This window comes from Anopheles nili, chromosome 2, assembly GCF_943737925.1.
Source record: "Anopheles nili chromosome 2, idAnoNiliSN_F5_01, whole genome shotgun sequence".
Taxonomy (NCBI): Eukaryota; Metazoa; Arthropoda; class Insecta; order Diptera; family Culicidae; genus Anopheles; species Anopheles nili.
This window is the reverse complement of record NC_071291.1, coordinates 62,245-187,500: the sequence shown is the minus strand read 5'-3', so window position 1 is coordinate 187,500 and position 125,256 is coordinate 62,245. Positions and strand designations below refer to the sequence as shown.

At 35.6% G+C, this 125,256-nt stretch overlaps 15 protein-coding genes across 15 annotated transcripts; 9 read left to right on the top strand and 6 right to left on the bottom strand.

Annotated features, from left to right (window-relative positions):
- The first annotated feature begins 2,487 nt into the window (after positions 1 to 2,487).
- Positions 2,488 to 6,378, top strand: LOC128732124 (uncharacterized). Its single transcript, XM_053825291.1, has one exon. It carries the CDS (start codon positions 2,488 to 2,490, stop codon positions 6,376 to 6,378), a length of 3,891 nt encoding a protein of 1,296 aa, XP_053681266.1.
- A 29,774-nt stretch (positions 6,379 to 36,152) lies between these two features.
- On the bottom strand, positions 36,153 to 38,227 carry LOC128721049 (mitochondrial import inner membrane translocase subunit TIM50-C-like). The gene is made up of 3 exons (XM_053814758.1): positions 38,209 to 38,227; positions 37,647 to 37,874; positions 36,153 to 37,559 (listed from the first exon to the last, which is right to left on the bottom strand). Exons 1-3 carry the CDS (start codon positions 38,225 to 38,227, stop codon positions 36,532 to 36,534), a joined length of 1,275 nt encoding a protein of 424 aa, XP_053670733.1. The 3' UTR covers positions 36,153 to 36,531.
- A 2,846-nt stretch (positions 38,228 to 41,073) lies between these two features.
- LOC128721260 (tyrosine-protein phosphatase non-receptor type 9) lies at positions 41,074 to 50,370 on the top strand. The gene is made up of 7 exons (XM_053814995.1): positions 41,074 to 41,130; positions 42,203 to 42,436; positions 43,096 to 43,326; positions 46,206 to 46,414; positions 47,530 to 48,150; positions 48,266 to 48,656; positions 48,726 to 50,370. Exons 1-7 carry the CDS (start codon positions 41,074 to 41,076, stop codon positions 49,158 to 49,160), a joined length of 2,178 nt encoding a protein of 725 aa, XP_053670970.1. The 3' UTR covers positions 49,161 to 50,370.
- Positions 50,371 to 51,646: 1,276 nt separating this feature from the next.
- Positions 51,647 to 55,616, top strand: LOC128730985 (sorting nexin-27). The gene is made up of 5 exons (XM_053824080.1): positions 51,647 to 51,966; positions 52,673 to 52,775; positions 52,880 to 53,608; positions 53,676 to 54,044; positions 54,106 to 55,616. The coding sequence occupies exons 1-5, from the start codon at positions 51,647 to 51,649 to the stop codon at positions 54,172 to 54,174; spliced, it is 1,590 nt and encodes a 529-aa protein (XP_053680055.1). The 3' UTR covers positions 54,175 to 55,616.
- Positions 55,617 to 61,321: 5,705 nt separating this feature from the next.
- Positions 61,322 to 70,277, top strand: LOC128721028 (myogenesis-regulating glycosidase). The gene is made up of 7 exons (XM_053814731.1): positions 61,322 to 61,569; positions 61,640 to 61,796; positions 62,508 to 62,647; positions 64,257 to 64,425; positions 67,934 to 68,029; positions 68,105 to 69,971; positions 70,072 to 70,277. Exons 1-7 carry the CDS (start codon positions 61,322 to 61,324, stop codon positions 70,206 to 70,208), a joined length of 2,814 nt encoding a protein of 937 aa, XP_053670706.1. The 3' UTR covers positions 70,209 to 70,277.
- Positions 65,190 to 67,151, bottom strand: LOC128720107 (cilia- and flagella-associated protein 45). The gene is made up of 4 exons (XM_053813753.1): positions 67,039 to 67,151; positions 65,796 to 66,966; positions 65,480 to 65,721; positions 65,190 to 65,366 (listed from the first exon to the last, which is right to left on the bottom strand). The coding sequence occupies exons 1-4, from the start codon at positions 67,149 to 67,151 to the stop codon at positions 65,261 to 65,263; spliced, it is 1,632 nt and encodes a 543-aa protein (XP_053669728.1). The 3' UTR covers positions 65,190 to 65,260.
- LOC128720106 (A disintegrin and metalloproteinase with thrombospondin motifs 7) lies at positions 70,140 to 76,106 on the bottom strand (the record flags this gene model as incomplete). The annotated part of the gene is made up of 12 exons (XM_053813752.1): positions 70,140 to 71,192; positions 71,314 to 71,431; positions 71,501 to 71,885; positions 71,972 to 72,684; positions 73,457 to 73,570; positions 73,643 to 73,744; positions 73,822 to 74,177; positions 74,325 to 74,450; positions 74,520 to 74,648; positions 74,934 to 75,096; positions 75,690 to 75,927; positions 76,076 to 76,106. Coding segments are annotated over 12 exons (3,069 nt in total), but the record flags the coding sequence as incomplete, so codon positions are not given.
- Positions 76,107 to 83,797: 7,691 nt separating this feature from the next.
- LOC128721024 (uncharacterized) lies at positions 83,798 to 87,051 on the bottom strand. Its single transcript, XM_053814728.1, has 8 exons — positions 86,986 to 87,051; positions 86,426 to 86,489; positions 85,674 to 86,322; positions 84,535 to 84,691; positions 84,281 to 84,460; positions 84,130 to 84,198; positions 83,977 to 84,063; positions 83,798 to 83,893 (listed from the first exon to the last, which is right to left on the bottom strand). The coding sequence occupies exons 1-8, from the start codon at positions 87,049 to 87,051 to the stop codon at positions 83,798 to 83,800; spliced, it is 1,368 nt and encodes a 455-aa protein (XP_053670703.1).
- A 2,931-nt stretch (positions 87,052 to 89,982) lies between these two features.
- LOC128721019 (putative gustatory receptor 28b) lies at positions 89,983 to 92,341 on the top strand. Its single transcript, XM_053814722.1, has 5 exons — positions 89,983 to 90,768; positions 90,849 to 91,031; positions 91,148 to 91,216; positions 91,994 to 92,080; positions 92,270 to 92,341. The coding sequence occupies exons 1-5, from the start codon at positions 89,983 to 89,985 to the stop codon at positions 92,339 to 92,341; spliced, it is 1,197 nt and encodes a 398-aa protein (XP_053670697.1).
- Positions 92,342 to 96,295: 3,954 nt separating this feature from the next.
- LOC128721012 (uncharacterized) lies at positions 96,296 to 98,270 on the bottom strand. The gene is made up of 7 exons (XM_053814715.1): positions 97,839 to 98,270; positions 97,494 to 97,618; positions 97,280 to 97,418; positions 96,943 to 97,125; positions 96,741 to 96,812; positions 96,493 to 96,579; positions 96,296 to 96,415 (listed from the first exon to the last, which is right to left on the bottom strand). Exons 1-7 carry the CDS (start codon positions 98,268 to 98,270, stop codon positions 96,296 to 96,298), a joined length of 1,158 nt encoding a protein of 385 aa, XP_053670690.1.
- Positions 98,271 to 103,977: 5,707 nt separating this feature from the next.
- On the top strand, positions 103,978 to 109,743 carry LOC128721008 (uncharacterized). The gene is made up of 3 exons (XM_053814709.1): positions 103,978 to 103,998; positions 107,514 to 108,563; positions 108,650 to 109,743. The coding sequence occupies exons 1-3, from the start codon at positions 103,978 to 103,980 to the stop codon at positions 109,739 to 109,741; spliced, it is 2,163 nt and encodes a 720-aa protein (XP_053670684.1). The 3' UTR covers positions 109,742 to 109,743.
- A 2,149-nt stretch (positions 109,744 to 111,892) lies between these two features.
- On the top strand, positions 111,893 to 113,550 carry LOC128721310 (uncharacterized). Its single transcript, XM_053815050.1, has 5 exons — positions 111,893 to 112,524; positions 112,595 to 112,925; positions 112,993 to 113,064; positions 113,125 to 113,211; positions 113,299 to 113,550. The coding sequence occupies exons 1-5, from the start codon at positions 111,893 to 111,895 to the stop codon at positions 113,404 to 113,406; spliced, it is 1,230 nt and encodes a 409-aa protein (XP_053671025.1). The 3' UTR covers positions 113,407 to 113,550.
- Positions 113,551 to 117,822: 4,272 nt separating this feature from the next.
- Positions 117,823 to 119,076, top strand: LOC128720979 (uncharacterized). Its single transcript, XM_053814681.1, has 5 exons — positions 117,823 to 118,014; positions 118,083 to 118,333; positions 118,402 to 118,546; positions 118,621 to 118,962; positions 119,017 to 119,076. Exons 1-5 carry the CDS (start codon positions 117,823 to 117,825, stop codon positions 119,074 to 119,076), a joined length of 990 nt encoding a protein of 329 aa, XP_053670656.1.
- Positions 119,077 to 119,421: 345 nt separating this feature from the next.
- On the bottom strand, positions 119,422 to 120,692 carry LOC128720970 (uncharacterized). The gene is made up of 2 exons (XM_053814672.1): positions 119,562 to 120,692; positions 119,422 to 119,484 (listed from the first exon to the last, which is right to left on the bottom strand). The coding sequence occupies exons 1-2, from the start codon at positions 120,690 to 120,692 to the stop codon at positions 119,422 to 119,424; spliced, it is 1,194 nt and encodes a 397-aa protein (XP_053670647.1).
- An 844-nt stretch (positions 120,693 to 121,536) lies between these two features.
- LOC128732154 (aminomethyltransferase, mitochondrial) lies at positions 121,537 to 122,929 on the top strand. Its single transcript, XM_053825323.1, has 2 exons — positions 121,537 to 121,810; positions 121,913 to 122,929. The coding sequence occupies exons 1-2, from the start codon at positions 121,537 to 121,539 to the stop codon at positions 122,875 to 122,877; spliced, it is 1,239 nt and encodes a 412-aa protein (XP_053681298.1). The 3' UTR covers positions 122,878 to 122,929.
- Positions 122,930 to 125,256: the final 2,327 nt, after the last annotated feature.

Below are 125,256 nucleotides of genomic sequence, written 5' to 3'. Positions count from 1 at the left end.
TTGGGTGGATGTCTCTGAATCAAAAGAAGAATTGAATTGCAGGATATTTAAACAAAGTTCATAACTGTTATGTACATTTATATCATTTCTGGTCTACCGTTGATTAGAGTACTACTTATTTATGTGTAGCTAACTTCATGGTACAACCGTTATTAGCCACACAGTTTTGAAAATAAAGTTACGGACAGCCTCGAGCTAATTCGAATTTTATAGCCTACTGGCATGAATACATTAAAATTAAATTTCGTTTCCTCGAATCGCATCGTCCCTCAGCCATCAATTCGTATCGGCATTGAGTTTCTACTTCGGTAGAAAACGCATAGGTGTCAGAATACGAGATTGGTTCAAAGTTTTCCGCGTTTTATTAATTTACAGCCGTGCGAAAACGAACGTCACTGCTTTACGTCGTCGATCGATCATAGTACCGCGTAATGATCGCTCACCACAGATTCAAACAGCTTTTATCACGCCAATGTGTTGGTATGAGCATTGCAGCTTTTAGTTCGCCCACAACGCCATCTATAATATTTTTAAAACAGGTTTCCGCTCCGTGAATGTCTATGAACTTTAGTCCATCATTTTAAGTTTCAAGAAACACGGACACTATCGTATACCACATCGAAAGAGGTAATCAGCAAACTGGCGTCTGGGTGATCACATTGCCAGTATGGCTCGGTAGGGTCCAATACCTCCTCCGGCGGTTGCACCATTCACGACGACCTCACGCAAGTTATATATTGAAAAGTCCAGACTAGTATTGGGTTGCTTCCAGAATACAATCATCAATAACTAGCAGACTGCACAGTACAGTTTTATGAATATCCACAACAAGTGAATGAACTACTGCATACCATTGCTTTAGTATGTAAAGCATAAATAGATTCAACTGATTAATTTATGGTGACCGTTTCATACTTAACTTTATATTTTCACAAGTTTTTCGTAGTTCAGAATTTGACTTTATTATTAAGAAATCATTAAATTACAACTGTTTTACAGAGTGTTTTACTATAGGCATCAAACTCATGGAGAGAGTTTTGTAAGCTTTCTGTGCCAAAAGTTTGAATATTTTTCTATTTAAATATTATCACATTTTATTGTAAATGTATTTAATTTTAATGAAATTGTTCTTTTAATGCTTAAAATATAGTGGAAGAAATTTAAGGTCTGTTTAAAGTCTACACTAATATGAAGTTGCGGTATACTACTTTGTAAGGAAAGTATGATTATGTTTGAACTATTTCAATTTCAAACTTTTACACCTATGTTTGTTCCGTTTTTTTACCTTTTCATTTTTTGTTTAACAGAATCAAGAATCACCATGCATGCTTAATTGTACTGTAATGACCAGCAGATTACGATCATCCTTCATTTAAATATGTAAGAACCTGTTACATTGTATTCAGGCCAAGTACATGTTTGCCACTCTGGTTCATCAATTCAACCATATAACCCTCTTGTTCGTTATTTTTGTCTCCTCAATAGAGGCGGCAATGATGACATTAAATGGAAAGCGGATAATGATTATAACCATAACCATGGTCATGACTATAGTGACAGCTAAATTACATTAGCACTAGCTTTTTTAACAGGAAACACTCTAAATCGTGAGTTCCAATATTTGGTAGGGCTATAGGAAATGTATGATTTCTTATCTATCTTTCGTATGCCATTCAGGTTGCTTTTGCTGTACCATAAATGAAATTTACGAAACTGATCTCGTTTCCTTCGGAGAGCATCCGTGCCAGAAGCCTAAAGAGATTAACGCTGATCGTTAACTGGTCTTGACTGAAGGAACAAGCTATGCTCGTAGGTAGGGAGAAGGGGTTATAGTGTTTTTTATTTATGGTTCATTTTCCTGTCACCCTGTCGATTCTTTCCATACGAACTCTTCCATTACCATCAATATAGCTGTGTACCTCGCTATTCGAGAGGCAAAATTTCCAATCGGTCGAAACAATAAACAAACCATCAACTCACTGCAACTGACATTTGACAAGCCTCAATGTTCCGTCCTAATGCTTCAGCCGCACCTAGTTGCTGATGAAGAAGGTTTCTAAGGAATGTATTGAGGAAATCAAACATTTTATTAGTGAAAACAATTAATCTGACCCTGTAAGATTCCCAAATGGCGGGTCTACAACCGTGCGGATATGATTGGTACACGAAAAAGTTGCAACTCATTATTCATGTTCAAAAGTACCTACCATGACGTGTTTTTTGCTTTTCTCAGGTGTATATTGTTTTTTAGTATGACTTACTCATAAAATTTTATTTTTGTTTTGTTTTCAGATTGATATTTTGTACGACATTCTCGTTGGTCAAGATGGCGATACTGCAGCAGACGTCACAATACAAATAAGAACCACATATTGCTGAGTGCATTAATAACGAGAAAACTTAACATTTTAAACAAATCAAAGCCATTGCTCTCAGTGAATATAAACCACTTACAAGCTGCAAGACTCTAACATTCAAGCTACCCAAATGGTAATGTCGCCCAGCAGACGACTGTCTTCGCCAGGAATCGCTGCTCACCCTATGAATATGCATTTGAGCTCCCTGCAACTGAATTCCCAGCTGCAACTGAACGCTCAAATGCACCAAAAGCTGACGGCTGGACTGACACCGAATCATATGAGTGGATTTTTTAAAAGCCCTTCGACTTCTCCTGGTAGCATTAATGCGAATATGAGCAACAGTGGCGCTAGCGCCTTGACTAACTCCAGCCACGCCTCGTCTAACGCGACATCCAACGTTAATAGCGATCGTAGTTCTCGTGATAACACCACACCCACCGGCGGTAATAGCAGCAATAGCATGCCTTCCGTCACTGAGTTATCCACACATCCGCTCAATCGGCTACAATCAATGCAGCCTTTCGACTTCCGCAAACTGTCGGCCGCCGCCGCCAGCCTGAGTAACTTCACGGCGGCAGGACTGCCACCACCGAGGCTCAGTCCGGAAGCAGCCGTCGCTCAGCATCATTTTAACCAGCACCAGGCAGCGGCTGCAGCTGCCTATGCTGTGACAACAGCCAAAAGACGTAACTCACAGACATCGCTTGACGCGCAATCGGCTGTGTCCCGTGAGCAAGCTGCTGCTGCGGCAAATTTCATGAACCTTTCAATGAGTGGGCACGGCCTTCCTTTTCCTCTTGCGCCACCGCCGCCTCCTACCTCGGTAGCTATGTCGCTAGCGAACTCGCTAAATCACTCCGCGGCAGCAATGGCGGCTGCCGTGTCCGGCAATCCATTGGCGGCCAGTTTTGTAGCTCAATCGTTTCCGAATCTTTTGGCAGCTTCAACAGCTCGCGAATCAAGTCGCAGTAAATCGCCTCACTCGCATCATAAGCTATCGCATAAGCCGCCAGCCTTGCAAGAACAACATAAGGGTTCTTTGGAGAAGGGGATTCCGAACGATGGGTCAAGTAGCCGAGATCACAGGATCGGAGAGGGAGAAAGAGATGCCTCTCTTCACCCTGAACAACGCGATCGTGAGCGCGAAAACGTCCTAAACCTGAGCCGAGATCTGGCGGCTGCAGCTGCAGCCGCAAATCGTCGGCTTCAGCAGCCTTCTGTAGCCATGTCTCGCATGCATCATCTTCCACCTTCCTCTGGAGGCGGTCACCTGAAAAAACCACCTTCCTCTCCGAGTAGCAAGCGACAATGGGGAGCGATCCCACCTAACCTTGGAACGCAATACGTAAACCCAGCGACGGGGAAGAAACGTGTTCAGTGCAATGTATGTTTCAAGACATTCTGTGATAAGGGTGCTCTGAAAATCCACTTCTCAGCAGTGCACCTGCGAGAGATGCACAAATGTACGGTGGAGGGCTGCAGCATGATGTTCAGCTCACGCCGTTCGCGTAATCGTCACAGCGCAAATCCGAACCCGAAACTGCATTCGCCTCATCTGCGGCGCAAGATTTCTCCCCATGATGGTCGCAGCGCGCAGCCGCATCCGATTCTCCTTTCGACTGCAGGAATGCCTCTTCCTAATGGTCTCAGCCCGTTGCACCCGTTTGGCCCTGCCTTTCCACTCATTCCACCGGGAGACCACTTGCGTGGACATCCCTCATTGTCAGCTCTCGAGTTTAAGGCGAACATGGAGGCCAGCATGCATCGTCGACTTGCGGCTGAACATCATCATGCCCAAGCAGTTGCGGAAAAGCATCATCGTGAAAGTGCTCGGGTTTCGTTGAGCCCAGAGAACTATCGGTACCGCAGCAGTCCTCACAGTGACACCCCTGATCGGTATGTGGGCTCATCATCAGGAGCGTCTTCTGCGGCGCCGCACCTAAACAGCTCAGGAAGCCGGCTGGATGATGAGGACGGTGATGAAGACGAAGAGGATGATGATGAGCGAAACGGAATCGTCATCGATGGCAACGATGTTGACGATGATGTGGAAGGGCATCAGTTCGACATGTCACTTAGCTCAGAGTCAGAGGATGTGAAATCTTTTGGCAGACCGGATGATGATGAGGATGCTCTGTCGGATCGGGGGGATGAGGAGCCACAGGATTTTAGCCTGTCCAAACGGCGTAACAGGCCTTCGTCGGACGGAGAAGACATCGCGAGTAACAATGGGGACAGTAATAGTGAGGTGACACGGGACGATGTAAACGCGTTTCTTTCGAGCAACAAACGTAAGAGGAAAAGCCTCAATCCCACCAAATGCGCCGTGGCTCCGTCATCTCATTTGTCAAACAACGATGAAGTCGAAGAGAAGGAACATTTGGAGCAGATGGACGGTGAAGCTCGCGTGGCTGTTGCGCCATTCGAGAAAAAAATCAAGATGGAATCGATCGAAGATGATCAGCCACTTGCTTTGCTAAGCCCGAGTCAAAAGTCATCACCTCAACCGGATTCGCCACGCGAGGAGACGACGATCGATGCGCCAAAGCTGCAGAACGGAAACCGCAATAGAGAAGGCAAAAAAGAAACTGATTATGACCGCCACAATGCGGCATCACCAAACATCGATCGGCGATCTTCGACTGAAGAGAGCAAAAACATCAGTTCACATGACACGGTTCGTGTTAAAACGGAGCCGGTTGACGAAGGACTACAGGATCAAGGTCCAACGGAAGCTACTGATCTATCACTGGATCTTTCTAAAAAAAATCCACGTTCCAGTCCTGATGTGAACGCAAACGAAAAATTGCAAAGCAAGTATTCGATAGATGTACGACCTTCGTCTGAACTATTGGAAAATCCTTTGCCCCTTCTTCGACCGAAACAAGAGACCTCTGAAGAAGATCGCCATCGTCCTGGATCGGCGGATAGTAAGAAAAGTACTGGCGAAAACTTTGATTCGGCTAACTCGTTACGTCGGCTCGAAAACTTATCTCACGGACCGCTAAACGATATGATGATGCAACGAGCTGCAGGGTTTCTTGGAGGTCCACAATTTCCTCCATTAAGCTATCTGATGAATGCCGCTCCGCCTAGCCCCGCCAGATCACGTTCCCCATCTCCGATGGTTAATCAAGAGCAAGACCCAGATGAATCCGACGACAACGTTGATTATTGCGAAGAAGGCAACTGTTTCAATGATCCAGACGTTCCACTCGACAAGGACAATCCAAAGAAATGTTCAGCTTGCGGAAAGCTGTTCCAAAATCACTTTGCCGTCAAGACACATTATCAAAACGTCCACCTAAAGCTGCTACACAAGTGCAACATCGACGGATGCAATGCCGCTTTCCCCTCAAAACGCAGTCGTGATCGTCACGCCTCCAATCTGAATCTTCATCGAAAGCTCTTGTCTACCACAGCCGACAGCAACGAAACCGTGCTATCGATGGAGAAGCATCAACAACAGCAACAGTTTTCTGGTGCAGGCACTTTTCCGAGCTCAACTCTGCCGGCTGAATTCTTGGCCCGTCTGTACGCCGACTCACAAAAGTTCCCAATAAATTTGGAAGCAGCTTTCAAAAGCCATACCCTCTCACCCGGTGGTGGAGCCTATGCCGAACACTTTCTTAACGGAGCGACAGGTCAGCGTGGTTTCTCGCCCGCAGCAGCAAATCCCTTCTTGTTTCCACCACTCGGCGGATTGGCGGGATTTCCTGGACTGTCCCAGTTTTCACATCTTTTACCGCATCCGCTAAATGGCATATCTTCGCAACTGTCCTGTAGTGGAGGCGCCGCTGGTGGTACTTGTGGTGGCCGAATTTCGGCTTCCAGATCCGACTCTCCGATATCTACATGTTCACCTCCTGCCGCCACCAACATTCCATCGCCGCTTTCGCAGCAGGACAGGACCACTCCAACTTCCGGCAACGGGGGGTCATTCCACAATTCTTCTTCGGATCCGCGATCATCCGTTGTTACCGTCGATAACCGTCGCACACCAGATTCACTTTCGTGATTCATGAAAGCAGAAAATCAACGTTGCCTTCTTTAAATCGATCCATAGGTCTGTTGTCATGTCGCTAAGAATGATCTCGTTTTATTTCATATAAGCTACCCATTTTGGAGGCGCTCTGGTTACTATAGTAATACGTGTGGCGAGTCTTATAGACTTTTTTGTTAGAATAGAGCTCGTGCATTCTATGTTCATCTTATCTGTTCATTACTTTAATGAACTTTTAATCCACTCCAATGGAAAGTGGATATTAGGGGTAAATTGGTTAAAAGAAACAAAATATTTTAACGAGCGTTTGTTAGATGCAGCACCCGTAAAACGACTGCGTAATCTTAATGTCAGATAAATGAAATTACCCTTGAACTAATCTCAAGTTGCCCTCATAAACGAAAAAATTCAATAAGCGAGATACTGTACCAAACTATCTCGTAGCTCGTATCATAATTTATTATTAAAAAAGATAACGTTAATATTCTATTAATTATGAGTAAATAAACCCAATTACAGTTTTGATGATCCTAAAAGCGCTCTACGAAACCAACAATATCGAATATGGAAAGCGTGGCAGTTAAATGATGAGAACCAGAAACTATTGAAACAGAAAACTTATAATTTCTTTGTTTTTTTTTGTGCTTCTCTCTCTCTCTCTTTCTCCGTCTCTCTATATCTCTCTGTCTCTTTCTTTTAATATTTCTTACATACAAACACAAACACACACTTTTTTTCTCAGACTCACATGATCCCAATATTTCATGTATGCCCAGTGACGTGATTTTATCTAAAAATGGCATGTGAAGTCAGGTGCACCAAATAGTGCTGAATTACTTACAGATAGCAATAGTTTGCAAATATAGTGTTATAAAAGCTCTTAAAAGAGACATTCTGAAATTTATTTCATAATTAAAAAACAACCCTTGTTGATAGTAGCGATTACGAAGGCAAATTAATCCTTTAAAGGCGCGGGTTTTAAATCTTATTCAGGTAATTGAATCATTCAATCGTGATTAGGTTTTAACGTCAAGAAATTGCTTTACTAAAGTTGAACGTTATAAATTCTCTTATGTTAAGCCACTCCTGGTTCCTAAGGTTATATGCAAAATGAAAAAGAATCGTAACAAATATTAAAAAATGTTAGATTCAGAATCATGTACATTATGGGAGTCTCATTACAACGATATAGCAATAAACGAATGCAAATATGAAGCTGAAAAACAAATTGTACCTCTGACCCTGTCTCCAAACTATAATAGTGTTTAGCATAACGGCGATTTTGATGAAAACACAAACAACCATCACTATCGTCAAACAGGTACGTCGCTATCAGCAACACCAAAATCTTCCATGTTTTAAGTTTAGCGTAAAAGAGACAAATGAACAAATCAAAGAAGAGCAAAGAGAAGGTATCTCGCATATATCAAAACTAATCATGAGAGCTTTTGAATTTACTTCTAATAAAAATGTCTTGATAAATGACTTTTGAGATCCTAAGTTTGTGATTACAATCACAAGCGTACCCAAATGTAGGATGTGCAGCAAATATACTATTCAAGAATGTGCAATATTTTGTCTTTATCTGAGACTGCGTTAACATATAGTCGTCGGAGGAATTCAAACGGTATCCTCAAGAAATACTTTTACTTTCGATTAGACACTTTTAAGTAAAATTTGTGACTTGAATACAAATAATGCCGGTTCTACTCAAACAAGTTGCAGAAAGGCATAAAATAATCGTCAAATAGAGAATCTTAAATACCGAGTAACTATCAATGCATACTGTATAAACAATAAATTAGCAAGTAACAAAAAACTGCGAATAGTTTCAAATTGATAACAATATCATATAATATCGTGGGATCTTTGATTGATAGAGAAACCAGCGAAGATCTTTTCGAACTGAAACAAAAATCTCACTGTATATAGCAACGATGATGAATCTCATCCCTCTTAGATAATTATTACCTTCTTCTGAAAAGAAATAATAATTTACAGCATACATTTAAACAATGAATCCTTTCATCACTTCCCTGGCTGAAGTGTGTACGCAAAAATCGAAAAATAAAATAGAATTTATGAAAAATAATACTTAATCTTTTATTAAGGTAACATGACAAAATGAGAAATGGGAAAACAGGACTGCACAGGTAGGAAAGTAGCAATAAATTTAATTACCGTTGGCGTCATTTCGATCATATACACACATTTTAATGAAGTTTTATATGCTAACTGATTTTCTACTTTCCACTTGTTTGAATTACGAATAAATTAAAATAGCATGCAGTTTTCCAAATGATCACCTTGCATATTTGCAACCCTTTGATTGTACGAGCGGCATATGCAACTGGTGCGTAATTCGCACAACATATCATAGCATATGATATACGGCGAGAAAATTATCAAATGGAATGATGACTCTCCTCTCATCCTGCGCATGACACCAAAGGCTACAGAATAAATAAACAAATCCTCCAACGCCTACTGCATCTTGATTTCTGCACGCAGGATAACAGGTAGGAAGATGGTAAATCGATGCTAACTACCGAAAGTGATGAACGCAGGCAGAATCGCTGATGGAACCAGTTAAAATACATACAACTGCCCCACGGTGCCTCAAACGGTGTGGTGGTACAACGAGAAAATGTTCATTACATTGAAGTTGCTTCCGGAACAGAGTACCAATTGATGTCGACTAGGGAAGCGATAGGCAAATATCTATTCGACTGCCAATGCTGGGCTATTATGCGCCACGTAGTTTGTGTCAATAACAGGTCTGTCTCGCATGTTTCACCCTTTCGCCTAAAGCATTGGAATATTCACTTCTGTGGTGTTTGCACGTCTGCTACATGTACACATTCAAGCGACCACAGCCAGAAACATTCATTCATGTGTTGTTTTTTAAAATATTGACGAAAATCAGGAACGTCAAAGTGAACAACAGTGTTTGTATTTGTACATTTTGTTGTTACATTTAAATATGTCGAAAACAACTTTACCAATAGCTTGAATCAAATCCATTCGATCGTGTAAATAAATATAATTAAGTATAAGGAATGTTGTTGAACAAATATCATATTTATGAAATTTAATGCCTATGTTTATTTACTTGGCTCGTTTATCAATTGAGATTTTTTAAAGCGAGTGTAACATTTATGCTGAAGCTGAGCGATTGTTCCTTTTGTTGTTCTCAGTTTTCTTCTCATTACCCATCTTGAATTTTTACAATACTATAACACCATGCAAATACGTACCACTTTCAACACTTTGTCTAAATGCATCGCAGAAAAGAAATAAAATCGTGCAAAGGGCCGTTGAAAGGACGTCACGAAGGAGTTTTTCTTGACTCCTTCCTGATCAGCCCCTGCTTTAGATCATTTTTGTATAATTATAAAGTTAAGCCAAACGAAAAAATCAAAAGCAATACGCATTCGCAAAAGCATTCGTTAAAATTCTAAGTAACTATTATTGCTAGGATTGCGATGTTATTTCGGCCGTTGACTCAGCTTTGCAAACAAATTTTTGAAGAAAATAAAATAAAAACAAACTAAACTTATCCAGTTAATATTACAAAAAATGTGAATTTTGTTTAATTTTCAATAGTTATAACGTAGTTCAAAGTAGCATGATGAGCAGATGTAGATGTAACATTAAGTGAAAACCGATAATTCGACGATAATGTTAAGAATTCAATGGAATGTAAATATTGTTACACCTAAATATCTATCTTTAAAATATCTATATAATGGACCATTCGAGTTTTCTTCCAACATCACTAAATAAACGACACTGATTATTTGATTGTTTAAAAAGTCCTTTGTGAATAATCTAACATAAGCAAACATTCGATACCAAATAAGCACAACAGTTAACAGTTTCAATTAGGAAAAGATATCTCTTAATAGAAGATTAGTAATTTTAGATTGTAAAGAATCAAACACAAAATTTAATTTCAAAATATGCTAATTTTCATGAAACGTTAGAGCTCTTTTATGGTTATGAAATACAGCAAAATCAACCGGCTCTTGTTATTTAATGTCGTTTTGTGCAGTACGCAATATTTTTCAATACCGTTTTAACAATCACTCGATTTACGTACGTCAGTTTGTCTTGTCCATCGGTGGAGACGGTAGGGGAGTTGAAAGGAATAACAACTTTAATGACAACCTCACGAAGCTCCGCATGAGCTATGATTTAACTGCGCTCACGCCTGAAGATTGTCTGACAAAGCAAAAGCGAAAAATATAAAGTAAAAATCAATCAATATGATTGTAAGTTGTACACAAGATTCCAATTGCTAAGACCCTCAAGCATGGGTATGTGGACGATTTTAGGATATTTTTTCTAGGTCGCCTAGAACCATGTATACATAAACACGTGCAATGCTAATATAAGAGTTTGCTCACTGGCAGGTTGGAAACTAAGCATATGCTATGAACATTAAATATTGCGTGAAATTTGAAGTCGGAAGGCTTGACATAATAGCTTTCCTCAGAGACAAATATCACCGATCCTTGTTGGTTGAGATGCAATAAAATGGTTTGTCTGCTAGGACAAAGATAACTCTGAACTATTACGCAAGTGATTTCAAGGTTTTTAATAGCTGGTTATTCTAGTCACTTAAGCAATTTGTATTTTAGTTTAGAATACTAAGAATTGCTGGCATAAAAGAAATAATTCACCATTGTTTTTTCCTATGAAATGAATTGTTTGGAGCATGCAACGAAAAAAAATGTAGTATTCTAATTTGACAGTTTGTCTTAGTTTTTGCTTCTAGAAAAATCTTTCTACTTTACTTTGTGTAAGTTAAAATAATTGTTTAAGCTGAATTGACCATCGTGACTGATCCTTAACGGTACTTCAAATATTAATAACACTTAACAACATACGCTCTGCGCATATTTGAATGATTTTTAGTAAGTGCGATATTATGTAAAATAGAACATAGAATACACAAACAGTTTCGTTTTCGTTTCTCTATTCTTCAATAATCACACGATAGTATCGGATTCGAATCTCGACTGAGCCCCCCCCCCCCCCCGTACGCAGGGCTGACTAACCTTTGACTAAGCTTTGTGAAAAAAGCCATAAAGGCCTTCAGCTTATTTTGGAAAGCAGGCCTTTGCCGTTCAATAACATATCATGTTTTTGGCTATATTTTGATCCAAATTTATCCTTCAAATAGGCTCTGGACAATCTTAATTGTCATTGATTCTAAATAAGAAACCATTATCCATATCTGCTACAGTACCGAATCTCCACAATCGATGAATCAATTTGTTTATTGCAGTATTTCGTTACTCTTACTAAAGAATAGATTTTTTTTTGCTAAATCATGACCATTTCGTCAACCATGGTACAGATTGTCATCGTTCGTCATTTATTATTCCTGCAGCAGCACTACATGTGAAACGCAGTGGTAACTTTGGAGAAGACGATGATGTTCTTCCTGATGAAGATGACGGCTACGAAAACGAACGGAAAGCAATTAGTCATTTGTGTGCTATTTGGGTGATTGATTTTTGAGTCGTTCGGTTATAAGAGTATTTCAGTTTGTTACTCATATAATTTCTATTGGTTAGAAAATGCTTTTGAAAAATCCATTACAAATGCCAATCATCCTGTTGAACGTTTGATTTTATATATTTTATGTCAAGAGTTATTTCACGAACTTTTTTATGATACGAGCCTAGACTTTGACTAATTGCTCATAATACCGTCGTAATGAATCGTATCATATGCGTACGATATTGTTATGTGCAGCTATAGATTAGATATTTAGTAGGTCTCCTTATAATTAATAATAATAATAAGTAATAATTTTGTCCGGCATCGGAACATACACATCCTAAAAAACTACAGGTGCATTCAAGTGATCCGTCCGATCATCTTCGAGAACATCGAAGAACATGAAAGCATAAGGAAACGAAAATCCTTTCTTTCTTCTTTTTCATGGATAAAGGATATAATCCCATAGGAACAGGTGATCATCATAACGTTCCATCGCGCGTATTGCCAAGGGGCTTTCCGGCGTGTGTCAGTCCATATGTTCGCAATGCAGCTAAAAAACTATTAGTAAAACAAGAATAAAATGAAATAAATCCAGCTTCGTTCTCATAATCGCACATTATTGTGGAACCGTTCCGCAATTTTGCTACGCTTCCGTGTCAATTTATATGTATCAAGTAAAAACCAGATAATGTGATAAGAAAGCACGCAACAATTCTATAAAGAAATCGATCGAGTATAAAAAATCATTGAAGCTGATAAATTACAAGAAAAACAATTACAAATAATATACAACAATCAAAACAAAATGAAACAATCTTTCCGAGCTGTTTTTATTCTTTTCAAACGTACGTAGTTAGTAACTTTATTTTAAATTGCATTAAGGCGTAATAAGACTCAGTACAAGGCAGTTTTATTTGATTGATGCCCCGTTCAATACAATCACTTGAATATAACGCTGCGATTAAACGATGTTGCCTGATCGACGTTAAGCAAAGTTTTATCACTTTAATAGCCCATTAGACCCACTTTTCAGGATGTTTCTTGTTTGATCGAATAGACAAAAGTTAACTACCATGGACACCGTTGCATTACGCACAACCAATCACATTGCAACAAAGCAAAAAGGATATGCGTTCGGCGGGTACGGCTTGAGGAAAGATGGCATACACATTTTGGTTACATTATCAGGTCCAATCTTTACGGTAGTTTGCGAAAAAGTTTTAACAGCAGCTGCAATTTTTGCCTTACCGCTGAATGGCAAATCGTGCGCACCTGTACTTTGGTGATTATAATTAACGAACTTAGAAAAGATTGAGCTCCACACATCAATATGCCACAGAACATATGCCTATTTGAGACACATTCTGGGAAAACCTTCAAAGTTTTGCCAAGTGTTTCTAATAGACTATTTATCTGCATTTTCTTTTGCCCGTGAGGATTACTAACATCCTATTGCTAACACATTGCTGCACATATTTCATGCTCTTACATTCTTACTACCAAAAACCAAGTAAACATGTTTTAACAAGATAACATAACAAACATCAATATAGTAAATAATGATGAGTGTAACATTTAACTGCTAATCAGGATAAAATGCTCTAATATAGTTGCATAATTATAATTTGGCAAATATTATTCAAAATGAAACAATATTCTAACTTAAAAGTCTCCTTACGTATAATAATTTCAAAAGTTTTGTTTAAAAGTAAACTTTATTAAAACGATTTTTTTTATTTTTTTCGTAAAAAAACAGTTACATCCTCCTTAAAACTGTAGATAAGTTTTTTTTTTCATTTTGTGAGCTTTGCAAAAATGATTCAGAAAAAGAACAAATGGAAAAGATGGTTGACAAAAAAGGAATAACTGATTATTACTGTATTATTCTGATATAACACATATAACATATGTTTTCATGAATCTTATGTTCGAATTTCGAATAAGGTGCAGAACAATATTACAGTACTGATCCTGAAAACCCCTTTTTCTACACGATGATAGCTCGCACGACTGAGTCACCGGCACGCAATGCCGTCGCCTTGTATGAAATTTTCCGACTACAAAAGGAGCCTCATGATTGCATCAGTCCAACTTGACCATGGACCGGGGCTGCCAATTAATAGCCGTTGCGTTTTATAGGTATGTGGAGAAGATTTAGTTTAACGTAATCATTAACCATCCATATAATTAGCGGTGGACACAGGTCGCAAAGGAGAATCACGAGGTCTAAGCTGTACACTCATCAAGCCAATCGATAGCGGTAGAACGGTAAGGTTTCGTCTGTTGAGTCTACACTTGGAAGCCCTTTCCCACGCATCGAAGTTGAAGATCACTCGAAAGGAGATCACGAGGATACGCCCAGTCCGAACTCGTTTTGCTAACTCCTCTTGTTCGTTAGACGCAATCCCATCCCCCGAAGCTTAGTGGGTTCGTTAATTTTTCGCAGCGCTCGCAGTAGATAATGATGAGGACCCTGGAAATAATGCTGATGGTCGAGTCCCGACAGTTCCCTTCGTGTTGTACGTGTTTACGACAAAATTGCCCAGTATTGTAGCAGGAATCGCAGATATTTATAAATAACAGGTCACATTTACAAAAAAATACAGTATGGTAACTATCACAAGCATAATGGAATTTTGGGTTTATATAAAAAATGTTTTAAAACATGACAACAGATGATTAATTTAAATAATTTTTGATTTCTATGTAAAGTAGAATATTTTTTAACGCGATTCAAAACAGGTTTTAAAGGTTAATTACCAAAATAAGTTTTGAAAAGAACGCTATTTAATTTTTTAAGCAGTTGTAACAACTAGTAAATCACATCAAATCATCAAATTAAATTTAATTGATTTTCTTTTACATCTTTTTTTTTATTGCTAAACAATCTTTCACGTATTTATATGAAGATGCTTGTACCACTTCTATATTCCCCCATTTAACTATGCTCATCATTGCCGGAACCATCAGTCCGGCCATCAGAGAAAACCATCAGTCTTCGATTGGCAAGTGCCCGTTTATATGCATTTATTCATGCGTGTTGTAATGTACCAACAAAGCTAACATTGCAGTATATCGATTGAAATTGAAAATCAACGCCAGGTCACTCAGCCCTAAATAGCAATGTCGATGCTTGGATTACATAGATGCTGTAAAGACAGGGGTGGATAACGTTTTCACAAATATGCAGCGTGTACTGCCATATTTACATGACTGAGATGAGCTACTCATCGTCAATGCGGAAAGGGTCCCCGTGATCTGTACCCACACTGACTAGTTGAAATATTTTCCAAATCATCATAGATATCTATTTGGTTCCTGATTACGTAAGCGCACTTTCACAACTCTGCGTGGGTGTGTTTGTGTGTGAAAGAGAGTATACGGGTGTAAATTTCTCAAATATGTGGCTCTGTTCTATTTGCATAACACGCGGCTGGACAACATTTTACTCTCGTCATCACCATAGTAGTGCGAAAACGGAGGAATACACCACCCAAACACTGACCGAAACGATTCCATTATCAGTGATTAAATGTTGTAATCTGAGGATGATTCCTTGTGAGCTCTTTGTGGATTATTCAATATCAAACGATAGATACGTGGCAATGGTATGTAGTTAGTGCAACACGCCTGGCAAGGGTAAGGAGAAAATCCTTTCTATCTTAAAGAATCCGCATTTGATTTTGTTAATGTTATAATGTGGTAGCTACGTATACTTTACGGGTTTCGTTGTAAAACTGTCTCTAGAAAGCAGAGATTTACATTTATAGTAAATTCAACCAAATCATATAATATCCTCTTTCTCACTCACAACATTTTCAATACTTTCTGTAACTTATATTTTAAGTGCGTACACAAATAGCTTCAAATTACAGGATTATTCACGTTTTATCCATACAAAATATGCATTCTCAATTTTCGATCTATCTAATGATAATCTATCGAGTACATTTATGTTATTCCTATATAATGCAACCTGTACTGGTTGGACTAATAGCAGTCCAAGGGAATGAATTAAAAGCCAGTTATTTACAATGTCCCAATGTTAGAAGGTTGAGTTATGCTACATCCGGAAATGTCCCATAATTTTAACACTCCTCCAAAGCTAGAAGGCACCAACAGCACCAGGCAGAGCGCTCACCGAAAAGGAACAGATAAATAGCATCGATAGCGTTTTCATCGTCAGTGTGTTTTCTTCCTGTAGTCACACTAACGCGTACACACCACTGTGTATTATGGGAGTTTTCTAGAAACACAAGATGGATAGCGTGAAAATAAGCCATTCATTGCCGTTTCCAGTAACTCCTACCATTGTTGCCATTATTGTTTGCTGCACATCCTGATGGCTGCAATTTAATACAATTTATTTATTCACGACGCTGCTTGGGAACGACGCATTTTTCAGTTCTATGTACTTGTGTCCTGCTACTTCTGTTATTCATTGGTCCTTAAAGGAGCTTACTTCGTGTACTCGCTGCGCAATAGTTCGATAACGAAGGAAAAGGACGTAAAATATACATTGCAATAGGATAATTTATGCACAAAGGAGTTTGGTGGACGTCCTTCTTCAGTTCATGCAATTGTGGGCTTGTGTCATGGTTAGTGAAACACAATCCTCTCTTTCTTTGGTAACCCCGGCCACAGGCATCGTTTTTGGTTTTGCATGGAGTTTGCTGCCAAGTCCAATCTACTCGCAACCCTCGATGTTTCTGTTTCTTATTCTAAAACGTGTCCTCAAATGTTGAATTGAACGGTAGATTATTATTTATGCCATTTCTACTGTAGAAATAGTTTGGTAAATTTGTCAGCGACACGCCTCCGTAAGCTAAATATGTTACGTTCCTTACCCACATTCTTCCTTACCCACAATTGCACAAATGCTAGTGTACACATGCATATAAGAATAAGAGCTCCTTTACATCATAAAGTTTAAAATAAATCAATGAAGCTTTAAAGTTTTAGATTTAGTAGCGTTATGTTTGTAAAAATATCCTCACGAGACACGTTTGATCATCACTGTCTTACAACAGCTGTACACACTTTTATACTACCATTTTGTTCCCATGGAAAGCATGCCCTAAGAATACAGTCCTACTATTCTCTTCAAAATAATCATATAGTTTTTGTTCTTTGTGTTAGTCCATTTCTTTGAACGAATTTCGTCCGTTTCATAATTTCAAAGGCTGTTGCACGTTCAATCTTTTTTGTTACCACCTCCGTTTTCACAGCTTCACCCTGTCATTCGTCGTTTCTACTGCACACCATCAACATTATCACGGTAACTTGGATACAGAGTGGTACTCTTCGATTCCGGATGGCGCCACACTTTGCAAGACGATTCGTAACAAAAATTGGAGACGCCTCACAATGGTATAGCTATTGAACTGACCACCATAACGTGCTACATTATGATTCGTTCTCCTACAAGTCAATGTATTTCGGTATTCAGATGAGATAAGAATGACAAAAAAGCATTATATAAAAGACGCACGTTGTTTAGGAGGAAGGATCAAGTATTTGCCTTGGTAAGCTTATTGGAAAGATTAAACAGAGAGCCAGACGCTAAAGTTGCTTTCCAAAATTAACACCCAAGCGAAAAAGCTATTCTAATAAATACGCACAAATGGATCACGAAACACTACCATTTTTTGTGCAATAATGTATAGTTATTTTTTATAAATCGGTTGGAAATTATTAGTCTGTTTCATCTTGGTTTCATCATTACATATATATATATATATATATATATATATATATATATATATATATATATATATATATATATATATATATATATATATATATATATATATATTCAGATATATATATATATATATATATATATATATATATATATATATATATATATATATATATATATATATATATATATATATATATATATATATATATTCAGATATATTCATGTACAAGGATAATCATGTAAAAACAGTTTGAACTGCTAATTTATTATCATACTTTTAAGCTTTAATTTTCAAAGATTTTAACAATGCGTCTGTAATCTATTTGCCTTTCCATTGCTCCGGTTGGATGAAAGGAAAAAGAATCTAATAAAACAATAGCTAAAAGTTACATTGAAAAATCCCTAATGATAACCTATAATGCATAGCTTTTTCTCTAAAGCATATGGAGAATAATTACCGTTCACTATAAGATGTAATACCTAAGTTTGAGCTGCGTATTGAAACCTAGCGTGTATTGAAACGATTTACGAATTTTGCCTTCTACCTTCTAATTTGAATGTCTTTTCTGTCAAACAATTTTTTTCTGAATATATATTTTTTCCTAATTTTATTTATTTTTTTGCTAATTACTCCAATTAGGCTACCAAATAAAAACCTGTTGCATTATAAATCCCGTGTAATACATAAGACTAGGAACACTTCGCACAAAAATTAGCAAAAGAATTAAAGATCAAACTATTCAATAACCATAGTCATTCATATTAATAGTATATTCTTGTTGCTTGTTGCGAACCATCTACTTGTATGGAGATGGCTCTGCAAATCAAATGAGTTCAAAATGAATTAGTTGGCTCTGTATCTGTCTAATGCCAATCCAATCCTTCATTAGCGTTAAAATATTGACTGTTTCAATAAGTTACTTCGTCATGGTAATTCGATTGAAATCTTTTGTGTGTGAACACTGAGATTAAGATATTTGGTACTATAAGCGTTTGAACACAAATATTATACAAAATAATCTATGTCTATGTTTCAAGATGTAGTATGACTGGTTGACTACCAGTACCCTATGCCCATTTGTAGATTCCAATTTCCATTTGCTACTTGGGGTCGCTGGTGTTGTTACCATTTTTTGGTATTTGCGTTATGTATTTGAGGCTCTTTGTCGCCTGCTTTATCCGTTCGTAGGCCACTGGTATCCCTGGATCAGTATTGATTTTTTATTCGAAAATCAAGAGATTAGAAGATTATCATTAGAAGGGGTATCTGATAGGTAAAGGTAGACAGGGTATCTGTGATAGGTAAAGGTAGACGGGGGATTCGTAACAGTTTTCCATCCACTCATCACCTAACATGTGACGTTGGTTGTTGTCATTTCAAGCATTTTTTTATTGCTACAGGTAACTTACAGTTCATAACAAAGTCTTTATAACTGTTGCTACTATCACATTGCATAAGGATTTCGAATCACATTGCATAAGGATTTCGAATCACATTAAGTAACAATATCGAATAGTGATTGAAGTGTAGTAGACTTACACTGATTAAGTTATACGTCCAATGCTCAACTAATCCCTCCTAAGGCCAAAGATGTACATAATGTTTTAAAATAACGTTCACGCATTATGCTTTGCCATATTTCCCTTACAAAGCTACTTAATTTATGCATATTATATCGTCATTTCTTGTGTTCTGCAAAAAATCTATCTATCTGCGCTGCCTTTGATTTTGCAGAAATATTTTAATATTTGTTTATAATTTGAAACCCTGCCGCGGCACGAAAAGGCGCCAATGTCTCGCGCTACATGTGGTTGATGTTGCTCATTCGTTTTCTTTTCTTTCCACTGTCCGTTTCAGTACACTGGATCCTTGTTCTTGTCAGACAGTTTTTTTTTTCAGAAACATTTGCAGAGCGATGATGACTGGCCTGTTTCAAGTATTCAAAAGTGCCCTGTATCTTGTGCTGATTTAAATTGTTATGTTCACGATATTTACAAGAAATTATTATCCTCCTTGTGTATGTTACCGCCATGGAGATTTTGTTAAATTCAACTGATCCAAGTATTGCCAAAATACAAGCCACTAATGCATTGTAAGAATGCCGAAGTATAAGCGAAAAATTGGGAATGAGTAGAAAAAAGATTCCGTTAACAACAAAATGCATCCTTTGTTATGGTTTGGTAATAACAAAATGTTAACAGAACAATCCGATAATGTTTTGATATTATTTTCCGACTGCTTATCAACGATTAGTTTCTTTTTTTCTTTTCGCAAGGCAGTTGATGAAAACCGGCTTTTGGCATCCATTTAACAGATGTTTGGTGAGCCGTCTGCACCCTTGTATGACATCAATGAACATCGCACAGGAAGAAGTTCATTGTTTGACGTAATGGCAATTTAAAGTTTCTTCAAAATAAATTTTAATACTCTTTTTCGTGTTGCCACTGAATACAAGATTTTACATGATTTTACCACAAGTCAATTCCTGAGTTTAAACTGGTGGTATTCGTGAAAACCATAAAGCGAAATGCAAGTAAAAAGTAATTGCTGAAAACTACAAACTAAAAATAATAATTTAAATTGATTATTGGTATGAGCTCATCTTTATATATTAAATTTGTTTTTGATGTTTCCACCGCCCGATGGCCTTTTGCAGCAACCTAAAGTATAACTTTAATATTCGTTTGAAATTCATGAGTTGATCAAAATTTAAATTATAAAGTAACACGTGCTAAAATTCATTCGTAATATATCACCTACCAAACCATAAGATTTGCTTGGTGAATTTTTGATATGCATACGCGTCACTAGTGCAGCATTAATTTATAGAAAAAAAAATAAGAACTGTTGAATGAGAAAAAAATTCAATAAGAAAGTTTCTTAAGTGTGATTTACCTTAACAACCGAGCACATAAACTCAACTATTCAGTTGATCGTTAATTTAAAAGATAGACCAAATACAAGATGCCGAAGGTCAAATTTCAATATGACCGCAAACAACATCCTCCTACTTCTAATACTTTAAAAAAATTAAATTGCTCTTTGTTTTGACTATTCCTTTTAAGAAAATCATAGTTCTTTGCAAACTAGCTCATTGAACCACAATACGATACACCCAAAATCCCATTCCAAAGAACTATCAATAAACATAATAATCACCGTCAGATATTTGAGAACTTAAAAGAAAATAAAAGTTTTTTTAACCTCGTAAACCGTCGTTTATTATTTAATTACAACAAATAATGTAATGAAGTAAAAATAAAGCTCCAACGGAAATGTTCTCTCTTCTAAAACATTAAAACAATATTATTTTTTTTGAGTGATCAAACCTATGTTCCAATGGCGATCAAGTTGCGCAAATTTACCCCACTGCACATATGTGAATGTGTCGCACTGAGTCAAATAGTGTGTTTTGATGGTGTAAAATATTTCGCCTGTTTTATGCTCCACTGGTCCTGATGTTCAGTACTTTACCTTACGGATAAGTTGCTCCATTCTTGGGGCAAAGGTTCCATATATTCTCACAAACGAAAGCCGGGGGAACAACATCTACCAACACCATACTCTACACATTATAAGTCATCATTGGAAAATCACAGGGAGGGCAAATGAACCGAAGAATATCGTTCATACCTCGGGCCTTCCGTCGTCAATGTTGTCCGGTTTCGTACGTCATTTGTCTTCGGTGCGCAACCATTGCAAGACTTCATCACTTGGGTAGACTGGAGACTATGCGTTTGTGTATTTTGCTTCTTATGCCTGGTGCACGAATTGTGCGTTCATCGTCATTGTCGGACTTGTGTAGCTCGGAGGAAAACGAACCTCGAAACGCTCAAGGAAAACTCACAATACCAGAAGAACCCATTGCAGCCCTAAGTATAATGCGTCGTCACTGTCTTGTAAAAAGGTGAAGAAAAACTTGTTAACGTTATTTTAATGTTCAATATTTTATTTTTTTCGGTCATTTTATCATTCCAGACAATATTTTTAAATTGAGAGTAAATATAATATAGATGCTAATAGTCGCTTTGTTTTTAATTCTCTCTATGGATTCATCTTTAAACGAAATGCTTTATTTAAAAAACATGAGTTCAGTATACCAATTGTATGGTATTACCGTTCGAATATTTATTCGTTTTGAGATTGTGAATCATCACTTTACATCAAATTAAAAAATCACAAATGAAAAAATACGGGAAAAATATCAGCCAAATCATGTATTCTAGAATGGTTGTGGCAAAGAGTAAAAACAGTTGACTTTTAAAATTTGTCATTTAATATGTGATATGAAATTAAATCCGTCCAACTCAATATTTTCATTTTAGCCTCAAAGTTGGCATAATCCACGATACCATAATCGACCTTTCTATTGTTTGAAGCACCAAATGATTCCGGAATATTTAACAAGAGAATCCACAGAATAATGTTTTAGGTAATCTTCATATGGTACATATAAATTAAAATTTGTCGACATACCACGAATTATGTTCACGAAACGAACTGGAACTACTATAAAACTTTCTATAGAAATGGCAATGAGTTATTGAGATATTCTACTGATGTGTAATTTTGAATTTCTTAAGAATGTTAATTTTGTTCCACACCACACGACATCTTGGGTAACACACTTCGCTTTAAATAAAGAACGTCCTTAAGCGGTATAACCTGTTAAATCCCTCCTATATTTCGTCGCCATGCATGGATTGGCCGGATAAACTCGTATAGAACTTCGTCGGCTGCTTGTTCAGATCTTGCTCGCGGAAAATGTAACTTCATTTGTCAAATTGACAACGGGTTCATTTTTCACAGCGGGGATGAAACTCATTGACAGTTCGTAGTATCGTTCAAAACTGACTCAATTCTGCCTCTCCAGCTCGCCTCCACTAAGCTGCTTTTGCCAGTTTCACCATCCTCATCTCCCAAAGACACTCATCACCTCCCATCATCGTTTTTAAATTTCGCAAATACATATAAAAGCCGACAGAATCCATACGAGTCCATCATTTGAAAGCAAGCGTTCGAAGCTATTTCACAAAGAATGTACACGACTTCGCACCCTTGCCGCCAATCGACCTTCCAAGGTGGTCAGGTAAGGGCCCAGGATTGCAATACGATAAATTGTGATGTTGATATTGTGCAAAGATGATCCAATGAAACATTGAGAAGAACCAACGAAGGTAAATTCTTCCAACGTTCTCGCGCTACGCTGTTGTTCTTTCATTTATGTTTCCTTCTCCTGACTCGAAAGGCTCAATCGGTTGACAGCGGCCACTGAGCCTCCACCACTTCTCTCCTATGTCTCAAATTCTGTATCACTGCCTCTCTACCCCTTTAAATGGAACCACAAATCGGGGGGCAGCGTGAAATCATCTTGGCAGAAATATAAAACAGACAACAGCAACCCAACCATGGTTGTCCCTTCCATTTCGCTATGCATCCTTTCTACTCACGGTTGCCGCTTTAGCTCACACACGCAGAACGGCACCCGTACATAATCGCTCGATAAACCAATATTTCATCGGAAGATATCGAAAGCGGTATAAAATAATCATATTTTATCCAGCGGCGTGTCTCCACATGGTGTGTATTTTTTCTCGATTGGGCTCCTTTGGTCATTCCCTGACGTTCTGTGTTATGTTGCGGTTTTTTCTCTTATTTCAAGCCGAAAATTGGACCATTCTGTTTCCTACTCTTTGCACGCCCTTCCGGCGATGATTTACCCAAGCGAACCCAAACTGATAACTTTTTTCTCAACTTTATTTCAGTATACTGCTTGAGTTCCACCCCCAATCGGGCACGTCTTGCATGCTAACGAACTGTCTCTTACTATGATCAGGTATGATTATGTGTATGCGATGTTGCGGATATAAACATCATTTCTCATACTTATGATCACGTCACGTTCGGACTCTTTTGTTCGAGCAGATCTACCATCAAAATATTTCTTTAGTTTACTTTTCTATTCTCTCTCATCACGAGCTTCTCCCTACTCTCCATAAAGCTTATTTCCATCTACTTTACTAGCGCAACACCCTAAAATATTCTCTCCACAACCCTTGTTCCATAAATGGCCACTTCTGACTACAGTTGCGGTCTTTCAGGATACATTCCTTGGTTCCGAATCCATGCCTGTCGTGATTGGTTAAATTCAATTGTGCTGTACCAAAATCATACCGAAATGAAGCTCAATGTCGCTTTTTCTTATAGTTTCCCTATCAACAACTAAGAAAGAGAAGTCTCATTCCCAATTCCGGAGTAATACAAGAGGGCCAAGAAAACTAGAATCTTGTATTGTTGTTGGTATTGTACGTTATTTTGTTATCACTGTTTTACTAGAACACTGTTTCAGCTGACGGTTTGCTACAGTATTTGATTGTTGTCATCGTAATTTTGGTATCAATTCGCGGAGGGTAACGTTGGCATAAATTTACAAACTATGCTTCTCAACTGCACTGTATTATATCCTAGAAAAATTATTCTACTGCCATAAGTATCATTATAGTATTATGATGCATTAATTGGAATAATTAAAAGCTTTGATATCATTATCTCTTTTAATTCACAATTAGAATAATGAAGAATTGTCTAATGATTTTTTTGTAAACTCTAATTACATATATTAAAACAATATTTCGAGGCATCAATAATAATGTATTATTGGATTCAAATCCAACTTAAAACATAATAACACGCTTTCGTTAAAACTTATTAATTTTGATTCATCAATGTGTGTTGCACTAGCAGAAACACATTCATCAAATGTCAATTTTCAAACACGATTCGTGATATTTTCAACGCGCTTTCAAAAGCATTATTGTTTGTTGCACTTACCCATCTTGGCTCAATGAAAGCCCTGTGTCTTTGCCATAAATCTTATCATATATCAATGATTATTTTACTATGACCATCAGTTAGACTCTCCTTAGTTTTATTTTAATTAATTAGCGCAATAATAAATAAAATAGATAACTTTTTTTAAACTCAGCGAAAAACTAACATACTCCTCGGATTACACACACACACTAAATTCAATGTATTGAAGATTTTAACAACTATTAATCCAAATCAATGGTCAAAGAACCAAAATTACTGCACCGCTGGTAGTACGTTGACTATAAGCAATATGTGGCACCAATCAAACAATCTATCTAGCAAACGGCATCATCACAAACGACAAAGTTCGATACGTGTGTTTTTGTGTGTGTTTGAGTAGTTATTTATGTGATCTATAAATACATATATTTTGTCGGCTTCGCGACAAAAGAAACAAGAAAATTAATCATATTTTTCTTCCTCGTTTCACATCTGCACTCGCCCTGCGCCTAAAACACCCATACAAAAAAATTCTACCTGCGATGAAACACGGTCATCGTACGGTCACTTGGATCACTGCCGCCTGATCCAGACTGTCCAGGGGATCTCGCCAAGCATGTACCCACAAAATTGATTTTCAGTCCCTATAAAGGTTGACCGACCACTAAGGGGTTCGTCGTCTACTGCGCTTTCTGATCCTTCGTTTCATTTTGTTCATTTCAGTCACAGTTGTCGTCGACTGAAAAGGTTCGGACAATCATTCGGTTTAAAATACATCAGACCTTCTACTGAAACATTCAAGTTTGAAAATTGCGATTAATTATTTAAGAAAATTCATCTCCGAAATGACAATATCACTTTTTCATTATACAAAAATGCAAGACAGATATTTTTATTTCCAGCAATTGAATCAAGTTGGTAATTAGATACACAAAATTGATTGCGCATTATCAAAAACTCAAACTGCTACACCCGAATTGTGCATATTTTATATTGAATTTTGTTTATATTTCTGTAAATTAAAAGATAATATTTTGTTATCATTGTCGGTCTATTATATCAGTGAAATTCAATAACGATCACAAATATTGTCATTTTTGTGTACAATCCTCATTAGGTCTGGATGATTTATCATATTAATGATACGATAACCAACTTTTAGTATTTAAAATCAATATTCTTATTTCATAGGTTTTTCATAATCAAATTGTCTAAAATAAATTTACTCACACTAGTAGGTCACTGCTTATATTGATATTTATATTCTTAATCATACAACAATTTTCTCATAAAATTTAAAAATCATCCTCATGGCACGTGACAACCAATCCTAATGGTTAATACAATGGGGTTTGGCAAATAAAGATGTCTAGTGTGCGTAAGTGGCTGTGTCTTATTAAGATTTTCATATTCTTGTTTTCAATTATTTCTGTGTGCCATATGGCATATGTTTTTTTGTTAAATATTCCTTATTATGTGAGCTTAGGCAATCTATGTTACAATAGTTGTTTGTGATTTGTAACATTTTGTAACTTTTTCGAAAATTAACTATCGGTATATTAAGTTGAACACATAAATACGAAGCTATGAACATGGAATCATAATGGATTTTGTTATGAATCATTTAGTATATTTTTGATGCATATATATTTATCCTTGAAAAATCCAAATACGTTCATCAACAAGTTACAAGCACTGATAGGCGAGGCCTTGAGCTTATATTATCTGTGCGACACTTTAGCAAACTGAAACAAAATCGCCCATCACCTGAACAATCATCTTTAACATGACATGGGGGAAGAGGTCACGAATCAAACATTGTGTGCAATAGAACGACAAACAGCGATGGATATAACTTTTTCACTATCCATCTCGTCAGAGATCAAGAAAATTCATTAATCATTTTTGCTGTAATCACATAAAGGAAAGAGTCATTCGACACAGTGGATCTTTGACTAAAGGTTGGTGCTGTCACGCGGACTACGGAACCTCCAACATCGTCGTGCTAACCATTCGTGAATGTCTCATATTCAATTATTACATTATAATGACACGTATTAAACCTTAGCGTATGAACGAGAAACACTACACATTGTTGATATTGGCTGATGGAAATGATGAAAAAAGACGAAAAACAACATTTTTCACATCCACGATTCATATAAATCGTTTCAAACTGCTTACTGCTTATATATATATATATATATATATATATATATATATATATATATATATATATATATATATATATATATATATATATATATATATATATATATATATATATATATATATATATATATATATATATATATATATAATTCACAATACAATACAATACAATACAATACAAGTTGTTGAGGATCACACATGCACTTCGCAATCGACTATAGTCGTAGGATATAGAACAAATCACACAATAATGATTACACTGCATCAGCCAGATGTTTCAGGATTAAAAGGGTGCTCCATTTTGAGAAAGGCTTAATATATGCAACGCTTAATTACCTTACAGGTGTCAATTCAATGGGAGATTCCTTAGATTTTTCATGCATCCAAGTCAAAAATAATAAACCTTCGTAGGTTTTATTGAATGTGTAAATAAGAATATATTTTTTGGTTTAAACGGCATAGTCGTATTGTCGATTACTCGTGAGACGACATTGCTTATGCAATGTATACAGAATGAAGGTCGATAAGAATAAATAAAGGTAAATATTATCAATAATGTTAAATTGAGCCAACAACATTTCTTCTGTTATTTTACTCATTTTATTTACAATGTATTATGATTCAAAATCAAAAGCTACTGTAAAAAAAGAGATTTATAGAGTTTTACAAATATTACCTCTACAAAATGTTGAAGCATATGGGAGATAGCAGAACACGTGAGGCTTCGTAAAGCTATCGTTTACAAGAAATGAGCCACAAATCTCCGATGCCATACTCACAAGATGATTAGCCGCCTCTGAAGAAAATTGAGATTGCTCTGAGGTACCAAAAGACACCCTCAAAGAGGTACCTGTGAAGTACCTATCCACATGAATGTTAAGTTAAGGGTAATAAATGGAAAATTTATTTGCATTTCACTGCTGACGGTTTCAATGATTGGCGCTGCCAGTTTCTGCCAGCGCACCGGTAAGGAGACGATACACGTTTATCTTCAACAAATCCACCTTACACCCTGTGTACAGTATGACATTTTGACTTTCTCATCTTCCCCAGATTGTTCTTCATTCATTAGTTACGCTTCATTCGTAGTTGTAATCATAAACATGCATTAGAATAGGGAAAAAAATCTGCACCGAGTATTTCAGTAAGACTCTCTTTAGCGTATTTATATATGCTATGCCGGTTTTATTAACAACAACTTATGCAACTCTGCAGCCCTGCAAATGAACACACATTACTTAACATTCTCACGATCCGAAACACGAGGATCACTTTTTTACATGTCTTTTCACCGACATATGCTGCTTTTTGAACATGGATTTTTACTTCTGAATAATGATTGCTATCTTTCCTTTCTTCTTCAGTATGATCACAGGACGTATCGATTCCTGCCCATGCTAACCGAGATGTTCAACAGAATCAAATTTGAAACAGTTGAAGTAAGGTAGAGTTAGCAAAATGATGTTTTTCACCAGAGTATGCCATTCCGTAATCCAACGCGTTCCTACGGATACTGACATCAACAATTGAGTTAACATTGTCATTTTTGTCTTTGTCTTATATAATTTAAAAAAAACTAATATTTATTTCATAACCTTAATAATTAAGTAACAGATTTTTCCAAACACAATGCAACAATTTTAAATTAATGCATATTGTATATTTTTTAATTTTTGATATTTTTCAAAAGCTGTAAAAAGAAGTTTATAGCACGATTGAAATTGTGATTTACGCCATGTATTCCACAAAAGAGTTAATTTTAAGAGAAAAATGTTTTCGTCTAGTGAGCAGACCCACCTTCCAAATCCTCGCTTTTCATTTCAACGTCTTTCCTTAAATGTGGTGCACGGCTCTGGTTACTTAACCATGCTTGCATGCGGCTACATCTGGTTTAAGATACTATATTTTATTTAGCTTTTTGATTTGATAGCGAAACAATTGTTGATTACTAATCAATAATGTTCGAACTAAAGTATGTCACGATTTTGGCTTCCTGAATTGATAACTATATTGGGAGTACATGAATTGTAGTGTACCGTAAACCTTTCATATTATTCCATGATCATCCCATCTCTATCTTCTTGGTTTTAGTTTAAAAACAAAGTAATCCCACAAGAGATCTTCGAATGCGTTCGTTCATGTTCGTGAAAATTACATTCCAGAAAAGAAACTCAAACATGTCCAGAACGTTTGCATCCTCTAATCGAATGGTCTTGGACTCGTATCAGTAGGGAGCCACCGACCACATTTCGAGTGTTCTCGAAGTGTTCTGGATGGTAGCTGCTTGTGCAGCCCACAATAGATAGAAAGACGAGTCAGTTACTTAGCTTCAGATCACGGTAATACTACAATGAATCCCAATGCTTGTTCAACACTCTCTACTTACACTGAACCTCGTTTATAGCCGAAGCGTCAGCGTGCTGCACAAACACACGATAGTACCGGAGTTCGTATCTCGACTAAGCCTCCTCCGTACGCATGACTGCAAAATAGTTCGGTAAAAATTTTGTTGTTGGTATATTTGTTAAGATAACTGTTTTCCTAAAAATGATATCAAAGATACAATTAATAACAATAATAAGCAAACCTCCCTCTTGCTATAAAGTATACCTATTCACAGTAAGTATTCAATAATTTAAAGCTCAAATAATATACTAAAACCTGTCATCTCAATTGATATATACCAACTTCTACAGGTTCGTTTGTGCTATCCAAACCTTTATGTATTTCTTGTGTTTTTATGTAAACCTCCGTAGGCTGAAACTTTAGATGACCTTTTCGACTTCGGCGCAAAAACGACAATACGATAAAGCAAAACTGTGATCTGACTTCCCGTTATCAGCCGTACCGAATCTGCAGTCGTATTGCGCGTTACAAGGTCTACAATAATCACACATGTATTCCAAGTACAGGGCTTAGCTCGCATGTATCCTTCACGCTTATGCCCTAGTAAGGTGAAAGGGTTTTCCCTGCTTTTAGTAAAAATCCCTTAGGAGAGTAGCCCATTTTCCAAATCGAAGACTGATGCGCCCCAACAAGTTCTGTCTACATATGTTCCACGTCACCAAACATTCGTAGAAAGTATTACCAATCCAGCCGCAACCCTCAACATAAATCTTCAAAGTGAAAATACCCGTGAAAAAACATCTTTTGGGCATTTTGCAAAGCATTTCACCCATTGGATATCTGAAGCTTAATCATTCGATGCTCGTGTAATCTTTGAAAGATGTAACATTGTGGTTTAAACTAAAGAGTTCTAGAGGCGATTATTTACTATGCACAACACCAAAAAGATGTATCTAAAAATGTAATGTAGAAATATTCATGCACCAAGATTTGCACCTTTGTGAGCCGCAACAGTCATTTGAAATAAAGTTATAGATCTTTTACCGAAGATTCTGCTTTAACTATAACTGTCGTAACTATAAATGGGACCGTGATAATGTTGTAATGTAACTATAAATGAGACTGTAATATTGTTTTGTTCACTAGAAATGTGTTAGTTATGTAGTTAAGAATTTGCTTCTGATTTTGTAGTTTGCAGTTATTAAGCTATAATTTATTTACGTGTTTTATCTCGTGTAATTCCTTTTTACTCAACATTGCACCTAAATGGTGAAGATATAACCACCTTTAACTCTTATCTAGGAGCATGCTTTCCTATTCCCATTTTCATGCCCCCACCCTTGGAACATCCAATAGCCAATGCCACCAACGAATATATATATATATATATATATATATATATATATATATATATATATATATATATATATATATATATATATATATATATATGTGTATATATATGTGTGTATATATATATATATATATATATATATATATATATATATATATATATATATATATATATATATATATATATATATATATATATATATATATATATATATATGTGTATATATATATATATATATATATATATATATATATATATATATATATATATATATATATATATATATATATATATATATATATATATATATATATATATATATATATATATATATATATGATAATGTATGATAAACTAAGACGAATGAATATTTTAAAAACCGAATGTAACAAAATGAAAAAGCTAAACAATTTTTGAGATGAAAAAGTTGTGAAGAAATAGTTATACAACGGTTTTCATGAACATGGATCTGTAGGAAAACTTAGATGAATCCACAAGAAACTGCTTCTTTCTTATTTACCGTCACATGCTACAGATAAAAAAATTCGCATCTTTTTCAGACAGGCACAATAAATAACTCTAACGCCAGCGCTGACCCCAATTACTCACAATGAGAATTTAAGGGTTGATTTCGATTGACAGGCTCTTGGTATTTCTGGGAAATAAGGGGGTATTCTAACTTATAATCCTTAATTTGTATATATTTTGAAAAGCTTTATAAAATTTAAAGGAAATAAGTCTTATTTCATTCAATTCATAATAACTAAGCATAGTTTATTCATATCCTCCTTAAATAATAATTTTTTTTCAAAAATGCCGTTCGTTTGCAATCTTTATTATGCACGTGTTTTCAATACAGCATATTTTGAATAGAAGTCGAGATTTGATAGTCAATTTTAGAATGTTTTCATCTACAACGTTTAAGTTAGTTTAATAATGTTAGTTTACAATTGTAATTTATTTTTTGATTGAAAGACTTGAACACCCCCTTAAAAGTCCTTGCTGGCCACTAAGCGCGATCGACAAACTTACCTATGAGTATCAACAGCAACAATCAACGACAAACTATCCTACTCTCCTGTATATACACCATACTTTCTACAGACCAATACATATGAAAACGAGCAAAACCAGATTACAAGAAGGGTGCAAGATTCGTTAAGAAAATTAACTAAACATTGAATATTAAACAGCAATAAATCTCTCGAATCCTTTTCTGCAAAAGTTAAGACAGAAAAGCATTCAGGAGATACATTTTTCCAATTTTCTAGATTTTGATTGCAGAGATTAGATTACATCCAAACGTTCTAAAATAAAAACTTGTTTCGTTACTATGACATGTAAATGATATTTTCATGTTATTGTAACATGAAACATGTAGACAAAATATGAATTGTAATTAGAAAGTGTAGATAGCAGTTTTTTATTTCAACGAATGAAAACGAATTTCATAATAATATGTCTACTGTTTATTAACAGATTTATGTTTGTGTGCAATATCTAAATGATTAAAGTAAGCTAAAATGTAACACAATATTATAGCAAACATCAAATCAGGCCTTGAGGTAAAAGGATGATGGGCTAACTACACGTAATGGGAACCTTCTAGTACTATACGAATTATGATGGCTTTCAGTAGCCATCCGAAATAGATGCTGAAAACGGTAGTATCTGTTAAACTGGTGGTTGAGAAGCGTAGCACAATTATCACAGATAATAATGAAATAGTCGTTGAGTTTAGATTATGGTGATATTGCTAGATTGACGACACAGCGAGTTGCTTTGAATTCCAGTGCTATTTTTTGTGATCATTTTACAATGATCATGCCCAACATCACATGATTAATACCGATTGAAATCACAGTTGATCTACTGACAGGTAAGACCCTTCTTAGTAGCCTTTTAAGTTCTTCTAAGGTAACGTTCTAACTCGTCAACTTTTAGGTAGAGATATATTATTTTATACCCCAAAGTAGAACCAATTCATCCTGGCTTATGCTAACGACATAAAAATCGTCAATGTCCTTGTTTGATATAAACCCGATTTTAATGAATAATAATCACTGGGTTTGAATAAACTCACTTAAGTCCATGGACACATGCCCTCCATTTAGAGAGAGAAAGAGTATCAGACTTAAACTGAAAAGAAAACAGTTGAATGAGCTTTATATATATATATATATATATATATATATATATATATATATATATATATATATATATATATATACATATATATATATATATATATATATATATATATATATATATATATATATATATATATATATATATATATATATATATATATATACTATACGGTACGCTGAATAATTGATTTATTATTGAATAAAACGTTATTAATGTTAAAGCCTAAAAAACTAGCATTTGAAGCAGCGGAATTGACGATGCTAGTGTAATTTGTTTCTAAAATTGAGGCAATATATTCATAATGCATTAAACAAGTTAACGCCTCTTGTGCGTCTTCTCCTTCTTCTGTGCGAAATGGGATGTAGCCTTCTATATTTGAATTCTCCAGAGAGTCATTTGTAATATTTTCTAAGTTTGACCACTTTGTCATAGGCTCGACTATTTAGAGTCATATTCCTTTCAGTGTTAAAAAAACACTGGATACAACCGTTAACTTCGACCAGCAACGATTATATGGTAATTCAACGTCGTGTTTTTTAGAAAACTTTTATTTTCATCCTACGATGGTGACATAAGTCGACCAGTTGACATTCCTTCATATGTGAAGTCCGTAATGTCAAATTTTACGAATGCAAGTGGTAAAATTGTTTTTGTTATTGCATTTACGAAACAGTATGGTAAGCTATTTCCACTTGAAAATTGTTTTAATATCTGGAGGAACAGTGGACTAATAATGCGAAACTGTGAATCACCATAAATTCAAAGAATTTAAATAGTTATAGAGTTTTTCTTAAGCTTGTGATCTTATCGGAACGAATATTTGTTCGAAAGTTTAATTACAATACTGCGTACCAAAATATGTCATTGATCTTTTAGTTGTTACTTTTAATTGTAATTTAAATTGTTTTTAGCAGGTGAATGTCATTTTGTATATGAGATACAATATTTTAACATATGATGTTAGAAAACTACATTATTTTTTTAGCAAGATAAGGATTTTCAAAACACGTATTTAAAAAAATATGTCTAGGATAAATTTTATTCCTAGAATAGGAAAGAAAGAATCCAAATTCATTTAGCATTTCTTATTTTTCTACCAATAAAGTGGTGGTAAAACAACATTTTTTTGCTCTTGTTTTGCCATAGGATATAGCCATAGTTGCGGACTGGAAATACTATATTTTAAACAAATCACATAGTTTTTTTTATGAGCTCTGATTATCTTTTTGCATAAAACCTGTTTCAAACGTTGGTTTGAAAAAAAAACATATTTATAAATATAAACCTCAAAATAGACAGGTTGTGTATATTATAAAGAACGTTCCTGCGCATCATTAATACGCAGCTCACACCAGAAACGGCTTAACTACCCTGTCTCACTTGGGGTATAGCATTGCAATTATTTCATATTAAAAAGTTTTAAAAAAGATGGAAGAATCCGAACATGATGGTAGTGCAAAACATGTCAAGGATCCGAAAATTCAAGAATTCAATTCTCATGAAGTCGACACTTGGATTGTGTTGGGAAAAGAGTATCATTCGACTAATAATGAACCTAGCTCAGTACAGGCCATCGAAACTGAAAATGTGACTGAAGAAGATAGTCCTAATGTGCACAATGAGCAACCAGCATCGTCTCGCATCAAACAACATCGCATTACTCAAAAAAATATGATGTAAGTCTACACTCAAGTTTAAGTTTAATGACAAATATGGAATGAAATCTCAGTGTAATAAATTCTTTTTTAGTCCTATTGCACATGAATCATCGGATGGGATCAATGAGAACGATGTTATAGACCTTGAAGAAATACCAATAGAAAAAGAAGTACATGATTTTGATCTGCGATCTGCGATCAAGCAAAACGCATCTTTTGAACTGCCTGAGTTCGAACCTTTGACCCCACCATTTACGCCGGATGAAGAGAAATCAGGAACAGATCATCTTGAAGATAAAATAGAGACATTGCAGAAAATCTCTTCAGGAGGAAATAAAATTGATATGACTAAATTAGTCATGGAACAACGTCCTAAAGTAACAAAAATCAACTGGATAATATTTAGCCTATTTGCTACGGCTATGGCTGCTGTTATACTTGGAAATTCAATGCGTCTTAAAGCTCGTGTCAATGAGATCAATTTCGAGCATGAAAAACGTATTTCTGATTTGGAACTGGAAAACGTAATACTAAAGAACGAAATGAATAAATTGCGTCACCAATATACACGTTCTGAATTAGATGAACAAGTTCAGCAGGCTGAAAATGAATGGACAGATGCTATAGGATTAAATCCTGATTATATGCTCGGTAAAGGCAAACAACCTATAAGGAAAGTGCCACCGGAAGATATCAGTGTAAAAAGAAAGGTAGTTTGGTCGGGAGATGAGGACGAGCCAATGCTTATCGTGGACAAGAAATACGTATTACCAGCTTTTTGTTACAAGCGAGATAAAGCGGTACAGGATGATTTATTTGCCGAATATAGTGCAAAATATTGTGATGTAAGAAAGCAAAAAATTGTTTCTAAGCAAAGAAAAAATGATCAACCAGAGCAAGAAAGTTATAACAAATTCATACATCAAAAATTAACCGACCAATCACGTGAGGAACAGTTTGAACACGGTAAAATAGCTTCTCCTTTCAATATTGACTACCAAAAAGCTTTCGATGCTATTAAAACAGAAGGTAGTCTCATTGCAGAAACGCTAGGCAACATCTTGAACCTTTCTCCAAAAACTGAGGATTTTATTAGTTCGAATAGTAATGTAACTCCTTCTCCGAAAGATCCTGAAAATGACGAAAAGATAAGTACAAAGCAGTATCACAAAAATGCAGACGACCGTCATGGAACTAAACAACGATACTGCAATGATGGTAAATTTGAAAATTCAGCACTCCAGAATAACGGGATCGGTAACTTAGTGGATAACCCTCGTTTGTATAAAGCGAACGACGGGTTGGACGAAGCAAGTTGTTTTAGACGTGAAGAATATAATCCTAAAAATATGAATAGTTTTGTGGAAAATAGTCATTTGAAAAGTAACGAGAAGGAAAAACGTGATACTTATGACCATGTAAAACAAAATCCAGAGCAATCAAGCAATGAAGAGAAGCATAAACGTGGCTACAGTCGTAAATCAGGGCCGGATAATGAAAGCAAAAGAAAGTATAACGACAAAAACAACATTTTGATTGATGAAAACCAATCGATAGGTTCAAAATTCTTCAATAAAGGTGAAAGCGATCAGTACAAGAAAAAGCTACGTTTTTGTGAAAACAAAAAGTATCAGGATGATAATCGGCAATACGGTCGTGAAATCAAAAGACAGGGTTCTGACAAATATCTGAAGAACTACCGGAAAGATGATGATACCATATCCTATCTTAACCAATATCAGAATGGACGTCACTACAATTATCAAAAGCAATATAATGAAGGCCGAAAACAATCAGCCGAAAAACGATTTAGAAGTAAAGAAGTAGAATACCGCCAGGATCGTGGTAAATGCAGAGGTAAAACATGTACGGATTTGAAAAGGCAAAAGCAGCACGTACAACACAGAGCTGACGGACGTCAAAATATGAACAAATAAATGAAATGATTCAAATAAACAAAAATGAGTAAAAAATTTTACAACTATAAGATAATTTTTATTTCCTTTTTTCACACGGCAACAGCTTATAGGAGCGCAAATTGTTCTATTCATGGATTATAATTTATGATTAGCCCTTTGCATTCAAGCGCTTGCTCTAACTACTATTGAAATTGCCAGTATCATTTGGAAGGCATGTGAGAAAAAAGTCCGTCAAGATAAAAAATTCTCGACTTCAAGAAATGTGCAATGGGATTAGGAGCACGAGTAGAGTTAAATGAATCAAATTTTAAGTATATGAAATCATTTTTTAAAGTTCTAATTATTTGTTTTCTCCTGGCGGCAATATTTTATCGTATGAACTTATCATCCTCTACCCATTTTTCTTCCTTCTCTGTATCACTCGTCTCTTACTGTTTTGGTACGTGATATACGATGCTTAAAGATAACAGTTTATTTTGTGTGTGAAACATTAACTGTGGCATATTTTGACTTTATTTTGCTTCATGTGTGTGGTTTTAACGTCCACCGCCGAGAAAACTAGGTCTCCACCGTTGAACGGCAGGCAGATTACGTTGCTTTTCTTCATGCTCTCGTTCGGCCATTTGTTCCGCGAGTAAACGTTGATTTTCACGGAATTTTAACAAAGGATTATCGAAGGATTTGTAATATGTCATAACGTCACGCACATCTTCCACCTCACTGGATGATATTGTTACCAAAAATGCCATTAAATCGAACAATCCGGAGTCATCATCGTTGCCCGTCCAGCGAGGGATGTTGAGCGTGTTTTCAGGGTGTAGCTTAGTTGAATTAGAATCCCAATCTACTACAATGACTTTGCTTAGATCACGGTTTAGATTGTCCAAATTTTTCACATGATGTCCATCGACAAAGTGCGTTGCGTCCCGAACTAACCGATACATGATGTAGCCCCGCGGGTCGAGAGCATCCAAAATCGGAAACACCGTCATACCTTGGTCCGCAGTGAACACTACAATCTCATAGCTGCTAGCTAATGTCTCTAAAAACTTATCAACACCTGGGCGTTTTTTGAAACGCCATCCGGTTTGGTATGTCCAGTCTGGGTGAACCAAAACGTCTTTCATTTCGAGTACCAGCGTATACGGAGGCTGTACATAAGGGTATTTTAGGGGATCAGGCAGAAGCTTTTCACGCGACGGTTCTTGAATCATCTTCTGATAATATGTCATTGATTTCCAGAGTCGCTTAACGTACTGCTGAAGCGTGGGCAGTTCCATGAACTCATCCTCGATGATGTTTCCTTCTGTGTCGCGATCTGGAGCTCCGAATATCCATACAACATACACACCAGTGAAGGTAATGGAGAAGCCAAAAAATACAAATCCAAACTTCATCCGCTTCCAGGAAGATTCTTTCTCCTTTTTCTCCTCTTCTTCTTCCTTACGCTGCTTCTCTTGTTGCATATCATTTTCTGTTGCTTCGACCGCAGTCTGTGGAAATAACTTAGAAAGCAGTTGAGGCGTGGCAACGGTATGCTCTCGATTCTCGCCACTTTTATCGGCTGAAAAGTGGATGAAGAAATATACTCATTACACAACTTGCTACTTATCTCACCGGTATCAAGCACGCGGGTCCGATCGATACATACAAACAGAGTAGAACCGATCCTGCCGGTTCTGTAGGAATTTGGAAGAGGTACTGTAAGACCTACTCCATATTGGGGATAATTTGGTCTTATTCCAAGCTTGGTTGCGGTAGTAGTGCTGCCATTGACCTGTCCGACAAAGCATGTAGGGTTGAAATTGGTAAATTTGTTTCAATATTGTAAGTTTCCTAACACTCCGTGCAATCATTTTTCTTGTTTTGACATTAGAGTCTCATGACAAAACCCTATGAAAAGTATGAACAAATGAATCGCATCATAATATCGAATAATTTTGTTCCACGTTTACGCAGACAGATTTATTTTACTTTAAACTATGATTTTTTATATGTGTGCTATTATTTAAAAAAAAATAATTTGAAATATCAAAGCAACAAAAGGTGAAAATACAAAATGCATCAAAAATGTAAATTCACAAACTTTTGTACACTAAAAGAAATATTAGAAGGAGTTACAAAAATAGTTATTATAGTGATGAACCAACAGTTGACGAAAGAAATGATTTCTTACAAATTCTTAGTTTAAGAAAAGCGAAAATTACTGTTACATTTCGTATCGTCAGCCATGCGAACTCATGTTGCGTATAATCGTTACGCTAGTAATTTGACAGCTTCTTGCAGCGCCAATGCAATACGAAGCTTAGGAATTGAACGAATAAGCGATTTGTCATCTCGTAGTAATTCCTGTGTTTAGGTGGCAAATAATTAAACAACTTATGCTTTGAGCATTGTGTAACTATATCTTTTCACGGCCGTTCCTATAAACATAATAATAATAGTCGCTATTTGGCCGGTTAGAAGCGAGAAAGATTGACTCAACATTACAGTAGCATAAGAAGCGCCAAACCTACTGCATCCCTTGGTTGTCTGACTTTGTGAGTGAATAATCAAATAGTTCATTAAGCCTCTCCAATAGGCTCATCAACACCGCAGAGGTTGTTCTTCAAGACGTTTTTAGGTAAACAGTATGCTATAAGCTTGAGAATTTATTGCATTTTGCTTCTTGTACCGAGGAAAACGGGTGATGTTAATGTATTTTTAGCGCACTGAACAACGAAAATCATATTCTACATAAATGCATGGATATGGAGAAAATGAGGACGAAATAATAGTGATAACTATTCCCTAATATTTGCGTTTCCGTATACGTTCACGCTAGCTAGTTTATGACCGAGACTAGATATGTCAGCATGATATCAAAGAATCGATGAATATCCATTTGAAAAGAATCATGGTAAATTGAAGATGAAAGAGTGTGTAGTGACTTTTTGAAGGTGTATTTTAAATAGGTACTTGTCTAGATGGCTTTGTTTAGATAACAAAACACATCTATCAAAATTTTATTGAATCAGTTTCCAATTTAAGCAAGTGACTGCAAGCGATAGCTGTAGCTCTACACGACAACAAATCTGAAGAAGTTGGTTATTGCGTTTACTATACAAAATGACACAGGAGATGGTAAGTACCTGTTAGTAGTTAGAAGTGCTTTTGAGATTCTTTATAGTTATCGTTTATTGATGTCTATTATACTTAGGAATTTTACGTTATTGTTTCGTAATTTTTATGTGAATATATACATTTAACGAAGAATAATCATAAAATTGATTTGCATAGAGATAACATGTTTTTTATAGTTAAAAAACTTCATTGTTAATGAAAGGAATTTTTAAATTTTAAGAACAAATCTTAGTACCAAGACGTTATCATTTTTAATCAATAAGATCCGTTTTTGTTGGTTTTCACTTATGTTGAAGCGATCCTTGTTGATGATGATCAGACAAGGTCGCACATGGCATTATATACAATCTGATTTGCGCAACCCCTCCAGCTATTTTATCTTTTCCTCCATACATCATGGTTGTATACAGCATAAATGATAGCCTACTGCGCATGGTGTAGGATTATAGAGCAATCTAGCAAGTAGCACATATATATTTAGTCAAACGAAGTTACGATCGTGCCAAATTCATCGTCACTTTTATAGCTTTTATTATTTTCTTTTTTTGAAACATAAATTCCATGTAATGTGACCCATCGAAAATGATGAATTGAATCGAGTATGATTTTGATTTTTGAATTTTGATACAAGATTTGTTATTGTTATTTATTTAAGAACGGCCTATGATACAAGATTTGACTATTATAAAAATGTATGTGCTTACTGTTTGTAACATCATATACTTCAAAATTTGGAATAAGGATTCAGGTGAGGCAAGGTACTTCTGGGTACGTAATATTAGGCAGTAGGTACTACTTCGTCGGAAAAAATGTGATCAATGTTAGCATTTTTATTTTTGTGAGGAAATACAGTCATTCGTGCATCATTCATGAGCTATGCAGCTGAGAGTATAAACACATATGTTTTCACAAATTGCTCGACTGGATGGAGTTTGCAAAAAAACATTTCCAGCATAAAAGGGTAATTTCAAAATGATATATATATATATATATATATATATATATATATATATATATATATATATATATATATATATATATATATATATATATATATATATATATATATATATATATATATATATATATATATATATATATTCCATCGAGCACTCAAGTGCTTTTTTGTATTCTTTCTGCTCATTTAATTACTCATTGAATTTTCGCTCTGTAGTAGTTTGCAAAAAAGTGTTCTGAGGGAATGCATACATGATGGACCGTGTATGCTCATGGGATGATGCTGGAATTTCCAAGCAAACGTTTTGTTACTCTATGCTATGCTAAGAGAGTTTGCCCATCCGTTGCTTTGCGAGATAATGATTTATGTATTTGTGTTGCTGAAACAAGAAGAGAGAAAAAGGGAGAGAAAGAGAGAGAAATTGTGCAGAAGTGATACAGAAAAGAAAGTATTTCCTACTCTACAATTTTCCATTCGACAGTGTTCGCTTCACGATCGGCATTGGTAGCGGTATGTTATGCTCTGTTGCTATAGATCTTCTATATATCTTGTACGAACTCAGAGCGATCCGAGACATTGCGGTGGAAAGCGATTTCGCTCATTCGTGTGCTACATTTTGTGAGTTGCGTTGAGTTCAAGTTTAAAATTTTGCAAACATTTTGGAATAAAACGAGATCACAAAATTTATGTTACATTACTACAAGTACAAGAAATCACTTTCCTACTTTTATAATTAGTACAAGAAAAATGGTATCAATTTCGTTTTGTTTCTAGCAGCATAACCTCTATTCTGGCAGTTACATTGTGAATGGAGTAAAGTGTGAAAGTTAATTAAACGTGGTACGGTGTAACGTTAGTGTGATGCTGTTACCAGAGATGCAATAAAAGGAATGTGGATCATATTCCCTTGCTTTATTAACATGTTTTCTACTACACAAATACACAAATATGTGAATAAAGTTGCATTCTTATAGAACTACCGGAATGAAATCTGATAATGAAAAAAAGGGATAAAATAACTATCATGGATCTTATCCTTTTGTGGGTCTTTAAGGTAACTTAACATTTTAGTTGAATTAAATTGTACCGCCTTAATAGAAATATGTTATGGTATGACATAAATACCTACTTATAAACTTACTTTCATCAACTGATATTTTTTTACTGATATACTTATAGCTTTATTTTTCTAATTGATCAACCTCTTTTCTTAGAAACTAAAATGTCTGTTTCACACTATCTGTTTTCCGCAAAAATAAAGTTAGTTTAGATCCATAAACATTTCTAATAATTTACTTTAAGCTTATTCCAAAAACATGCTAGCTTGATACTGTTCTAAATTGAATTGATACCGTTTCATTGAGCACAGGTTTAATCTTTTTACCTTTGGTATCAAATGTTCGAATGTATCGAAGAGTTAAATGATGAGTTAATGATTACAATTAAGGAATTAAATTATGCAGAATCTTCGTAGCTAGGACTAACTGTGTCTACGTAAGTGATAGCTTACAAGACCTGATTTTCTAGTCAGTAACATCGTTGACACGAAATACATGGTTTAAAGTTGATTGTTGGCATAGACCGGCCGGCGTTTATGTTACTGCTCTCTTCGATCGACTTAGCATCTGTGTTTTTGCCGTTTTCTGTTTGATTCCCAGAAGATGTTGGTTTGTGGTTTCAACGGTATCGGAAATCGGTCATCGAACGGGTTTCGTTGAAAGTTGGAGCTATGGGTGGGTGCAATAACTTGTGCAATTAAAGTGATCGGTTCAGCTAATGTAGCACGTACTAGCTAATGTAGCTCGAATACAGAAAGCTTCCGATAAAATTAAATAAGATAATAATAATACCTTCTTATGCATGTTATATAGGTTTACGTCAAATTACAAATCGTGACGAATTATTTTATTTTTGAGCATTATGAAACAGAAACTTATGATTATGCAATCGAAAATGCAATTTAATTCAAAGTTCAATTTGCCTAAAAGAATTAACGCTTATTGTGTGAGCCAAATCGAAAACAAAAACATTTTTATAATTTGTAATTTTGATTAGAAACAAATATATTTATAGTTACATAGTTTATCTTAAGCTTGTAAATTTGTGTATATTTTTCTTCTTGATAGGTCATAAAACAGTTTATAGATCGGATTAATTCCACCAACGATCCAAATCGCAGGAAGGTTATGACCCCAGCTGTTGCTACCCGGTTTCTACTAGCTCGAAAATACGACATTACACGAGCAATTTCACTTTATGAGCAGCATGAATTGATTCGGCAACGGGAAGGCTTATACGACCTCGATCCACTGGTCAATCCGCTCCGTTCGGAGCTGGAAACTGGAAAGTTTACTATTTTGGTAAGTAGGCGAAAAAACCATAACAAACGTTCTTATAATTATTATAAGTTTCATTTAAAAAACCTAAAAATGTCTATATTCTTTATTTTTTGCAAATATAACAGGATTGTTATACAACTCCAAGAATATGACTAAGAGGGCTAACTATATAAACACACACACACATACATATATATGTATATATATATATATATATATATATATATATATATATATATATATATATATATATATATATATATATATATATATATATATATATATATATATATATTATGTGTGTGTGTACATATTTATATTCCTCTAATTTTTTTAATATGGATGAAGTTCCCACAGGACAGAAACGCAGCAAATGGAGTAGATGATGTGATGAAGGCTGTGGGATAATTTGAGTAACTTGATGAGGTTATGTGGACTTTTGAAGAAGAGAAGAAATGCTATGCTTTATTCGTTGCCAACAGATATTTTTTAAGCGAAAAATTAACTTATAGATAAGATGACAAATCTGTATTTAGTCATTTCATTTCAACAACAAGAGATTCAGTAAAGCTGATAAGGACGATGCAAGAGACGCGACGAAAAGAGTCTCTAGTTTTGTTACATATTTTTGCAGAAATTAACAATTGTTTTCATTTTGGGTTTATTCGTTTTTCGTACAGCCGGAACGAGATGGAAGTGGAGCAGCAATCGCCTTGTTCACAGCCAATCTTCACTATCCTATGACTGTAACACATAAAACTACGTTGCAGGGTGTTGTTTATCAGTTGGACGTCGCTTTGCAAAGCACAGAAACACAGAAAGCAGGGCTAGTATTCATTTATGACATGAGTACATCGAAATATTCCAATTTTGATTACGACTTGTCGCAAAAGATCCTGACGCTTCTCAAAGTAAGTAAATTCAAAGATTATATTGTGAGAAATTTATTTAATTCTTATATTTTGTGTGTAAATTGTTGTGTCTATAATGTTTTTAAAGATAAATTCCGATGAATATGATATGCACATCTAGTTTAACTGTGGTTAGGTTTATGTATTCATCTATATGGTTAAATGAATTTAGACGAATTTAAATGAATGTGTAATAGAAAGCATAATTATAGCTTCAGTTACGTCGCTTATTTATAACTGAATCTCTATAAACGTTCGTAGTGTAGAATTGTATGGAAAAACATCATTTTTGAATTTCAAAATGTCAACATACACTAGAGATGGGACACTCAATTAAAAAGAGCAACAAAATGGAACTAGATCAAAATTTGAGATTCAGATGATTTAGAACATATAATATTCAGTATGAATAAATTTTAAAAATTTTTGACAATATATTATACAGAACTTTATAAAATATTAACTTCATTAAAGATTTAGAACAAATTACAAAAACGTTCGGTTAAATAACTATTTAAAAATCTTTGAAATTTACTAAACTGTTCCATATCTCTAAATTTAGCTCTCAACATAAGTTTAAAGTTTAGTTGATTTGTCGCTTAAATGCTTAAAATCTTGCATAATTATGTGTATTATGTGTAAATTTTTGGGCAGTATCTAATGTCCTCAAACGATGGTGAAAATGTCGTTATAAAAAGTTTTATGGAACTTGATGGATTTTTGGATGGAAATAAAATCGGGTGCAAATCGAAACGACTATTCCTTCTTACACAAATTTTAAATAACCTTAATAAAAAATGTTGACCATCGTCATACAATAATAAGAAACACATAGATTTGGGTTAAGTCTGAATTTAAGCATATAACATCTGTTATGTTTTCTTGCTTTGCAGTGAAAAATGCTCATCTTGGGAGCGAGATCATCTGCTGTCATTACTGTTTTTAAATTGTCTTCCAAATATATTTTTTTGTTAGCCCAAACGAAATATATTTGAATCGAAATTGGTCAACTGTCACCTACACATTAATTTTTATACATTTGATTCTAAAGTTTCATATCTTAAAATAATGATAGCACGCTAATAAATTGTCTTGTTTAAATACAGAGTGATAAAAAAAAGGAGTAAAAGATAGATCGACAAACAAACAGAACACATATGTGTTCAAGTTAAACGTTGCATAGGTTTTAATAAAATCTATAAGAAAGCTCTACTCTATTGTCACTATTGTCTCAATTGACGAGCTTAACTTACTTTAACTGAAACTGTTGTTGTTGTTAACGTGCATTACAGTTTGTATTTTCAAATAACATCGATTTATTGCCTTCTTGTTTACAATCAGCAACACCTTTTCGCAAAATAGTAGTCAAGCTATTATCTTCATCGTGGTTGGAAATCTGATTAACTATTCTTAAGGATGTTTGTATTTATGTGCGTTTGAGAAGCGCATATTGTGATTATTTTGTTAAGGAGGTGGTATGCGTGGTACTATTTGGAGCGCATGCGTTTTTTGAATCGGAGACGAGACGAAAATATTTCACTGTTATTTTGCTGCTGCAACTTCCCGTATATGTGCGAAAGCGCATGCGCATTCGATTCGTTTTCCCTTGTGTTTTCGTTTGCCCAAACGTTCATAGGACACACTGATACATTTGAAAAGCGCAATGTAGCCTTTTGGGCTACTAATCAGTATGCATAATCGTCGCCGTGCGTGTACGACCGTAAATAGAAGCCGAACGAACGCCGTTGATTTCGCGGTGTCAAAAACAACTCCAAATATTTTGTTGCCAGTTGGTAAGATAGTCATCAGAATAGTTCATTGGAATTAACTTTGTTCGTCATGTTAATGTGAGTGCGCGTGTGTTTTTTCTGTGACATTAGGTGTAAATTGAAAGACAGGCATCTTTTTCGTCTCATTTCAATGCTTGTATTTCTATCATTTAGAGGGTTTATCAGTACATTATTTACAAAAGAGATAATTTTGCATAAATTTACAACCTACAACTGGAAAGTGATTACGATGCTTATCTGTAATGCATATGATATAGAAAATTACAATCAATTTATTAGAAGACTTAAGAGATATGTAAAAATACATGCCATACCATTATTACCATATATACTACAGACTCGATATTGATTTTAGGATATGATAGTTTTATTTTTTTACTTATTTTATTTTTGCCACCAATAACAAAAACTATGTTAAACTCTGTTTTTAGCCACTTGTTAACAAATGTTGTTATTTTTCTATGGCAGTAAATACTTTGGACAGTAGTTCTATAAACAATATTTCTACGTATTAAATCATAGAGAGATAGTATTAAAGTAACCATTGCATGCGAAGGCTGATATGAAGCTGTCACTTTTCTTGCTGGTCATATAGAGATATTTATCTTTATCAACGATAGTATGAAAATACATGTTTCAGTAGGGTAAAAACCTAGCACAAAATTATATTAAGTTTTAAATTTTGTTTGATTATTTTGCCTAACACTCCCTCTACTCAATCATTCCACCGGATTTTCATACGGCATACTCAAATCAAAATCAAATCTCCAATATTAGGCGAAACTCCAAGAAACATGCGTTTGTATACACGTTCGTATAATATTACTGACAGCTTTCTAATAGTTTTATTTGTATAATGAAGCATTCAAACGTTACTTGCCCCAACATTCTAAATATTCAATATTCTAAATGTTTATAAGCTTTTGCATTAATGCTCAAGCAATAGTGGATAAAAAATTGTTTGGATGAAGCTCGTTTTATTAAGAATTGACATTTCATTTTGATTAGGATTGGTGTTTATGGAAAGTCCTAGTAATAAACAAAAAAGTGGTTTTTTATTGCCATTAATAGTTATTGCGTATCTTACAGGGAGGATATCCTGCACGATTGAAGAAAGTTCTGATCGTAACAGCTCCACTTTGGTTTAAAGCACCATTCAAAATTCTCCGGTTGTTTGTGCGAGAAAAATTACGTGAACGTGTTTTTACTGTGTCGATACCGCAGCTTAGTTTGCATGTTCCCCGCGACTCACTACCCGTGCGGTTAGGAGGTAGCCTTGAAGTTAATCATTCCTCATGGTGAGTATCTGATTCTTGTGCCGATTTGTAAACCTGTTTCTAGATCATTATTTCTCTAGGCTTAAATCGTATGTAGACTAAATTAATCGTATTTATGAAAATACCATCGTTACTATCGTTATGTATAAAGCTACATTTTTTCGCTTGATGCTTACGATCACGTTGCTATGTCTTCTTATTGACAAAGTGATCCATACATTTTTTTTTTCAGTAATCAATCAGTTCTGATACTTGATGATACTGGATAATTCATTGGCTTGTTTTACTTACGATATCTAACTTACGTTGGTTCCAAAGTAGTCCTCATATTTAGATAACTTTCCCTATAAACATCAAAATCTCCTTCCGCAGGACACACAAATCATACAGTTTCTGGGTGTTGGACTGCGCCATTTAATGTGCATGCCAAGTTTAAGGTAAACTGAAATTAACCTTTTCTAAATCTGTTTAATTCATACCTTATTCTAAACGAACATCTGACTTTCTTCATTTTATCATGTTCGCTCGTTCAAATTATAAATGAATAATTTAAACAAACTTAAGCTCATTTTTTCACAAAAAATCATTGTTTCATCAATGTCAAGTAATATATCATATTTGCTTCTTGTAAAAAATCGTGTTTATTATGAAATTCGCGTGGGCTATATAACTATTTTGGTCAGAGGGACAGTCAAAAAATTTTGTTTTATTATTATTGCATTCAAAAGTACTAAAACAATTGGGAATTAAATAATATATTATCTGAAATCTTGAACTTCCCTTAAATGATTTCTCATATCAAATGAGAAATACATAGATTGGAGCCATGTATTTAATAATTGTATTGCAAAAGGATATTCTTTAGCATGAATAGGGCAGGAGTAATAATGATTAGAAACTCTGTGGTGATATACATATGATACTAATTCTTATCGCTTGCGTCATTGCATCAATATGACCTTACCTTGTAAGGTTTGTTATTTATTTTACGGCTCTTTTTGTAGGAACGCATGTATTATTTGTGCATAAAATATTCATTAATCTGGAATAATCCATCCCCAACTGCTGCATCCTTACTTCATCGCGCGTAAAACGTGTTTGAAGTTATTCATTCAAATTATTTTTTCTTGTTTCAGGTTATTACATTGCTATAAATCGATGACGAACCGTGAAGAGGAAATTATTGTAGCATCGGACCTACAGCAAAGGAAATTACAGGATTCGCAATTCCACTGTTCGTCAACGGTGGAACTGGTTGGAACGGTAAGCGGTAGTAGCAGTACTGTGATGGGAACTGCTAGCATAGCTGCAATAATCAGTGGTACAGGCACATTGGAAACAACACACCATTCTTCAACGATAAAGAGCACAGAGTCGGAACTAGCAAATGTGGATTTCAATTTGACTCATAACCATTTAATAGCATCGCCCAGCAATACCAGTACCCTGTTGGTGGAGAATTACATAAGCGTGGACGATATAACCGAAATTCCCACTGCAGTGGAAACAACTCAACAAAATATACCTGGTAATGTGAATCATCATCACACCAACAGTAGTGAGCTTTGGTCAGAAAATCCACCAAGCAGTGCATCTTCAGGTTTTAGTGACGATGATAGTTTAGCCGGTACAGAAGGAGATCCTAAAACGATCGAGCAGATTGTACAAATGGTTCAAGAACGTGGCAAAATGGGTTTGATTCGGGAATATACTGAAATCAAAGCACGCGCTCCAGATGGTACCTTCACGAATGCAAAGTATGTATGGATTAAAGTTCTACTGTTAAGAATTTTGAAAATTTATTTTTTAATAGTTAAACTAGTTAAACTAGTTAAACAAAATATATTTCATGTATGATGTATGCCTTTTCAGGTTAAGGAATAATCTAGCAAAAAATCGTTACACTGATGTGCTCTGTTACGATCACAGTCGTGTAGTATTGTCTCTCGAAGATGATGATCCCTCCACTGATTACATCAATGCCAATTTTGTCGATGGGTACAAACAAAAAAACGCGTACATTTCTACACAGGGACCATTGCCAAAGACATCGTATGATTTTTGGCGCATGGTTTGGGAACAGCACTGTCTTTTGATTGTAATGACGACAAGAGTAATGGAACGTGGTCGCGCCAAATGCGGACAATATTGGGAAACAACAGAAGGTAGTATCGCTGAGTATGGCTGTTTTCAAGTTCGAAATTTGTCCATAGAAACTAATGAAGATTACACAGTAGCGGATTTGGAAATAAAAAACTCTAAGGTAAGTTTGTTGAATCGTTTTTCGTGATAAATCATGTGAAAAAAAAACTATACCGCACTTTTGTTGTAGACTGATGAAGTAAGGTGCGTATCACATTGGCAGTTTACCAGTTGGCCCGATTATGGAGTGCCCTCGTCGGCAAAAGCCATGCTAAATTTTCTGCAACGTGCGCGCGAAAAACAAACTGAAATGGTTAGATCCCTGGGCGACTTATGGGCTGGCCACCCACGAGGTCCTCCAATAGTAGTGCATTGCAGCGCCGGAATCGGTAGAACTGGAACCTTTATAACACTGGACATCTGTATATCACGCCTGGAAGATGTCGGTACGGCCGATATTAAGGGCACAGTGGAGAAAATACGTTCGCAACGGGCGTATTCTATACAGATGCCAGATCAGTACGTGTTTTGCCATTTGGCGCTTATTGAATATGCTCTCTCTCGTTCCATGCTAAAATCTGTAGATCTATCAGAGTTTGAAGATCGAGAAGAAGAATCCGATTAAATAATTCAATCGTGTGTATGTGTGCATGTGTGTGGGTGAACTTCGACATTAATATAAACTAGATGCAGTATGCTGAAAAGGAGCATATTTCGATGCTGGAACGTATGATGGTCTGTACAGTAGGTAAACTAATTAATTTAACAAACGCGTTTTTTGCAACAATTTACGTTTCATTTATTTGTGATTAAATACATACAAACAATTTTGCTAAGCATGAGTGTGTCACAACTCAAATCATTTTTTCATTATGTGTTTCTTCCTGTTGGGCAAAATAGCTTATGAGCAAAAATTCACAATCGGGATTATTAAGTCTTTGAATAAAAAAACATGATGTGAGAATAAATTTATTGTAAGTATTAAATTTTAATCAATAGCATTTTCTTTGGCTTTGTGAAATAAGTAGTTAAATACCAATCTGTTGGTATGTTCTCTAATTTATTTATGTTACACTATCTTATTATTAGCTCACGAATTTCGATAATACTCGATTTTTTGTGTAGCATTTGTTCGTGATTTTTCTATCAAGGAAGAAACAGCACCTATTAACCAGGTTCTAGTAATTTCTCAGATTTGGATTAATTATAACTGTAACGCTTAATTACCATAGGGTATACGTCAAAAACTACAAGTAGATTTCATTCTTTCTCTAATCATGAATAGTTCCAAAAATTGTATTATAATTGAAGCTAATCTTTTGAAGTAGTTGTAATTTATGAGGAAATAAAGAACGAATCAAAAATATTCCTGTCCAGGAAAAACAAATTTTAAATGTAGTGGGATGGAGAAGGGCGAAGATCAAATGAAGAGAACTTTAAAAAACAATTACAATAAAAAAAATCTGAAGTAACTGGTTCCTATTTATTATAACGTGCTTGTATACGCACGCAGCGACCAACGATAACCGCAAAAGGGAGAATAATTGATTTGAATGGCGATGAATAGGGTAAAGGTTGGATGGGTGCATAGTAGAATATACCCAGTAGGTTAACTGGCAACGAAGGGTAAGTGAATGGAAGCGGGGTAGTGGCAATGGCTGTAGTAAGGAACCTATAAAAAATGGAATCTTCGTCAATGTAAAGAGAACTCTAACGAAATAGAACTCGCCCAATCGCTTTTGTTACGATACGTAGAATAAATGTTAAAAAAACAAAAATGGAGCTCCGGATTTAAGACGAACTTCAAAATCCTTTTTAGAAGTCAGTGTGAAAGAGATTTGAATGGAGTACTAATAGGGGGGGGGGGTAAGCTCTTCGAATTCTTATTTTTTTCGAATAAATATAAGAATACCGGGGTTAGAGTTAGCTTTCTTCAGTGCTGAAGATTTCCTATTAATTCACCCTCCTATTACATTCTCACTCTTTGCCACTCTTATCCTATACATTCGCAAGCAATGTTATTTTTGTTGTTGTTTTAGAGTAGTAGAGTATATCCTGTTCCGTACCCTTTCCATTCTTAACACTTTCTGGCAATCACGAAAAAGGCTACTGAACATATTTTTCCCGTTTTGTAATTTTCCGCCACTCATTCATCCCAACCTTACATTTTTCAATGAACATGACAAAGTACAGGGTAATTGTTTCTGTTTTGTAGATTTTATCTTCCTTTTCCTTCCAATTCATTTTCTTTCGATCGTGAGAACAGATCACTTGGTGAATATTAATTCGTTTTGTAACTTTTATATTTTCCTTCTACTCTACGCAATATATTTTCATATGATCATGAGGGAAGATGTTAGGTGAGTTTTTATTGTTTTGAGTTTTCTAGTCTATTTGTTTTAATAAATAAAGAATAAATCATCCATCATTTTGTAGCCCAATTCATCAAACTATGGTTTATTAAAAGCCACTTCTTTAAACTTTCATATTATTTATTTATCTCAATGTGCTACCTGATTTATTACTGCAACACCAACGATTAACAGGAAATTGAAATTAAATTGTATGATATGAGTACAAATTCAAAATCAATCTAGGCAGCAGCCCTGAAGAATCCGAAATGTCAAAAAGCTTTTATGTCAAAAATTCGTCTATAGAAAAATATGTAGAGAGAAATGTTAATGTGAGAGGAAGAGAGAATTCGAATGAGTTTATAAAGCTCTGGTAGAATAAAAAATAATCTCGCTGGTGAAATTAAGAATAATGTGTATTGGAAAATCAAACTATCAATCTTATTAGCACTGGCTTACTAGTCCAAACACGTTAAAACATAAAAGGTAACGCCAGGATACGTGCTTTGTATTGCAATTGTGAGAGCAAATTGGTGATTGTTGGAGTGGAATCAGCAATTCTTAGCATATTGTTTGCTATATATCCGCTTTTTTAGTTATTTCAATAGAATATTTTAACAGTTTGAAAAGTGTTCGATAGTAAAATGTAAGGATACGTCTCAGGACAACAATTTAAATGTCAGATACGTTTAGTTTCCCGCAGAAGCTATAGAACTAGTATTATTATTTAACGCGCTAGACGACGAATAAAGTTAAAGCAATGGATACAAAAATTGGCAAATCCTGTCCGGCGACGACCGCAATACCCGTTGCACCACCATCGGGTCGTGGAGGGGGCGGTGGTATTTCGGCAACGTTAAAAAACGGAGTGAAGGAAAACTCGAATGGTCCTCGAGTGGTTACAATCTATAAGACGGAAACCGGTTTTGGATTTAACGTTCGAGGTCAAGTCAGCGAGGGTGGCCAGTTGCGATCAATTAACGGAGAGCTGTATGCACCACTGCAACACGTCAGTGCAGTTTTGGATAACGGAGCTGCCGAGCAAGCTGGCATTAAAAAAGGGGACCGAATTCTAGAAGTGTAAGTAGCATTCATAGAAATATTCATACTAGAGTACGTAAATTTCACATGCATATAATTTTATTTGTATTTGTGTTCATTTGATATTTATATGACTATCCGCAATATTCGTATAATTTTACTTACATTTCTATTTTGCTAGCCTCTTTTTTAATCTATCCTTGCTTTTTATATTGCTATCTCATCTTGTTAATGAAACCTTTACTCCCCCAAATATTCGAAATAATCTTTTCTGTCACTATCTGTACTCTTTGTATTCTGTAAAATCATTTTTCTTGTAATTTGAAATGAGTGGTTTCTTTTCTATATATGTATATATATATATATATATATATATATATATATATATATATATATATATATATATATTTATTAATTTATATATATATATATATATATATATATATATATATATATATATATTTATTAATTTATTTACATATATATATATATATATATATATATATATATATATATTTATTAATTTATTTATATATATATATATATATATATATATATATATATATATATATATATATATATATATATATATATATATATATATATATATATATATATATATATATAAAGTTGTTACATCATAGGTTTGGTTGACTTCCAACATCGATAATTCGAATTTCTAGTAGTTGCAGTTCCGTTTTTGTTTGATGTGATAATTTATCATATTCATTTGTTTTCTTTTAAGAAACAATGTGAATGTGGAAGGAGCGACACATAAGCAAGTAGTAGATCTCATCAAATCTGGAGGTGATACTCTGACCTTAACCGTTATATCTGTCACACAGCAAGTAAGTGTGGAATGTTTTAAGATTAATCTGGCGATATGACATACTGGTACAATTACTGTTTATTTGATCTATTGATTATTATGATACAACAAATTTGTTTATAGGAAGCAGAACGTCTGGAGCCAGCGGAGGATCCTGGTGGGTATTCTTACATTGACTATTCTGAAAAGCGAAGCCTGCCTATAAGTATTCCGGATTATAATATCATCCATCGTGGCAACGAACGTTACGTGGTGTTTAACATTCACATGGCAGGGCGACAATTATGTTCGCGAAGATATCGTGAGTTCTCTAATCTACATCAGCAATTGCGAAAAGAATTCTCGGGCTTCAATTTCCCGAAAATCCCTGGGAAATGGCCGTTCCAGCTAAATGAACAACAGCTGGATTCACGGCGTCGAGGATTGGAGCAATACTTGGAAAAAGTGTGTGCAGTACGAGTGATTGCCGAAAGTGATGCAGTACAAGAGTTTCTCACTGACACGGTGGATGATCTGGCAGCTTCACCAGTGGATATTAAAATTATGTTGCCAGATCATGCCATTGTAACGGTGTCGGTGCGCAAGTCGGCGAATGCCCAGCTTGTGTGGGAGCAATTGGTGCAGAAGGCTAGCTTGACCTCGTATACTCAGCAATATTTTTATTTGTTTGAAATAGTGGAATATAATTTTGAACGTAAGCTGCAACCTCACGAAGTTCCGCATCAGCTTTACGTGCAAAACTATAGCACGGCTTCAAGCACGTGTTTGTGCGTGAAGCGATGGCTTTTCTCCATAGTGCGTGAAATGTCGTTGCCGGTAGGGGAACAAGCTGGCAAATTTATATTTTACCAGGTATGGCTACAGAGAGAGAGAGAGAGAGAGAGAGAGTTTGGTTTTACCTCCCCTTTGTATGTTTTAGGCTGTTGATGAAGTCAATCGGAGCAATATTCGTGCAGATGGCCGTTTGTATGAACTGAAAGCACTGCAGGACTCAAAAAAAGCAGACGATTATCTATCACTGGCTCGTACTCTCCCAGGATACGGTGATATTGTTTTTCCGCACTGTGCATGTGACAGCCGCAAAGAGGGACACGTCGTTCCGGCTGTTGGAATGAAGAGTTTCCGATTGCATGCCTGCCGAGAAGACGGTGTACTCGAAGCGCAAACGGTAGAGCTGCAATGGGCCACCATCTCCCGTTGGGAGAGCGACGAAGAGTCGATGGCATTCTGCTTCCAATATAGTCGTTCGGATAAGCCCCCCAGATGGGTGAAAGTATTTTCACCATACGTGAGTAGCTGCATGGTTCCATGTGTGATTTTCTGTTCATTATTTCTTGTTTTGTTTTTAGCATGCATTCCTATCTGACTGCTTTGATAGAATAATGGAAGAGCGAGCCTGGGATGACACTGGAGAGTAATTAACATTCGAGCAATGGATTAACGAGAACACTTCATTGTGGTGATTGCGACCGTAAAGCACTGCGTAGTGGTGTGTTGCAATAATGGGCGATCACTAATCAAATTTGTTATATGTATGAAGATAAGTGACGGGGCAAAACTATTGTTGCTAAAATGTGGTCATGATATGTTTGTTAGATGATGAAATTTTAACCACACGTGAAATTAAAAATTCACAATTAAATCAGGAGGAAGTTTAATCCAAGTTAGCTATTTTGCACATGATATAAGAGGATAATAGAAAGTCATTAAAGATATAGTAACGAAAAAGTGTTCTGGAATAGATTCCAAATAGTGATTGGATAAATTGAAAACAAAGTATTTTCTGAGTGGTTGAATGACATCAATGCGACACTTTCTCGAAACAACGTTCTCTCTTTGTTTGTCGTGAAAAATAAAATAAACTTTATTATATTATATCATAGTCGCCATTAGTAAATTAAACATAACAGGCACGATATTTATTCAGGACTATTATTAATAGTAAAGTATGCTTAGTAGCCGCACTTGCTTTGAACGGCATACCTGCTGCAGTAGCACGATACTAACCGGCAGAAGTAAAGGGTCAGCGGTTCCTTAACAAAACTAGAAGTTTCTTTTATTAATTTGCTTTCTGTGATACAGTCATAAGCAGTGCGATTAGCAAACGTGGTTAAGGAGTGAATTTATTCAACGAAGCTCTAGTACCATAACAGGTAAACCGATACTACCATGTGAACCTATGTAACTCGAACAAATGAAACTAACATCAATCAATGAATGTAAAATCCATATGATATCCAACACATTCCTGTTTTAGGTTGCGAACTATTGCGCAAATTTGTTCTATACGAATTTTTCATTCACCATGCCATCATGTGCGTATGTAGCATTAATATGACGCTAGTCCAAAAACAAGTCATGATACATGGACCATGGATATTAGGTGACAAAAGATCAAATGAAGTCAGAAAGCATTGCAGTTAGGAGCATGGCATGGGTTCGATACGGATCTCTGTGCTAAATTTGCATTTTTTTGTGTTTTTTTTTCTTTCATAAATGAGATGTAGGATGATGGGTTAGTTAAAATAAAAAAATGGTTTGCAAACATTTTACTTTTCGGTTCAAAGCTAGTAAATGTGAATAGGTCCAGTTGATTGGTAATAAAAGGAGAGCCGGAAACATCTTGTGAAAGCAACAAACATGTGTAGCATTATGGTAGTACAATATGTATATAATGAGCGATGGTGACGTTGAAACATAATTAAATGCATAATAGATTAAGTAAGTTACGAGAGAAACAATGCTATAAATATACATCCGAAGTTGATGCGATGAATCGCAACGCATTGCTGGCGAGCTCTCATTACCGTTTGTCCTTGATACTAGATAACATTACCGTGTACTGATAAAATAAATAAAATGCCGTGTATAGACAAAATACGCTGTACAAGGAGGTGGTAAAAAACAGGAAAAAAATCCTTATTTATTTCTCATCAAAGCGAGGCGTTTGGGGAGCAGGAACTTAGGGGAATGACCCGGCCGGAATCTTTTTTCGCGGCACCGAGAAAAAGTATCTAATGAGGAAGATTTTAAGGAGGGATAAAACCTCGCTCAAAAGTTTTCCTCCGGAAGCTTGATCTAGCTTAGATTTGAAACGAGAAAATCTACGTTCGTCTGCTTTTCTTTCGACAGCGATTGAATTGGCAGCGATTGATTGACAGCGATTGATTGAATTTCAGCTCACAAATAATTATTTGAATCTAAAACGGCCAGGTCGTTCTTGTTATTTATTTAAGAACGGCCTGGAAGTTCCTAAATAAATGACAATAACGACACAGTGTGACTCTATAATTTCTCTATAAACAGCTTTTCGATATCAAAATGTGATCCGATACAAAAAAATCTAAATCACCACAAAAAATAATTAATGATCGCGATTCTTCTTCATTGTAAAATGGGATGTGGCCTTCTTTATTTGAATACTCCAAAGAGTCACTTATAATATATTCAAGGGTTACCACTTGTTTATAGGCTCGACTATCAGTTATGTAGGCCTTACAGTGAAATACATTGGATAGAACTGTCCATTTCGAGCAGCAACGCCACCAACTTCGCGTCCATATAAATCTCTGAACCTGCAGTAATATAAACCAATCAGGTCCTCCGTCTACTGTCACAATCCAGTGGTTTGAACGAAAATACCATGCAACATAACCTAGCAGAATTATCCGGGAACGAAGAAAGTTTGACAGAATAAAGTGTCTACGTTAAGATAAACGGAAAAAACTCCTCCCTCTCATTTTTTGACAGGACCCTGAAAATTGGACCCATGGATTGTTGACATGTGTAAACAAATAGATTAGCTCAAAGGTGTCTTTTTACATGGTAATGTTAGATACTGTCGAACAAATTTCATCGTTAATATAATTTGTCGCCAGCAGATATTTTGGTAAAAATGTATTCAAAAAATGGGGGAAGAGGTATATATTGAGTTTTTTCCGAGTTTTTACCCATAACTATTTTATACATTGTATAATATTAATAATAAGCAATCACTAGTTTCTTTTAAGAATCCGGCAATTGTCATTTCAATCTTGCTGACAGAGCGCGTCATTGACATTTGTAGCTAACGCCGGTAACTGTCAGTATGCTCAAGACGCTCGCGCGCTTTACTCTTAAGTTTTGTTGAATTAACGTTGTGGCAACAAATGTTGTATGTTATTGGGTATTTTGCATAGAAAAGTTGTGAAAAGCAATCTAGTGTCATAGAAAAGTTGTGATATTTGTTGCGTAGAAAAGTTGTGGAAAGCAATCTAGTGGAAAATAGTGTGATCTAGTGAAAACTATTTATATTTAGTGAGTGTGAAAATGGTGTCCGTTGAAACAATTCGCGAGCAGTTTGATGAGCTGGGTATCGAACCAACCGATGAAGTGGTTTACAAATGTAAGCGCTCATCTTAATTTCAAGAATCATGCATGAATCTGTTACAACACTCATAAATCTTAATCATATTCTGTTTTCCTTGCAGGCATAGAAATATGCATCAACAGCGACGTAGATGACCCGGTTGAATTCGTAGAGCAATGGATGGCTTGCAGTGTTTCGAAATTGAGTGGTGCGGAAACAACCGTCGCTTTCCTCAACGACATGGAAGTATACAAAGTCATGAACAAATCGCGGCAAGTAGCTAAGTTAGCAAATACCATTGGTAGAAGTGGAAAATTAGGAGCATCTCCACGCTTGGATTTCAAAATGCCCAAGATTACTACCTACCGCAATATAGATTCTATTGAACAAAATGTATTGGAAATGTACGGCTGCTTAACACCAAAGGTAGGTGAATGGGAATTCAGAATTTTTCTTTCATAGATTTTTGTACACAAAATCACCTTTTATTCTCGATTTTTCAGGTACAGTTTGTAATATTTGCACACGAGTTGGGAAAAAATCAGACGATGTATGAATAATGTGAAATTTTTGAAAATTTCGTTTCCTTTAAATAATATTCTTTATGTCTTGCTAATATCAATAATTTTGTTCTATAGTATGGAAATCTATTTAATCAAAAGTTCTTGTGTTACATGAAAATATATGAGAGAGAGGCACACAGGTACACATGCACGCAGACACAAAGGCACAGGGTGAGTGCAAACGTCACGGAACGCCACGGAAATTGTATGAGCGGTGTTTGGTTAAATCGGTACCGACAAAATTACGGGAACCGTGTAAAGTAACACAGAACGATGTGTGTATGCAGTAGTGCATGTTTTCGATCGATTGATGCTTGCGCTTCCAGGCGTTACATCGCATAAGGGTTTGAAGGAACGAAAGAGCGAGCAAAAGCGTTACATAGTTTGTTTTTTTTCTCGCTAGCGCTCTTGCTCATTGATGCTTGCGCTTCCAGGCGTTACATCGTATAAGGGTTTGAAGAAGCGAAAGAGCAAGGAATAGCGTTACATAGTTTGTTTTTTTTTTCTCGCTAGTGCTCTTGCTCATTGATGCTTGCGCTTTCAGGTGTTACATCGCATAAGGGTTTGAAGAAGCGAAAGAGCGAGGAGTAGCATTACATAGTTTGTTTTTTCGCTAGCGCTCTTGCTCATTGATGCTTGCGCTTCCAGGCGTTACACCGCATAGGAGTTTGAAGGAGCGAAAGAGCAAGGAATAGCGTTACATAGTTTGTTTTTTCGCTATCGCTCTTGCTCATTGAAGCTTGCGCTTCCAGGCGTTACGTCGCATAAGGGTTTGAAGGAGCGAAAGAGCCAGCAAGCTTTGCATAGTTTTTTTTTTGCAAGCGCTGTTGCTCATTGATGTTAGCGCTTTCAGGCGTTACATCGCATAAGGGTTTGAAGGAGCGGAAGAGCGAGCAAAAGCGTTACATAGTTTGTTTTTTTTTCTCGCTAGCGCTCTTGCTCATTGATGCTTGCGCTTCCAGGCGTTACATCGCATAAGGGTTTGAAGGAGCGAAAGAGCAACGAATAGCGTTACATAGTTTGTTTTTTTGCTATCGCTCTTGCTCATTGATGCTTGCGCTTCCAGGCGTTACATCGCATAAGGGTTTGAAGGAGCGAAAGAGCAAGGAATAGTGTTACATAGTTTGTTTTTTCGCTATCGCTCTTGCTCATTGATGCTTGCGCTTTCAGGTGTTACATCGCATAAGGGTTTGAAGGAGCGAAAGAGCAAGGAATAGCGTTACATCGTTTGTTTTTTCGCTAGTGCTCTTGCTCATTGATGCTTGCGCTTCCAGGCGTTACATCGCATAAGGGTTGGAAGGAGCGAAAGAGCCAGCAATAGCTTTGCATAGTTTTTTTTTTGCAAGCGCTGTTGCTCATTGATGTTAGCGCTTCCAGGCGTTACATCGCATAAGGGTTTGAACGAGCGAAAGAGCAATTTATTTTGCTAATAGCTTATTTTGTCCTAAATATCATTTGATGATTTGATTACGTTTTTGAATCGAATAAATTTAAAGCACCTTATGGATATCAAACTTTACGGCATTAGAAGATATTTATACAAAAAAAAGATGACATGGATTGTGAAAGTGAATAAGATGATATTTCACATCACAATTGTGTATTATCCGCTCTCAGATCCGCGAGCGATTCCGTTTTCTTCTGAAATAAAAAATACTAGTAAACGTTTGTTGCGGTTGAGTCAGAAGATAAGTGAGAAACATTCGTCTTTACAAGTTAGATCAAAGACAGCCTTGAAAACTTAGCTTCTCTTCTTAGCTTTTCCTCTTGAGTGATGGATATCTGACCTCCTTCAACGTTTAAGCACGTTGTTTACTACATTGCAATCTTCTTAGCAAGGCATTTCTATAGTCACTTGTTTATTTTGGCTTTAAAAGTTTTAAATTACAAAGAATAACACTTGATGTATATCCTCAATACCACAGGTAGGCAAACTAACTTCACGAAAAGCGGTAGTCTTATCGGGAGTTTTTGTAACACTGGTGTTCTAGAGTAATGATTTCAAAATTAGAATCAATCATTTGGTTCTGGCGATTAAATCAGACTGCTAGATAACTACGCAATCGATTGTCCGTTAGTCTCGAATGCTGTAAAGAAAATAGGTACTGAAGAGCAAACAATACATTGTAGTTTGTGAATTGTTGTCACAGTTTTTACTGTGACTGTGGTTGAACTTTACAATACAACAATAAACAATAAACTTCACAACATGACACTGAATTAATTTACTATTATCCCAATCCGATCGCTAATCGCAATGAAAATTGAAATGTAATTTTGTACGGTGGCTAAATAAAAGACAGCTCGAGTATTAAAAAGCTTTGCAAACCTTATCAGCAATTGTGAAGCAAAATATCGTTGCGTCTCATGCTCAATGTCACATTTTTTCGTTATCTAGGTTGGTAATAGCTTCCAATTGTTTGGTTATGATAAACAATCAATTCACATTATCATTAACTAGAATTTACACTCGCGTGTATGTAATAGTATCTCTGCCATTGCCATTTTCATCATTCAATCAAAAAAAACTATTGCATCGACACAACGCGAGTAAAACGTAGGCTTAAAGATAGGACAATCTTAAAAACCCATCCAGTGGGCTGATGAAAGTTGTATTTTTTCTTGATCGTTCGATAATTTCTACGTCTATTATCGTCACGTTAGCTGCCTCGAGACGTTTTGCACGACAGTTCCTTTGCGGCAACCTAGACTTGCGGTTTAGATTTGAGAGAAAAATTTACAATTCGCACACGTGTTATGACTTTTTTGGGAAAGTTAAAACGTTATTGTGAAGTTATGACTCCTTTTGTGAAGGCTAAAATATAAGCGTGAAGTTAAAGTTTTATTAAAAGGAATATACAAAAGAGGGTCCTTGATTAGCCTACATAGACTCTTATTTTATCGTTCTTGAAGGATTTCACTGAAAATACTGTTTCATGTTTAATGTTTCACTGAAAATACACAAAATGTAGAGCTACTGTTGATGAAGCTGAATGTTATTGACAGTAATCTGTATTTCTAAGTGGTATCCAGTGATAAGGCACTGGGGTGGTTGTAGTATTAGCTATTTAATGTACAACTTATTTATGGATAAAGTATATTTTGATTTTGCTCCTCGCCCTATATTATCTTATCACTTTTACTGATATTAGGCTAACATTTGGATTACTAACAAGCCGTTAAGCAGTATTTTTGTTTCTATGGAAGATTAGCAGCTAAAACGGTTATTTATAATAACTGGAGTGTATTTCATGGGTCTTTTATTTTTTATCTACGCTTAGAAAGTATCACACAAGTAAAACTGAAAGTATCACAAAGTAAAGTGCCGATTACTGAATCTGCAACTTGTAACATAAATAGAAGTTAGTACCTACCGGACACATAGATACGTATGGTTGAAACATCTGAAGGGTCAGTAACGTGTAATATCGTGGTATGCGAACTACCTTTATATCGTGGTGAGATTGAACTTTGGATAAATTTTAAACAAATGTAATTTTTTGCTCACTGTATCAGTATTTTTTTTTTGTTATTTGCAGACACATTTTAGTTCGTTTAAACAGTTTAAAGATTCACTTAAATAGATAGTGCTAACAAGCAGCAGTCGTGCATAAAGGTGATACAATGAATGTTCAGCAAAGGGTAGGGGAAGTAATGTTGAATGTTCCAAACGAAGAAATCATTCCATTTGTCGATTCGTATCACGTTCACGATCGCGTCAGGGACAGGCAAATGACAGCTGAAATCAATAGTAAATCGTCAGTGTATCAAGAGGACGATACGATGACAGAGAGCCAAGAGAATCTTGCCTTAGCTTACGTCAATCGCAATATTGAGTCTACTTTAGCTGAGCGAAGAATGCAGCAAAAGTTAACCGTTTCCATACGGAATATCAGCAACAGGTAAGAGTGGAACGAATACAAATTCACAATGTGCTTTGCTCAAAAAGTTAACAATCCAATAATGCTTTAGAGATTTGATAGAAGAAGCTAAAGATAAAGCAACTGATTTATCGTTTACTGATGAGAAGGCAAGAGGATTGCGTCGAAATTCAATTTCCTTGCCGAGTTTGAACATATACGAACATGAAGCACTCCACCTGGAACAGCAAATCAATCCGAGAGTAGTCGTAAGTACCGCGATATTTTATGTATTAGTGTTGATATTTTATATAGTTTTGCAAACTATTTTAACATTAATATCACGATTAGCAAAATTCCTCTTAAAAATTCTAGGTTTGTGTTTGATTTCCTACCTCGCGTATTTTGCGTTTTGTGTTTAGTGAGAAATCAAATTCATACGTTTCATGTTTTTCAATTTCTCATAATTAAGTTCAGTTATCATAATAAAACCATTAAAATTTATTGGCTGCCATTATTTTTAAGCATTGTGTTATCAATTCTATAAGATCGTCTACCGAGCGTTAAATGACGCAATGCTTCTTACCTTTCAAATACGCTAATAGAGTAACAATAGTTTCTTGCCTTGTAATCCGACAAACGGAACATGTTATGTTTTCTAATTAGAGTGTACTCTCGACTGCTTGCAACCTTGAAACGAGAAGCTATATATGGCTGTCCTTAAAAATAATCCCATTATTTAGGAAAATCAAAAGCCTTTGATAAATTTTAAATAAAAACTATTTCAATTTAATACTATGAAACAATTAAAATATCTGTGGGTAGTGTCTTTGGAACGCAGTACAAACAGCAGTATATGGCAGTAAAAACAAATATTCCTAGTGGCTTAAGCTATTCAAAAATTGTTTGATTAGTTATAAATAATTTCAGAAAAAAAATTTTTTTTATAATAATTATTATTTTCAAATTTCCTTTGGTAGGCTGGAAATTCTGATACCAGTTTACTACATGAAGGCATAGTTTTGATACCAAAAACAAAGTTTCCTCCCGTCAATCAGAAACCGATGCTGCAATTCAACGACGATAGCAGTAGCGATGAAGAAAACCAACAGAGGGCAAAGTAAGTTGGCGGGGTATTAAATGCAGTATATATATATATATATATATATATATATATATATATATATATATATATATATATATATATATATATATATATATATATATATATATATATATATATATAAATTCTTCTTAACTCAACAAACTCAAATCTTCTTAACTTCTCAACAATTTGTACGGTCAAATCCTACTTTGCTAAGCTAAGCTATATATGTATATTTATGATCAAGCTATTTATATATATATGATCAAGAACGATCGATGATTATCATCCCGTCATGGTAAAACAGTTTAGTTTGTTACTAAGATTTTGTTTGTTTGTTTAAAACCTGTATTTAGACATAGTAGTATATTCTTTGTCGTGAGAATTTGTTATTAAAATAAAATATTCATTCTAAACATACTAAAACAAACTATAAAATTATTTTTTGATTAAAAACGATTATAGTTTATTCAAAAAATATTATTAGGCTATAGTATACTAACCGTATTTAAAAAAAATAGTAAAAACTGTCACTTCAAATCTCTGCTGAGCCTCCCCGTACGCAGGAATCCGGCTACGCAAATATTTCAAGTCATAGACAGCCTTAACAAAACAGGCTTGACCGTACAACGGTTGTTGGGCCATTTAAGAAGAAGAATAAGAATAACAAATATAACTAATAATCCCTTTCAATAGCTTTTGGTTCTAAGCCAAAGTAGTTCAATGGCAAAGTACATTATTTTTCAAACGATAACCTTTACGCGAGGGTCAGCGGGAGTTTCGATTTACAGTGCACAATCACGTGGTGTATTTCGCAACTGTAGAAGGTCAATCGTAGAACCGTAGAATATGTCTCGTTCGCATTTTTAGTTTAAAATTTGTTTTTTTTTTTCGCAAGAAATATGTTTATTTAACCGTCCCATCTTGTCTCCACATCTGTATTTGTAGCGGACCAGTTTGATGCTGAGCATCTCTCGCGTTATAAGACATTATTGCCAATGCCAACATGTATTTGGCAGCTATGGCCTTCAGCTCGCATGATAACTTTACAGTTGATAGAATATTTATAACTTCAAGAAATATCGATTGTGCACTCACAAAGAACATTTATAAGCTTGTCTGATCTGCAATTAAAGTATTGGCATAAATTGTTAACTATTATAATTTGAGAGATACGTTATGGCATAAAATACGCAATGCCGAATAAGTATAATTTTCTAGCGTCTACTACCACTAGTGTTCAATAAAATCCTTCAAGACTTGCTTAACTGTCGCTGACAACGGAAAAGATTCTTATACTACAACACCTACAGCAGACTAGCTAACAACTGTTGAACGACTTGAACGGTGCAACAACGTGCCTTGAGCCCACTTTGCTGCAGTCAATAAGATAACGTTCGTAATTCCGGTTAGAGTTTATCTAGGTTGGTTGCTTTGCGTGTTTCAGATTTAGTTGCGGTAGGCGACATTTTGAATGTTTTTAGAAAAATTGCAACGTGGTGTATTAAACCCATTCCAAGCGCTATGATGTTTTGTTATTTTTTGCATCACACTAATTGTATTGAATTTCTCTTTATTGCGTTTTCGCGAAATTACTTTCATGCAAATTTATGAACTGGTGCAGAAATCTTTTCCGCACCAAACGACGTTCGTCGATTGCTCCACTGCCAGCCTTACGATTGAACGACAAGGAAATGATGTCGAACGATTTCGACACACATAGCGTGTTGAGTAATCAAGCATCAATCACAAGCGTTAATTCCTTAGCCAGTTTGTTAAAAGAAAAAATGCAGGTAAGTGAAAAATGTCTAAAATGTTATTAGTCATTGTATTTGTTATGATCAACATATGCTTCTCTATTGGCATTGCCCGTTACAATTTACGTCACGTTGTTGAGAGCTATTTATGAATTTGGGATTTTTATCTATTGGTTATCTCATCTAACCGAGTTCGGTCATTGGTGACATCGCTGTAAAGAAACTTGTGTTCTACAGAAACCACATGCGGGTGTGGCTAGTTAGGCGTGTAACCACATGCGGGTGTGTGAGGGGTATTAAGTGATCCAAATTAGAAAATAACAGGGATCTCCGGCAGCAAATGCATTTTCCAGTTCCATTGCCGTCAACTATGCGAAATTATGTTATATGTGAGCTATGATTGTTTGTTGTAGTGTGGGTAATGCTGACCATAATTTAACATTCTTGATGTTTCGAAAACATTATCAAATGTGAAAGAGAAGAATGAATTAGAAATAATTATCGTTTCCATATCGAGTTGGAATCTTTTGTCTATATTTGTGGTTGTATAGCATGTATACAAGGTACCACAAATTTTATAACTTGCCATTACAAGACTTGAATATTGTCTTGTATTCTAATTGAGTTAAATAAATATAATGATCGTGCTAATGTGTGTAGTAGACAGGATAAGAGTGGATAAGTAGCCGATTGAACTGTAATAAAAATAAAACAAAATGTTTAAATAGTAAAAAAATGAATATTCTTTATCGAATTCATATTTATTTTTGAAGGATTTGAATTCCATTCAGTACGTTGGTTTTAAAGAACATGGTTGACCGAGCGGGTTTGAAATGTGTCAAATAGATTAATTTCACGGGAAAAAAATGAGTTACTTTCCTAGATTCAACTGACGTTCGACATCTTTTATAAATCTCTCCGGAACATGGCTTTCTTTCATTAGTTTTATTTTGTTGGCGATGATGATTTTGATATTTCTAAAAAACAAAACAATCAAAATTAATGCTATGATTTTGAGCTTCTTGAAGGGGAAAAAATTTGAGTAGTGTTTAAGTATTTTAAAAGTCTAAAGAATGAATCGTTGACGTACTTGTCTCGTTTCTTTGCTTCTTCTTTCAAATTCTGTTGCTCTAGCCGAGCAATGCGCTCTTTCTCGCGACGTTCTTGCTCCTTAAGATTCATTTGTTGGATGATTTCTTCACGATATTTTTCACGTAGTTTTAGCTGTTTTCGCTTCTGCTCCATCTCTTTGACTTCGTCTTCTTTGAGTTTGTGTACCGTCTTTTGATGTTCAAGCTCATCGCGTGCTAGCTGCATAGCTCGTTCAGTTTTCTAATAGTCATGAGTATGAATAAAGAGTGAGGATGAATAGAAACAACATAAAATAATAGGATAATGACACATACTACGGCTTCAAGTTGAGCGGCTCGAGCAACGGCCAGCTGTTGCTCGAGTTCTTTCTTTTTAATAGCCGTTTCCTTCTCACGGCGTCTAAATTCGCGTTCAATGTGCTCCTGACCCCGACGTAGATCCATATCGTTTTTCTCTGATTTGGTATCAAGCAGTTTTTGTTGAATTTTAAGCATACGATCGTGTTCTTTTTCGCGCACTTCGGCAGTAATCTTGCGTTCAAACTCGAGCTTTTTTTGCCGTTCCGCTCTTTGTCTCATGTACTCTTGAATCTTGAGTTCGGCGATGCGTTGCTCTTCGAATTCAACTTGCTTGTAGTATGCAGATAGCTCATATGCCTTCTTTAATCCATCACGAACCTCATTGATGCGATCATATCGCTCTTTCTCTTTGCGTTTTTCTTCCTCCACGATTGCCATTTGTGCTTGTTTGAGGACACGAGCTTCTTCTTCTATTCGTTCTGCCTCCTTTAGTCGTGCCTTTTCGCGTTCGACGAGTTGATTGCGGATTTCTTCTGAATGTTGAGTAGTGAGAACCTTGTTAACTTTTCTTTTTTTTTCCTCTTCCTTTAGTGCTTTCTCGTTTTCCTGTAGCATCATTTTTTCAAGTCGCAATTCCTCTGTTCGCAATTCTCGCTCGATCTCTTGCTTTTCTGCAATTTGTGCGTCTCTAATGATGTGGCATTTGGCGGCCAGAATTATACGATTAGCTCGCTTAACTTCTTCTTCTTGTTCCTGTTTTGCAAGAAACGCTCGGTCGATGATTTTCCTTGGGCTCCTAGCACCATACTGATCGTGTTCACACTTTCCGTCCGCGTCGAGAGCGAGGGAGCTCAATTTCACCCCTTTCTGCTGGCGTTCACGGTCTATGTTTTGTAATCGTTTTTTACGCTTATCCGATTCATCAAGCATGGTTTTTTTCTCAATTTCGTTCGCCTTAAAGTGAGCTAACCGATCTTCGAGAGTTTTCAATTTGGCTTTATCCTGCATTCGGTCATAGTCTGCCTTCGACCAAAATGCTGGATATACTGACAAATCCTTACTAGGGATGAGCAGTTGACGAATGTTATCCTTGTTCATGATGCGTGCGACATTCTTGCCTTCATATGGGTCATCTCGATGAAGATGGATGGGTCTCCATCGGAGCATAAGGTCACATTCATGAGGGCTATAAAAGAAAAAAGAATGCACAGTACTGTACTCGTTTTGAATACATCTTCCGCTTATTCGTGATATTTACTGGTGACGGTAGTAAATTCCAGGATGAGCCTGCTTCTTCGGGAGATCATCGATAAAATTCATTCGTGCTTGAGCAGCCACAAAATTTTTTGAATGTTTCGACTGAACTGGCATCTTGAATGGAAGCCGTAGGAAAATCACGATATTTTTTGTATAACCTTTTCAAGATAAATTCACGCAAACTGTACCAATCTCTAGTATTTTCAGACGCTCCGACAGCACTGTTTGCTTAGTTTCAAACCATTGGGCTTGGGTAGAAACCGTTTCTAAGTTGCAGTAACCAACGCTACTGTACACAATGTTTCTTTTGGTGTATCTTTATTTTACTCATATCAAAAGATAATTATGTGTGATATATGACATTGTGTTTAGGAAAAGAATTTAAAATTAAGATGGTAGTAACGATGTTGGCGAATTAAGAGCGAATGGAAAAAACAACGAATCAGTGAGGAAAAGAATTTGTTGAAATTCGCTGAATGATTATAAGGAATGGTTTCGGTTAGGTTCTCTGGAAAGGGATGGTACCGCACTATGGAGGGGGGTCATATACAAAATTTTCAAAAACAAATGTGAACAAAACGTTACTTTCCTTGACAGCAATTTAAAAAAAATTATATTAAACAAGTTCTTAAATTGCTCTAACAATTCAGTTATGTTGCTATACCATAAATTATGTTGATTACAACATATACCGCAAGGCAACGGCTATCGGCCTTCATAGATTGTAATTAGTTGTTTCAAAATAACGGGCTAATCAACATAAGATAACACCTACGAATGAGCATATATACATAGCAGTTTATTCAGCATCATCAACGTTGGCGGCATCTATGTGATCTACGATATTACAAATATTGCGTTCCCATGTTTGTTATTTGCGTAACTCTCATCCACAGAATGTACCAGCAATTATTCGAAAAAAAAAGCGAGAAACGAAGGACTACAAGCTTCGTGTATTTGTGGGGATGTTATTTCTTATAATAGTGTTTTTGGTGAGTAAACATAACTGTTGCTGTCTTGCATGTTCGTTATTTTGTGACACCAATTATTTCTGGACAAAATTATAGGTTGGCTACGCTTACGTCATGTACAATCAAAAACTTCTGGCAAAGTCATACTTCGATAGTATAAAATTCCATAAAAAAACTCGCAGCTTCCGTCTTTTAGATGGTAAAGGGACGATGGACATATTAACAGGCGTTTTGGGAACAACTTTAAACAATGAACAACCTTACAACTGCCTGCCTAAGGACCTAAAGGATGATGGTAGTGTGTGCTATGAATGGAATTCAAAGGCGCGGCTGTACATGAACCTTGTCAAGTCGCCAGGAGCCGAAATCAAATGTTACTCATTTCAGTGGGAAGCTTTGATAAGCGACTTGAATCCGACTGATTGTTTTGATGCATCTGAAGATCGCGGATTCTGGTTTGGTGGTGGCCTGACGAAAGGTGTTGATTACATTCTTGGGAAAGCTTCGTTTTCACCCGCACCATTTGTGACGGGTGACATAAACATGCATCAGTGGGGTAATGCATTAAAGCGATATTTTTTAAACTCGCGAGGAGTTGCTATTCAAGTAGACGAAAAAACGCCTCTGTTTGTGAGCGTTAATACTGCTGGATCTGTTCACCGTTTGTGTCTTCAAGGGCAGAACGATAAATTCGCATTTGTTAATCGACAGACGCGGTTTCCGGAGTTAAAGTACACGATTTGTTCAGGTCCCGACATGAAAACGTTGCATAATGGGTTAATGCAGAAAAGCCTGTGGGATGGACTAACAGAGAGAGACAATGATATCATTAAATCACTGCTACGGGAACCAGTTTGGCAAATACCGGCGTCGAAGCCGGAAGATCTAACAGAAATGGCTATCTATAATTACACGGAAAGTATCATTGCGCTTGGATACTTGCGACTAGGACACGTGTTAGTAAATGAGTTTTGGCAACGTATTATTGGCGATTACCATTTAGACTCAGAAAGGTTTCCTACGCTAGATGAGACAGTCAACATTCTCCATCGTCGAGGATTCCGGGTGTCGCTCACCATTCAACCATTCATAAGCACTGAGAGTAATAATTTTCGAGAAGCCGTCGCCAAAAAGCTGTTAATATTTGAGCGCGAATCTGAAAGAAGTATTCCAGCGCTTACACGCTACAAGAGTGCCACTAGCGCAGGGGTGCTAGATGTAACCAACAACGCTTCGATTCCATGGTTGGCTGATCAATTGAAAAAAATTTCCGAAACGGTTGAGATTGATTCATATTTCATAGACTTCGGAACGGCATTCAATATTCCTCGATATTATCAATGTTCACAGACGCTTGTTAATCCGGATGAATACAAAAATTACTTTATGGAGCGTTTTGAGAATTCGCTGAGTATCTTTGGCGTGTCGAGTGCAGTTTCCGTTCCTAGACCGCCATCGTTTTTAAGTCTTCCTCCAGTCAACAGTTCATGGAGCGGGCTGCGAAGCATTATCCCCACGATGTTGTCTTATGGCATAATAGGTTTTCCTTTTCTAATGCCTGGCCCCGTTGGCGGTGACATGGTACTGCCCACTCAACAGCTGAAGAAAATGTATTCATATTATTCCTTCGATCTGCCACCTCTGCCTGATAAGGAATTGTACATTCGGTGGTTGCAGTTAGCCACGTTTTTGCCAGTTCTGCGTTTCACGCATTTACCTTCGGAGTACCGGGATGAAATGGTAACAGCAATTGCCAAAGAACTAGCTGAAATACGACAACGTGTGCTGCCCCTCCTAGAACGCTTCTCAAGCATTGCGATGGACGAAGGTTTGCCGATTATTCGCCCTCTTTGGATGCTTGATCCGACGGATGTGAATTGTTTTTCGATCAAGGATGAATTCTCAATAGGCGATGGAATGATTGTTGCGCCGGTACTCGAAAAAGGAGAAACTATTCGAGAAGGTAATGAATGTTACACCTCAGCGTATCACAGCGAACGGTGCGAAGAGCCTAGCCCATATCATACATAAATAATATAATCGATTGTTTTTTGTTGTTCCAGTATATTTACCGCAAGGTGTTTGGAAGGATGGTATTGATGAGTCATTACGAAAAGGAAGCCGTTGGATTCACAACTACAACGTGCCACAAAACAAAGTAGCTTATTTTGTTAAAATGCCCGACAATACCCGATTCTAATGCAACACACAATACGCAATGGTAACGATATATTATTTATTTTAGTAAATAAAGTGTTATTAAATACCAAGCAAACTTGTCTAGTACCAAAGTAGGCAAAAATTATTTTACTGCGTTATGCGAATATCATATAATTTCTCTACATCAACGCTTCGTAGAACGAGCTGAATTGCGCGGATTAGCTTTTTTGGCTTTCGAGCCTTTTTGTACTGAGTATTTTAGGTTTACATCCAGCATACTGGACGATTAGGGACTGTAGCAGTAGACTTCAGGTTATAAAGTTTTTTTAGAAATGGAATCCATGTTAATATAACATATTCATTCCAATAACTGAATCCAACAACTGGAATAACTGAGCAGGATAATACGGGATAACTGAAAGTCTTAATTTCAGATACTGTTGTTGAAATCATCGTCGGCCGGAGTAGTTTGTGACGGAAGTTCGGAAGGTAAATCTTCATTAGTGAGTTCTTGTGATGCGTCATAGCGCCCTGCCCCTTGGCCAGTTACTCGTTGGGCATCCTGACAGGGAGGCAAATCAACTCCACAAGGCTCGCTGTCGTGCGGGCGAGGTTTATTATTGCAATGTAAATCGGGTCGTGCGTTTGAGTTTGAGTCCACGCATAAAATCGAACGTCGGCGAATTGAAGTTGGTTTATCTGGTTGCTGGCGACATGTCAACGGACACAATTGCCAAGGTCCAATCCACCAGTTAAAGGGACAGGGATCATCGTTACAATCGCGAATTATGGTCTCGTGTCGTTTGCCAAATGCATGCCGCAGGCAAAGTTCATCCTTAACAACTCCTTTACCACGGTGATGGCAAATCGACTCTCGAAACTGTTTTCCTCCGCCACAAGTTGCAGTGCAAACAGACCATTCTGTATGCTTCCAATAGTAGATGGATTGGTTATTATTATTATGGGATGGAAGGGTATATTCGAAGCGTATACCGACATGATTGTTTTTCTTCTTTATTATAATCTGCGAATTAAACAAAACACAAATGAATTGAAAGCGGTCTGAGGTAGGAACGACGGGTGAAGATATGAAGCTATACAACGATGAGTACGGAATAACAGAGTGATAAACGTAAAATGCTTACAAACAAATTAACATCTTCCATGATGGGGCCTGGAATTTTGAGTTTTTCTTGTTCGTTTTCTCGTTCGTACAAGCATAAGCTGCTGGCCACTTCGTACTCACCAGGCAGCTGAATAAAACTAAAATAAAAAAAGATAAAACAAAGCATTGCACGATTTCGTACTTGTAGCTAGTACAATTTTACTCACTGGTTGCAATTCAAATAACATTCATTTCCAGTTGAACGACGAGCACCGATAAAATTTTTTGATGGTGCAATCTCTTCTATTAGGACATTACGAGCTCCCACCGGAATCAACAATACATCATGAATAATGCCATCGGTTGAATTGATTTTTTTAGTTATTTCACCCTTTCTTATGGAACAGGTATCTCCGAGGCCGCCACAAACACCGCATCTATCTTCAGTAGTAACGGAATCGACGACCCAATCACAGCCAACTTTCCGACATATACCTCCAATGCACATGTCGTTTGTTCCTATATTGCATAACGTTCCATCAGCTGCCGTATTTCCAAAGGGAATAATCATCGTGTCTTCTGAATTACTGCAATAAAGCTCACAAGGTTCATCTGCATATGTATAAAAAACAAAATATATAATTTGGTACACATGTAATTTAAAATGAGCTTGACACATAATGCGTTTTTATACGTACTTTTATCAAAATACGGTATCCAAGAATATCTTTCCCCTTTAATGGTATCGTTATTATGCGATGAACACTGTTCAGCTCTAAAGCTAGGAGTTTCAAGAGGACAATCTTGAACATGACATGTTTTATAACGAGCTCTTTCCCCAATGCAAAATGCTCCACCATAAGCAGGAGATGGATGGTCGCACTCACGTGTTTGTTTGGCGATTCCGTATCCACAATGACGAGAGCATTCGCTCCAGGGACTCCAGTCACCCCAGCCTCCATCAACAGGTGCTGGCAATTCCTCAACATCAACGCATTGTTGATTTTGGCACCACTTTCGACGGCCACAGTTAGTACCTGGCGCAGCGGGTCGAAGCATTGTAGTGCAGACTTCACCACCGACAAGACACCAAAGTTGTGTACAGATCTCATTCAGTTTAGAGCATACAGTCATTTCCTCATCTGTGGAATTGAATTGTAGTCGACACTGAAGGTCTGCATTGTACATCGCTCCTGGTGGTAGTTCAGGATATGCGTACTCGTCTTGGCTTGGTTTATCTTCGAGACATTTCCCTAAGCCTTGGTCTAAGAATTGCGTTATATCACGACGGCTGCAGTTTGACCATGATACCTGCATAGTATCGGCCTCAAAACTTGGGGTCATTATATGTAGAATGGATCCGATGCGATGATCACAGCCTGTTTTAGCCGTGTCGTGGTACATTCCAAAGCTGAAAGTATTTTTTTTGTTATGTACAATGCACGATTACGCTACTACGCTTCGCTAATTTTTCAAAAATATAGATAACAGATGTGGTCTGAAACGCAGAAATATCAAAATTTACCATTGGCCATGTCGAGACAAATGAGTCAAATATTGAAGCTATGAACACGTCTTTTAATCGGCAATAATCATAAAAAACCTAGAACCGTTCGAATTAATGAAGTGGTTTGTAAATTTTGCAATATCTCTAGTTACTTGAAATATATTCAGTTATATGTATTTTGATCATCAGATCAATCAGTCAAAGTTGTGTCTGTGCAAAGTTCCTTTAACCTCTGCATATGTTGTTTCACTGAATAAGTCGAAAAAATTGAAGTTTTTTTTATTTCATTTTTTAATAAGTAGCATTTACACGGGATAGTGATATATTCATATATTACACGTTTTTATCAATGATATTCACACGAAAATTGATATTCTCATGTATGTCTATATTTGATTCAGCGTATATCGGCGATTCAATAATTAAAAATGCAATTACTTTAGGGTTTGAAGGGGGAAAGGATAATGAAACGGCACTAACCAAGCAGCGAATAGTCTTCATATCCATTTAACAAGACTGGTGAGAAGATATAAGCAATGATTTTAGTTGTTCGTTAATTTATTAATTTAGTCAATGTAACCGTAGTATAATCAATGTCACAGTAATGTATTCCTTTCAAATGAAATTCATTTAGTCAATGTAAAAATAAAAAATTATAATGTTTATTTCAACTTACTTGTGTCCTAGTTCGTGAGATATGGTGTGTGCGAGGGTAATCCCGTTATCCTCATTAACACTGCAAGATTTATCAGGTCGACACATGCCGCCTACATTAGCCACACCAAGAGTACTGTTGAAAATAAGGATAAACAAATTTATTCTGTTTACAATCTGAATGCAATTATATGTGTAAAACACTTACGCGCAGTCGTAGTTGGAGCAAATATTCTTTCTTGTTACCAGAATGGCCACGTCGTGATGGTGAGGGTCTTCATCCGGTTTAGGGTTTAGATTTTTTTGCCAGCTACAATTGAATGTAATATTTAAAAAAAATTAATTATCAATGATTACAAGTAGTACAGTACAAGCGGGAAGACTTACCGACAAAAATTTTCCAGTGTGTTGCTAGCCATGTGGGTCACGTTGAAATCAACATGCGAATCTTCTTCTTCCAGAATGATTATTTTTACTACCGTTACTTGAATGGAGTTACCGATAGTGGGATCTTTGTAAAGCGATGACACCATATTCATTATCATCAGAAGATATTGCTGAAGATCCACATCTTGATGAAACTGCACCATAGAATGATCGGCAACAACAAGCGCTTCCACGTGGCGTGGTTTACTAACAGATCGCTTGCTACGTCGAAGAAGTTTTGGTTCAGTGTCCATGCCTAAAGCAAATTCGTTTACATCGTGAAGATAACGTGATTTACGGCCACCTTGAATCAATACCTGAAATGAAAGTCTTTGAAAATTTTTTAAAAGTTCGCAAATAAACGAACGAAATAGCTTGATTTATAAAAAGATTCAAACTTAAGATTCAAATCGGAATTCATAAAAATTATAAATTGTAAGTGAAACGTATGCACTAGATAATACCTTGCCTTGGTGCTGCCACTCTAGACGGGTTTCTGCAAGACGTCGTGGTTCTCTGGTCCCACAGTTGCTCAAATGGCGCTTTTTACGTTTCCTTTTCTTTTTCTTGCCACTGAAGCTGGAATTGTACTGATAATCGAACAAAAGATAAATTTGCTAACAATGCTCGGCCCATTTCATATAACAGTCATAACAGACCTTGGATGGGGTCTCTTCGACATTGAATCGGCTAAAGACTACATGTAGATGTTCTCCATTAGGCCCCTGAAAATGGTTTTTTGCTGGTTCAATCCAGTATTCGGTCTGGTTGGTTTGCAACATTCCAGCCTGTAGTGAGATTTTTGCAAATATGTGTGTAGCGTTAAATCAGCCATAAATATTAACAAATAAAAATTGTTCCTGAATATATTGTGTAAATAAGAAAATTAGTTTGAGTTTAAGATTAAACTCGACAAACTGTTATTCCGTTCATGATTCTATAATACCTGCTTGTTATCATGTGACATGTATGATTGGTGAGCCATTCAAGAAGAAGAAATTTCTTGCTCTCCGCCAGCTGAAGACAGAAGCGACATGCACAAATGTAGGTTGAACAGTTCAAATAAAACTTACCAATCCATTGCAGGCGGATAGTGCAACTCTCGAATGGTCTTGACCTCGGATTTGACCTTGATAGTGACAATTGATGTGTTGCGTCGAATGAACACGCGTTCTGATATCTCGTCGATGTCGCTCGACTATCATTGAAGGTGCAACGAATGATGCAGTCGATGGTCTGGATTCAGTAAAGCGACATAATTCGAAATAAAAGATAATTTAAAGTGATGTAGTAACTAAAAAGTATTACAGCATTAACATAAAGGTAGTCAACCAACTACAAAAATCGAATTAGAAAAAAACATTTTGTCAATGATAAATAATTCATGTATATGTGTGCGCAGTAACACATTGCATGCCAAGCGTTTTTTTAAGGAAATTCCACAAAATGCCACGATTCAAGCGTTTCTTGCTCATAAGTCATAGCCACCGTTGCACCGGCTCTAATACTGCACGTTCTACGTTTGTGATGAATTTTTGGCTTTCTTTACGTTCATTCGTATTTCTGTTTGGTCTTAAATTTGATATTTAAGAATAATAGCTGTTTTAAATATTCAAAAATAGCATTTTAAAATCAAGCGTTTTTGCCATCACCCAAAGATGGATAACATGGCGTTATGGAAATAAAGTAACGCTTGTTGTGGATATTCTTCCTTGGTTTCATGAAAACGCCATGAAAGTTCCCATCAATTAATGAGTCAATAAGTTTCTAAAGGCAGAATTTTGAATTTTAAGGTATTATTAGTAACTCTCACTATCTCCATTACTTACACAAGTTCCAGATGCAAAGTTTCCTCATCGACATCGATATGATAGTGAATTTTTTGCAAAGTATACGTACTTTCCGGTGCTCTGCGCTGTGTTTGCCATCGTCCTTGATTTGATTTAGATTTATCGTACCCATTACCATGATGATGAGTTAACACATGAGAAAGAGTTTCTCCTAGATGGTTCACTTTTCGAGGTATGGTGAGCTTCACATTCGCATCCAAGTGGTGAGTGTAGATACCTAATAACAAACATAATTAGACTCGTTTTGTGAATATTATAATTATCGTAAAACAGAAAGAAATAGAACCATTAAAGAGGATATTTAGATGAGTTGAAAAAAGAAATTTATAGAAATATAGAAATAGTTAAAATAAAATACCTCTTACCCTGATGCTTTGAGACGGCAGGGAGAACAAGAAAGGTGAAGTGCAAGATGCATACACTAATAGGTGTAAACATTTTTTAGACCTTTTGTCGATCATCAAATAAACTTAACGTGCACTTGAAGTCGTAGAAACACCTTTAAAATGAGATTATCTAATGTAACGCAATGCGATGTAACTTATCAGGATGATTATTTGCACACCAGTCAGATGCCGGTATCGGTTTGTAGTTGCTGCGATGCTGATTCACTTTTGATTGTACCAAATGAAAAGCTGAAGTTTATAATATTATGCTTCCACGTGTGCCTTGCTGCGAACGACATCAGTGCTACTGACATTCGTTGTAGAGCTTTAATTTTTTTGTAGATTGATAACCAATATATAACTTTAATTTCAGCGATAGTTTTTCACATATAATAAATCCACGAAAAGTACATACGCATTTCAATGGATATGGAATTCTGCTCCGGATCACAGATGAACAGGTTAAATTATAGTATTGCCTATCTGACGTTGACTAGCGTGTAAATATAACACTTCCAATGATGAGTTGCATTTAGCCCTACTATAAATCGACGTACTCGTCATTGTGCGGTTTTGGCCAAGCGTTGAATGCAGCCTACACAACTAGCAAATGAATTGTAGAAGTGGATGAGAATTGCCTTCAGAGCTAGAGTATTCTGAAGTTTTGTTCAGCATGTTAATGTTAGAAGGCGGCACTTATTTCGTCTAATCCATCGGCCTAGCTAAATGAACGCAAGTGAAACTATGCAAGCTGCAAGATTGGCGTCGTAGTACGCAACCAATTTGATCGACAGTGGTTGTGACGGTTGTCACTATAACACTACAACAAAACGACACCGTTTCCACGGTTGCGTTGTTACTACAGCGGACTGCCATAAACAAGCAACTCAGCTCGAACGGAGGACGGGAGTTTCACAGACCGTATTTTCAGCCACTGCTAATGAGGAGAGCTCAGCGGTCAAGTTTCCGCCAGGTTTTAACACTGTGTTGACAAAGCAGGCGGAACGCTCAATGCACGAATCAGAATCAGACGATCAGGCGATCTTTAGAATGTTTTTAATTTTTCGGAATTGGATAAAGATTTAACGGCAACCCTATTTTGGAAAGAAACAGTTTGAGGTGGCGCCAACGCGACGAAATACTAGATATCATTTGGTAATCTGTTCTGTGAAACTTAATCTAACCTTCATGCCGATAAAATAATGAGTTTGCTTTTGATCATATAAAAATGCTTTTGATCACATTTTAGATGACATATTGCAAAGGTACAACATTGATAAATCCAAATGATAAATGTAGTGTTTACACTGTTGAATTAGATTTCACTCAACTCTAAACGTAGGTATGAATGAGTAAGTTCTATGACTCTTCGAAGTGCTACAAAATCGCATTAGATTTCAACATGAATCAGGAAAATGCCACATCGGTTAATTAAAATTTTAAGATTCCTGCTGAAAAATGTTTTTTCCGACAGTATTTTAATATAAATGATCTGAGTTATGAAATTTATACCTGTGGTTATCATCTGGGTTGGAGATATGTGAATCTTTTTTACATTGTGTATTTTAAGCTTTGAGTGTTTGTGATAAATTAAGATTAATATATATATATATATATATACATATATATATATATATATATATATATATATATATATATATATATATATATATATATATATATATATATATATATATATATATATATATATATATATATATATATATATATATATATATGATTGGCTAAATAAATTTTGCCGAACGCCACGTCGAATTCAAATATGAGTTTATTTTCAAACCCTATGGATCATTGGTAAATTTGTGTAGAAATGGAACTAGTGACACATATATATCTCGTTTCAAACCACTTTGAGACAAACAAAAACTACTGTGAGACTTTCTTATCAGAACATTTGGACAACTCATGACAAGTGATTATTAGATTGCTGGAATGCTGGATGATGCATTGGTTGGTGTGTCAGCATCGAGTCTTTGTTTCACACCAAAATGTCGAAGGTCGGATGGAGAGATAATACGTGAGGGTAAACCCCGAGTTGGATAGTTTGTACCTGCTATTTTCTTGACTGTTTCTTCAAAGCCATGCTTTGCAATCTTTAAATCTTAATGTGTCAGAATGAATTTGCATCTTTTTTCTAAATGTGTAGCTTAGTTTTCCAAATATTCTTCGAAGCTATCGAGACTGCGTTAAATGCGCGTTTACTTTTCATGTATCGCGATCATTTGTTCAGATCTGTTTAAGCTCATACAGACAAACTCAGAGCTCAGACAGTGAATTATAAATGGTGTAGAAAGTTGCATCGTGTACAAAGCGTACGCCACAAGAAAAGAAGATACAGAATAAATGGTGGAAAATATAGAGTCGTTATTGTTTCTCAAGCTCAAGAAACATAAGCCAGTTTACACATTTAGTTATGACTAATTCGTTTACACACATATTAAATATTCTTAAGTTATAGGTTATCCACTTAAAACAAGATTGTTCCTTATTTTATAATTCATCACATTAATTGAATTACATAAAGACCACCAATGAATACGAATTGTAACATACCATTATAATACACAAATTAATAATATAATACAGAAGAAACATAACAAAACACCAGATGATTAACCATAATTTCACGCTTGTGATCACTGATGTATAATGCCAATCTGAGTTGTTTGCTCACTTTTTAGAACTATGTTTCTAATAAAAGCACTGGTATACTTGAAACAAAATTTTTGACATTATAACACTGATATAAAAACATGTTTTCACTGATGCTGTCGTGCAACACTTAATTTTGAAAACAATGATCTTACATTAGTTTAAGCGTACAATTAGATTGTTCAATTGTACGAAATGACTTCTGTAAACTCAACTGCATGGTGACTTATACGCGCACGCATGACCGTCTTGCTAGACTATCTTGAATGAAGTAAAACAAACAACAAAACTTGAATTGGCTAAGGCGAAGCATACACAGGGCTTTTCAACTACGACTGTAATTTCGGAAAACCGCTGCATGAATACGAATATGGAATAATAAGGTTAAAAACATAATAGGTTTTTTTGTAAATTAAGAGGATTACGTGAAAACAAAATCAATGCATGCAAAAGAGATTATATGTAATGGAAAAGAATGAGCCATGCTTGAAAAAAAAATGCTGTTTTATGTTTTGTTGATGTCATTGACAAAAAGTCGTAGAAAATGCTTCCTAATGTTAGTTTTATTTTTCAGTCGTTATTTCATAAGCAAGTTTGCTCTTAACAACAACTAACAATTAATAACAATTGAATAGGTAATCAAAATAATTGATATACCTATAAATATATATTATTTATATATTATATATATATATATATATATATATATATATATATATATATATATATATATATATATATATATATATATATATATATATATATATAAATATAAATTGCAAACTCAACAATGTATCACACATCGTACAACAAATTTCGCTGTCACTTTTATGCAGGCCTTTATGTTATGCTGGCGGATGCTAGTCATCTTTTTCGTTTTATACTCTTTTTTCTCCGTTTTGCGCTTGTTTGACAATCGCTTGAAACTTCAATCTCACCACTTTTTTTGTTCATCTTTATAGGATAATGTTTTTTGAGGCATTTGGTCGGCTACGAAACGCTGACTTCGAGACCCCTGGCACAATGGGGATGCAAGGTTTAAATCGCTAATTGAGGCATAACTTTAGCTTTTATGGTATTAAGGATGTATATATATATATATATATATATATATATATATATATATATATATATATATATATATATATATATATATATATATATATATATATATATATATATATATATATATATATATATATATATATATATATATATATATATATATATATATATATATATATATATATATATATATATATATATATATATATATATATATATATATATATATATATATATATATATATGTTAGTTAGTCCAAGTTCGTTAAAAAACTGGCCATTGTTGATCTACCTTCAAATAAAATGCATTGCACAGCTGCTGAAGTACATACTGTAGCGCTCTTAACACTCCGTTATCTTGAATTTATCCACTGTTACATGTCAATTGTTTTAACAAACTACTAAGTTATTAAGAGACACAATATTGGAAAACAAAACCCTTTCAATAAAATAGGTACCTTTGATTGGAACCTATTTTTCAGAATCTAGTTTGGCGATAATTATTCCCTCGGTTAAATTTCCTTCAGTAACATATTTACCAAAAGGTACCACGAGTCGTCACAGCTATAAAAAAATGATATACAATAAAACCTTGCAATTGCAAAGAGACGAATATGAGCAGCTAAAATAAGAATTTTAGGAAAAATAATTTCATTTTTTTTTGCAATATTGGCAAAGGTTGTTTTGAAAATTTTTTCAAATAATGTTTTTTTCAATTTGAATGTCCTTTAAAATATAATTTTTAGAGTGAATCGTCAATGAAAATTACATAAACTTTCAAATTTACTGCATCTAACAATGTTTGTTTTCCACTTTTCCAATTATACCAAACTTGTTTCTCAGAAACCTGTCTTTGCTGGTTAACTTTTTTTGTAATTCATCATCTGTTTCCATTGCTTCATATGATCGAAAAGAAAACAATATTTCATGGGCATGGGAATTTTGACTGTCTTTTCTCATCGTGCGTGGTCTTGTATATAGCCTGTGTGAAAAGGTTGTGGTTTTGTTTAATTTATTTTCATCTTCATCAAAGATTCAACACAATACGAATCAGGAGTCTTGCTCGTTGCTCCCCCTCTTCCCCTTCAGCATTAATCTGTAAGTTAGATAAGCTATTTAAAACCTCAAATAATAAGAACCGGCAAGTATTTATCATGTTTCTTGTTCATTGTTTTGACGCTCTGAAAAGAAAATTAGCATGCAGAAAAAAGATAATGAACTAGTTATATAACACAGAACCAAGAGAACGAGTGAGTAACAAATAAACTTGGTATTGGCTCGTCGAAGAGTAAGTTTTTATTTAAGAAGTATGATTTGCTCTAATTATATGCAATGCTATGCGAATTGCCTATGTGCAAGGCGCAAACAAAAGACAACAATTTTAATTCATGATGGTTTAACTTGACACCGTTATTGTATAAGGCTTTAAATCGATTAAGATATAAAGAAGCCCGAATATTTGTGGATCAAATTATGCCACATGGTTCAAATCTACTGAGAGGTATATTTTCTTTTTCATGAGTGCCTTCTGATAGCTTGCACCTATCACTTTCATGAATAGGATGAGTCTATCTTGAAAAACTAGCGACAAATTTTTATAAGATATGTTCTACTCTATTATATCCCTGCAACTGCTACATTGTAGCTTGTTTTCTTTCTTGTGAATGGGGCAGATGGCCTCATGATTCCAATCATAAAGTGATGAGCTGTGTATAACTAACAGCGTTCATGCAGATTGTGGAGTAGGGGAAAAGGGTCGAGACAGCTTTTTGGCGAAAGCCCATCCTCCAGACATTTCTTGCCGGCGTGAGAAGTTTGATCAGCGTAGGAAAGGGAACGGGGAGATGTGAGCTCCTGGCCAACATAGCAGCATTTTACGAAAATAAAACATTGAATGCAACGGGCGTCAAAGTAGGGAAATCCTTGCTAATTATCATTCTTAAAAAAATTTTCTTGTAAATTGTTTACTATGTTAGACATAAAAAGTAACGGAAAGACAGCAGGAAATCAAGCAAAAGTCTAGTTCGAAGCTTTTTCCCGCAGTGGTAGAAAAGCAGTAGAAAAACTATAGAATTGGAAAAATTTTGAAGCAAGATATAAAGATTTTCTCTGAATTTAATGCCTAAGAGACATGGTTTGGGATGTGGAAATCGACATCCATTAGCGTTAGAAGCCACGTTTTAAAATTTTTCTCACGGTAGCGAGAACAGGCATGTAACGTAGCGAGAATCCAAAAACTTCTCTCTGCAAAAACTCTCGGTGGCGAAAGTATCATATGAAGGACGAGTCAAAACAAGGAAAGTGTTCACTATCCCGTAAAAGGTAACGATGAGCGATCGAGCGGAAACCCACCTCGCATGCTTCGGATAAAGAAGGCTCAAAGTTGGGGAAAACCCTGGTAGAATAATTTTTTTTTGCAGTGTGAAATTACATTCAATGAGCTAAGGCTCGAGTCAGGCATGCATCTCGATCGATAGCTTTGCTCACAATGAGGAGAAAATGTACCAAATAAACTATGCTTCCAGATTGACGAATACTCTGCGTTAATTTTTTCTCACGGTAGCTCTGAATGCGGCATGTATTGAGGTAGGAACATCTAACCGGAAAACTCTCATTCTCTCTCAGAATATTTGAGTTAAGAGTTCGACGTGAGAAAAGTCTTATGCATTAGCTTTTTTGGAGGTACTCAAACAAGCGTGAGTCGAAGTAAGAAAATCTTCGTTCAATAGCGTAGCAGGAAAAGCTTCGTCCAAAGGCTTTTCTCGCAATAACGAGAAAAAACATTAATTGAAATGTACGATCAAGCAGGAAACCCCTCATCCGCAAGTTTTTCTTACGGTGAGGGTCAGGTCATGAACATGGGAAAATATTTGCACTATTCTTTTTCTCGTGATAGGAAAAATATCGTAGCTGACTGCGCTAATCTTACCAATAAATTGACTTACCTGCATCACCCACCCTTTCAAACCGAACAATATACCATAGTACCCACATGCAGTATTGCAGCATCGTACAACGCAGCTATCCTTTGCCAATAGGTTTTTATTGCTCGAATCGCAGCTACCTCAAAAAACCGGCATGAACTGCAACTCTCGAGCATCCATACAGCGACATCATAAAATGCCCTTAATGTCTACATTCGCCGATCACATATGTATTCACTGATCAGTATTGGAATTCCATAATAAACCGGTAAACTTCAGGTATTCCAGACCACCATAAAACAACAAACGAAACAACAAGTCCTCAGCCATTCATCTCGTTCGCACACCTAGTTTATCATATTCAAGGACAAAAATGTAAAAAAATGACACTCGCAGCTTAAATCTTCGGTAATTCAATTCAATCGGTATTAATTTTGCCAATATTACCAATTTAATACGCCATCTGACATACGACATCAGAAGTTTTATTTATTACATAGTTTCAATGTTTCATTACTCCTAGTTCCAACGGTATTTTATCTGCATTCAAATCAACCAGTACAATTGAATAGCTAGCATTAAACAGTCCTACATAAATTTTTGTTATATTATTTCTGCAATACGCTTTGCGAATCTCGTGAATGTAGTATTTGCTTAAATTGTCATAAATACAATTAGCAATTAAAGAATCAATTAATATATCATGTATAATATCTTTAAACCATTAAAAAAGATTTTTTTTAGAAAAATCATAAATCGATATATAAGCAAACATTGATTGATAAAGCAGCATATATGTATAGAAACAAATCGTGTATCTCGATGGAGACGCCAAGTGGTTCATGAATGAGAAAGCCAAATATAATCATTACCTATAAGTTGTTTTCCACTACCAGGAATGAAACAATAATTACACACACACACACACACACATAGGACCTTAAGTATTTCCTGCTGTGAAAAGTTTATAATGTTAAGAAAATTTTCGTTTCGTGGTCAATCATTGTTAATTGAAGGCTTAATCTGCTTTTTATATAGCTTTAGGTGTTCGTTGTAGCGTTAACATTAACCAAATTCGGGAACGAGACATCGAATTGAATTAAGATGATAAGGTACGTTGCTGTGGCTCCAATCATCTGTAAAATGGTGTTTACTTTAGATGGATTAATGTAGCATATTGCACAGAAATTGCGGTATTAGCTTTTTCACTCTTTATTACCGTGTACCAAAGTGTCCAATCGTAAACAAATAACCCACATGTTATTACCGGACTACGATGAAGCAGCTGCTGTGAAAATAGATTCAACTGACATGGACAAGAAAAGAATATTATGAATGTGATGTTAAGTTATCCATTTTTAGTATAATATACTTCATTGATGACCACCGTAGAAGATGAACAGTTGATGGCTTTATGCACAAGTACGCCAATTCTATTACCCTGTCGGTTGAACGAAAATCTGAATGAATGCTACAGCTTGTTTCTATATTGCTTGAATTTTGAAATAGTCAGTAATAGTTACCTCACGAGTTATTTTGCTACCAACAGCGATAAAGAACAAGACAAAAAGAAGATAATACAAGTACCACACAAAGTTTAACACACCCATGTAGAATAGTTCGTTACGATATATAAAAGCCCGGAATAGGCCAAATGAACAAACAACTCCAATGACGAAGCATAATCCTACACAAAATGTTATCTAAAATAAATAAGATTAACGAAATCCCAATCTACAAGCTACACTGAAATCTGTGTGAAACGGTTGGTTCTTACCTGTACCGAAAAACAGTAATTAACGAGCTCCACGACGTCATTTAGTTTGTCATGTAGAATTTTAATTTGTTTCAAAACATTGATCTGTTCTTTCTCGCTGCATATCGTAAACTCGGTGCCGAGATTAACAACGGGTAGGTTTGTGGGAAAGTACATTCTGCAAATAAGGAAGTAAACCGCCACGAACAGTATATAGCAAAGTAATTCGTTGTGATGCCAAAAGTGATATTTTAGTACATGAACAAAAACATATTGTAGTATAAGCCCTCGTTGAAGTTTGGTCTAGTATTTAATAAAGTAAATTTATATGCGCGTGTCGGGAAAACACCACTGACGAGCTAATCGTTCTGAGAATGATATGAAACCAATAAAATCAGTAGTTGAACGTCACGACGACTTGTTACATAACTTAATTAAACGGGATTTAACCTGATAAATAAAGGGAGTTTAATATATATGTGTAGAACTTCTGCTGTTTACAGCAACTGGAAGCAAAGCACATCGCGGTGGATCTGTCCAATAGGCTCATTTAATATACAGTATTTTTATTAGCAATAATATAAGAATATTTAAAAATGAAACATTGAGCTTATTAGCTGAATTAGATAAATAGATTTAAGTCCAAAATACGTCACCAGGAAAATAAGAGATTGAATATTGATGCTTGACTCGAGCTTTTTTTGCAACTATTTGTACTCCATTTTGAATAAACTATATTAAATGCACTAGTCGTACGATTATGATACAATGGTTTATGTGCAATCATATGGCATATTATTCCTATTTTTCGACAACCTGAAACCTTCTGTTGTGTCAATAAGGCGTGTTTCTTAAACTAGGTGCGGTCGATAATCGGAAATAGGAAGGTTATTGCCGGCTGCGTGACGTATACCGAGCAGTATACCATTGTATTTTTATGTTTTATATATATATAAATATATATATATATATATATATATATATATATATATATATATATATATATATATATATATATATATATGTGTATATATCTATATATATACATATATATATATATATATATATATATATATATATATATATATATATATATATATATATATATATATGTATATATTTTGTTTTATAATTTTTTATTTCATCAACCAGCATCTTACCCCCAGACATTCTTCAGTGCTTCATAGCGTGACAACACTAACAACAGGGCCAAAGTGGCTTGCAACCATAAATGTACGTAAGTAGTAAAACAGAGTAGCCGTACGAATTGAGAAACGTGTGCATTAAACTGGTTTTGGCCTAGTAACATCAGAAAGAAGTAAGATATGCCAAGGCAAACGAATGGATAAGATATGGAAAAAATGCAAAGATGTTTTGCAAACCGAACTGTTCCTATGTACAAGATTTTACACTTAAACCCTTTACGATTTGCCAATTCAGCCAGCACATTTGAAATGTCGTTAAGCACCAGAAACAACCGATTGATTTTAGCTCCATTCCTAAATACATGAGCCTGCACCACGATCACAGTTAGGTAGCGCAGCACAAAATACAAATCATGCATACGAACTATGATCAGTGATTGTAAACCCAGTTTAAGTTCACCACTATCCAACGAAAAGGTAAGTAGAAGATAACCATAGAATGCGGTGGAACAAATGATTGATGAAATATTGACGAATCGATATGTCGGATGGGTACGTTTTCGCTCGCAAGACACGGGTGGGTTGATGCCAAGGCACTTTACCAATACACTGAAAGTGTTAAATGCGGCGAGTGCGTCCTCTCCAGGTAAAGACATTAGCATGACTGATAAAATTCCGACACACTAATAGCCATTATTATCACGCCCATGACTCCCAAAGGTGCCCTGAATTCATTCTCGCTCAGGTGGCGCCCCTTTCATACTCACTTGAAGGATCTATTGATTGCGTTGTATCTTGACAATAAGAGCAACACTGCGACAGAATATTGAACTATTTGCAGTAGGAAACAGAAACTCGATATGGATAACGCGAGGATTTCTAAAACAGGCGTTTCAAATTTTGCAACATCTCGTTTTACGATTAACATCGTGACAATAAGCAGCATTAAGAATGATGTCAAAAGTGTAATGCATAAGCCCGTTAGACAAAAGTGCTGCCACACATGATCTATTGATTGCCGAAGGATATTCAGTTGTAAATCAATTTCATGAAGCATTCTGAAAAAACGAGCTATGTCGCGCCGCACTACCCACGCAAAAATAATTGCAAAGTTTGTTACCATGAGCTCACTAAACATGTAGCCATTTTCCATCACAACAATTATCTGAGAGTCATAGAAATTGTTTTTGTTTGTCATTTGAAAGTAACTATAAATTGCATAGGAATAAACTATGATAAACGTAGTAGAATAGACTACAGCCGAACAAAATTCAGTTATGCCAAGACTGGAATGATATCTCAAATTATACGGGGCCAATCCTGTAACTTTCAGAAGAAGGAAAAACGGGTGAATCGTTTCGTGAACGTTCCAAATATTGAACCACCAGGCCATTGCTATGACACACCGCACTCTAGAACAAAGCGAATGAAACTGAAACGCTGACCGCCGTAGTGCTCAATTTACGGTATGGGAAAAAAATTACTTGTACAAAAACTTTTCCTTTTCATTGTATGCATTGTATTTCAGTGCATAGTTGTATTTATAAGATGCTCGCGCATTGTGTGTATTACATATGATAACTCAAAATATGTAGCATATATATTGTAACAAATCAGGGTTTGAAATATTTTGGCATTCAACTACTAAATATGTCAATTATACTAGCGTGCATTACTCGGAAGCAACTATTTGCACCAAATTTCGGATATCGGTGGCCTATACCCTGCTTCTCATTCCTCACAAAAAGTGATGAAGCTTAAGCTTTAAGGCAGAGGCCAAAAATATATCTTATAAAATCCTCCGTTTCTACTATATTTTTTTGTAATTAACTTTTTTAAACATTTAGCTGATCATTCAAGCTTAAAATTCATTTGATTCATTCGTCAACATAGCGAAAGCAGCCGCAGTTCGTATCTTGTCGAAGATAAAAACAAACAGCATCTGCATTTTGCATGAGCTATAATGAATTTTTCACGCTAAGATTGTATCGAACATGTAAGATGATAATACAATTGCGGTGATTAAACAGCTACGTTGAAAGATTAAATAGCTTAAAATGTTGAAATTATGCAAAAGTTAAACGTAGCCCCCTTTAACATATAACGTCACGACGAGACGTTAAAGACGAGGAAAATCAGATATGATTGAGTTCGGATATAAATTTCCCGTACGCTAATGAATATGCCATTCCGAATAAACTGCTATACACTTTTGGCCGCCGCGTAGACGGAGCGTTTTGGTAAAGATTACTTCTAACCGGTTGCAGATCGAATGGAGCAAATCCACACAATCTTTGTGTCCGATACAACACTTGTATGGATTGGTACACATTGAGGGAATTATTCAACAAAAAAGCAAGAACACTTCAAACTGACTGCCTCTTATCCTTATGCCAATAATATTGAAACTGACATTAAGATTATGCAAACTGTACGTAAAAACCCTTCCGGAAACGATTAACTCGATCTTTTAAGTTGTATTTACTGATTTTTCTACATTTTTCTACATCTCATCTTGTGGTCTAGTGGTATCAATATCGAATGGCTTAGGGATTAGCTGGAAAACTTCTTATAAAAAAAACGAAAAGTTCATGTATATGTGTAGTGACGTTGTCCATTCTCATAAAATTGGGTTTGTGTTTGTGAATATTGTGGGACGCAACAGATGCGTATATACCTTAGGCCAATATGGCACATGTCAATAGCGAAGAATACCCATCAATGAGAGGCACGCAAAAAACACCTCGTCTAAAGCATGTTTTCAAGAAAAGATCCCATCTGAAGTAGGCTTTGCGGCTGAAAAAGCTTCTTTCAAGGGATGAAGTTTGGTCAAAAAGGATTAAAAAAGCCAATATCTTTTTGATGAAGATTTGATTCTGTAAAACTGATGTTCGGATTATCCCCTTTTTTAATTATCTTTTCATTGGGAATGCTCAGATGCTACTGTTTATTCATGGTCGTATTTAGTTCATTTACAATTCATTAATTCATTTTAGTTCATTATTCTTCATAGGTTAATTCATTTGTTTAGTATCCAACTCATTTGTTAAGTATCCTATCTTTTTCGTTTAATATTCCCAGTTGAATTCCTTGCTTTATTTCTAACACTTTTTTTACGTGTTAGTGAGAGAAACATTGAATGAAGGTGCACCCTAGGCGGGGAACAGAAAAGCGGATGAAAGCTCGAAGGTCTCGAAATATTTTTTTACAGTTATTTATTTGATCATGTTGTATATTTGATAACTCGAGCACATTCACAATACTCCACCCGACATTAGGGTGATCGATGTATGCTTCGCAAGATGTGTAGGTCAGTAGGAAGGTAATAACGCTGAAATTCATGCGATTTATAGAAATCTAGAAGACATTTCCCTTACTGCAATCGTTAGAGTCGTTAAGGTCTTACATAGGGTAGAGGTACAATCAAAACTCTTGAAAAAATAGCACGCTTAGTTGATGACGCTTAACGTGGGCATGAAAACATTGGTTTGCTACGTTGCAGTTATTGTAATTATTTTTCTTATTGTTAGCCGATACGATGACACAGTTATGCCTAAAGAAATGCTTATTAAGCTATCTGTTTTCCATAGCGACAAAGCGAGGAGAAGCTTGTCTGTTACTTAGTTCTCAAGGTAGATGACATAGAAGTGAGAAAAATACCTTTGATAGCTAAGGAAGGAACATGTGAAAATGCATGTGACGAAAATAAGGAAACTAAGTAATGTGCTCGGTAATTATTTAGAACATTCATTTCCACGAGGTCTAAACTTAGCCCAAAAAATCATGTTTTTGTATACCAACATCTAGATTAATACAAATAATCCGCTAATCGTGTCTACGATTCTTTGACTGTTCTTCGTTGGAAATTCTTTCATGTTGAATCAATTTGGAAGCTTGTAATTTTTACTGCTGTTTCTATGCAGCCATTTACTTGCAACTGTTATCCTCGCAGCCATAATTACAAATTCATATATTGAAGTTATCATTTCGCTTTATCAAATCGCGATGGGCCTGGTTGCAGTCATAGTCACGACGTCCATATCCAGACTTTAACCAAAGTAGGAGCATGCTTTCACTTTTTTAGCTATGCATATTTGAATTGATCGATATCTGAATTTAAATATTCAACACATTGACAGGTATATCTTGGCTTTTGATCTAAATTGTTTTCGTTCAAATTGGAGATTGTTTCAATTGAATTTATGATAATTACGACTTTCCGTGAGTCTTCACCATACACGTTGAGAGCATCGAAAAAACCTGTATACTCAACTTCTAGTGTTAGATGAGCATTTGACAGGCCTCCCTAACAAAATTGTAGGTTATGCCGAACGGAAATCGTAAACTTTTCGCTTCACTGCTACGTTTCCCAAAACGTGATGTGTTTGATTGTGTGCCGTTGCATTATCTTGTACTAAAGATGAGCGGCATGGGCTGCATTACTCCTCGAGCAGATGTTCGAAATGGATCTACCATCACGACGTTCTTGGATGTTGGGCTTTTTATTACGAATTTAATGTTGGCTATAAGCATGATGATTTACGGAACATTTATCGCACACCAACATGTCCTGCAATCCCCTGTCATGTATATCGGAACAAAGCTGGTCAATTTCACCTGTTATGGATCTACTATCTATGGTCTGATGAGCTGCTTTATAAATCGACATGAAATCTGGAAATTCTATAATGAAGCCTTCACTATCGATGGCATGCTGCACAAGCTTGGAGAACGAACCAATTTCAACCGCAGCTTTGTTTTATTCGTCACCTACTATGGCCTTGCCATGGGTACATGTATAATACTAATTGTCGTGATATACCAAGAGAATATGTGCTGGATGCTGTTGTTAAACATGAGCTACTCCTACTTTTGTCTTACAACATTTCACATCGTCAGTTTGACATGCTTGGACGTGATATGGGTGCGCAATTTGCGTTTGAATAGAGTCTTTCAGAAAATTGGATTTTCTTCGGAAAGAAATTTAAACGGAGCCACACAGCTGACGGTTCATGGTGCAAATGACATTCTGCAGTTCCGACAAATCATGCAGATATTCGATCTGATTTGTGATTTGGCCGATAAAGGTAGTTTTTACTATGGCATACAGGTAAGCAATATATCATTAGCGGTACTAGCATGGTAATTTTAACGACATTTTTACTCACTTGAATTAATCTTTCGTTTTAGATGATGATCAGTATGGCTGGTTCGTTCATATATTTGCTTTTCTACACGTTTGCTTTTACGTTAGTTATTCGTTCGGTACTGCCATTTGAAAGTGTATTCAATGCAGGGTCTATTATATCTTACATGATGTTTGCGTACAATGTTCTAATAGTGGCTTTATTTGGAAACTCTATAAAACAACAGGTATTTTCATACAACAAATTTATACATAGAGTGCTACATATTATGAAAATCAAGCTTATGAATATCTGCATAAAATATTACAAATCTATAGGCGTTATAATTATATTACTTCACAGGGAAAATTTACATCCCAACTGATTGACCGTGCCATCAATGCGACAAATAATCCCGGAATAATCGAGATGGTAAATAATTCGACAAGGAAACTTTTATTTTAGAAAGTAGTTCTCTTGTCGTTCATATATCCCTAACGTTGAACTTTTATTGGAGAAAATTGCAATCATATTTTTTACACATTGTTTATTTTTTTTATCTATGATATGTATCTTCCAAATAGTTTTTCATTGTGAAATAGAATAATGCTTTCGAGTAGCCCATACCCGACTAAACATTTTTACCTCATTTTTTATCTTTGTACCAGATGCTTCCAGCGAAAAACTTTTCAATAGCACACGTAATTTTTATGTGTTTTCATTTGTCGAGCCTTCCTTTATAACCGATCAATCGTTAAATTATATAAATTTATTTGAATTTTGATGTGTCGATCTATTTAGATTTGGTTTTTGAGTTTTTAGATGTGATGAATGAGAAATTTAAATCAATATATTTGAAAATTATAATATTTATTTTAAATATTGATGTTCGTTCAAACAATTTATTTTTAAATTCATGTAACGACTCAATTTTGTTTTACTATACTCTGTTTCAGAGCTTTCTGTTTCATTATTGTAAAATCTCAATATTATTTAAAAACTAAAATAATTGTAATTAAAAATTATTTTTGGGATATTTTCATGCTTAAATATTGACGAATAATTGAATAATGAATTATCATCGAACCTTATTGAATGGTGATTACATATAATTAAAATTCTGAAAAAAATATCTACTCTTCCTAACCGAAGTGCGTGAACTTTGTACTGATTGTAGTTATGCCATCGTATTGATGCATCCATGGATAGCTCGAAATATTTTTATTGCAGTTGGGACATAGAACACCCCTAGTTACATGTGGATTGTTTCCATTCGACTGGACTTTATTTTTTTCGGTAAGTATTGTATGTCTAGTATTTTCTGATAATCAAACCCAACAATGTACTTGCACATTTGGGTGTAAAAAATCCTTATAAAGATAACTGATAACTTATAAAGATTTTGTTTTATGAAAATTTTGTTTTGTTTACAACGATTGAAGAAAGAACTAAACTACATTGCTAATCTTTACAAACTCTTTTCAGATTCTGTCTACTGCAGCAACTTATATAATCATATTATTGCAATTTGAAAGTGCTGGAAATTCCACGACTTAAAATGCATTGTATTTACAGTGAACATGATTCAATTGTTGTATATTAGATATCACGCAACACCAGTTTTAGTCTAACATACCGAAAGGGATAAATAAAACAATAATTTAAACCTGGAAACCTGTGCCTACTATACAATCTATTCGTGGTAAAATGTCATTATGTTGAAACATCTTATTTGCCGCTAAATCTGCGTTTAAAACAACAATCGCTTCGTCTCCTTATTCGCTCCACTGTATCTAACCCGCTGGTACTAGAAAATTTTAAAACATTGCTAGATATACATTCGAAGTGCAAAATAATGAGATTCTATCACGACTTTCTTTCTTTACTCATAAACGCTAATGTTGATCAATTGTCCTTTGATGTCAGCCTACCAGAAACCTATAATTCATTATTACACACAGACTCTTCGTTAAGGGAAGAGATCAAGTGCATACCTGATGATCTTCGACCTGATGACTTCGAGCCAAATTCCCAACATTTTTGTGATGATTCGCTGGCAGAACATATGGGATACGGACGAGCTTGGGAGGTCCTCTTTTCAAATTCACCTCAAGTTTCCCAACGACCCTGGTTCCATGGTCTCAAAATGATCCGTACATTCATTCGAATGATGTCTAGACTCATGTCGAATCATTATGCTATGAACGTCGCATAGGTATTGTCGGCTCCAATATATGTAGCTGTGGTCACGGTTTCCACGACATCGATCACATTCTCTGGTCTTGTGTGGAACTCAACGCCGTCAGACCTGATTTACTATCCGCGGTTTGGGCATCGGGAAGATCACCTGGGATGCCGATATGCGACATCTCGAGTCTTAGAGACTGGGATTACGCCAAAATAATATATAAATTTGCCAGAGTGACTGGAAACACCCTTTGATAACGACACCCCCTTTTCGTTCGTTTGTCTATCTGTACACTACTCTTCGCATACATAGTAGAGGGAAACAATTGATTTCAGAATAGTATCATTCAAAAGAAATAAAAATGATTTCTCTTTTCAGAAATACCATAAGAGGGAAATGAATGCAGCTACCCCTGAATATAACAGGAATTGACACGGTTCAATCGGTCTCTCGAATAAGTACGCATCTGATGGATCTGATGGATCTGCAACGGCCTTTCAAGGATTAGATCTACATGATATCAAGTGATACAAGTGAAGAATATCTACCGTTTCATGAAAATATCCCGCATTCCCAAGGCGTGATTTTCGAAAAGCTACCCCTTATTGAAACCTCTTGACAGCACCGGGAACGATTTTGTTCTGCGTTTAACGTTCTCCCAACGTTGGATCGACAATAGTGAACCAAACGCCTGGATGCGTGGTTGCTATTTATCTCAGTCTTTCTTGACCGGTATTATACAGAACCATTCGCGCAAGTTTAACCTGCGTTTTGATGATTTGATGATGAACTTTGAGGTTACGCAGTTTGAATCCGTCGAAGAAGTTAAGGAATTTTCAGAAATGACTACCTTTGTAAAGATCTCAAAAATCTACCAAAGCTTGCATGTGTTACATGTCACAGAACCATTACAAAAACTCACCGAGTCAGCCCGGGATAAGGCTATCTGCGGCTGTTGGGAGGAAATGCCTTTCAGCTCACATTCATTTTAAATCCTATATCTCTTACACCATGCTCCTTTCGATGACGTTGATGTCATCTATGCAGACAAGAGATGGCAAGCAAGCAAGAATGGTAGCGCAAGCTTTCGTGCCAGTTGATCAAACGACGAAAAGAGGAAAAATGGGTTTCCTCGTGAAAGCTCACCCAACTATATGTGTACCAAATGTATCAAAAGAAATTGGGGGTAGGGGGAGACGGTAGAAGTTGGAAAAGTTCGATCCTTATCGCAACAGAAAGCTCACTTTTCCACTAACTTTTTTGTAACAGGAATAATTGTATCAAAAGGAAGATAGAAGAAGTGATAGAAAAAAATCAGCGTCGCAAATATCGTCTTTAGATTTTCAAAAGGAGGAAAGTAAATAAAATAACAAGCTTCAGCACAAAAGAAATCTAACTTGATAACACTCTTTCGCAGGTAGATGGTGGGGGCAAGAGAGTGAGCTTAAAGACTTCGAATATTGAATTCAACTACATATTGAAGAGTTCGTAGCAAGGCCAATGCTTTCTGTTACCTGTTGCTCTTCAGCTGCAAGTTAGCATTACATTCCACTTCCAAAGATGGTGGGGATACTTCAACATTTACATCTAGACTAATGAGCCGCTAGATTCTGCATTCCGCTCTCATATCTGGTTCTTCTAGCAGTACTCCTCACTATCGCGATACATTATGCCCCGGTACATGCCATCTAAAAAAGCCGGTCCAACTACTTCTTCCCCTGTTCCACCAGAAGACGCTGGTTTGAATGAAACAATCGGATCTGCTGTCACCTCACTGTATGTAGTTCTACATATTCTGACGAGTTCCCCAAGACAGCAAATAAGTTTTTTTTACGTTTCAACGTGCGCTACATTCAATGCATTTTCTTACCACCGCGAGTAAAAATATCGAACAAAGCTTTTTCTCACCACGTAACAATAATCTAATGCCTTTTCTGCTCTGTGAACGGTTGTGTAGCGAAACATTTCCGGTGCGGGTCAAGATCCGACAGAATCGACCTAGAATCTAAAATTTATCGATCTAGTCAGGATCGATGAGGCTACACAGCATCTCTTAACACTACTATTACCCAATACGCCCTTAGTGTACAGAGCGGTAACATTCTTCCTCCCCCTATAACTGAGCTTGGGTATACGGGAAAAAACAAACCCCATTAAGATGAGGGAAGCTAGCTAATCTTTTGAGGATGGAGTGGTTAGTCTGATTAAACTGTCCTGGCAATTCCTGGACGAGGTTTGTTCCACTTCCATGTTCACTTTTCTCAGTATCTTTTTTCATGCGTCGCGTGAATTTTTTTTGAGTTCCAAAGCCTTGCTCATTCCATCCAATATTCCGCATCATTAAAGCTACTTTGATTCGAATTTTTCCGCCTCGAGTCCCAGTTTTTCGGTACTATCGTTTTGCTATCGTAAGAAAACAAATAGTGCGAATATTTACGATATTAATTTACTTACCCTCATCGTGAGAAAAACTTGCAGATGAAGGGTTTCCTGCTCGATCGTACATTTTAATCAATGTTTTTTCTCGTTATTGTGAGAAATGCCCTTAAACGAAGCTATTCCTACTGTGAAGCTCATTTGATACGAAAAACTTTTTTCACTACGTTTTTGTGATACGCTTAAATTCGATGACACTTGATTTGGAACTGCCTAACGTGGATTTTTCCGCCGCGAATCCCTTATCACGTGATGATTTTTATCGTAATTACAAGGACAGTTTTGAACAACATTTCACCACTTCGATGCTCATTTTCTACACTGTTTTTATACGCTAACGTGATTGCTTAATACCATAACCAATTTTTTTTATTATCTACTAGAAGACAAACTGTTGGACAAACTTGTTTAAGGCAAGGATTTTCTCCTTCTAGATGCCACTTGCGATTCAATGTCTGTTTTTCACGTTCGCGATAAAAGTTGCACGGACTACGATTTTTCAACCGCGAGCTTGGAACGCCTCCTCTTTGCCACAACTAGTTGGTTAGATAAGGGACTTTTCGCATTGGAGCTTGTTCTGCCTCCTCTTCCCCTTATTTTATAAATTTCTTACGACCACGATAAAATTTCCTAGCTGGTTGAGCTTTCGCACGAAAGCTTCCTCTGCATTCCTTTGCCACATATGCCCGCAATTTTGACTCTGTCTGTTACTCCGCTAGTTTCATCGGTAAAATACAAAGACCACCACTTGGCCACCCCGGTGAAGAAAAAATGGAAACTCCCATACAACTTCCTGTTAAGAAAGTCTATAATATTCGCTAGGAAATACAAACGAAAACCGATTTGGACAAAATTTGCAAATATGTTTCATTTAATTTTTTGCTTTTTTATCGATGGGTAGTATTATGCTCATGGTGTAATTGCAATATGCCACTGATGAAGAATTTAGGTACTCCAAGCTCAAACTGAATCAATATAATGCTGTACGTAGCAAATGCAGAAGTAATCTGAAAAAATCGAAAGTTGCAGCAAAGCAAAACTGAATTAAATGCAAAATGCGACAAAATAGCGCTACTCTACTCACCGAAAACAGCAAAGTCCAATCGAAACAAAACAATCCACATGATACAACCGGCTTTTGGTAGTGCAGAAATCGAGAAAACATAACCAGCTACATAGAAATCGAAGAAAATAAAAACAAACATTTTAAAGTGACGTAATAATCGACGTAATCATTACATAGCTCATTTAAAGCGATTTAACAATAGCAACATCAATTTGATGATACAGGTCGTGTGAAACTTATATTAGAACTCGTACATCCTTACTTACCCGTTGTACCACTTCCGGGTATTTAGATAATTGATTTATTGCTTTATGGACAAGCATGGCGGTCTTCTTACCCTATGACAATTTGTTTCAAATCGCAAACACATTTGTTCCATTGATGTTTAGAGATATCGGTCAAAACATTAGATATTCAATGAGATAAGCATATAAGCAAAGGAAAGCAAAGCAAAGGAATGAAAGTCACCTCTTTTTTGAGATCAGCACCAAATTTGATGAGCAACACAAACAAAATTGTGAATAACACTGTGATTGCAGTATAGACTATTGCAAGCGCTTGCAAAATTGGAGCTGGATTGGATATTACATGACTAATGGCAAGAATGGCGAAAACAACTGTTATTACGACTGTAGCACAAAACATCATTGGCTGAAATTAATGGATATACGGTGTTTGTTGTCATAGATTACAAGCTTCTTTTATGAGATTATGATGGAAATCTTTGGGCTAATAAAATTTAAAAAAATCAGTTCACAGCTATTCTTAAGAATCCCTTGCAAAAAATCAAACAACAATCAATTACCAGCCACACAAAGACCATGCAAAACAAGCGAATGGCATCACACAGCTTGCTGTATATTTCGATGAGCACATGCAATTTTTTAAGCATTTCGTTGGAAGAAACCTCTTGACCATCAGCAGTTTGCTGTAGAAAACAAATGCTATCGAATTGAAAAATTGGTAAATGTCAGTTGAATTCATTATTAGCTGCATTCTGGGTAAATTGTGCAACTTACTATATATGTTTATTGAGTACTTGAAACCGCTCTCGAAAACTATATAATCCTGCTATAAACGCTGAGACTGAGGTTACGTGTAGTGTTCTCATAACATAGTAATAGATGAGTGCCAATTGCATATTCTTGCTTATAGGAATACTTTTTGTGTTAACAGTGTTTCCAACAACAGTTTCATTTAAAATAAGCAACCCTTGGCAGAGCAAGGAACAAAACAGCATTGTTACGCCTACACAATGAATTTTTGAGTGTTGTATCGAACGGAAATAAATTGAAAACTGAAACAATACCAATAAAGCCAAAAATGAATAATACCAATAATCAACTTCAAATAACTTTTTTTACCAGTTCATCGGCTTTTTGTACCAAGCCTACCATATGTACGAATTTCTGGCGAAAAATAATCGTTAGTGAAGCCGAAATTGAACAATCCATTCCAGCCAGCAGATATAACACAAAAGTTATTATTATCATAATTCGAGAGACCGGTAGTTTAAAAAACGCTTGGGGCCAAGAAGTGTACAACATTTGCAAAAAAAATGTTTGCCACAATATGAAAATTGTTATGTCCTTCAATTTGATGTCTGTTTTAAGCGCCTGGAAGGAATTACACTCCCTCGATTGATATCGATGTATAGTAAATGGAAAAAGTCCGAATAACTTTAAAATGCGAATATTTGGTTGAAATGATTCGAGGTAATTTTCGATCTTAAACCAATATTTATGCTCGTTTATTGTTTGTTGTTTTTTTCTCTCAGTCGCTAAATTTCTTTTCATCTTAGTGTTGTGATATTTCAGAAATTATTGATTGTTTAAGATCTTACAAAATTGATCACCATCACACTGAAGTTAGCATTGGCTAAAACCTATAAAATTCACATTTATTTTAAGATTGAGCATAACACGTAAAATTGATTGAATACAAAAGCGTATCACTGTTTAGGGCTGCCAACTAACGACTAACAGCAGTTTTAAAGAGAAAATGTTCTATTCCGGAGATTATGCTCATAGAATAGTTCCTACAGTTTGCTTTACAGGGTGTGACCACGCAAATACAAACAATATGTGTGCTAGCAGTCAAACTAATTGATGGAACAGTGAAACGAGTAGAAAGGAATAACAGATTGTATGACATAAACACTGTAAACAAATGTTGAATAAAATAAAACGAGTAGGAATGAGTAACAGATTGTATGACATAAACACTGTAAATAAATGTTTAATTAATAGTATCGTTTCAAATTACAACATAAGTAACGTTTTAAATGACTGTTAAAAATGACATTAAAGAGAACCGAAGAATTGTTTATATGTTTGTTCTTCTTCTTCTTCTTCTGTGCTAAATGGGATATAGCCTTCTATATTTGAATTCTCCAAAGAGTCACTTCTAATATATTCAAATGTTGACCACTTCTTTATAAGCTCGTCTATCTAGAGTCATATTCCTTACAGTGAAATACACCGGATACAACCGTCCACTTCGAGAAGCAACGATTGTATATTTATATGTGTAAATATAATTTATATGTTGATTGGGCGATGAGAAAGAGCAGGAGAGGAGCGCAGGGGTAAAAAATGCGCCTCAGTTATGAAAACAGAACAGGGGTTGAGAAGGAAAGACGAAACAGATTAAAAGCTCACTCAATAAAATGGTTTATTTGGAACGATTTGTTTATTTGAAATGATTTCAATTTAGAAAGCTCCAAATATAAATGAAGCATTGACAGAAATAGTTCACAAAAATACCTTTTCTGAAATACTCGAAAACTCGAAAAAATATTAAACCCGTTATATGTCATAACATGCGTACATCAAGAAACGTACAAAGGTATAGGTACAGGAAGCATGGAAAAGAAAATTTATCCCGCCTAATAAAATTACTATTTTTCGTGCAGTAAGAAACAGCAAAACAATATTGATAAGTGACCTGGTGTTGGCAAGAGCGACGTATGCAGGTAGAGGCAAGGGTGATCATAAGTCCCATTTTTTTTATTCGCTTATGCTATATTTGATATTGCCAATTGAAAGTCTGAATTTCCAATTGAAAGATAGTTAACTAAGAAAATTACAGACTTCTATCATTTATGTCTTCGAAATACAAAGCTCCAAAGTCAAAAAAGCTGGCCAAAAAGCTCAATTTTCAGCGATTCAGTACCCACAATTTACCTAACTATTTCAGTAGTTTTTTTTAGGCATAAAATGGGTATATTTTATCATCACCAACGCTTTTTAGATTCAAATTAGTATATGTTTCGGATTCTAGATTTCACAAGTAAATAATTAAAACAACGATGGATAAGAAATGGTTTTATTTTTCTAATTTTAATTCCTTGTTTAATTAATTTAAGTGTTGACTGTTTGAAGTAAAAGCTATATTTTCTAAAAGACCCTTCTTCTTAAAGACCTACTTTCTCAATGCTGTGATTTAAAAACAAAACCAACATTGATCAAAATGTTGATAATGGAAAGGCTAAAAAACAAGTAAAAACGTGGTAAACAAGACATGCGCTCAACGACAATTGCTGCCGTAAGGTGGGGGTGAATGGTAAGGTGGGAGGTGAATAAGGATGAGTATTCATCTATTACTTACATTTGTGTTAGTTACAATGCATTGACCAAGCACATTAAATAATTACCTTTGCAGACCTTTGCTGTACTGGAATTTGTATATTAGGTACAAAAATAACATTCGTCGTCAATAACATGATCGTTAAGGATTGATGTATAATCCAATAACGATTGATCCAATATGAACCTGAAACAAGGAAAACTTTGCACATGTTTGGATGTCGCATGCTTGGCGCATGATTGAAGTTAAAAAAATCAAATCATACTAAGTTTTGTTACAAAAGCGCTTTTGAACTTGGTTTATTTTAAATTGTTGTTTAGCTATGGAAAAAAATATTTATCACCGCGGTTTGTTCCGGGCTGCCCCTTAGTGGTATGGTCAGAAACTTTTTTTTCTTTTTCAATATGATTAGACAAGCGGCTAGTGAAATGCTCCAGAACCGATCTTAATAAACTATAAATGTATCAAACTTAGTGAACCTCACAACCAGGGTACGTCAATAAATGTGGGCTGGTTAACAAACTTTTTTCTTTTTTTTTTATATTATTTTTATGAGATACTTTGAGCCAACATGGCTACATTTGATTCTTTGGGTGACCAAACGTAAAAACTACGCATCACCGATACGCGACCAATGCATCAATAGGTTAACGATCAATGGTGCAGAATCTTCAATAAATCAGAGTAAAAAATAGGTGAAAAGATTTGACGATTGAAGGTCATCGAACCATTTCATATATAAAGTGAATTGCAGTCAGAGTAAGATTGATAATCTTTTCGGCCAGAATTGATGATGGGAAAAATATTTTTTAATCCGCTACATTACCAAGAGCAGCTACACTAGCTGATGATGTAATACTATTGATACCTAGCATTGAGCGCCGTCCGTTCGACGTCGTTTGAAATCCTTTATTCCGGCCTTTTGGACCATTTATATGTCTCAGTTTTGCAGTCCTAAAAGTCCTCAAATATAAAGTTCAACCATGTGAAAAATTAAGAAATAAATAAAAAAAAATAAAACAAAAAAATAAATAAAAAAAAAGAAACAAAATAGAACCGTTTACCAATCATGCCGAAATACATTTTTGTATAAGATGCATGACATGTAAGAAAGATACCGGTGTTAGTTAATTAGTTAAATTTATTTCCAATTTTATACATTTCATTTTTACACTTGCTGGATGTAAAGTAGTAGTTATGGGTTCGACTTAGCCATCTTTACTCATTAAATGAATTACAGTTATTATGAAACAAATAAGTTCGTGATTCGACATCGAGTGTGTCCTTATTTTATGCATTTGAGGGAAAGTATGTAACTGGAATTTGAGAAATCCTCAACTCAAAGCGAAGTAAGCCTAATGTTTTAGGGTATTTTGGTATTCTACTCTAATCTACGAACTAAGACTGTGACAAAGTTTTAGATAATGATGTAAATAAACCTCATTGATCCGACTAAAATCAGTTCTGCTCCATGGTAACCTTTCTCCAGTATTCACTGTTTTCTCAAGAAACATTGCAGTCACCGATTGGAGTAAGCTGTATTTCACATGCATGCGTGCTCATTCGGGTGGTACGAGAACTTTTCCGTATCAGATACCTCAACTATCCTCTCTTCTCTCTACCCTTTATTTCTTTCAATTGATAATATTAGAATGCACTTATCGATAATAGGAGTGAGTGATCAGCAATGTAGATGCAATTGCCAGAGGAACTGAACGATTTCCATCTTAATCTAAATAGTTTTTCCTATTTGACCAATGTTTGGTAAAACTATGTACACGGTTTATCACTGCCAACGTGTAGTATAGATCTGTAACACAAAGTGTCGCAAATACAATGCAATTGTTACAAATGTTGCAGAAAGGAATCTCTGATTGAAGGAAGTGGCTTTCATTTACATTTATAAAATTTTAGTTAGTATCACTTGATACTGATTGAAGAGAAAATAGAAAATTGAAAATATTAAGCAGTGAGCATTGTATATTTACAGTCCTCATTCAAGATGCAACTCACGAACTTTTAACTAACTGAACAAATAAACTGGTTTGAAGTCTACTCTGGACAAGGTGTAAAATTTAGCCGAAAAAACTAAGATAAATAAATGCAGTTTTCACCGTAATCAAAAAGTCTGAACACGCTTCACATACTCGCAACGGCGTACGTGAATCTGTTTGAATAGTCATAAAATAGTAAATGCACCTGGTCGCGTATTCGATCATTTGCGAATGTTCGGAATTATCAGTAGCGCATTCAGACCCGAATTCGGTAAAGTGGAGTTTTTAAACACTAATATTCACTATAAACAGAACAGGCGCTTAGACAGTGAGTTACTTGACTTTACTACAAATGGACTTAATTTATACATCAATTTATTCATAAATTGAACTTATGAGAGTTCGAAGAGCACGACAGTTTTTTAAATTACATATTATTTAAAATTGTTGATAAATCAATCGACTAAAATTTCAAATTTTACTTAAGATCATGTTTTTATTATACCATTCGTCCACTTCAATTAGGTTTTAAGCTAACCAAAGATATATTTGCAAAAGAAACAATAATGCTGTCAACACCCTTCAGCTACGTTCTCTCTGTGAAAATTAGGCATATTATGAGTATTACTTATTCGAAATTCAACTACAAATCGATTTCTTGTTTCCCATTTCCTACTTATATTAGTTACATTACATTTGTAATCCAGGTTTGCCAAGCCACACAATCAGACCTCGAAATCTGCAATTTGAAACCTTCCAAATTTACCATATTATTTACCTTTCTGTTAGTCAGAGGTATCTGTAGGTTTCACTTCTATGCTAATAAGAAAGCGTTGATCAAAATTAATGAGCATATACATTGGGATGATTACTTCTTAGGTAGCTTTCATTTGTTTTTCGATTTTCAATTCTCAATTATTATTTAATAATGATAAAACGGTAAGTCGGTTGATTAATACTTAGAGACTAATGACGTAGTATATCGCATTCATATATTTATAGAGACGTCAGCTCAATTAGGGTCAAAACGAGGCTAATCGAATGGAAGTAGGTTTTCAAATTCCTTGATGAATATTTTCTTCCGTTGAAATCGAATAATGAATCATACTCAGTTTTACCCAGTAATCATTTGCATTTGAATGACACATTGTAGAAAATTCACAAAAATTAAACATCCTTACAAGTTTTCATCTGGTATTTTAATTTCAAGATATTTTATTTCTTATTTTAAAAATAAGAAATAATTTTATCAGTAATAAAAATTGGTATATACGTCACATCCAAGTGAAAGTTTTGAAATGTACAGTTTCAAGTGAATTCACAAGATTGTCACAAACTGATGATTTCAAGGTAAATAAATTTCGGTTAGTAAAAAACAAACAATTTATTTTACATCAGATAGTTCCGCTGTAAGCCGCAGTTTTTGTATATGCAAGACACAAGCATCTCTTGGGGGTTTATGCGAAAGAAAGCCCTCCAAAGAACCATCAACATACAGAGAAAAGAAGAAATGAACCGGTTTTGTAAGCGATTCCAACAGCACGAACAACGAACCCCGGAACTGTAAAAAGCTTCCGAAGTCACGTCATCAGTGGAACTACGTTCATCGTCGACAACGATGATGATACGTTGATTTTTTTTTTCGAATGAAATATCTCTATAGAGTGAGACAGAGGAAAGAGCATGATAAAGAGCAAATGCGTGCCGAAACTTTCATTTTCCGCTATTTCACTTTCGCTCTCTCCAGACCCACCTGCTTCTACGTATTTACGTATTTCCCCCAACGTAAGACACGAACTGTCTTGCTGTTAAGCAACACGCATAGCATCGCATTCTCAAATTTTGGTTGCTCTTCCACTGATCCTACTGGTTTGACGACGATCTTCCAGAGAGAAAGCACTAGTACTGGCAGTTTTCCGTCATGTCTCTTACTTGCTACAAGGTAGGCGAGTTGTGGAGAGAGAACTGGTGACTCTATTTCACGGTGACGGCTACAGCTAAAGGAGATCATCTTTTGAGTTCCTCTTCGCTAAAGTCACTTTCACGTTACCGGCAGCCGAGTTCCGTTTAATAGAGTACTTTTTTGATCTCCGGTGGCATTTGAAAATCTGCCACGAAGGTGTCAAGACGTGTAAGAGAACGTTTCCGTGATCAAACTATTTATCGCTCGTGCCATACATCTATGATCACGGTTTCATTTTTTGTTGCTATGAGAAAGGTGTGAATCGGAAATTCATATTTCCGTACTGTGTACAGTACTTCTCATCATTGTGTCCAAGATAACGAGTGATGTCACTAATATAAAATAAATTAATTTAACTGAAGGACTTGTGTTAAAACTTTACTAGTGGTTGAACAACAAAGAGCGTCAAGCGTAAGCCAAATAAATTAATTCTGTCGAAGAAATCAGTTTAGCCATCAACAGTGACCCAAATGTGCCTATCAAAGTGTGATCGATTTTTGAATGTCTAAAACACGCAAAAAATATAAAATCAAGTACATAATTTTGGATTGAATGTTCTAACGGTGGCTAAACAACAGGAAAAAAGGGAAAAAATCGCTTTTTTCATGATATAGGTGAACAGTGTTTTTTATTGAGTGAATAAATTGAGAGAAAGTTAATGTTTGTTTGTTTGAAAACAAAAATCATTATTGGAAATACAGAGAAATAAGTTTGTTTCATATTTTTTTTTCAGTGCAGCAAAGATAACATTTCATAATTTATTTAATTGGTTTAATAAATATGGTAAGTATTTATTTCAATGCTATTGAACCTTACAAATTTATCCAAATCCAAATACGGCCAGGCCGTTCTTAAATAAATAACAATAACATAAACTTACAAACAATGCTGTAAGTATGATTTTTTTAGAATTAAATTTAATTCAAGAATAGGTAGAAAAATTAAACCTGATTAAATTTGTTTAAAACAAGTTACTAGCTACTGTAGAAATGTTCATATAGTTCTTACTGTTTAAAAAACGTTAAAAATGTTCAAAAAACATATAAATTGTTTTCATATACTTTGGACTGCAAACAATTTTAACGATATATTTTTCAATGCAAATATTTGTTCAACGAAAAATCATGATAATTAACGTGCGCTTTTTTGTTTCTATCATTTGGAGTTAGATAGTACGTGATTGATTAGATGTTTTAATGTGACAATCAAGTTATTTACACTAACATAATTTTACAATAGATTATATCTATTCAAACTAGCACTTCTTTAACTTACAGGTTGTCTTCAAAACTCAGACATTGTTATTGTATCTAAAAATTTTTTATCGTGATAGTAATATCTTTTGTATATGGAGCTCATGCAAATGCAAATGAAAAAGGCAATTGCTAGTATATTGTAATAGAGAAACATTTTTCTCCATTTCAGAAGCAGTATTTAAGAAAGCGAGAAATTTAATCCTGGTTAAAGAATAAAACAAACGAATATAAAAAAAAAGTTATAGCATATTATGCATGTTCAGTACAGTCGTTTAATAAAAAACAAACGAATACAACATCGGACTCCTTAAACGTACTGCGCCGTATCATGCAGATATCAATGTACTTCCAAGAGAACCGCGTCACTCACACAAAGGTGATTAGGTTTGATAAGAAGTTTAAATGGCGTATATTTTTGAAAACTTGTAAAAACTATATTGTATGCAGCGTTTTGCAATAAAGTACTTCATTTGCTTTAAATTACACACTACGGGTAATTGAAAATTGCGTTGATGATAAGCAATGAAACTAATTAAATATCAATACAGCCATTCGCACAAGGTATCCAGTTGACTTTTTAATCGAGTATTCTGTCAAAGTTAGTACTTTCTTTTTGCTCCTGAGCATTGCGTATCATATTGTGTGAGGCTCGATACTTCCTAGATACTAACTTTGATTGTCAGTTCAATGTAGTGTTACTATTCTAAGTTTCATGTAAGGTATATAGAATTTAGAAATAAAAAACATGGACTATCAGCTTAAGCATCTAACATATGTCTGTCAGAATTAAGTCCAGATACAGTTCCAGTTTTGTTCGTTAGTAGCAGCTTGCATTTTAGTTTACTGTCATCGAATCATTTATGCTGAAACATGCATAATAAGTGCTAACTAAAATACCTTTTATTCTATTGTTGAGCTGTTCATATTACACCATTTTTGAAAGTTGACTGGCTCTACTGCTCTCATCAAAAAACATTCTTTTAGTAAACATTCTCCTAGTGATTCCGCGCGGGTTCCAACGGGTGGGTGAAAATGAGTGGAGAATTTCAGATGAAAAATTTAAGGAATGAAAAGATAAGACAATCTGACAAACCCCCATACGTCCGGAAATCATCCTAACAAATAAAGGAGTATGCATGTTCTTCTGGAATGCATGTATGAACACGGCAACCAGTGGTGGGAATCATGAATTGGAATTGTGCAATCGTCACCTAGCAGTGTACGATTAATTGCTAATATCTTCAATCATTAGTTTCTATCTTGGTTGGCTGCGTCTGTAGCTTAAGTAAATGAGCAAAATTCGCACAAAGAATTTATCAATTCGAAAGAAGAGTTTGGAGAATCTATTTTAGTTGAAATAAATAAATTTTTCTTTCTATTTTTCGCATAAATAATTAACAATGAACATCATAAATTTTATTAGCTAAGTTTCAAACTTATACAACCTGTGTGCGAATTTCTGTTGAATATTTTTTATGATTAAGCTCTTTTCCTTCATTCCATACTGTGTCTTTTTTTTACGAAAGTGAAAGTATCCAAATATCACGATCCCGGATACGATAGATCTCGATGCCGGAAATATGAAGCTTTGTGTCATTCAGATGAAAGAAAAATACAAGAAAACCACGCTTTCACATTTATCTATAGCTTTGATCATGGTAGACTCACTGGCCCGATTTTGTCATATTTTTTTTACATTTTCTGCTTCCCAATCACCAATCATGTGGTTTATGTGCTATTTGACTATGTTTAATAGAGTTCAACAGACAATCTATACAATGACCAACTTTACTGTGGTAGTAGTTTCTCAGAAACTATATGGTTGTTTCATTTTGATCAAAAGAATTTCGTTGTTAGCTTGTAATAGCGACAATAAAACATTACAAATTACAAGATGCGTGATTGAAGACAAAAATAGACATAGTAAAGTTACTAGCGGTAACATGATGTGGATTTTGGAATGTAAAGTCATATACCATTAAGAGCTTCATTAACTGAAAAATATTTTCGAAGAACCATTATTCTCTTGATTGCTTGTCAAGCGCTGGGGTAAAATATTTTGAGCAACGAATGTATATAAAAAATAGGGGGAAGTTCTAAGTCTATTTTAAATTATATTTTATATTTAAAATTTCTGAAATAGTAAGAGTTAACATCATTTTTTTAACGGAGCTACAATTTTAAGGAAACGAGATAGCTCATTCGATTTAACGAAATCTTACTTTCGTTTTGTTTTAGGCTTTCAAAATCTTGGCAACCTTAGTCTGTGGAGTCCTACTTTTTTTTTCAACGGTGACTGCGGTCGTAAATAACGCAAATTTGTCGACTCAGGAAATTGAACGCCGAGAAGCTTCACCAGTGGAGTCTTACGTATCTTCAGAAGCAGCAGGACCCGAATTGCCCGCACAGGTTTACGGTACTCCACCTGCATCTTATTTTTCTTCTCCCGCTCCAGATGTACCTCTAGCTGGTTCTGCACCGCTTCAAATCTCGCAGAACCCAATTCAAGTCCCGCATAAGGAGTATGGCGTACCAGTTCAGAATTACGGTCCTCCAAATGTCAATATTGAATATGGACCGCCATTGTTAACGGTTCAAAAACCGATCTATCAAGGTCATCCAAAGATGCAACCGCACGGCCCACCATCCTTCCACCATAAAAAGTCATCTTCTTTCCTGGAACAATTGTTCTCAACGTTCGGATTTGGTGGAAGTGAAAATGATTATCACACACAAAATTATTATCTTCAGTCATCGAAACCAATCTACGGACCACCGTCACATGCTGCAGTTCACGCTGGAAATCCTACGGGGTCATTAGGTGTGGGTGCAAAACCCGTCTACGTATCGCCTTTTTCAGGATCTCCTCAATCTGCTTACGGAACTCCCCTGCACTCGCATGTTACAACAAAGCCTATATATAATCTACCTCTCAAAGCTGGTTACGGTCCTCCAGTACAATCTGCGGTTTTTAGTTCGTCAACACCTTTGCGACATCAAATGGTATCAGTTGATCATGCTCCCCCAACTCCTCCGGAAATCAAGTGTGATGGGTGGAAACCTATTGCAGGACCCATCACCCAGCCTGAAATTCATGCTCCTGAATCCTCGTATGGGCCACCACCAAGTGGAGATTTTTCAGGAGCCCATCAATTTGTGTCCAGCACTGGTGCTATGCATTCTACCAATATCAATTTGCAACTACCTAAGGTTGAGCAAGGTCTTGTATTCAATGCACATACGGATATTCACCCTGGTCAAGAAAATTCAAAGGCTGCCAGCTACGAGGTACGAAGAGGCTATAGCAATGATTAAAATAGCATCAAGCAAATTTCATTATAACAAAGGAGTTTTTTTCTTCTCTTTAATTTTAGATACATTCAAACTTTCTCAGCGATTCTTTCATAACTCCTCCACAAGATTCGGAGCAACTCGACAAGTATAAGGACCGTTTTAGCAAACAATCAACTTCTTCACTGTTACCACCACCACCACCATCACCGGCACAAAAACTTCAGTTTCAACCAGCCTCACAATACGGACCACCGATTCGTCATCCTGGATTGAGTATTTCTCATGGTAGTGTGAGTGGAAACTTAAAACCTTGGCCAGTTTCTGGCTCCCCACCACGGCACCCAATCGCATATCGTCCACCAGTACCACAAGGATTAATAGAATCTATAGGACATGCTGTTGAACATCAAGAAACCTTTGGAACTAAGTCGACTTATTCAGGCGACGTTTATCTTCCACCGCCAACGCACGATGCTACCCATTCCGAACCTTCCAGCATAGAGCTGAATGTGCTGCCCTCAGAACAACCAGCTAAACCATTTCTCACACAACACCAAATACTCGAAACTCAATCCCTTGTTCAGGAGCCTCGCTTACACTCCCACAACGCAGCACAACTTGTATCTGCCGACTGCGGAAATGGCCCGGCATCTGTGGACGTACAACAATCAGTAAAAACCAATCAGCTCTCGATCATAAGGCACACCACGGGCACAGATAACTCAGGGGATTTCAGCTTAAAGCATACTATGAACCCTAAGGAATATAATGAACATTCAGAATCCAACCATCAGCTGTATGCTTCCAACTTACCTGGACTAGACGGTGGCTTTGGAGGTTTGGAATTAATATCAGCTCAAAAGTCGCACAGTCTCAGTATTCCTGTACAGGGACAGCATAGTTCCTACCATCTACAATTTCAATCAGCCGATCCACAGGGTACCGGCTCTGCACCACATGAGCAAATTCTCTCGGATGGTCTTTTACAATCAATATTGAGTGCTATAGAACATCCTCAACAACATCGTCCAACAATAGAGCAGGAACCATACGACCCAAACATTGATCATAGTGATGTGTCCGTTTTTCTCAAGAGTCCTGAAGGGTTGAATACTCTGCAAGATCACCCGAAGGGGGTTGTAGATCATACAACAGAAATCCGCCTAGCGTGATATTTTGTCCGTAGATTACTTATACATTTTTTCTGAAATTTAAATTATTTATTTTGCAAATATTTCATTATAAAATAAATATAAGTAGTAATGACGATTCTGCACAGACTATACATTTGGAATTGTTACAATCGTGCATGTGTCATTTAACGTAAATTATAAAAAGTGATGCAAAGATAAATAAAAGATTGATAGAAAAAACAAATTCGAATGTAGTCTGACTAGAAGATTTGATTATAAAATAGCGGATATCATTATAAAATAAACATAAGTGCGCAAGCTCTGGACATTTGAAGTTGTTTCAATGATGGAATTATCATTCAATGTAAATTATAAAAAGAGATGCAAAGAGAAATAGAGATTGATGAAAAAAAAAAATAAATATCGTAAAACTAGAAGATTTGAAATGTAAATAGGTGTGTTTAAATCCAATATGAACGTTTATCCACTATGACGCCGAATCATTCCATGGATAAGTGGATCCGATCCATACAGCGTTTAAATGAGTGCGGACATATTCTGTTTGGGTGAGCATGAGTTAACAATTCATGGGGGTTACGTCCCTAAATATTTTAAACTATTTTTATATCACAATATGTGAGAGCCGGCTGAAATGTTTTTTTTTACTGTTTCCTTTATGGTCTGCAGATACATATGTTTACTCAGGTGCAAGGGTACAGATGTTGAGATGAATCAGGTGAATTTTTCAACTATAAAAAGTATACTCGCCGGTCATTTTATGTTGTCGCTGTCTTGACGAACGGTTGCTTATATCTACCCTATTCTTTAGGTATATAAAAAAAAACTATGCTCGCCCAAGCCAACGTGGGCAGTATTAGGACCATGCGCTGTATATGCGTAAACTGCATTTTCCTTGCAGTGTTCCTTGTTTTGTTAACATTTTTAGTTAAACATTTATTTTGCTACACCCATCTGTCCATCTTGCTCTTGAAAAAGGTTATCGAATTTGCTTCTTTGTATCATTTTCTAACTTGTGGACTAATGGACTCCATTATCAACAAATCTAACCTTTAAATCCGTGAAGCTATCACACTGTGTTCCCGGATCACACATCATATCTTTCATTCACTCGCCGTTTCAAAGCGCAACTAATCAATGTTCTGGTCGCACAATTAATCAGTTTGTATTCAATCTCTGATCTCTTTCGCGCCAAATAACATTTAAAACCTAAGGTAGATATCAACTATACACACACACACACACACACACATATATATATATATATATATATATATATATATATATATATATATATATATATATATATATATATATATATATATATATATATATATACATGAACATATATATATATATATATATATATATATATATATATATACATGAACATATATATATAACTTGATACAAATAAAGGTTTTACGTGTTAAAGACATCAGAGATTAAGTACAAACTGATTAATTGTGCGACCAGAGACATAGATCAGTTGTGCTTTGAAATGACGAGAGTTATATAAATAGATATATGTGCTATATTTGCCAATAAGGAAAGCACTTCGTAGTATGTTCTTCGTGTAAACTCATGTTTATCTGCTATTTACCGTCGAATAAGGCACTGTAAAATAAATGAGGGCGGATTAGAGAAAATGGGGAACACGAAGTCAATTCTTATGTTAATCACCATATGTCTCCGATACACAACGGACAATATACTCTGCAGAAAACCCGGTTACAGATGGTGGTAAATATTGATAGAAAAGTACATATGCAAACTTGTTCGTTGATTATACGAAGCGGAAAAGCGCACAACAGGCGTGTATCAGTGGTTGGTTCAAGTGAAACAAACTTTGGGGAACAATAGGTACATTTAGGAATATAAGGCAACAACTATGAAGTTGATTGACCTGAAAATCGATTGTTCACCGGTGACCGACGGATAACATATCGATGTCAGGATATCGTCAATTCTAATTAACAATTCACCCGTTAGTTTTTCCACTATCAGCGTTATCGATTGATCTTTTCTGGTAATTGATTCACACTGTAATTAATTAATTATTAATTCACAGCTATAATTAAATAGCACCAAAATTCCAGATAAAACTGCCTGAAAAAACTCACCATAGTAATACGAAAGACCTAAAGCAAACCATTGCGTCATTGTGTCGCAATGAAACGATTTTTTGTGGCCAAAAATTTTATACAAACCTTACGCTTCATCTACTACATGGCTAAGGCGTTGGGATTGATTTCGTTTACAGCAAATTTCGAAACATCTACCATCCGACGTAGCTTCAAAGATATGTTGATTTTTGTAGCATATATGTTTGTCAATTGTTTCCTGGTTATGAAAGCAGGGTTCACAAGTGAAAGAGAAAATCAGCTGTTCTATGATTCGTCGCTCATCCAGTTCATTTTCAACATGTTTCTCGCTCTGCAGCAGTTTGCTTTGCTGGGCATACCAATAGTTAATTACATAAATGCTTATAAATACCATAATTTAATGCTATGCATCACAGAAGTTGATGGCGAGCTACAGAAGCTTGGCTACAAACATGACTACAGTGCAGAGTATTTATTTAGCACCGTGTATTTGGCAGGATCTTTGGCCTGTCAAATTGGCTGCCTTGTCGGAACTTTGTTCACGAATCCTTATTTAGGCAATGTGGAAACAGCAAACGACTTAGTTAGACTTTTGGCTTTCATCATGGGAAATTTGGTGTTCATTACAAGCTGCTGTTACTGTTGCGCTTCTCTCTGGGCGTTGGTTTACCGTTATCACAAAATCAATTGTACATTTAGGTAAGAATAAGTTTGCATTTGATTCTATATCTTACTCGTTGTAATAATGGTCCAATCAATCGATTTTCAGCTTGTATTTCCACACCGAGCTTGGCTCAAAAAAACTATTGTTGCCGTTATGTGAGCAACACACTATCAAAACCATAGCGATTTTGTACTTGAAGATAGGCACTGGAGTACAAATGTGTAATAACTGTTTTTTTATTCACATATTTTATATCTTAGCGAGTGCCTTTGGATTAAATTTAGTGTGTTTTTTTACTATTATACACGTAATTTTATTAAAAAATATCGATAATAAGATTACTGATTCTATCACACTTTCACAATTATTTCTAAGTATTTTTTACCTCATAGTTATATTACAAGTGATATTTGCTGGAAGCTTGTTACACAAGAAGGTAGAAAGCTGTTGGAATAGTCAGGACTTAGCTTAATATAAAAGTAATTTTAATTTCAATATTATAGGCGCAACAAACTGCTTTAATACTACATAAAGCTACAATTTATAATGTTAGCAAGTCACGAATTATCAAACAGGTGAGGATACATTCTGTGAATGGTGAAGTATAAGTTTCATACACTTATCATATATTTTAGCTACGATCGTTCTCTGTACAATTATCCCACCAGACTCCAAAAGCATCCTGTTATTTCTTTGATATTGACTGGAAATTTTTGCTCACGGTAACATACTATCCTTTCTAGTTTTGTTTACCTCTTCCTTCAATCAAATTGAAATTAATGCTAATGATAATATTTCTGTTCTTTCAGATGATTTCTTCTTTTGCCACATACTTGAATATTCTTGTTCAATTTGATATCATACAATTGAGGGTATCTTTTTCGAATAAAAATTTGTCAATTGACTATTTCAAATAAATATAATTTTTCAACAAAAAACAACTAGCGGGAAGTATTACATCAGTTTTTAGATTAGAATAATCTAGTAGAATGGATGCTGCTAGAAAATGAAAAAAGGAGACATCAATGTTCACAGTACGATAATGCATTGCAAGAATACTAAGATATTCGCAAAATATAACGAATAAAAAAACATAATATTTGCAAATATCCCTACTTATTTATAAGGCGCTACAACAGCTTAGCTGTCTTAGCCTTCTTCTTCTTAAATATCTTAACTGTTAAACAGTCAAAGCCTGACAAACGCTAATGCTTCGACTATCGAACCCTCTTCCGACCTTTGACGGATGCATCATTGCCATTACTCCATTTCAGTTCAGTTTTAGAACATCTCTACTATCTATTTGGACAGTCTGAGAACAGGCTCATTTTAGTATTTTTCGTCACCTCAATCCTGCAATCCGAGGTTTTCTGCTCCCTATTCCATCTGATTGTACTTTCAAGTTTTCCAGCCACAATTACTTGAGACATTGATTATAGTCGTTTACACAAAATTGGTAAACTTGACCGTGGTTTCAATAAAGTTTATTGAGCCTAACAATTTTACTCTGAGTATGCGGCTTTCAATGTGGGACTGTAGCATTTTCTCAGTGTCTGCCGCGATCGATGTTCTGAATATCGGGTTGATTTTCCGATTTGACTTCCGCTCTGACCGTTTTCAACTATCTCGTCTGCGAATGGGACAAGTCTTTCTTGAAGAACTATTTTTATTGAAAACTTTAAAGGCGGTATGCAAAACTGTACTACCCCTGTGGTAACTACACTATAGCTTATCTTTCTTCTTGTATAACGGATAGAAAATGCCGGGATCTTAATGACAAAACATGAATTACTTATCCCATACCTCAGCAATAATTTAATGAAGTTCTTTTCTTTTTCTTGTACCGCACCCCAGTTCATGAACACCTCATCCGTGATTACGTAGGTGCCAGACACCTTGTTTTATACTTGATCAGCCAGTTGGCTTTACGGGTATCATCAATCTAAGGTATCAGTAGTTATGATGTCATCTGTAAGTGCAACCTTTACCTAATTATTGAACAGATAATTTCATAATTCATCACATTATTGTGTCTGACCCGTCTAATGTTATTTGCATTGTACGACACCTTTGTTTTCGGTCAAATCTGTTAGTCAATCGTGTTTAAAGAAAAACAAATAAAAAATTTACAAAATTTTGTACAGAACGACTTGATGGGATCCGAGTGATACGTTGCCATATTCAGTAATATTAAACAAATAAACATTCCATCATCAATCATGGAGTCAAATTTTTTTCAGTATTTTAAATTTTACATGAAAACTTTTAACTGATCCATAAATAACGTCCCTAATTTTCTTTCTCATGCATCATATTCCACCATCAAACTAAATACCATGGATGAATTTTCTTTTTAATTTGCCTTAGATTTGCTTTGGAATTTACTCGAAACAAGTTGTTTTATTTATTTGCAAATAAAAAGGTTATATGGTGCTTTGCTTAGAAAAGATGGCCGATAATATATCGATGGTCTACAAGTTTACAAATTTATATATTTTCGTTAAATCGAATTGAACAAGTATTATCAAAAGCAAGATGAGGGTAGCAGCCACCTACAGTTGCAATTATGGTTTTAAAATTTAGCTATAACATGTTCAAGCGAAGTTACCAAAATTTACACATACCAACATCACAAATGACCATTCAAAATCGAAAAGAAAGCACGAAATCTTTGGAATGGTTTGTTGTAGTTGCTGTGATAAAAATATTAACTGCTTTGTTATGGAAACCTTGTAATAACCGTACCAAAGAGCTTTATGGATCACAACTGCCGTTTTTCTACTCTAGGAAAGAAGTAGTTGTAATATTTGTATTAGTAGTTATAGTAAATGGTTTAATTTAGTATTACCTGCTGAATGGTCAAGCTACCTACGACAACGAAATTAATTATAAATGAAAGGTATATATGCACCCATAAACAATAATGTTCACAAAGATTTGTTGTGACTATTCAACTTCGGGTTGTGATATATCGCGAATGATCCCATAAAAAGAAAACACTCAGATGCTGTGATACTCGATCACGTGATAACAGTAAAGTAATAAATGTCACCAATATGTATAAATTCACTGAACAGTATAGTCCCACGTTAAGAATAATTGAGTTAGTATATATAAACGTTGTGCCTGACGAAATCGTTAAAGTATACACATCCATCAAAATTGCCACGACATAAGAAAATCTTTAAAGTTTTAAAATCTTTTAAAGTTTTTCTAATCAACTGTGCATTAAAGTCAATAGAATGAAAGAAAATTCTAATTGGGTTTCCTGCCCAATAAAAAAGGAGAAAGTACTCATAAATTGAATTCGATTCAAACCATTTCATGTTCGAATTAGTTTAGCTCCCAGCACGTTCGCCGTATAACGTTCTATAACCGTTATAATGTTATATAACAATAACAAAATTAGTTACCCCTTTCAGAGCTCATAAAGCGATAATACCGAAATATATGCCCAATAAGAAATGTTTTCAAAAATTAAAATAGTCAATTCCCTGCTATGCTACCGTCAAACTGTAACAAAATTACCAAATAGGACGCCAACACTACCAAAACCTGTAAGTAAAAATGTATTATTTGAAATTTGACCGTCACTAATCAACAAAAAAAACTCACCTCAAATATGAATGGCCAATCTATTACAATTTGCCTAGATCTGATAACTGCACATCTATTTCGAACCTGACGCGAGAATATTGTCATGGATCTAATCAACTCATCGTTTGATTCTTTATTCATGGCTTTATGTAATAACACTCCAACCATGTTACTCTACAACATATATAATCGTTATACTAAGATCAACAAATACTTTGAGCGATAACTTACCTCTTTCAGTATTGTACGAGATAACAAAACCATCAACATGAACATAACAGTGTAAAACAAACTTCCGCATAGGTTAAACAGAGTAAACATACGCGTACGAGGGTCGCCACTGACGAAATTTTTAAGCATTGCAAAAATATTAAATGCAGTGAATTGCAGAGTGGCTATAACATTTATAATCAAAATGTCTCCAAATACATTGCTCACATGATCTGCAATCTCATTTAATTGTTGGTGAATAATAGCCATTTTTTGCACAAACCTTACTCGGTGTTGTACTGTAGCACCATGGCCTCCGACTTTTAAATCATTCAACAAAAGCTCATGTGGTTGAGTATATGAGGTATCGAACAGAAGCTTCAGTATATTAGTTAGATGCACAAACCGCTGCGCTACTATATATGCCATAGTGAGAAAGAGACTCACGATGGTAAAATAAACAATATTGAAGTAAAATTGTCCGAAAACCATTCGCCAAGCAATCACTCCACTGTCGATATATGCCAGAGTGCTAACATTGTAGCCGACGAAAATGGTAATGTTCGATGCCATACCTACGGCATATCCTATTAACACGACACGTTTATGAACGGTCAGCTCTACTGGATACTTCATCAACTTGAACTACAACAATGACAAGCACCATTACTATCATAGCAAGCTAACTAAATTCATCATCGTACCACCAGAAATCAGTAATTACCTTTAAATCCAACTTGTGTATTGTTTGAAGCATATTAACGATTGACTTCCAGTTCCAGGCATGCACAATGCTTACCACAGAAATGCCAAGAACACCTCCCACAAGCAACGTTCGTATCCCATATGTAACTATTACGGACCCATTGTTCACAAGTTCATAAGGAATAAAGGCATGAATAAGAGCAACAACAAAAAGTAGCAAGTTCATGGCCAGAAAATTAAGGACCTTAACTAGATGTAGCTTAACCATTCCGTTAGCTGGGTCACTAACGTATTGATAGATGCTGATTCCAACTAGACTACAAAGTAATTCACTATATTTCAATGTATCGTACACATGACGAGGTTCTGCCTCGAACCAGCTTGCTATTTTCCAAGCCATGCTACCAGCTACACTACTGAGATCAATTATCGTTCTGAAGTCTACCTTTTATAACAATGATATAATATGATAATTATGTTGTAATTAGGCACGCATTCGTCTATTCTTTGGATCATTAAACCACCATATTCCTCCAAGTCTACTCCCAGTTGATGGTGGATTCTTTTTCATTAGTGTATCACAGACCTACAGGCGAATAACATTGTTTTACAAAACCAGCATGTTTCAATTGAAACGAACTCGACCGCATGCTTTACCTTGGTGGTTTCAAATAAGCGATCATATTCATTCGTTTACGCCTATTTGGATAATTTCTCGTATATTTGGAACACACGCGCTACAGCAACATTCTACAAATAATGAAAAAATTAGTTTTTTACAACTGGTTTTCTTGATATTTCTGACTTCATTACGAATTTATATGATATGGATCACTCTGACTACTGAAACCTTTAACATGCTTTTCACGTCCAGTTCTACGATCGTAAAGCATGGGCTAGATACTCTTCTTAGGATTCCATTTTTTTTAGTACTCGCTGCTCCATGGATCTCTCTCATCATGAAGTCTCGGATTACAAAAATTATATTCAATTTAGGATTGATCGATGCAGAAGTAAGTAAACGAGTAGCTATATCTTGTTACGTACAATATTATGCTTGTTTATCCCTTCTTTCTAATAGCTGGAGAAGTATTTTTACTATCAAAAACATCAACTTGTTCATCTGCTTGCAACGCTATTCACTATAATGAGTTGTTTCTTTCCGGTAGTAATCTTAGCGTCCATTAGAGGAGTTGCATTCTGGATCAATAATTTTAGTGTCATCACATTCATTGCATATACATGGACAGGTGGTTTATTCTTTTCAGCTATTTTTAATTTACTAATTTATAGCGTTGTCCTTCGTTTAGAAGCCATAAATTATTTGCTACAGTATGTACTACATTACTCATCCATATTGTTGGGTGCACTTTACATCATTCATTTTAATACATTTTCAGACAAATTTCCAATTCGGAAAAATTACAATCTGAAATTCTGGATGAGCACGTTGCAAAAAAAATGCGCCTCATTGAAAGCTTAAGCAATTTACACGACATACTTTGTGATGTGGCAACACATTGCACAACATGCTTTGCGGTTCCGGTACTACTGTTTTACTAAGCAAGAAGCGTGTAATAGTAACAGTGTCTCACCTGACATGTATAATTGGTTTACAGATTGTATTAGTAATGCTCCATATATTGATTCTTCAAATCTTGACCGCATTTGCTTTCCTTCGCGTTGTTTTCTATCATTTGGATGCTGCTGAACTAAACGATTCGGTTTTCTACATGATTGGAGCGGTGAGTTATAGTCTCCTTTCGACCTCATGCATTTTGTTAGCTGGCGTTCTTCGGAGACACACCATCATTACTTGGAAGCTAACGCATCGAATTATCAATGTGACTAAATCAATTCTGATTGAGGACAGATTGCAAAGATTCTCGGAACAAATGAACCATCGTGTACCAAACGTAGATTGCTGGTTTTTCGTTCTTGATTGGCCATTTTTTTTAAAAGTAAGTCCAGTCGCTAAATAGTAACAACGTCGTATTTTAGGAAATCCGTTTCAGGTATGCAGTGAAGCAGCCACGTACTTAATAATATTGATACAGTTTGAGTCCAAGCTATAATAAAAAAGAGATGAAATGGAATATAAAACCTTGCCTGTAAAAATTGTGAAAAAATGGAATAAATATGATAATTACTTTGCGTAGTTCAATTCAAATTCAATAATTTTAGGAATGAACCGTTTAAGCCGCGAAAAACAAAATGTTTTGATTTATTTCTCCAATCTACTGAATTTTAACAGAGCATAAGTACGCTGACGTAGTCTAGCAAATAGTAAACAGTTCGTTCCAACTTGTATAACCATGCATTATTTTCATGCGACATTCCGTCAGATGTTCCTTCAGATCAGATAAATTGTAAGTAGTTCAATATACCATGTGGGTCTATGTATTATTTTCATTTGACCTTTAATCAGATATTACATCAAATTGCATGAGTATCACAAGATACGTCATAGCAATCCCAATCATCTGCAATAGGAAAGGAATAATGGTTACGATTGTACGGTAATTACAAGAAGCGGAAAATAAAATCATAGAGTACGTACATTAAACATAGATTGCCATGTGAAATTACAGAAAATACTATGCAACTTCGGTTCACGGTGAAGGCTTTGGTGGGAAAAATGAATCATTTTTTTTTTCGTGGCTTCGTCATTCACACTTTGTATTGCTTCATTCAGAATACAATTGAAACCACTAGCTGCATTTGTTACACTCACCCCAGAAGAAAAAATAAGCCCCACCATTACGATATAAAACAACCAAGCCATCAGTAAAATTGCAGCCAAATGAAGTTCCTCCGTTTTTCCAAAATAATAACTGTATGAACAAGCGTAAATCACAAAAATACTAAACATACCAACACCGGATATTAGCACTATGATTTGATTGGAAAAGACTCGATTCACCAGTTCTACTATACGCACAAGTGCAGCAAAATCATCTGCAAGCTCAGAAATCACATCAATATTGCTTGTTTTATTTCGGTTCCATCGATCTTTTTGCACTATCCACCATGATTCCGCTGTCAGATGTGCTCGAAAACAACGCTCGATCGCTATTAAACGATGTGTAATCAACTGGGCGGTGGACACAAAATGAAAGTTTACTATCAGGAATTGTAATCCCGTGAGAGCATAAGAAAATGCATTAATTGCATGAAGACGCACGGAAAAGTTTGAAACAAATGCCATAGCAATCGAGAATACGACTCCCAATCCGAGGAACCCAAACATAATGATCAAAATACGTGATAACAATCGAAACTCGACACTTAAATGGTCCATCTGACCGTTTTTTCTTCGTAACGAACGGTCTACATCAAACAATTTTGCAATTATATCACACGTATAGCTACGACGCAAAAAGTTATCGATGGCTAGCATAATCATGACAAATGCTCCAAAAGAAAACAAAAAACCCAGTCCCGTATCCATAACTACCGAGCTAGATGTACGCAACAGACCATCATATTTTGCTGCATTCAAATACACGCAAAAGCTATTTGCGATAAAATTCAACAACAAAGCAGCGGAATCAATTCCAGTCACTTTAACCTGTACGTGCGGGGGTTCGCCCTCAATATGAAATGCTGTAAATCCGAATATTTTCGAAAATATCAACATAGGACGTAGTACTTCGTAAATATGACGAGGGGGGCCATTCCGTGAAGGCATGTTGGAAACGACGCTCTCAGAATAGCAAACCGTAATACATCGAATGCACAACACCTTCGAATATTAATCTAAGAATGCATCAAAAAACAGACGGATCACATGACAAATGGGTAGCAATAACATGGTATGATGGTATCTATATATTACTCTGCAGACGCTCTCTTGCTAGTATGTTTGCTAGTAGTCTATCAAGGTATCTATATCGTAGGCCGCTTTGACGTTGACGATTGGCACCAAAGTAGTATTCTTAGCAGTGTCGAGCAGGTAATTGATTTTTCGAAGCAGTACCAGCTACCAGCGTTGAATTACTTGTGATCCTGGTAGCGGTGATAATGGATTCGGAAAGAGACATTTTTATCACAACAATATCTCAAAGTAAGTACACATGCTTTTCGAAGTCTCTTAATTTTCCCTTTCCTCTCTTGATTTCAAACAAAGAGGCAAAATAACGTTCGTATTTGCATCTTCATAGTCTAAGATCTCATTCAAATTGTACTCAAACTTGATCTGGAGACTGGCTTAGTATTTCATCAATTCACTCTTTTAGACTAGAATCGAAACGAACCATCATACAAAATGTTCAATGTCCACTCTATGGGACTCTCCCATGGTGATAACGTTGTGAAAAAAGAACCATTTCGTTTAATTCCGTCATACGCCATGTGTGCTCCATTATGTGGTTTTACCATACTGATAACTGTTTCAATTTGCTTGGCTGTGTTTGTTTCACTGATAACATTTGAAAGCAATTGATTGCTGTTCAGTTTGTTTTAATAAACGAATATTTATTTGAGCCCAAGTAGTGAAAGTGTGACGATCATCAATCTCAAGCATCTGTTCTAGCATGCAAGGCTCTAACTTTCGTCATATGGTGTATTCCATATGTAATCGAATTTTGAAACCAACTCAAATAGCTCCGGCTAGGCACTTTACTTCCAAACCGAACCGGACTGCTTTATACGATTTTCATCAGCGACAAGGTGGTAAATTGGTCGACTTTGCCGGATTCTGGCTACCAGTGCAATATAGTGATCAAAGTATCATTACATCACACCTTTACACTAGAAAACACGGTTCGATCTTCGATGTTTCGCACATGTTACAGACCTACCTTAGAGGTAAAACGACAGCACGGGTTTTTTTTTGTTGAAAAATATATCAAGTTGTAGAGAATCTTTAGCATTTCCATTTCTTATCGACTCTCTTACCGGCACCACCAGGAAAGGATGTGATAGACTGCTTTGAATCGATCTGCACAGCCAACATCAAGGGATTACGCAATGGATGCGGTACACTCACGGTATTTACAAACAGCTCTGGTGGAATCTTGGATGATTTGATTGTGAATCGAGTAGCTGATGATGTCCTATATGTCGTATCGAACGCATCGAGAAAGGATGTGGATATGGCCAACATTTCCTGTGCTGTTACTGCGTATAAAGCCAAAGGCAAAGACGTATCTGCCGAATTTCTGCCGTGCGATGAACAGTCATTGTTGGCCGTTCAAGGTCCCGAAGCAGTGGCAACGTTACAGAAACTCTGCACTACAGATCTTACGCGGCTCTTTTTCATGAACACTATTTCGGAATCAATCGCCGGAGTCAAGGGTTGTCGGATCACACGTTGCGGTTACACCGGTGAGGATGGAATTGAAATTTCCATTCCCTCGGCCAAAGCCACATACATTGCGTCAGCCTTACTTGATCCTGGCATTGGAAAACTTAAAATGGCAGGTCTGGGAGCACGAGATTCACTACGGGTTGAAGCTGGTCTTTGCTTGTACGGAAATGACATCGATGAGCGTACGACACCCGTGGAGGCCAATCTCCTATGGTTGGTGGCGAAAACACGCCGACTGGAGAATAATTTCCCTGGATCAGAAAAAATTAATTCTCAAATCAAAAATGGTGTCACTCGCCGGCGCGTAGGATTTCGGATGGAGTCCGGAAGTGCTCCCGCACGACAAAATGTGGAAATCTACAACAACGAACATCAGAAAGTTGGTGAAATAACAAGCGGATGCCCGAGCCCATGTTTGCAACAAAATATTGCAATGGGCTATATTCGAGAAGAGTATAAAAAACCTGGGACCGAAATCACTCTAAAAGTACGTGGTAAGCATTATCACAGCTCTGTGACAAAGATGCCATTCGTGGCGACTCACTATTACCAGACGCCAAAGTGAGTAAGGAAGAAGCGTGTGATCATGAACTATGTAATTGCAATTAAAATAATAGACGAAGCAGATCGTACAAAGATCCCGCTTATAATTTATTTGGTTGTTGTTTTGTATCATTTGACAAAAAAAATATCCCTATTTCGCTACGATCGAATTGAATAAGAATTATCAAATAAGAAACAATTGTGCCCATCATCTAGAAGAAAACCGAAAAGTAATTTATAATTTCTTATTAATTCCTCTCACCAACACTTATACATACACACACACACACTTACGGCAAAAGCAAACTTCCAATCCAATTCCATAGGGCCCAAATGAATTGTGACGCATTTTGAACTCAAATCAATCGCATGATTTTCAATGATCCTTTTGAGGTCCCCATTGTACAAGAAAATGAAATGATGATAGCATTTAACCAATTGCTCGACCTAAAGAGACAGTTGAAGATATTTTGGTTCTGGTAACAGGACAGTTGAATGAAACACCCTTGTGTTACCTTCATACCTCTCGCTTAATGCCAACGGAAAGAAAAACTAGTACCATATAAGCAATCAAATACATCACACTTGATATAGACATGGTAACTATTAAAGTCTGCATTTCGTAGCTCGAAGTTACAAACGATCTATACATCGCAAACAATGCTAAAGTAGGTGATGGAATATTTGAAGTAGTCACTAGGATTAACTGCACGAAATAGGCTTTGTAGATAAGATGCACGGCTTTTCTCAGCTCTTCCAGTGCAACGAGTACATTGCCAAATGCGACCAAATAGAAACCACGCCGATTAACTGCATTTAGCTCATTTACAAACATCAATGGAAAACGCAATGGTAAAAAGTTTATCTCAAAAAAAACACGCAAATGATAAAATCGGCTCTTTGCTAGATAAGTCACTATGACTATTTGACATAAGATTGAAACAATCACAATAACGAATATTATTATCTGTGCTAGAGTAACAACTTGCAGCATCGGACTTGAGTAAGTTGAAATTATTGCAAATATGAAACCGAAGGTACACACCCCAACCCCAATCGACAGCATCAACGAGCCGAGCAAAATGATTTGTTTTTGTGCTCTCAAATCAACATATGCTTTCATGATGCTCATTTGTTTATCGTAAATATCCAAACATTCTAAGATCCCCCATATGCGATTACCGGCAAAGGCATTACTAATTGATATTACAATGGCAAATAGTCCAGAGAATTTTATCAAAACGCCAGTCCCACGATGTAAGTATGTTGCGTCTATCTCACCAAGGTGATACTGCATAAAATGGCCGCCAACAACAAGTGTTATCAGGGCAATAAGTTGAATGGAAAAGCTAACCAAACTTTTCCACGATATATAAAGCTTGCCAGTTGTCGCATCGCGCCATATAAATAGCTCACCAAAAAACTTTAATGTTGTCAAATGCACATTTATCACGCCGTATATATCATCGGGATTTTCAATAAAATCCCAAATATACCCAAGACAATTCATTGCCAAAAGTTCTGTTAATGTGTTGACACTAAACGCTTCAAAGGAAAACCCATCTATGTTATCCTAGCTGAGTTATCCTAATCAACATTTATCGAAACAAAAGCAAAACGCTGTAATAAGAACTGATATAAAATTCACAGTATGATTGAAATGTGGTTAATGCTAAGTGATATTAATTGCCTCGTAAAGTGAAGTGGATATCGCGGTTATCAATAAATTGTATTGATGTCAAGTTTGGTATGCATTGACAAGAATCGAAGGAAAACACACTTTCAGATCCATTGACCAATGACCTTTTGCAACTTACCTACTGAATTTTGTTTTCTCACAAATACGGAACGACGTAAAACTTGTTATATATAACTTTGAGATATATATACAGATATATATATATATATATATATATATATATATATATATATATATATATATATATATATATATATATATATATATATATATATATATATATATATATATATATATATATATATATATATATATATATATATATATATATATATATATATATATATATATATATATATAATAGTATATATATATATATATAATAGTTAAAACGAAGATTATTTTTGTTTTTGTATATATATATATATATATATATATATATATACAAAAACAAAAATAATCTTCGTTACAACTATTAATAGCATGCACAAAGGCACGTGTCATAATACCATTCAAATTAATGAAATACAGTTTTAATTAAACCCTGTTCCTGCCAGGAGGTGTATGATTACACCACACGCAAAGCTAAGCTTATGTTTAAATGGTATTCGAGTTTTTCTCTTCAATGCAATAAAGAGTAACGTCCGTTCAAGTTATTCACAGACGGTGCTTGAAGACTGATAGCGACAATGGAAAACTTTC

Excerpts from the sequence above, each read along its gene's own strand:
- LOC128732124 (XM_053825291.1), top strand. The coding sequence starts at position 2,488 with ATGGTAATGTCGCCCAGCAGACGACTGTCTTCGCCAGGAATCGCTGCT.
- LOC128721049 (XM_053814758.1), bottom strand. Across the intron at positions 37,560-37,646 it reads GGATCGGTTCTACTCTGTTT|CCGATAAAAGTGGCGAGAAT; the intron begins GTATGTATCGAT and ends TCCACTTTTCAG.
- LOC128721260 (XM_053814995.1), top strand. The coding sequence starts at position 41,074 with ATGAAAAAAAGGGATAAAATAACTATCATGGATCTTATCCTTTTGTGG. Across the intron at positions 42,437-43,095 it reads CTGGAAAGTTTACTATTTTG|CCGGAACGAGATGGAAGTGG; the intron begins GTAAGTAGGCGA and ends TTTTTCGTACAG. Across the intron at positions 48,151-48,265 it reads GGTACCTTCACGAATGCAAA|GTTAAGGAATAATCTAGCAA; the intron begins GTATGTATGGAT and ends ATGCCTTTTCAG.
- LOC128730985 (XM_053824080.1), top strand. The coding sequence starts at position 51,647 with ATGGATACAAAAATTGGCAAATCCTGTCCGGCGACGACCGCAATACCC. Across the intron at positions 51,967-52,672 it reads GGGGACCGAATTCTAGAAGT|AAACAATGTGAATGTGGAAG; the intron begins GTAAGTAGCATT and ends TTTTCTTTTAAG. Across the intron at positions 52,776-52,879 it reads TTATATCTGTCACACAGCAA|GAAGCAGAACGTCTGGAGCC; the intron begins GTAAGTGTGGAA and ends ATTTGTTTATAG.
- LOC128721028 (XM_053814731.1), top strand. The coding sequence starts at position 61,322 with ATGTTGAATGTTCCAAACGAAGAAATCATTCCATTTGTCGATTCGTAT. Across the intron at positions 62,648-64,256 it reads GAAAACCAACAGAGGGCAAA|AAATCTTTTCCGCACCAAAC; the intron begins GTAAGTTGGCGG and ends GAACTGGTGCAG. Across the intron at positions 68,030-68,104 it reads TTCTTATAATAGTGTTTTTG|GTTGGCTACGCTTACGTCAT; the intron begins GTGAGTAAACAT and ends ACAAAATTATAG.
- LOC128720107 (XM_053813753.1), bottom strand. The coding sequence starts at position 67,151 with ATGCCAGTTCAGTCGAAACATTCAAAAAATTTTGTGGCTGCTCAAGCA. Across the intron at positions 66,967-67,038 it reads GGAATTTACTACCGTCACCA|CCCTCATGAATGTGACCTTA; the intron begins GTAAATATCACG and ends TTTCTTTTATAG. Across the intron at positions 65,367-65,479 it reads GAAGCAAAGAAACGAGACAA|AAATATCAAAATCATCATCG; the intron begins GTACGTCAACGA and ends TTTGTTTTTTAG.
- LOC128721024 (XM_053814728.1), bottom strand. The coding sequence starts at position 87,051 with ATGGCCTGGTGGTTCAATATTTGGAACGTTCACGAAACGATTCACCCG. Across the intron at positions 84,692-85,673 it reads GCACTGAAGAATGTCTGGGG|AATGTACTTTCCCACAAACC; the intron begins GTAAGATGCTGG and ends CCTTATTTGCAG. Across the intron at positions 83,894-83,976 it reads ATTGGACACTTTGGTACACG|ATGATTGGAGCCACAGCAAC; the intron begins GTAATAAAGAGT and ends ACCATTTTACAG.
- LOC128721019 (XM_053814722.1), top strand. The coding sequence starts at position 89,983 with ATGCCGAACGGAAATCGTAAACTTTTCGCTTCACTGCTACGTTTCCCA. Across the intron at positions 91,217-91,993 it reads ATCCCGGAATAATCGAGATG|CTCGAAATATTTTTATTGCA; the intron begins GTAAATAATTCG and ends ATCCATGGATAG. Across the intron at positions 92,081-92,269 it reads ACTGGACTTTATTTTTTTCG|ATTCTGTCTACTGCAGCAAC; the intron begins GTAAGTATTGTA and ends AACTCTTTTCAG.
- LOC128721012 (XM_053814715.1), bottom strand. The coding sequence starts at position 98,270 with ATGAAAAGAAATTTAGCGACTGAGAGAAAAAAACAACAAACAATAAAC. Across the intron at positions 97,619-97,838 it reads TACAAAAAGCCGATGAACTG|AATATGCAATTGGCACTCAT; the intron begins GTAAAAAAAGTT and ends CCTATAAGCAAG. Across the intron at positions 97,419-97,493 it reads GTACTCAATAAACATATATA|CATTTGTTTTCTACAGCAAA; the intron begins GTAAGTTGCACA and ends TCAATTCGATAG.
- LOC128721008 (XM_053814709.1), top strand. The coding sequence starts at position 103,978 with ATGTCTCTTACTTGCTACAAG. Across the intron at positions 103,999-107,513 it reads TGTCTCTTACTTGCTACAAG|GCTTTCAAAATCTTGGCAAC; the intron begins GTAGGCGAGTTG and ends GTTTTGTTTTAG. Across the intron at positions 108,564-108,649 it reads CAAAGGCTGCCAGCTACGAG|ATACATTCAAACTTTCTCAG; the intron begins GTACGAAGAGGC and ends CTTTAATTTTAG.
- LOC128721310 (XM_053815050.1), top strand. The coding sequence starts at position 111,893 with ATGAAACGATTTTTTGTGGCCAAAAATTTTATACAAACCTTACGCTTC. Across the intron at positions 112,926-112,992 it reads GAAGCTTGTTACACAAGAAG|GCGCAACAAACTGCTTTAAT; the intron begins GTAGAAAGCTGT and ends TCAATATTATAG. Across the intron at positions 113,212-113,298 it reads ACTGGAAATTTTTGCTCACG|ATGATTTCTTCTTTTGCCAC; the intron begins GTAACATACTAT and ends CTGTTCTTTCAG.
- LOC128720979 (XM_053814681.1), top strand. The coding sequence starts at position 117,823 with ATGATATGGATCACTCTGACTACTGAAACCTTTAACATGCTTTTCACG. Across the intron at positions 118,015-118,082 it reads TAGGATTGATCGATGCAGAA|CTGGAGAAGTATTTTTACTA; the intron begins GTAAGTAAACGA and ends TCTTTCTAATAG. Across the intron at positions 118,334-118,401 it reads GCCATAAATTATTTGCTACA|ACAAATTTCCAATTCGGAAA; the intron begins GTATGTACTACA and ends ATACATTTTCAG.
- LOC128720970 (XM_053814672.1), bottom strand. The coding sequence starts at position 120,692 with ATGCCTTCACGGAATGGCCCCCCTCGTCATATTTACGAAGTACTACGT. Across the intron at positions 119,485-119,561 it reads CATGGCAATCTATGTTTAAT|ATGATTGGGATTGCTATGAC; the intron begins GTACGTACTCTA and ends TTCCTATTGCAG.
- LOC128732154 (XM_053825323.1), top strand. The coding sequence starts at position 121,537 with ATGCAAGGCTCTAACTTTCGTCATATGGTGTATTCCATATGTAATCGA. Across the intron at positions 121,811-121,912 it reads GTTACAGACCTACCTTAGAG|GAAAGGATGTGATAGACTGC; the intron begins GTAAAACGACAG and ends CGGCACCACCAG.